The sequence below is a fragment of the Malurus melanocephalus genome, unplaced genomic scaffold (assembly GCF_030028575.1).
Source record: "Malurus melanocephalus ecotype Western Australia unplaced genomic scaffold, MMel_1.1 scaffold_712, whole genome shotgun sequence".
NCBI classification, from domain to species: domain Eukaryota; kingdom Metazoa; phylum Chordata; class Aves; order Passeriformes; family Maluridae; genus Malurus; species Malurus melanocephalus.
In genome coordinates this window covers 4528-144586 of record NW_026623944.1, presented here as the reverse complement: position 1 = coordinate 144586, position 140059 = coordinate 4528, and the positions used below count along the sequence as shown (strand labels likewise).

General features: G+C 44.6%; 7 protein-coding genes across 18 annotated transcripts in view; 2 read left to right on the top strand and 5 right to left on the bottom strand.

Annotated features, from left to right (window-relative positions):
* The window catches only part of ANK1 (ankyrin 1), a 54150-nt gene extending 13952 nt beyond the window's left edge, over positions 1-40198 (bottom strand). For 5 of the 7 annotated variants that reach the window (XM_057384479.1, XM_057384482.1, XM_057384484.1 and 2 more), the window contains exons 1-25: positions 39277-40198; positions 13447-13548; positions 10447-10545; positions 9281-9379; positions 8467-8565; positions 8179-8364; positions 7942-8040; positions 7335-7433; positions 6933-7031; positions 6275-6472; positions 6100-6198; positions 5643-5741; positions 5291-5389; positions 4905-5102; positions 4635-4733; positions 4454-4552; positions 3171-3368; positions 2882-2980; positions 2403-2501; positions 2126-2224; positions 1929-2021; positions 1703-1775; positions 1276-1299; positions 323-425; positions 1-45 (exon numbers count right to left, since the gene is read on the bottom strand). The exon at positions 1-45 is cut by the window's left edge and continues 103 nt beyond it. In XM_057384479.1, the coding sequence (XP_057240462.1) occupies positions 1-45; positions 323-425; positions 1276-1299; positions 1703-1775; positions 1929-2021; positions 2126-2224; positions 2403-2501; positions 2882-2980; positions 3171-3368; positions 4454-4552; positions 4635-4733; positions 4905-5102; positions 5291-5389; positions 5643-5741; positions 6100-6198; positions 6275-6472; positions 6933-7031; positions 7335-7433; positions 7942-8040; positions 8179-8364; positions 8467-8565; positions 9281-9379; positions 10447-10545; positions 13447-13548; positions 39277-39402 (2732 nt within the window). In that variant the 5' untranslated portion in view covers positions 39403-40198. Of the gene's footprint in view, positions 46-322; positions 426-1275; positions 1300-1702; positions 1776-1928; positions 2022-2125; positions 2225-2402; positions 2502-2881; positions 2981-3170; positions 3369-4453; positions 4553-4634; positions 4734-4904; positions 5103-5290; positions 5390-5642; positions 5742-6099; positions 6199-6274; positions 6473-6932; positions 7032-7334; positions 7434-7941; positions 8041-8178; positions 8365-8466; positions 8566-9280; positions 9380-10446; positions 10546-13446; positions 13549-21014; positions 21107-39276 lie in introns of those variants that run through there. The other 2 variants (XM_057384483.1, XM_057384480.1) reach the window with 2 other exon arrangements.
* A 6466-nt stretch (positions 40199-46664) lies between these two features.
* Positions 46665-82425, bottom strand: KAT6A (lysine acetyltransferase 6A). The gene is made up of 18 exons (XM_057384489.1): positions 82306-82425; positions 80394-80436; positions 79510-80280; positions 69620-69728; positions 68940-69055; positions 68599-68680; positions 67707-67842; positions 65552-65865; positions 64384-64502; positions 62773-62888; positions 61826-61967; positions 61222-61383; positions 60289-60382; positions 58804-59035; positions 57477-57687; positions 56118-56807; positions 55065-55383; positions 46665-51721 (listed from the first exon to the last, which is right to left on the bottom strand). The coding sequence occupies exons 3-18, from the start codon at positions 80110-80112 to the stop codon at positions 49137-49139; spliced, it is 6030 nt and encodes a 2009-aa protein (XP_057240472.1). The 5' UTR covers positions 80113-80280; positions 80394-80436; positions 82306-82425; the 3' UTR covers positions 46665-49136.
* A 1816-nt stretch (positions 82426-84241) lies between these two features.
* On the top strand, positions 84242-90532 carry AP3M2 (adaptor related protein complex 3 subunit mu 2). Its single transcript, XM_057384494.1, has 8 exons — positions 84242-84767; positions 86005-86176; positions 86648-86785; positions 87337-87422; positions 87940-88073; positions 88870-89077; positions 89790-89934; positions 90375-90532. Exons 1-8 carry the CDS (start codon positions 84495-84497, stop codon positions 90473-90475), a joined length of 1257 nt encoding a protein of 418 aa, XP_057240477.1. The 5' UTR covers positions 84242-84494; the 3' UTR covers positions 90476-90532.
* Positions 90533-90539: 7 nt separating this feature from the next.
* PLAT (plasminogen activator, tissue type) lies at positions 90540-103540 on the bottom strand. The gene is made up of 14 exons (XM_057384493.1): positions 103304-103540; positions 101267-101368; positions 100184-100223; positions 99664-99795; positions 99141-99254; positions 98581-98755; positions 97942-98033; positions 97520-97694; positions 97127-97212; positions 96397-96592; positions 95767-95903; positions 95539-95679; positions 94000-94148; positions 90540-93137 (listed from the first exon to the last, which is right to left on the bottom strand). Exons 2-14 carry the CDS (start codon positions 101327-101329, stop codon positions 92979-92981), a joined length of 1659 nt encoding a protein of 552 aa, XP_057240476.1. The 5' UTR covers positions 101330-101368; positions 103304-103540; the 3' UTR covers positions 90540-92978.
* A 1779-nt stretch (positions 103541-105319) lies between these two features.
* On the top strand, positions 105320-116069 carry IKBKB (inhibitor of nuclear factor kappa B kinase subunit beta). Of its 3 annotated transcripts, XM_057384490.1 has the most exons (21): positions 105320-105452; positions 105525-105619; positions 106375-106492; positions 107243-107312; positions 107700-107788; positions 108255-108344; positions 108688-108812; positions 109145-109252; positions 109552-109681; positions 110139-110333; positions 110582-110696; positions 111047-111170; positions 111419-111570; positions 111684-111745; positions 112201-112310; positions 112570-112619; positions 113112-113211; positions 113380-113527; positions 113726-113853; positions 114552-114642; positions 115187-116069. In XM_057384490.1, the coding sequence occupies exons 1-21, from the start codon at positions 105348-105350 to the stop codon at positions 115253-115255; spliced, it is 2274 nt and encodes a 757-aa protein (XP_057240473.1). In that variant the 5' UTR covers positions 105320-105347; the 3' UTR covers positions 115256-116069. The 3 variants fall into 3 exon arrangements, with proteins under 3 accessions (XP_057240473.1, XP_057240474.1, XP_057240475.1); XM_057384491.1 differs by lacking the exon at positions 108255-108344; XM_057384492.1 differs by lacking the exons at positions 114552-114642; positions 115187-116069 and having other exon boundaries at positions 113710-113769.
* A 69-nt stretch (positions 116070-116138) lies between these two features.
* On the bottom strand, positions 116139-126660 carry VDAC3 (voltage dependent anion channel 3). 3 transcript variants are annotated; one of them, XM_057384497.1, is made up of 9 exons: positions 126577-126660; positions 125345-125416; positions 124135-124184; positions 120801-120953; positions 120109-120161; positions 118568-118795; positions 117548-117698; positions 116763-116820; positions 116139-116511 (listed from the first exon to the last, which is right to left on the bottom strand). In XM_057384497.1, exons 2-9 carry the CDS (start codon positions 125409-125411, stop codon positions 116420-116422), a joined length of 852 nt encoding a protein of 283 aa, XP_057240480.1. In that variant the 5' UTR covers positions 125412-125416; positions 126577-126660; the 3' UTR covers positions 116139-116419. The 3 variants fall into 3 exon arrangements, with proteins under 3 accessions (XP_057240480.1, XP_057240482.1, XP_057240481.1); XM_057384499.1 differs by lacking the exons at positions 125345-125416; positions 126577-126660 and adding an exon at positions 122302-122456 and having other exon boundaries at positions 124135-124155; XM_057384498.1 differs by lacking the exons at positions 124135-124184; positions 125345-125416; positions 126577-126660 and adding an exon at positions 122972-124128.
* Positions 126661-127648: 988 nt separating this feature from the next.
* Positions 127649-136762, bottom strand: POLB (DNA polymerase beta). 2 transcript variants are annotated; one of them, XM_057384495.1, is made up of 14 exons: positions 136624-136762; positions 136489-136546; positions 136347-136413; positions 135755-135829; positions 135197-135255; positions 134433-134482; positions 133960-134011; positions 132934-132988; positions 132773-132845; positions 132209-132279; positions 131423-131509; positions 130423-130487; positions 129768-129907; positions 127649-129151 (listed from the first exon to the last, which is right to left on the bottom strand). In XM_057384495.1, exons 1-14 carry the CDS (start codon positions 136682-136684, stop codon positions 129057-129059), a joined length of 1008 nt encoding a protein of 335 aa, XP_057240478.1. In that variant the 5' UTR covers positions 136685-136762; the 3' UTR covers positions 127649-129056. The 2 variants fall into 2 exon arrangements, with proteins under 2 accessions (XP_057240478.1, XP_057240479.1); XM_057384496.1 differs by lacking the exon at positions 131423-131509.
* Positions 136763-140059: the final 3297 nt, after the last annotated feature.

The following is a 140059-nucleotide window of genomic DNA, read 5'->3' as shown; positions in this document are numbered from 1 at the left end:
TCAGGTGGGATGCAGGGGACCTGCAGGACAGCTGGAGACTCCACCCTGGCAGGAGAAGGTAGTGACAGACACACAAGTGGCAGGCCTGGGTCCCTCAGCCCCTGCCCTTCCCCACAGAGTCCTGGGGCCATTGGACAAAGGCAAAATAAGCAGCAGTCCCATGTCCTGGCGCAGGAACAGCAGTGCCCAGCTTTGCCTGCCATGCCAGCTGGTGATCTGTTCCTTTCCTGGAGCCATATGTGCCCCACAGGAAGCCCAGCCCAGCACATGGCTGGTCCTGTGCCGTGTACCTGCTCCCTCCCCACCACACAGTGTCTCTTACATTTGCTCCAGTGTTGTTGTGGCCATGAACTCCAGTATCTCCCTTTTGCCTTCCTGGTCTCTGAGATCAGGTGTCTTGGGCTTTGGTGCAATCAGCTCTTCCTCTGAAACCGAGAGTTCGCTCAGCATGCAGAGGCAGACAGAGMAGGAAACACAGATATCCAGCCCGTGCCCCCATCCCTGCTCCCACTGCTTGACATACACCCTTGCCCCCTCAGGTCTTGTCTCAGCCAGACACAAGGGGTGCTTTGCTGTTTTCCAGAGTAGGTCTGCTGCCAGGACAAGGCCCATGTAGCAGGCCAGTGGGACGAGTTGTGGGAGCCATTGGGAACTTTGGCTGCTGACTAACCTCTTTCTCACAGCACCATACAACACAGAGGCTTCAGGGGACACATTAAACTTTGATGCCTGGGACAGGGACATAGGCACGGCTGGGTGCAGGAGGCCACTCTAACACTATACCCCACCAGAGGTACAGAGCTCTGCTAATGCTGACCACCGGCCCCATTTACACCTGTTAACGAGCTCATCAGGGTTTGGCTCTGGCCAGTGCCCTGTGCGAGGGTATCCTGTACCTCCCAAAGCAGATGGAGCATCCCAGAGATCGGGAGGGGACCACAGCAGCACAGAGACCCTTGAGCTCTCAAGTTAATCCCTGCTTTGGCCAGAAGGGCTCCGGGCAGTTGTGGAGGTGCATCAGTGTTTGTCACAGTACCGGGTTCCTCCMTGTGCCACAGACGGGGCCTGGGTCTGACTAGGGAGTCAGGGTCCTCCTGAGTGGGAGGATTCCCATTCATGCAGTCACACCACAGCAAGCAGCACCGACATGGACTGGCAGGGCAGGAGAGCACGAGCCCAGCAGCAAGGCTCAGCAGATGGAAATGGCGTGCGGATGGTTAGTGGCCATGGGGTGAAATGGGCCATTGAGCTGGGGCAGGGGGACACATTTCATACCCATTATTGTGACATGAGCAGTGCCTGCAAAGTAAGAAGAGGCAAAAGTGAGGTCTTGGTGGGAGGGTGCAGGAGAAAATGAGCTGGGCTGGGAGCTGCTACCCTCCAGCAGAGCAAGGCATAGTGGGGGCTCTGCGTGCCCAAAGGCTCTCTGCACAGTCTCTGGGGCATGGGATCATGGAGATGTCCAGACATATCCCTCCTGCAGAGTGCAGGGAAGCACCCAAGCCAGGATGTGCCACCTCACAAGTCTGGTGGGCTTCCCTCGTCCTCTCTGCAAGACCAAAGTAGGGCCCACACAGTTCCCCCACCCTGGGGGTGTCCCTGTTCCAGCAGGGATACCAGTGCCATCCCCGTGACTGCTGCCTGCGACACTGACCCGGTCAGCAGATTTCTGGGATTGTGTGACCCAACTCCCACCCCTCACCTTCATCCTCTGATACGTCCAGAATTTCATCTACAGTCTCTGGGAAGCTCATTCGATGCTTGTCACCAACTGACTGTGGGAGCAAAACGAAGTCAGAGGAGGCCAGCACTTGGCTGCCCAGCTATCTGCAGCCCCCTCCTTACACCCAGGCAAGGCACCAGCCTGCAGACCTTTCCCAGCCCCAGCCCTCCTCCACAGCATCCTGCTCAGATACCCATGTGCTCACCGGGATATCCGTTTCGTCTGTGACAATCTTGAGGACGTCTGTGACAGAAATGTAGCCAAGCCGCTTGGCGATGGCCAGGGGAGTGGTGCCATTCTGTGTACAGAGGAAAGACTGGCTCAGCAGCAGCCACAGGGCAGCCCAGGCAGCTGCCTGAGCTTGTCACAAGGTGAGGAGGTGTGGGCAAGCRTTGTACTCACTGTGCTGATCTCGTTGGGAGATGCACCGTGCTTCAGCAGCAGTGTCACCACGTCCGTGTGGCCCTGCTGTGCTGCTTGGTGCAGAGGTGTGTAGCCCAGCTGCAGAGAGCACAGAGGATGCTGCCATCAGTTCTGGGAACATGCTGCCCCAGAAGTGGCCCCAGGTCTCACATACTGTTCTTCATGCCTGGAGCATGAGGACAGCTCCCCTTCCCCATCAACCTGCATRTTGTTGCCCATGGCAGAAGGGTCCTTGGAGCACAGGACATCTCTGTACCTTAGTCTTGGCATTGACATCAGCTTGGTGCTGCAGCAAAAACTTCACCAGCTTGATATTCCCATAATGGCTGGCCACATGCAGTGGGGTATAGCCCATCTGAAAGAAAAGATCAGGTCTCAGTCTGTCCTCAGCAGTGCTTACTGTCCTTCTAGCTCATCCCACAGGCAAGCCCTATGCATGAAGGATGAAGAACACAAGTGGGTGCTTCCCAAAAGCCCAAGACCAGGGCAGAGGGCTCACTTGAAACTATGCTGTACCTGCAGGTACAGAGCTGAGTTATGGGAGCAGGCAAGAATCACCCCTGCAGGGAGGTGGGGAGAAGAGCAGGAAGAGTCCCCAAGACACAGGCAAAATGGTAAGGATGCTTGCGAGAAGGGAGTAACTTGTACAAGGAAAAGAAATGCTCCTCCCAGAGCAGGCCTAGAGGTAGTTACCCCATGTGTTTCACCACAGCCATGGTCAGTGCACTACTTTACCCTGGTCATTGCATCCACTGTGACTCCATGTTTCACTAGAACATCAGCAACCAGCACATGCCCCTCTTGGGCCACAAGATGGAGAGGAGTCAGGCCACTCTGCAAAGAGAGGAGGTCTCAGCACAGTAGCACAACCATCACTGCAGCTCCACCAGACCTGGCAAACTGACTGACACCGTGCTGTTGGCCCAAGCACAGGGAGGCATAGGGGCCTGGACCCCCATCCAGACCACTGTTCTCCGCTGGCTCGTCTGCCTCCAGCCTGACAGGATGTGCTGGGACAACTTACCTTGTTGCCTAGGTTGCCATTGGCTTGTTTGGAGAAAAGCAGTGCCACCATATCTGCATGCCCCTCCTGGGAAGCCAGGTGCAGGGGAGTGACTCCCTGCACAGACTCAGCGTTTGCAGAAGCCCCGTACTGCAGCAGGCTGCTGGCCACCTCCATCTGGTTCTGCTTGGCAGCGATGTGCAGGGGCGTGTACCCATTCTGCAGGGAGAGAGGCTCATTGCAGTGTTCAGCCCTGCCAAGCAGACCAGAAGGGACAGGAGCTGCCACCCTGCCTTGCAGGCCAGGTCTGCCCTTCCTAGTTGCCTCTGGAGCTCAGGGATGCCCCCCACACCATCTCCCTGATAGCAACCATCCCTGACACTTTGGCCAAACCCTACTCTTCTAGCCAAGTCAGCACAGGGGTTTCAAAGACCACCAGCTTCAGGTCCAGCTGGTATGGGCTGCCCTGGAGCTTTCCACACATGCATTTCTGCAGCTGTATGCAGCCCCTGGCAGCTGCAAGAGGCTGGGGGCAGACRCTCCTGGAATGTGCCTGGCTGAGGTACGGAGCTAAACTCCCAAAACGCAGCATTAGTATTCAGGCAGAGACTGCAGAGCCAAGAGTCCTGCCTCTGCTGCCACCCTGCAGGAGCAGAGCAGCTGGCAGACACCCGCTGCCCAGGCTGACGTGCAGGCTGTCGGTGACGCAGACCCACAGGGTACCGGCTGCTGCCAGGGCCTGCCCAGCGTGTCTGCCGGCAGCCTGCACAGGGGAGAGGAGAGTGCCAGATGGGGAGGGCTGCCATCAGCAGCCACTTGGCTGTTTTGGGGATGCAGCTTCTGCAAACAACATGGAAAGCAAGGCGCCTGCTGGTCTGCTCTATGGGGAGATGCTCCCCATGCTCAGGCAGAGGCGGGCGACTCTCACAAGCTCGTGGGTTTTGTGACTCACTGCTTCATAGCTGCGTGCAAACATTTGCATGTGGTTTCCTAAACTGCCAGACTGCAGCGCTGCTCTGCAGGACTTGCCATGGAAACACGTTCCCCACGCAGAAACCACCGTGCTGCTAGCAGGGACCATCCCTGACACAGCCGATCTGCTGGAACGGGACCACTGCCTGGAGCACCGCCTGCCCCACATGTGTGGCAGGCATGAGCAGCACACATGGAGAGAGGCTGGGGGAGATCAGCCTCTTGTACACTCCCTGAGTGCCAGGATTGAGGGGCAGTGCTGGCCCCAGACTGGCAGGCACTGGACACAGAACACCTCCTCACAGCTCCACGGACACGCAGCCCWGACTTACCCAGGCTGAATTATGTGGGGAGCTCCCCTTGGGAAGCAGCAGTTTGACAATCTCCAGGTTGTTGTGGTGCACAGCCACATGCAGTGGGGTCAGGCCATTCTGCACAGGGCGAGAGAGCACAGACAGCTGAGACAGATCCTCTCACCATATTAGACCACCCTCCCACAGAAGCAGCACTCACCTTCCCTGCTGCATTGGGGTGAGCATCATGCGCCAACAGCAACTCTGCCACATCCACCTTCCCATACTTGGCCGCAACGTGGAGAGGGGTAAATCCTTTCTGAGGAAAAAGGCAGACCATCACAGGATGGCAGAGATGAAGAGAGTGCTGGCACCTGCTGCAACACAGGAGGAGGCTGCCCCTCCTGTGACAGGGATACTGTGCCATCAGTCTGCCCAGCCTTGGACCAGCTGGGTGATGCCTTCTGCCGCAGTGGACTCAGCAGCCTACCTTGGTCATGCAGGTCTGTGAGGCTCCCTTCTCCAGCAGGGCCAGGGCTGTGTCCATGTGCCCCTCTCTGGCAGTGATGTGCAGGGGCGTGTGCCCTGCTGTGGTGGCCAGGTTGGGGTCGGCGTTGTTCTCCAGCAGGAGTTTGACCATGCCGGTGTGGCCAATGCGTGCAGCACAGTGCAGAGGAGTCTGGTCGTCCTGTGACAGTGGCAAAGAAGCTGTTTGGGCAGACCTGGAGCAGTCCCTTCTTGCCATGCCAAAGGGATCCCAGCCCTGCTCCCACTGTGGCACAGCCCCTGGTAGGCTGTGCTCTGAGCATGTGAGAGTGAAGAAACCAGCCCCAGCTGTTCCCAGAGCTGATTATCACACAGATTCTCTGTACTTACCTTGGCCTTGGCATTGGCTTTGGCTTTGTTCTGCAGCAAGTACTTTGCCACATCTGTGTGCCCAGCTCTCGCTGCCATATGTAGGGGTGTCTCCACTTTCTGCACCAGAGACAGGATAAAGTGGTAAGGCCAAAGGAGAAAAAAGCCTTCCTGTAGTCATTCCTCTGCTCTGAGCAGAAGAGAGCAATGTCTGCAACCTTGTCTAGCCCCTGCTGGTTCCTCCTGACAGAACAAAGCAGAGGACACCGAGGACTGCTCAGGTGAACAGAGGGTGCAGGACCTGGACAATGCTCACATCCTGATGAACCCAAATAAGCTCAGCTCCCAAAGCCCCAGCCAGGGTGTAACTCACCACATTGGACACATTAGGAGAGGCTCCACGCTGCAGCAGAGTCTTGACGATGGGCAGGTGCCCCATGAAGGCAGCCACATGCAGAGGGGTCAGGCCAGACTGTGAAGAGAAAGGGGCCAGAAACCAAGATGGGACTTAATGGCCTTGCCAATATCTTTTACTGTCTTCTCCTCCTCCCCAGGGCACGTCTCAGCAGAGGCAAAATCTGAGGCCCCAGCCTGCTTCAGGAGCCTGGCAGGTGAGTGTGGGGAAAACACAGGGAGCTGCTGTCTCCCCCCCCACCCCATCCTCCTGTTGTTTGGGGAGATGCTGCCAAGCTAAATAGGTCTGAGCTGCAAAGAGAATCAAGAAAGGCTCCTGGGGATTGGCAGAGGCAACAGGGACATGACATCTCGCCACATTGCCCACTCTGTACAGGCAGCAGCAAGAGAGCTGAGGATGGGCTCAGCCCACCTACCTCTGTGACAGCATCAATGGAGGCCCCTGTCTTCAGCAGCAGCTCCATCACACGGATGTGGTTTTTCTTGCAGGCGATGTGGAGGGGCGTGAAGCCATTCTGCAGACAGATGGACAGTCATTTGCAGGAACACCCCCTCTCCCCTGGTCCAGCCCACCCAGTCCTCCTCACTCACCAGGGCTCGGGAGTTGGGCTTGGCTCCCTTCTCCACCAGCAGCTTGGCCACCCGGTGGTGTCCACAGTGTGCGGCCACGTGCAGCGGGGTGAGGTGGTCCAGGGTGATGTCATCAATCTCAGCGCTGTACTGCAGGAGCAGGCGGACGCAGTCCAGGTGGTCACCCTGGGCTGCCATGTGGATTGGTGACAAGCCGTTCTGCAGGCATGGAGCAGGGCCTCAGGGCTGGGCCGGGAGCAGCTTCAGGCATCCTACCCAGCCCCTGCCTTGCACCCCCAGACACTACTCTAGGGACACCTTGTTCCCCAGGCTGCTTCCAGAGAGGAGCCCCAAAATCCCTCCCTGAGACTTACAAAGGAGCAACATCAAATGGAGGGAAGGGCCTGAAGCGCTGCTGCCACGGGGCAGACTGTACCAGACTGAGTAGACTCAGCAGACTGAGTCCCCTTCTCAGAACTGGTCCCTCTGAAGGATGAAGCCCTCAGGCAAAGGACTCCAGCTATGGCCAAGTAGGGCAGGAGTTTCTTACCCCTCATCAGGCCCAAAAAAGCCTCAAGCCAGCCATGGGTGCCATCCAGCAACTGTGCACAGCTTGTTGCCCCACTGTGCAGCTCTGGGACCTGGCACCAATCCCAGCCCCACTGAGTCACCTGGGTACCTTGGTTTTGGCTTGAATGGGAGCCCCATGGTCCAGGAGGATCTCTGCAATTCTCACATGTCCATTGCGTGCTGCACAGTGGAGAGGGGTCAGCTCATCCTGAAAAAGAAGGGGACAGGGCTCAGTATGGCATGGAAGGGCAGGGTTCCCTCAGGTAGAGGACTAACAGGGACTTACGACTTCTTTGCAAAATAAGGCAAACTGAGCCTGGCCTCAGGCCTAAGGCACACCTTTGCACCCATGCAGTCTCCTTTTACCTCTACATGTTCCAGAAAAAAAACCTGGTGCATCCCCTTAGTGCACCATTGACCCTCCCTGACATTCCCAGAAAGATTTTTGCAGGGTAAGCACTGGGCACAAGAACTCAGGGAGGCAGAGGGCTGTGCACAGATGTGCTCTCACCTTGGTCCTTGTCTCTATCTGGGCCCCGCGGTCCAGCAGCAGCCGCACCATGATGATGTTGCCTCGGCGGGAAGCGATGTGCAGGGGAGTGATCCCATTCTGTCAGGAGGAACGACAGCCTGTCACAAGGAGTAGCCCCTACTATTTCAAGGAGGCAAGGCACAAACAAAGGAGAGAGGGCAGGAAGAGCTACATTTCTGCCTAGGGACAGCACAGGGGAACAGCTTGTTGAACCCGAAGGAGAGGCCTGTGCAGCTAAAGGCTGCAGACAGAAGCTACACAGAGCTGATGGACTGGACTGCGTCCATGGGTCTGGAAGAGGCATCCCAACTGCAGGTTCTGTGAAGTCTGCCCTGCAGCAGCAGCAACAGCTTTCCCTCAGCCTGGACACAAGGTCCTCAAGAGCTTTCAGGAGTGCATGGCTACCTCTAACAGAAAGGAGACATTGCAGAAAAGGCCTGTGCTGGTTATTAATTGCAACTCCCCGTGCCTCTGTGCTGCTTTCTGCATGGTCCCACCTCACCAGCATACTCTGGCAGCTGCTGCTGGATATGAGGCACAGCATCCTCCTCTGGTAAGCCCCAGTAGCTTCCCACTCTGCACTCACCTGGGGTGTGAAGTTGACACTGGCTCCACGGTTCAGCAGTAACTGGGCCACACTAAGATTCTCGTAGTGGGCTGCAATGTGCAAGGGGGTGAATCCAGTCTAGGGAAAAGAAGGAGGGATCAGCCCAGCCAGATACATGCTCCCTGCTGAAACTATGGATGAATACAGCATACCAAGCTGCTGTTCTCCCTGGGAATTTGGGGAAGCTCCCAGAGACAGCATGGGAATACCACGCACCTTGGACAGTACGTCAGCATTGGGGTCATTCTGCAGCAGCACCGCAGCCGTTCGAGTGTCATCATTGCGGGCTGCAATGTGCAGGGCAGGCAGACGGACCTTACCCTTCGTCCCATAGTTGATAAGGTGAGCAACCACATTCTCATGTCCTTGCTGGAGAGCCACAGCTAGTGGAGTGAAGCCATCCTGCCAAGGAGAGGGAAAGAATCAAGGATCCATGGCAGGACCCAGCACATCCCACAACAGCCCCCACAAGCAGGGCCATAGGTTCATCCACAAGGACCTCACCTCTGTGGCCACATTCTGGTTGGCTCCATTTTCCAGCAAGAACTTCACAACTTCCAGGTGGTTCTCCTGCGCTGCCATGTAGAGAGGTGTGAAGCCTTTCTGCAAACACAGGGCCATGCACATCAGCACAACTCTACCTTGTATTTCTTGAGTTCTTTGAAGACCTACACCCCATCAACGTCCACACCCCCAGGTCACTGTACAGGGGCAGAAGTATTCATTGTGGGTGCGAAAAAAAAACCAAAAAAACAAACAACCAAACCTGACAACACCAAAGCAATCACAGAGAGCTAGAGCCCAAGCTTCCACATACCCAGAAAAAAACAGGCAATGCTTGATGAGAGTCAGGCCAGGAGACACTGCCTTCTGCTCACTGCCAGTATTATCCCTAGCTTCAGGGACAATTCTCCCATCAGGCAAAATCTGAAGAGCTTTCAGCCCTACCAGGCTCAAGGGAGGAAAAGCAAAGGAAGCACAGTGTGTGTAACTGCAGGGGTTGCTGGAGATCTCCAAGCTTTGCCAGGGAGGCATCAGCCATGAGTTTTCCCAGGCTGAGTTCAGCATGCTTGTGTGTGCTGACACGGACTCCCTCAGCAGAGACCACGCTGGTCTCCCCATTTGCCTCAACCCTCCACACCATTTGCACACTTGTCTCCTTTCAGGAGTCTGGCAGAGCAGTCCTTGCTCCTGAGCGGCACTAGAGAGGAACTGCAAATGGCTACTGAAGTGCCCGTGCTGGGCACAGTTCCCACCATGAGGACACCACCATCACACATGATGGATGTCTTTTCCATTTCAGACCAAGTCATCTTACCTGCGACTGTGCATTGACGTTGGCCCCATAGTTCACCAGCTCCCGGACCACATCCTGTTGTCCAGCCAGGGCAGCAATGTGCAGGGCTGTGTTTCCCTTCTGAAAAACACCACAGGATAGTGCTTAGGGGGCTGAAGCAGACCAGGGAAAGATGGGCTTGACACGTGCTAACAGGTACGCAACCAGAGCAGCTGGCCAGGAAAACCTTTAGAAGGCCGTGCAGCTTTCAGTCCATATTCCATCCCTGCTGTAGACCAGCCAGCCACCCTTCCTGTTTGCTGGCCAGGGAAGAGAGTGATTTCATCTCTCCCATGAAGTTACTGGCAGCAAAAGCTGTATGCACTGTCAGGTGCTGTGCTTCTCCAGCACTGAGAGATGAGGAGGGGAGGGAGGATGGGGTAGCTGAGCTGGCAGTCTTCAGGCAAAACTGCAGTGTGCATCCTGGTAGCCAAGGCATCCCAGCAGACAGAAAGGGATGACGAGCAGGCTGGAAAATGCACACACAGGCTCTTCCAACTTGTGCCTTTGGGTGGTATGGAAGAATGCCAGACTCTGCTCTGTGTCCAGAACCCTGCGAGAGCACCAGGGAGGTGACAACTGAGGCCTCCTCCTGTTCTTGCAGCCCTTCAACCCATGCTGGAGGCTGCTCATTTGTCAGCCCTGCTTGTTTGTGCCGTTGTCTTGCTTGTCATCAAGAAAGAACCACACCTGCTGTGGTGATGCATGAGCTCTGTTTATTTGCGGAGCTCTGTTTACCAGAGCTCTCCAGGCTTGTGACAATGGCATCAAGGCCATCTCAGCACTGGAATCTGCAGGGGCTGCCCTGGGGCAGCATGGACTGACCTGAGCCAGCAGCCCGTGCCAGGAGGAGACGTCAGTAAGACAGCACTAGCCCAGGTTGTGGTTCACGTTACTCCCCTYTGAAGTCCACAATGGCTTCCACAGGGGAGAGGTACCTCCCACCTACCTAGAGATGCCCAGCACAGGCTTGGCTGTGCTAAAACCAGAGCCTGACCCCAGCTCCTAGCCCAGCACCACTGCCACTGGCACAGTCTCTTTGGGGGCTGACAGCAAACAGTGCGATTCCTCAGCTACTGCTAGGGGGGCTGGCAGCAATGGCAGTGTGTGGAGCTGTGACCACTGTGACCAAACTTTGTTGTCCTTACCTTGGTCGTTGTCTCCAAAACGATCTCCTTATGCAGCAGCTCCACCACCATTTTCACATGGCCTTCCTTGGAGGCCAGATGTAAGGCATTCAGCCCATTCTGGAGGAGGCAAAGGTGGGAGAGGGGAATTAGTCATCATCYGGGGATGGAGCTCTCTGGGGAGCAACCTACTCAGAGCTCCTGTGCAGACATGATTGAGGGCACTTGTTCCATGCTGGAGAAAGTCCAGCCTGGTGGTTGCTGGGGCCATTGCCTTGCCCTTGAGCTCAGCACTGGCATCCAGCTCACCAGCCATGGTGCCACAAACAGCTCTATGCTGCCAGGCAAACTTYACATAACTGAACGCTGAGTTGCTGACTAATGCTGGAGGTTTCTCCATGCCTCCATGAAGGCAATTTCCTACAGATGGGTGGTACCACAGCTCAGTGTTATGTGCTCGAGGCACAGGCACTGCTTCAGTCCTCCGTGCTCCTGGCACATCCCTGATGTCAAATCCTGTCTTTCTTCAAGTTACTTTCCATGGTGTGCCCCTCCTCACAGTCAGGTTTTTCACACCTAAAGCAGAGAACTGAGCTTTATGCACAGCCCAGAGCAAGGATGCACCACAGCTGCTGTGTAAGTGCACATGCAAACTTTTAACATTTACACAGACAGATGTGCAGTGAGAAGCCCTGCTTGGGACAGTGATTTTATCAACCAGCAGCCAAATTCAATTCACAACAGTTTGTGAGCTTCTGGTCCAGAAGCTGGCTTGTCTCTGGCTCTCAGACTGCCCACCAACACCCCATCCTGAAGCACATGGTGGGCTTTGTTTCCCTGGAGTTCTGCTGCAGCAAAGAGTGTAGAGAAGATGTTGGGTGTGTCATTGTTAAGCTCTACCAGTTCCAGGAAGCTCCCAAAGAGCTAAAGGAACCTCTCAGGAACATCTCTGTGTGTGTCCCAATTTAGCTTGTCTTCTTACTACCTGTGGAACCTGAACATTAGAAGCAGAGGACTGGCCAGTGTCCCTTTAGCACCCCCAGGTTGTCAGAGGGAGAGGTGTCTGGCCACACAGCATCCTCAAGGCTACTAAGACAGCATCTGCTCCAYTATTTCTGATACCCTCTTCCACTTCCCAGACGTGAACAAAAGGGCTGGGATATTTGCTGGAAAAGAGGTTAAATACCTACAGGCATTTTCAGATGCCACTTTTTCTCCTTGTCCTTCACTTCTCCCAAGTGGGAGAAGATTGTTTTCATTGGTGGCCCATCGGTATTTCAGCTCCCGGAACAATACAGGCTGTTTTGCACATTTGCTCTGGCTAGACAGCTCATCTGACCCAAAACTGCCACAGGATGTGCGTAATTTGAAAAGTGCTGTATTTTCCTCACCAAATGCTGCAAATAATTCCCAGAAATCCCAGTCACTGGCTATCAATGTGACAAATGTAGCCCTGCAGAAAAACACAGGGCCCTTCTCTGGACTGCCCATCAGGACTGGCCACCTCAACAAAGACTATCTCCTGGGCACCCATCTGCCAGCATGGTGCTGTTTCCTGCTGGTGAGAGTCCTGACAGCAAGGTGCACTCMTCCTCAGTCCTCCAGCTCCTCACAGATGAGATGGGACCATGGTGGAATTTGAAACACAAGTGGACGATGAAGACGCTGACGAAGCAATGGAGGAGGTGAAATCGGTGGGATGACGATCAGATGGCATGTCAAGGTCTCTGCACTTGAGTAAGAATACAGGGCCTGTGGGATAGGTCTGACCACATATATCCCTCTTTATTCTATACAGGACATGTGAGGTTGGACCTTTCTCACAGGTCTGATATTCCTCAGACGGAAACCCCAAAGTGCCATCTAACCTCAGGGAAATGGCAAGAACCAATCACTGAAAGAGGAGCGTCATACCACTGTGGCTACCATCTTGCCATCAAAGTGTTAACTCCCCTCACTAGTACCAGAAATCTGACTGGAAACAGAACCTGAAGCTGGTCAGTGCAGACAGGACTGTGCAGTGCAGACATCTCTTTTGGTGAGGAAGAAGTTCAAAGTCATCATCTTTAGCTTGTGGGTGGGTCACCCTGTTGTAATTATACACAGAGCGCTCTCCAGAGCCCCATGTTCGTCTAGACTAGAGCATTACAAGACCAATGGATGCAGAAATCCTCCCTGTACTTTTAGGCTTGCTATCAGAAATGAGTGAACATCCATGGTGCACTCTGCTTGCCCCGTGGGAAGCTGCCTCCAGTAACTGCACTGGCTGCCGCAGTGCACAAATCAGTAGGTCTGAACTTCACTTGGTGTGGGGACTTGCTAGTGAAACAGATGAACGTTCATTTGTACTGTCTGCTGAGTCAGCCCTCTCAGCAACACCTCTGCTCCAGAAAGCAGTGACAGCACAGCCTGTCTGCTCCCCCTGCTCAGCCTAAGCCCCCTGAGTCTGTCCCTACAGCACCTGCCCCATTTCAGGCTCAGCCACTTGCATCTGACAGCTACAGAGATACAAAATGTTCTGATGATGATGTGCAAACAATTCCTCAGTGCCCACAGCTCTTTGTTCCTGTACAAACTTGTTTCTGTTCTGATGAGGAGGGCTCCTCCCACCTAACACGACAACTGGCATTTTGCAAACATTCACCGCTTGTGATAAACTGAAACTTCTGGGAATCCAAAAGTCTCAGCACTGCAGCAATGCAGGTAAGGGGAATAACCTCCAAGAGCCGCTCCTCTGATGTTCTACCACTGTGCTGCTCTTCACAGCTATCTGCTCGACCCTCTGAGAAGAGCTGAGCCCCTTCCTATTGTCCCGGTTGCTTGTTTCTTTAAAGGAGCCCTCTCTGCTTACCTGTTAATGTCCTTTGCTATATTCCAACCAGGACATCCAGGCTCCCCAGATCTTTATAGCTATTATTGCCCTCCTAGCCCCAAAGACAACTGTTCCAGGTCTGCCCTCTGGTCAGCCACATTTTCACAYGAACTACAGATAGTACCAGAAGCCCTGTGTGTTTCACATACCTGGTTGCACGTGTTAATATCTACCCCATTCCTGAGGTGATCCAAGGCTTTGTCCAGATTCCCAGATCTTGCAGCTCTCAAGAAACTGGTTGCAGCATCGGCCTTGGGGACAAAAAGAAAAAGCATGAAACTCAGAGTCTCCTTGTTCTCCCCCACCACCAGCACTGGGTCAGCTCTTCAATCAGCTGCAGAGAACAAAGCTGCAGAGAGCAGGCAGAAAAGGCAAAGGATAGGCAGGTCACATTGGGAACTGCTGGGACAGACTGACGCACCCCAAATCAAACAGGAAGAAGAAGGGTTGGGACCTGGACTTAAGTAAAGAGCATCCAGCTTGTCCTGTCACACTACAGGGACAGTAGAGAGGGAGCTCCTGCTACCACAACAGCCTCTCTTGGCCTGGGAAATCACTGTGAGTCTGGGCTGAAGGACTACGACGATGGAGCTGTAGTGAGGCCACCCTCACCCTCCTCCAGAAGCCACTGTGTAGCCACAGCAGTGAGCTCAGGTCCTGGCACCAGGGACAACAGGACCAGCCGAGCACCTCCCAGCTGTGAAAGCCACAACTCTCATTTTGGACAGCATCTCCCTGACCTGCTACACCACAGCCAGCCCAGGCAAGGCATAGCAATACTTCGAGCAACACTACTTAGCAGTGTGAGGCAGCAAATGAAGACAATGGCATGGCTCACTGGAAGCTGGAGAACAGGGTGGAAATGCAGTGGTCTGTGAGTCTGSGAATTGGGACTGGTAACTGTGAGCTTGCACCTGCCTGCTCAGGCCAGCCCAAAGGGTTCTCTGCAGCCAAGAGCCACGAGACATCCACGGCAGGGCTGAGGGACACACTCCTCTGTCCTCAGCTCCAAGGGAAAATCAGAGCCCCTCTTGTACCACTCATATTGGAGCTGACCAAAGAACCTCCCGGGCTAGGAGAGCCTCTCTTCTGCCACTCCAGCCCATCCTGTATGGCCCACGGCCTGGTTGCAGAGGAGCGTCCAGGATTAGGAAGCTCCTGGACAGGAGCTGGAAGCAACACAGCCAGAGACAAACGCACGGGAGGCATACTATGGAGGATGATGCACCACACAGGTTCAGGGCTCCTCTCTTCACTTCTCTTTGCGGTCTCAGACATTTGAGTTGGGACTTTGGAGCAGCATAACTCAGATGCCTTCTGGTCTCCTCCATCTGTCTCCCCCAGCTCATCCTTTCTGCCTGACCCTCCTATGACAGTGAAACCCTGCCATGTCCTGGGCCCATCAGGATCCTGTTCCCCCCGCAGAGGTAAGGCCCACAGACGGGGTGTCCTGGCCCTGSTAGGCCAGGCCCAGAGCTCAGACCAGGCTACCAGCACAGTGGCAGGGTGCCATGGCCCCTCTAGGGCAGCCCCCAGGCCAACAGGACAGGTGGTGACCCGTCCCGGTGCGCAGGCTCCGCGTGCAGGGGGAACACGTGCTGATGGCATGACCTCCTGTGCCAGCTGGCTCTGCCTGCTCCCACCTCACAGGAGAGCCCCATCTAGCAGGGAMCAGCCCCCACATTCACTGCAGAGCTGTGGCTTTGGGAAGCTGTGAACCCAGAAGAGACACAACACCGTGCCTCAGTGCKCTGCTCATACAGAAGGATCGACTGCAAGAGGCAGAATGCAACACCAGCCTTGTGCTTAGAAGTGCACATTCACGCTCTGAGCTCTGCGTGCTGTCTGTGGTCCAGTGAGGAAACATTGACAGCTTCAAGCAATGGGCTGAATGCAAAGAGCTTTTCCAACGCCAGACACTGCTAGAAGCCTCTGCTTCTCAGGTCAGAACCGATGACAAAGCAGAAAACCCTTGGAAAATCAAAGCACAGCTCAGCCAGACTCTGTCACGCATGGCACACACATGGAACTCTGAAGATTAAAATGGTAAAACTTGACATGGTCCTGCAGCAAAGGAGCTCCCAAAGCCCCAGCACATCCAGCAGCAGAGACTACAGGCAGAAAGCAAGCAGAAAAGCAAAGCAGAGGTCTCTGTGGGCATGAAGAAGAAGTGTGTTGTATACTCACAGCCACGTCTGGACCGGACCTGCCCTTTCGTGCTGCCATAGTCCAGCACTTCAGCTGAAACCTGAGCCTGGTGTCCCCTCTCTCCCTCCTTGGTTATCTACTCCCCAGCTTTGAGAGAGCCAGTAAGTTACATTGCATTCTATCTAAAAATACAGGCTCCGTCCTCTCTCCAATGCAGACCCGGCAGGGATCGCCAGCTGCTAATGGAATTTGTTCATTTTCTCTCCATTATTGTGTCAGGCAGGCTATTTAATACCAAGCCATCTCCAGAAAGCAAATGACTGCTGCCAAGTGTAGGGGGGGTTCAGAGCTGCAGGTACCACCTCAGGAACAGCAGAGGAAAAGCAGCCCCACAGACATGCCAAGGAGTCTGGCAAGTCCCAGAGAATTCCACAGAGGAGCGGGGTTGGGATTCCCTCCTGACCCTCTGGATGCTAAGGCCCAGGCCTTAGAAAACGTGCCAAGGCTGGAGTGTGCCAGAGGCGCTGCCCTTTTGCGCCCCATGCTCAGCATGCACCTTCCTGAGCTGCACAGAGAGATGCAGGGCATCAGACACCTGCAGTCAGACCAAATATTCCACCACAGAAGATGGAATAGCTCGGCTCAAAGGGYAAAAGCTGATCCACAGTCATATTGTCCTTCTGATGTTAGGCTGCACAATTGGACTGCCTGCCTATTGCTCAGGACAATTTGCTCCCTAGGAAATGGAAGCACGGGCTGGGTGACTGCCATCTCCCGAATTTCAGCAAAAGGGACCACTAACAGCGAGAAATGCAGACTCCATGAACACGAGCAGGTGTGCACATCGAGAAGATGCACACACATACCCTAGTGAGCACCAGCCCAGCTCACCCAGACACAGACACATGCACTGCACAGTTACAACCACCCACTAACATGTGCCTCATGCCTGCACACATTCACTCATTATCTGTGTGCCCCACAACAGACAGCAACTGCTTCTAGATGCAGAAACTGCCTCTGCTGATTTTCCTTTATTTGGAATTTGCAGAGTTTCTTTCCATTCTCCTTCGCCCTCCTAAAAAATTTCCAGGGCAGCAAATAAATTGCCTCACTTGCTATTATACACCTCTTACACTCTTATGTGGCTGCTAAATCCTATACGCAGGCATCATGCTCTACAGTTGTGGACATCCAAACTGTGAAGTGCCAGGAGGCTGCTGCCAGCAATTCCCAAAGAAAAGAAGCCTCAAATCTGCACTTTGCTAAGTGCTCCAAGCCCTTCTGAAGTCAAAAACACAGTGCAGCACATGGGATGGTGCTTCTACTCTCCTTTGCTTTCTTTTCCTTCAGGAAAAATCTCCCCTTGTCTGCTGACATTCTAAATTTTTCTCTTTCCCTCTGTCCTGGTTTCAGAGTCAATTTTTTCTCATGCCACACTCTCCGGGCCCTGAGAAGAGGCTTCTTCTGTTGCTATTCCCAGGTGTCCTCCTGCTCTCACAGCATTAATGCCACTAGCCCCTTCACCCCAACATGAGAAGCCTGGAAGCACCTGGAATCACCATTGAATTGGAGCCGTGGCCAAGGTAATAAGCAAAGGGGAAGTCAAACCAGAGGCTCAGGCTGGATTTCAAAGGCTGCAGTTAGAGATTCACAAGCTGCTCTATCCCTGGCTGTGGTCAGTGTCCTGCTCTAATCTCTTCTGGCAGTGCCTGCTCTCATTCCCACCCAAGGAGGAGCTCCCTCCTGCTCCTGCTGCTTACCACTGATAACAAAAGGGAGGGTCTTAGCATTGCCTCCTCCTGTAAAAGGTGCCCACACTTGGCCGGAGCCCACTCTGGATGAGCTGATAAATGCTGTAAGTAGATGATTCCCAAGTGTAAATGAGTTCMGGGACCTGTCCTGATCTCACAGTGTTTTCTGGGACACAAAGATAGGCAAGAAGCAAATCACCACACTATTCCAGCCTGGCACACATGCATCCTGCTGCATTGCCCTCTTTATCCTGTCTGCCCACTTGTCTTTTCAACCAAGCTGACAGAGAGCTTGGAGCAGCTCATGAGCAGCAGACAGAGAAGGTCCAGCAAAGAAACACCCGGGGCGTGTGCAGCACAGTCACCTCAACCACCAAAGAACTCCAGCACTGGCAGTGAGATGCAAACTCCACTCCTGGCACCAAGCCATGTACTGCTATGGGCATCCTGTCTAGATGCTGTGGAAAGGTCCAACCCACATCTCAGAGGTCATACAGTTATTTCCAACTACTAGTACCACTGTCCTGGAACCTAAAGTCAGTGCTGCCAGCTGGGGATGTGTGATGAACCCTTGCCAAGGGCAACAGCCCTTGGCATTTGCTTGGACATTCCTTTGCTTATGTGGGCTTGTGTCCAACAGTGAGCATGACCCTCACCTTTGAGGCATTATTTCCAGCACAGGTACCAAAACCTCACATCAGTGAAGTAGTTTGCTTTTAAGCAGCTGCCCAACCTAGGAATTTCTCTCGAGCCAGTGCTCGTTTGGACCGCTCTACCTTGCAGTATCAAGTGTGCAGGTCTGCAGGTGATAGCCTCAATCCTTTCTCATCATATGAGAAGAATTTGTCAGTCCTCAAAACACACTACAAGAGATGCTAAGATTAAGAGCAGTTAAAGGTAACGCCTAGGGTGCCCATAGGATAATCAGGGAAGATCAGGAGATTCAACTCACAATGCTCAGAAACAGAAACCACACTGTCTGTCTTACAGGAACTTTTTCTTCTATCTGTATTAAAAAAAAAACCTGGGTGCTCTCAATGGGGCCTGCAGCAGAAACAAAACCTACTGGCAGGTTTCTGCCTTCTGAGCAGAAGGCAGCATTCAGCAGGGTACAGCATCTCCAGAAAGGCCACAGTAGCAAAGCCTCCAGCAGCCAGCCAGCAGAACACCGTGAACAGGCAGATGCCGCAAACCCAGAAGAAGGAGAAAAGCAAAAGCATTGGGAAAATTCATCTGATGAAAGGATAAATCTAAATGCTTAAATTCTATCCTTTCATCATCCTYATCTCAATCCACATGATTCAAGACAGATAAATCCATATGCCCAAGTTCTATTCTCCCATCATTCTCACCTCTGCCCACATGATCTAGGACAGGTCTGCAGATCTTAATAGGACTGGTAAGAGTCAAGGCACAAGAAGTCACGTCTGGAAGATATCTGCCAAGCGAGTTTGTTCTCATTTTATGCACCAGCCTGAGGAAACCCTTTGCCCATGCTCCTTTCTGCTTACTGGAGATTTCACCAGAGCCCCAAAGTACAAACCACAGAGGCTGATGGCTGATCCTCCCAAGGGAGATCCCCAGGGCAGGATGCAAGGGGAGCTGAACCATCTCACAGCAGATGAAGCAGAGCATGCAGGAAGTGAAAGACCTGCTCACATTCCCATACAAGGGATAGAGCTGGAATAACAGTCAGCACAGCTGGCAAAGGAGAAATCCCAAAGCAGAAAAAGAAGGGAAGGAAGGCCCCTGGCAGGTTTGTAAGAAGGGAAGCAACCTGTCAATGAGCATTTTTACAGCTGAAGAGAGGGCAAGCTCTCTGAGGCCAGCATCAGACTGGCCTCTTCACCATGCACAATCCTCTACCATTACATAATCATGAATAATGAGCTTTTCGACAGCCCATTTCTGTGCACCCTTAACAGAAGAGGTAGTTCTAGGCTGTCACTGGTTGTACAAGTCAAGGTCAAGGTTAACTCGGTCCCTGCTGAGCATTTGCAGATACAGACGACATCTGTGTTGCCATTTGGCTCCTCCCTTCCCCGTTCATGGGTGCCCTTTGCGTTCTGCTCCAGCTGGAACAGGTTCAGAACTGTGAGGAAGGCAGATATCAGAAACAGCTTAATCTGCACAGAGCATGGTGGCAAGGGGCTGCCTCTACACAGCAGACTGATCTTGCTGATAAGGATCCCCTGGTGGGCTACAGCCCACAGCTCTATGAAAGCCTGCAGCTCCTGCCTGCTGCTAATGGATTTTCTAAGTAACATGTTCAAGATCTTGTTCTGTCATTTGCAAACTATCACTTTTCCTTTGAAGTACAGTGCTGGATCCAGCAGCAGTGGAGAGTGGAGAGTGAAATAAGCTGGTCAAGAGACCTGAACAGGAAAATGAGACCAGAACATCTTTCCTTTCACACAGAGTCAAAGCAAGGCAAGAATTAACACAGCTCCTGCTCCTGTCAGCTGAGGCCATGCACACCCAGGGGAAAGCTGTCACTATCCTTTGATGTTAGCAGGAGCCTCTGCTCTCTGCATATCCTGAAAAAGAAAAGCTATTTTTGCCTCATCAAAAAATATATAGACTGTGACTGAAGACAATACATGAGAGCTTTTTGCTCAGGCACTACATCTCTACTAACAACATAACATTTACAGCGGCTGAGAGAGATGCAGCAGCCCAGCAACTGCTTTCTATCTCCTATTTTCCAAATGCACGACCTTTTTTGGACCATGACATGGCTCAGGCAGGTCTGTGCAATGAACACTGGGAAGCCTAGAGGGCTGAGAAGCAGGCTGCCAGTGCAAGGGGGGGATCAGAGACCTGCTCTGAGCCTGCCTAATATCAGCCTGGGCCTAAGACATAGCTTTTGGACCAGCCTCAACTCTGTCAGCGCCCTCATGCTCAGGTGAGGTGCTGGAGTCCAGACCACACCGTTAGGGTCTGCCCTGATGCTCTGTAGAGAAGCTTCCTTCTCCTTGCTAATGATGCTTAAAAACTGCTCCTGATTTCTGCAGTCTGTTCTGATGCATTTCCTACCTCTGCTCCAGCAGGACTGTTCATGCCTGCCTGCATGAACAAAAGCACTCCAAAGGGTGCTTTCTGCTGGGATCTGCACGCTGGGAGGTATCACAGTACAGTCCTCGTGCTGTGGCTGCCATAGACTTGCTGCCTTTAACCTTAAGCCAGGCTTGCCTGGCCAGTGCTCGGGGTGCAGCCTCCGGAAGCCATGCAGGGAAGAAAGCATTGACAGAAAAGCACCTGAAGCACAGGYCTGGTAATATATCTCTGCCAGCAGATGACCGGTGAGGACACGAGAGCAAAGCCGTTGCAGCACAGCCACCTGCTCCACAGCAGAGCTAGCACAGCACTGTGCTGAGAGAGAAACATCATCCTGTGCATCTGTCCCAGGGCTCCAGAGGGCTAAAATAAGAAAGGTGCTAACAGAGAAATCAGCATTTACCATCACAATAGTGCAAAAAACCAACACCTGGGGGCACCTCCCTTCTCCCAGCAAAGCAGTGGTGAGAAGGACAAGACAAATAGAGCAGCAGGGGACCTGGCTTCAATGCCAGGCACCGTCACTGGCTCCAAGGATGACCTTAGCTAAGTTACCAATTACCTAAGAAGGGCAGCAAACCCTTCCTGCCAGACTGAGGTTCATTTAGCTGCAACTGTTTGGGGAGAAGAGCCATTTTCTTTGGACTGAAGTTCATATTACCAGCCAGAATATACTAAACTCCCTTGTRGAAACCAGCTGACCTGATTCCTCTCCCTTTTGCTCCCCAGAGAGCCCTTGACCATGCCCAAGTACTCACCCTCAGGTAATGTAGGCATGTCATCACTGCAGGAGAAGGTCAGCTCACCCTGGACAGCCAGGGTCTGCAGCTCTGATCAACCCACTTACGCTGAATGCTGCTGTGAAACCAAGCATGAGCAGGCTGGAAGAGGTTTATCAGCAGCAGGACTGCTCCCTATCACCACTCACACACCTGACTGCAAGCCAGCACAACAAGGAGGTTCCTGCCTGGAGTCTGGAGATTACGGGTTGTCCCACGTCAAGGGCTTGGGGAGAGCTGCCAGGCTGAGCACAGTGTTTAGTGAATGTCACGCCTGAGCCACACTTCATAAACACATCTGTGAGCTGTTAACAGGGAGGAACCCAAGTGCATGAACCCTGCTCTTCAAACAGTACAAGGGAAGATGAAACTTCAGCAATATAAAGCAAAATGACACAGCTCTGTGGCCAAAACCACACTGTCTCTTGGTCTATGCCACACAACGCAGGCTGGGCCTGAGACAGTGAGCAGAAGACCTCAGGTTGTTCACAGGTCCCTGCAGAACTTGGCTGGGCACAGTCCCAAATGGAGGACACCGAGATGGAACTGATGTGGCAAATGAGGTCTAGTGACAGCAGCTCCAGGCTCTTTGTAGGGCCTAGAGCCCACTGCAGTACAATGAACGCGCCCCTTCCCCACTTCTACCTGCACAGCAGACTCCTGCTCCAGCATCCCTTCAGGAGATCCTTGCTTGCAGCAAGAAGGCAAGGGGTCCACAGTGGTTGGTGCATGCCCTCTCTGAAAGACACGCAAGGGAGTCACACCAATTGTCCAAAGGAACAGAGCTCCTGGAGACCGCTCCCATCCCACCCTTTCCTTGTGCTCCAGCTCAGGGTGACCCTGCAGAGCAATGCTTGACTGGCTGGCAGGAGTGATCTCCCTTGCTAGGGCTTTGCCTACCCCATCTTGGCTCCAGATGCTGAAGCGGGGCCAGCCTGGCAAAGCACTTGGGGTGCTGCAGGGGATCCACACGGTTTAGTTTCCATTTCCAGCTACCATTCACGTGGTCCTTTTCACCAGTTACAGGGTCAAGAAGGCCAAGGTGCTATCAGCCAGGTACTGGGGCCAGACCAGTGAATGCACAGCCATGAGGTGATCACACCTGGAAAGAGCCTGGGCATTATACAGATAAATACAGCTTCTGACATTTGCAGCTTCAGAGAGAAGCAAACAAATGTTCTGCCAGCCATATCTCTCTAGGGAATTCCTACAAAACAGCCCAGCCCACCACCAGAAAAGCTTATATGAACTGGAGGCTGGAAAAGTAGATCAACAGAGCACATTAGGATGGCAAAATGCTTTGCATCACACAGAAATTGAGATTTTTATACTGAGCAAAGGCCAAGTTCAGCATTAGGGTAAAGCAGAGTGCTTACCTCAGTCTAGGAAAAACACCTTTCCTTTGTCCAGTGTCATTCAGCACTTCCTTGGAAGTCTGGATTCCCTCTGATTTTTGAGATCAAATAGACTCCACCTTCCATTCAGGTAGAGCTCAAATGTTTGCTACCAAAAGGATGGGCTCTGCAACTGCTGGCACACTACATTTGGTCTAAAAAGTGCTGCTGCTCTTAACCTTCAGAGTCAATGTCTATAAATGCCTCAGATCCTTGGTTCCACTCCCTCCAGCCCCATAGCTGCATGTCATGAATACAAACACAAGTCCACACTCCAACGCAGGCCATTACTAGCCAGATCTCATGAACCGATTCAAAGTTGCTCCCTCATCATAAAGCAAACTTCCTCCAGATCCTACATCCACCAGGACATAAAGCCCTAACCTGTGCCCTACAATCCATCTGGGCTTACCTCCTAGCAAACCTCAGGGAGAAGCAGTGTAACGATGCCCACGAAATTGCCCCCCTCACCCTTCCCGTTTTTTTGAGATTGGGTTTAACTYGGCTTTGTGCAACCTCTGGCACTGGTGACTTTCACAAACCCAGAACAGGCAAACTCGAGCATGGGCCAATCCCTGGGGCAGCAAACCCTTTGGCTGCAAAGGACAAGCAGTCTCAGACTGGCTCAATCCTAGAGGTTCCTGGCTACCCAGTGATGCCTCATCGCCTCCACAAGAATGGAGAGGGCAGAGGGAAGCCCTGTACAATGCTGGGAGGGCCAAGGGGCTCATTGCCTCTGGCCCAGGACTCCCCATACCCACAGCTGCAGCAGGGTGCAGGGAAGGAAGCCCTGGGACTGTGTGCAAGGTAGAAAAGAGCTGTTGTGACTTTGGGGTCTGGAATGGTGACTACATGGTGCTGTGGCAGATGTGGTAAGACGGAATCACCCCAGCTCCTCACCACTGAAGCAGAACCTTTCTACCACTGTGAGGAATGAGAAAAGTGCCTCAATACAATATATTTGCAGGTCAGAGCTCCTCTGACAAAGAAATACTACCAATAGGTATTGTCCTGGCAAGCTTGGCCAAGCCACAAAGTCTCTGCTTCCCCACTAAGACCTGGAGTTTTGCCTGCAAACAGCCCTCAGCAACTTACCCACAATTCAGAGGTGCATGAAGATACCAAGAGCTCAGGTCACTGAGGTATCCCCAGATGTTGGGGAGGTCACACGCTGCAGCAGACCCATGGATCTTGAAGTAATTGTATGGAGTTCAGGTTAATATTACTACCAGTCACATATCCATAGCTCTAGAAGTACCGGCGATTTTGGGAGCATGAGCTGTGAGGTGGCAGGTATCTGCCTGCTTTCTCCCTTCCCTGAAGACAGGTGAGAACAGAGCATTTTGCCTTGAGTATGTAACACACTAAAAACCATTTCTTTCCCAGGTGGTTTGTGAAGCTGGCAGAGGCATCACCTCTAAGAAAACTGGTCTCTTTGCTCCATTAATTGCTGTCCCTTGTTAATTATAATTTCCTGAACACTTCCCATTGGTGCCTCTAACAGGTCTCATTCACTCATTACCACCTCATCTGAGGCATCTCCAAAAGTTGCCCCTATCTAACTGTAGACAGATGAGTTGCATATATCAGTGCTGAAAACTCACACCTCAGAGTAACTTGCTTTACTAGCAGTTTGTCGCTGTTATCTTGCCTATCATATCTAACAGGAACATCCTGGCAGTTCTGGAGAAACCAACACTATGGGCACAACCCTGACTAAGAAATCAGAGTCGGGGAGAGCTTTAAAAATAACAAATACAACACTTAAAAGTTAATAGCTTTTAATTCCAAAACCTCTTACCATTTTCATGAAAACACTTCAAAAGACTAGGGTCTCAGGCAGTTCCTTAACATTTAGCTGTTTCCAGATGCTGAACTGAGATTGTCTGGGTTGCTCATTCCCTAAAATTTTATTCTGTGTTCTCTCCTTAGTGATATCGGAGCATATGATCGTTACCTTAAAGGCCTTCAGACAACTGAAGGTGGACTCAGTGTCATGTTGTACCCACAAAAGCTATCACAGAATTAAACTGGGACTCTGCAAAGGGACATTATTTACATGGAAAAAAAAAAACAACCCCACCCAAAACAAAATAGGAATATTGTCTAAAACAGAGCAAACTCATATTGATAAAAAGTAACCAAGATTTCAGTGAATAATATCAAATGACCCCTGGTTACCCCAATGGGCTTTAGGGACGTTTTGCAAGCCAGTGTTCCAGTATTCACTTAATTGCTGTTCCTGGGATGCTACAATATTTATCGTACCTACATGGAAAATAATTTCTCCCCCTGTTATCCTGAGACAGCTTCTGAGATGGGGTTCAGCATCCCTGGTGCCTCAGTGCCATTGCATTCCAGGTTCACAACTGAGATGAAAACACTGAATTCCAGCAGCAACTGCAATCAGGGGTGAAAAGAAGCTCTGTCAGAAATTTAGAAGGCAGAGGTCTCTGGAGAGCTACTCCTTCAGCTACAAAGAGTTTTGTTTTTTCACAATACAAAGTTCTGCCTCTGACCTTTGGAGAAACTCTTCAGCTGCGTGATGATGTAGCTGTGAAGGAATGCAAGGCTCCTTCCTCGGTTTTGGTATCCACCGTGTAACCAGAGAAGTGATCGCCCAGCACCAGGCACTTGCTGGCTGCTGCCAGGCAGCTGTTCTTTCTTTCATTTAAGGGAATGAGGTGTACAGTGTGTGAAGCAAAGAACCTTAAACACATCACTGTGGAGAAGAGTAAATAATGTAGCAACGGGCTTTAACATTTTGAGGAAGCTGGATGTGTCTTCACCCGGAGAAGGAAGTGCGGCCCTTCTTGAACGCAGCCACTTAAGAGATGCTGGAGAATGAGTCCAGGGCTGCAGTCACTGAGGGGAGCTGCTCCTCCCTGAGCACTTGCAGTACCCTCCTGGTACAAGGACATGGATCCACACTGGTTCACCTTACTCCAGCGTGTCTCCTTTCTCCTTAGAGAGGAAAACRCTTCCTGTGCTCTTGTCACCTGCAGTCACCAGGACCAGTCAGGCTCCCAGGTTCCAGCCAGCAGTTATCTCAGGAAACATCAATGTCGTTTTAAAGCTGAGGCAACAACAGAAGCTGAATAATTTAAATGTTTAGCAATTCTGCTACTGCTGCCCAGCCATGGATAACAGCAGGTACACCGAAAAACTGTGGYGCTGTCGGGCCGCTTCTTCCTTTTGGGAGAGAGCAGCAGTGAKGCAGGCATAAATAAGTGGATAAGGATGCTCTGCAGAGCTGAGATAGATGCTGCAGTTCAGAGCAGGAAGCTCTCAGAGCATCACACAGCTGAGGCTCCACTTTCATGGTGTTTGTGGCTTCTGGCATGACGGTTCACGACTTCACAGGAAATCCATAGGGGCTGTTGGTGCTTTTCCTCTCTGACAGCTGATCCTCAGCTTCCAAAGTGCTGGAATCTTCAGCCATGAGCAACAGAGGAAGCATGTGAAGGGTCCACACTGGCACCTGCTCTTCACCTTTTTGTCCAAGGAAGAGCTGTGCAATGTGATGTGGTGGGAGGGGGACAAAGATTTGCTGCACACAAATATTCCAGCCCTTGCTCTCTAGTGGCCTCTCCATCTTTTTTGTTGATGAGGGGAGGGGTGCTTCTCTCCAAATCGGTCTAAAAACTGGCATGAAGAAGCATGGAACAAATGAAGAGAAACCCAGTGGACTAAGTTTGCAATGCTCAGCAGCTAACAGAAATAAGAAATCTCTTCCTGTCATAGCCCTGATCTAAGAAACCATTTCATGGTCATTTATCAGTTCAGAACTATTTAATCTGCAAGAATCCCAAAGGAAATGCAGAAATAAAAACTGAATAGATCTTCTTAAAGTTGTGTTTCTTGAACTGTGCACTGCTGCCTCCAAAAGCATGATTTTGGAGAAGCAGACTGCTTTCTTACTCCAAGAGACAGATGCCTCGTACTAGCATAAATACAATTTAGTTCTTGGAGAGGAAGTAGTCTGAGCCCCAAACCAAGATGTTTCAGCAGTCTTTTGCTCCTCCCTTCACACATACTGAGCAGAGAGCTTCCTAGCATGTGCTTCTCTGGCATCTTACCATGACTTACCAGGTGGTTTTTTTGCTCATCATTTGAACAAGCCACAGACAACACAACGGAAAATGTCACCACACTCATTTATCTCATTTATCTTATTTATACTTATTCAAGCATAAAAACTCAGAAAGTCAGAATCTCAGAGTGAAGACTTGAAAGAGCTGCAAAGCTCCCTAAGGAAAGGAATATTCATGTCCCACTGTTTATGTTATGGCTTAATAGTGTGCTATCCTGGCTGCAAAGAAGGTATCTGCACAGATAAAATTGTTCAGCAACCTCTCCATCCAGCGGACCACAACACATCTCACCCACAGGATTAGCACCCCCTGTTTGTCCCCCTCTTAGAGACCAGGCAGTTTTGAGAGCAAAAAGCATCACCTAACTCAGCCTGAATCTGAAAAATCCCAGCTCTGGACTCAGATTTTGGCATTATGCCCACAATATGGGCCAAGGGCAAATCACTTCTTAATTACTGCTCATAGCGCAGATTTCAACTTTCACTCAGACAGGCACCAATCTGGAAGATGTAACAAGACTCTTCTCAGGCTGCAGTTAATCCACCCCAGCCATTGATCCTGATGGATACACTGGTCCTGCTATAACCGCAAGGCTAYAGAAAATGGAGAGATGCTTAAATGTTACGCCTGTTTGGAGATCTCAAGACCAAGAAATTTCCAGCCCTTGGCTGCAGCGCATGCCTGGAGGCAACAGAGACTGACCTCCTGTGAGAAAAGATGAATGCACAGTCCCCACCTGGCAGGCTGCACTCTGCTCCGCTTGGAAAGAAGTCTGCTCTGCTGCTGAGCATCAAGCCAGAGAGCAAGAAGTCAGATGTTGCCCCACATTTGCAGTGGACCTTTATTCTCAGCCACCCAGTCCCTAAGGTCTGCACTGTACCTAAAGGCCACAGTCTGCACCAAGATGATCTTGCTCTGTCATGTTCAGGCGCTTTGAAAAAATACTCTCTCTTTAGTATGCAGTGGCCAACAGCACTGACACCGCAAGTCTGAGGGTTGTCTATTGCTGTGACAGAGCAAGGAACAGGCACAGTGCTCAGAATTACTGCTTTCCTTCACCATCTGTCTCAAGTGCCTATCTCCACACATCCTTCCCCCCCAGCCCCGGTCATCTGCTATGTGCATGTCCAAGTAAGTCACACATGCACCTGTCCCCTCAGCAGATATTGGCCAGAGATGCTAAAGTCACCCAAATGAATAACGTTCACGGAATGGTAACGAATTCCCTGGGGCCATTTTACAATACCCAAGGAGGAGGATGGGGCATTTTGCCCAGGACATGCAGCTTGACAGACTCACAGTGAAGATCAACAGCAGCCCCTTGACCATGCTTCTGTGGCATGCTACCCAGCCAGACCATTACTGYATTTTCACAGTGCTCATTTTAAAGCTCAGCGTTATGTTCATTCCTGGAAACCCACTGCATCCAGCATATCTGGAGCTGCAGGGGGATGGAAGAGGCACCTGAGGGCAACATCCTGAGGGCAGGCTCACTGAAGCACTTTCAGGCTCCTACAGAGTTAACACTTGAAGCAGGGCTCACTGCTCAGCTCCCTTGAGAGCCAGCAGAGAGAAACAAGCACATCTACGGGTATAATTCAGCTGACCTACTTCCACATGTGGCATAGCATGGGAAGGACTCCCTCCTCCTCTGCCAGCCTGGAGGGAGCTGAGGTGAGCAGCTCAGACGCAGAGGTCTGCAAGCACTCCTGGGCTGGGGTGGAGCACCCCCTCACACAGCATGATGCCCACAAATGGCACTGATGTGAGGAGAGCAGCCCCRCTCTGCCCAACACACCCAGCAGCACAATCCCATCCCAGCAACAGCCAAATCCTCTCAGCTGCTGTYGCCATGGCAACGCCAGAGCCAGGATCCACCAGCCTTTGATGTTCAGATCTGCTCAAAGCGTGCAAAATGTTTAAAGTGTGCAAAATGCCATTTGGAGCTGCATAGAAGAGCACCTGGCTGCCCCGAAGATTGGAGACCCTTCAGGGAGCAAGTATTAATGCTGCCTGGCACCATTTCATCTCCCACCACAGCCTGTCATTACCAGCATGCTGCTGCTTCTCTGCCCCAGCTTACCCACTTAAGGGATTTTAATATTTAACGTCAGGCAAGTGCCATTTCACGGGGTAATTTGGGTCATTAATAAAAAAATCCCCCTTCCCCCTAATGATTAAAAAATAGGATGCTGTTACTCCATGATATCAGTGCTGGGAGCTGAGTCCTGTGGGAGTGCTGGCCCCAGAGCCTGTAACGGGGAATCGTGAAGGGATGAACAACMAGAACAGCCAGCAAACAGAAGAAAGATGCAGCACAGTGCAGCCCCCATCTTCCATTGCATCACAGCAGAGAGGAGGAAGTAATTCCACATGACACAGGTTGTGCCAAGCACAGGAGGAGCTGCATGTCTGATCCCCTTGCCAGCAGTGCACASAGATCCCCTGCACGGCAAGGACACCTCCAAGCTTATGACTGCACAATTGCTTACCTTACAAAACCAACACTCTTGTAGCATTTAGCACTATGATTCCCTGAGGCTTTGCAAAAAAAACCAGTGCTGTCAGTGACAGGAAATGCCCAACATTGACCCTGCGTTCACCCACCTTACTGAGCTGCCAGGTCAGGGTGGTTCAATACAAGCCAAGAAGCTCTGAAGTGTGGGGGCAGAGAGAAAGATTTGAAACATCTGAGGGATTTTTATGCCAGACTTCTGACAGAATCTGCTTTACAATATGAAACACAGAAATCTTCTAGTTGCCTTCTTCAGAGAGAAGTAGTCTCTCTTCTACATCGAGAACATGTGTCCTGCACTCTGTCATTCCCACTACTTTCTTTCTAAGATCAGCTTACCCCACAGCTGCAAAGTTTCCTTGCATTCTCTTGCCTTCTTGCTAAACTAGTTATCCCATATGCAGAGTAAGAGGAGGCAGCCTTCAGCAGACCACACAAATGCTTATGAACTCTAGGGGGTTGGGGAAACAAGGGGCTCAAAAGAGGCAGAATGCAACTACCTAAGAAAGATTCTCACTGAACAGAGGACTCAACCCATGCACACATATATTTTATTGGGAAAARCATCACAGCATCTTTGACAGCAACTATAGAGGATGCTGGATACCAGGCTCATAAAGGCAGTTCAATCCAAAACTTTAGATTTTCCTCTTCTTAAGGGAGACTAACTCTCTGCTTTACAGGTAATACTAAGGCTATGCTTCTCTGTGAATGGAATTAAACAGTAAAGAAATCCTAATATTTCCTCTTTTGGCATCTTCAAGTTCTTTTCAACAGAAAAGATGAACCATTTTCACCTGCCAGCAGGCAGAGGTTGAGAAACCATTTTGGCCAGGATGGCCACTGGGGCAGATATATGAGAGTACCAGTTCTATTACAGCTGCTTTGCTGTGTTATCTGCTGACGGTATGGAACATGGGTCTGCTGGAAGCCTCTGTCATTTTACTCTGTTCTTCTACTTTTTTGTAACTGTTAATGCCTCTTCAGAGGCATAATATCCTCCAAACATGTTTGCATGCAAGTTTATTCATGTTGGTCTTTTAAAACATAGCCAAAATTCGGTCCTTGTTTTCATGGCTGAACACCCAAAAAGATTCCTTGATTTTTTGCTGTTTCCTAGTACCTCCCAACCAGATCAATGGTATGTCATATACCTCTTCTAACTTAAATGTAAAAATTACATACATCTATTTTCCAGGCACTGTTTTATCATTAAAAAAGCCTAATATTATCCCAGCAACCTGCTGGCAAACCTTGGCAGTAAACAGTAGAACAGCTTGAGGGTGGGGAGTTGACTGCAGCAGCTGCAGCTCCAGAAAGAGGACAAAAAGCATGTTACTTGCTTCATTTGTGGTGATTGGTTTTTTCCCCAGAAGCCTCCGAAGAACAGTAAAGGGAACTCTAAAGCCTCTTCCTCTTCTGATCTCTTTTTTCTCTTAGTATTTTACAATAGGTTCTTATTGTCAAGAACAATCTACAGGTTCATATGTTATTACTGTGCACTTTCTCCAGGCAAAAATGTTGCATTTATTCCTAGCAAAACAGACAAAAACCATACCACCTCTGCAGAGACAAAGTCTGTTCAGACTAAAGCTCTCCATGTGCAATGCCCCTTCTCAGTGAYGGACCTTCTCTCTAAGTTTCATGAGGAAGTTGCATCACCACTGCAGCTGTCAGCAGAGCCTCTCAATCAGCTGCTCSGAGTGTTTCACAGCTTTCTCAGCTCTAAGGCATGACTTTCAAGCAAAGCGAATTGGTGCAAATGTCAGCTCCTCTTCCCAAATAACTGTAATTTACCCACAGTGCCTGGCTATACAGAAACAAAAGTCCCTCATTGCCCCTCTGCTGAAGGTGGTGGCAGTGCCACACACTGTGCTGAGAGGCCCAGGAGACAAGTGCTGCTGATCCCCGTGGAATGTTGTCAGGAGACAGCGAATGCTGCTGTCTCACATTCTGAATGGAGAGAAGGTGTTTTCTCTAAGTCTTATTGAACTGCTGCTGGCCTTGGAGGACTTCCCTCACAGACGTGAAGCACTGGCAGGGATGAGTTCACAAGTTTTCAAAAGCAGTTTTCCTGGTACAGTACTGGTGGGCAACAGATATTTAATACTTTTGCCCTGTGATACTGCAGCTCCTCTTACTGCAACCTCAGCTCTGCAGCCATTTGACAGCAGGCTGAGAGGAAGCATTTTTTCCCAGTCCTCACAGAAAGGGGGTCAGCCTGCTGACCATCGTGCTGCTCTTTCACAGGAGCGTGTTGCTATGCATCAGTGCGGTGGCACGTCCAAGCTGCGTGTAAAGAGAGCTGCCATGCCACGCTCCACTGAGCAATTCTTGCTTGGACCAAACCTACTGTCACTGTGAGCTAAGATGATTCTGCCAGGAAATGAGCTGAGCAATGAAAAAGCATAGGAAAGTAAAGCCTTCAAGACAAATACTGATCCCATGCAGGCATCCCTAGCAATGAAACCCCCCCCCATGCCAAAGCGTACCACAGATGCAACTTCTCTTTCAGCATTGAAGACGGGAAGAACTATTATCCACTGCAGTAAAAGCAACTCTAACATCAAAAGCCAGTTCAGTAAGATTTATCTTTCTTAGAACTCTGTAGCATATACAGGGCGATAGTCCACTCCCTGTTCCCACTGTCAGCCTGAGTACTTTAATTCACCGTGACGTAAATGGAGAGGGGAAATAAATAAAAAATCACTCCAAAGTAAGAGAAACTCCATGCAGAGGTTCACAAGTCAAGAACACTGGATTAGTGAAGGTTAGCATATTATTTAAGGATATTTACTACTATTTACTACTATATTCAAATCCATGGAAAGTATTTACAGTAGAACATTATTGACTTGAACCGCAGTGTGAAAACCTGCAATATGTATGTGTATGATTACAGCATACAGTAAAAGCTCACTCTTCAATCATCAGCAGAGTACAGCCGATTTCCAGGTAGACCAAAGTCTTTTTACTCTTCCCTTCCACATTCAGATCAATGGAATAAAGAGCTTGGTACACAGGGAAGTATATTGCTAAAGCTTCATTCACCCCACACCTGTCTGTCACACCCACCAAACAGCACATTCACATAGTATTTATCTTATTCTTTGATGGGTGTTATGATCATCAGGTCCTGGGAGAGACTCAATGCTCCTCCTTCCAGGCATGGCATCATGAAGAAACTAAATGGACTCAACACACTGCACTTCCTGCAGAGAATCTGGACACCTCCGTTTTCTGGAGAAATGACACTGTCAGAAGGTAACAATATTTATTATTCCTTTGCAGAGACATCACACTGGTTAAAAATCAAACATTGTTTGTATTCTGCAAAGGGTTTCAGCATGCTGTTCTCTGCATTTCCCATTTAAAAGTTCCAACAGAGGCACATAAATGTACCCTACAGACCCTGCAAAGTTCTGTCACCACAGTATAGTGAAGACCACAGCCTCCACTTCTGCTTGCTGTCTTGCTGCAGATGCCTCTTAAACAGGAATCTTCCCAGTGGCCCGGCCAYACGCACAAACACACGCGCGCACGCTCTCTCCTCCCTTCCTCATCTCTGTATAAATATAGAAACTTCATCTGTTTTCTGAATGCTCTCCTGCTGCTGTGTTCTCTCCTTCCACCTCCCAAGACACTTCACTGAATACCTGCTGCTTTGTCTCTGCTGTAGATTTTTCACTGAGGATGCAATATTTTGACGTCATAGACCTCACACAGCCCCCTACACTTGCAGCCCCTACACAGAGATGCGTGGCTCTGACTTAACATTTCACCTAGTCAGCAAAATCTGGTTTGCAAATAGGAAGGCAGTTTGAATTTTTGCTGCTGCTTGCAGAGTTGAGGCTCAAAACATGACATCATCAGCCGTGAAAGAAAATGTGAATTTTCAGATGGCTCTGTCATGCTGGTAAGTGCCCTTAGAGAGAAGGTGTCAGGAACTTCCCTGCACCTAGGAAGCTTCCCTCTACTCACTGAAGGTTTTAACATGGCTGGCCTCTTCAATCCAGAGCTAACACTTTCAGAACCTAAACCCCTGGCATTTTGAGAGCTGGAGGTGAGGACTGCAAGAAAGATGTAAGTAGGCCAGGGAACCCAGAAATCTCTACAACCCTTGATCCCCCCTTCCATCACACCACTCGTGATGCTGCACCTTTTCAGACCAAAACATTCCTGAAGAACCTTGACACACTAAGACAAAAGAAATGTGCATAATTCAGACTAAACTTCTAATTTTAGCGCTCCGTAAATCTGCTTTCCTTTGAGCTCAGGTCTAGCTTGCTGTACCTCAGCTTCACCACACTGCAGGAAGCTTCCTGTAGTGGGTAGACTAAGCCCACCAGGCTGTCATGTGCCTTTTAGGAAGGCACGGTTCTTTGTGCTCTCCCTCCTGAAAGCATTTGCTCCAGGCAGGGCTCGTCCCTGCATTCAGCCAGTGCCCTCCTGGGGCAGACATCCTGGTTGAGGTGCCAGGCACAGAGGATAGGGCACAGCTTGAAAGAACTTGCTCCTGAAACAGATTTCTGAGTGCTAGAAGGTTTCAGATGCTGCTCACTTCATTTCAGCACAGTAGGCTCACCAAGCACATAGAGATGCTGTTATTATCTGAATAATTTAAGAGCCTGCAGAGCAGCAATGCAGAATAGCACCAACATTCCCCCAGTGCTTTCTTCCACCAGCGAATCCCTGCAGCAGYGGATTTTGCTTCCACACAACATCCCTCACATCCAGATGCCCTTATTCCGCTCCTGTTCAGCCCACCCCATCACAGGGAAAGGAGACAAAGCAGCTCTTGTGCTCTGAGACTCTGCAGGCAGCATGGTCCTTTCTCCTGCTGATGAGCTTCAGCTTGCAGGTAAGATACAGCTCCCAGCAGCTAGTGAAAACCCAGGTGGCTGACAACCATGTCACATCTCTGGCAGGATCTGCCACTGAATGCAAGAATCCAGCCATAATACAGTGTCTAGATATCCATGGGAGCAGAACACAGTGGAGCTCAGAAGTCCAGTTATCATGGGGATGTTCTGAGCCGCCTACAACCAGGACTGCTGAAATCCTTTGCCCTCCTTCTGTCCATCACTCTTTTCTCTGCATCCTCTCTAAACCCAGCGCAAGCTGAACGCTGCTGCAAAGTAACAGCCATTTGAAAGGATGCAGGCGAGCAGGGAGAACAGACCCAGTGGCTGCTCCTTGGCAGCACTCCAGCAGCGATTTCTCACCCCAGTTTCTCATGTSCTTACTGCAGAATCCTGACAGAGGTGTCTGGATTTTCTAGCTCAGAATCCGAAGCTCAGACCACCCTGATACACCCTATCAGTGAACAGTCAGCAAGTGACCTCTTTTGCCTGTCTCACAGCAAGCACAAACACGGTCACCCTATATGGCTGTTCAACTGTCCTACTAAGGAATCATCTGCAATTGCTCCATATGATTGAGTTTGTGGCTGTTGGTCCAAACCCTTCCTGACTTGTTCTAGTTACCACATTTCCCTAGCTTCCTAAGGATAGAAAAATTCATCCATGTAAAAGCATTCTCATCAGCATCCTCCACGTCGTTGCAATCATCTCTGTGCTGCTTCTCCTACCTCATACACCTCAGCTTGGAATTTCTTCTGACAGTTGCTATCAGCCATTTCATTGCCCACATTTATTCCTTATCCATGCTTGATTATATGAAGGGGGTTACTTGATCCCCTGTCCTCCCTTAGCTTTTTCCCACCATTTCACTCCAGCTGGCAGAAGACCACTCTCCCTGCCACAGCTCCTGCCAAATGTTAATACCTCATTCTTGCTTTCCCACATAATTCAAACTCTCTCACACAAATTTCTTGTCTCCCTTCTCCAAAGCACCCTCCCAGCCTCTCCTGGCAGGTTGTATTTCAGTGTGTAATAGTGAGCACTAAAAGATTTCCTGCTGCAGCATGCAGAAGCAGTACTGCACCAAGGATGGGTGCCAGCCTGTACTGTGGAGATCTGTGAGCCCTCAGGCTTGTCTCTGTGCTGTTTCCAAGAAACTATCAACTAGAAAAAAAACCAAGAAGTTTTATGCAGGGAGCTTGTTATTAGCAATCACTTACTATTCAAGAGTGTGTTGTGGGAGATGATCTACAAATCCATTAGAAGAGAGTGTCTTACCCTTGAACACTTGCAAGACAAAGAAAGTAGACAGAAGCAGAAAGACAAAAGAGGTTTGCTCCTCATTGTACCCTCTCTGTCCCCCCCACCAAAAAAAGAAAGTGAAAAAAAATAGTGGTAAATTCAGGCTTTGTTCCTTTGTTCTTTAGATGCCCAAGCCAAGTTTGCTATGTATATACTGAGAGGATGCATCACATCTTTCATACTGATAATTTATCATTTAAACACTGACAGCATCATCATAAGAATTTACTTTCAAGTTTTTGGTTAGATTGTTATTTAATACTGTAGCCCCAGTCATGCTGCACACAGACTGAGTATGCTCTCACATGTGCACTTGAGGAGTTCTTTGAACATTATTGGCACTGCTGCTTCACTGAAGTCCTCTTGCTATTTGCTCCATAGAACTCTTGTCACAGACATTTTAGAGGTTCCAGCCTCCTGCTCCACGAATCCTGCATGTCTACTGAGAAACACAGGGGGAATCTGCATCTTTGTAGAGAGGCAGATGAAGGTGTCTGCCCCTGTTTATGCTTGACCAGATATTCAGCTGAATTTAGTATCAGAATAAGTACACTTCAATAGGAAGAAAGATTTTCATAAAAGTGTTAACTTTTGTTTATTAGTGTCAGTCAAAGCATGTCATGTTACAATGCCACCAGCCATCGATTGTGGGAGCACCTGGTAGAGCTGCCAGTTGCAGATGTATATTTGAGACAAAGGGTAAGCCAAGTGCTCTGGGCCCCAGTTTGGGGGTTGGGCAGTTTGGGCCCTTTCTAACACCGCATGTGGTGAGCTCTGTCAGTGCTTCCAGAACTCCTGGTAAGGGATTTGGTCCATTTTCTACCTTTACTACCCAACTACAATAAGTCACATACAACTCAAAAAGGACTCAGTAACTGTGTTCAGATAACAAGCTACAGAGCTGCCCCATAAATAGTACCAGAACATCACTTTTCCACAACGTGCTTTGTTGCTACCCACTGACCCTGGCAAAGAGAGGACTGTGTCTTTGAAGTGCTCTGCATGACTTCCCACTGAGGGCTTCCTGCGGGGGTAGCCTGACCACATCTGCAGAGAAAGGAAGGAAGTGTTCTTGACTATGACTGCCTCTCAAAAACTCAATAAGGAGACATATAGCTGCACCCAAAGCACAGATATAATTCCTGTCAATCACTAGTTCCCTGTCAGTGCCGATGGCCACATCAGAAACTCCACATGCACCCATGCAGCAATGCCAGAATGTCTCTGGTCCCCTGTAAACTGTCCATCTGAGAAAGATGCTGAGATTTGAAGCTAGGATCCTACAACAGGAACAGCAAGAAGCCAAGCACCCCAGATGATGCTTGGCACATCCTCTAGTGGCAGTGAACCGTTAATTCACACTCTCTTTTGCTCACGTCTGCTCTCTGTCACACCCTCCTGTGTGCACARCATCCTCAAAAGTCACTAACACATCCTGCCACAACCCTAGTAAAGTTCTCACAGTTCAGCACTTGCACTAAATGTGGGAACACACAGGGCTATTGAAAGCTATTGCTCTCTGAGGTCATTCTAAGATTGAGACACCCTCCAGCCACTCTGCAGAGCACACAGAGCAGCAATACTCTTCAGGACATGCCTGCCTGTTTAATGTGATAGCTCAGCCCAAAGCACAGGTATGCCTCAGCTGGACAGAGAGCAGAGATGAGTGACAAGATACTGTTCCTTAAATCCTCAATGCAGCCCCTGTCAAATGAAAGCTCARCTGTCATCATCTTGAATTACAAAGGCAGGGAATACTGGAGGAGTGACAAGGTTATACATCTGGACTGTCCTTGTGCCAAGAGACAAAAAAGAGGTACAGAACACAAAAACGGACAGTACAAGGTCAATCAGGTTATTGTTACATGCACTTAATACAAAACCCAATAAATTGCCATGGAAACTGGAAAGCAACTAATACAATCATGGGTCCAAAGAGGTTTTCGAGCAACACAGTGTTAAATAACAGAACTCACTGTCTCCAGGTATCACAGAATACAAGGTTCTTACAGGGTTCAATCATGCTGTTCATGGGACACACACAACCACACAAAAATTCCAGGAAATGCTAAAGGATGCAAAACTGAAGATATAACAGCTCACCCAACATGGGATGAGAAGAAATTTGTTCTGAGGTTGTCATCTTTTTTCCTCTGGCCATCTTCTCAGTTTTGTGTCATGACAGGACTTCCCTGGATCACAGGTCATGCCTCTAATAATAACTTTCATGGCAGCTATGTACGGTGGGCTAAACCAGAAATCAAGACACCGATACCCTGCACTATACAAACATCAAGCGAATGAATAGCTTCTGCCCCAGAGAGGCTGTGTCTGCATACAAAGCAAGATACAGCCGGCAGACACTGGCAAAGGAACAGAAGGAGCCAGTGACACCACAGTGGTTTCAGTACRTTCCAACAGCCAGTGCGAGGGCCTTTGACACGGACATGACACGAGTCCCAGGCAGACTCACAGGGCACTATCAGACACTGACCTAAYACGAATCGAACCCTCACAAGTGCTGCAGCCAAACAGAAAGCAAAATTCCAATACATCCTGATACACCTCCGCTTGGCCCCAAGGAGACTTGTACAGTAAAAACACTATCCCGAGAGATACTGAGGCTTTGAGGCAGGGACTAACAAGAGACAGTTGGCCCAATAGAAAAATGTCCCRATTTGGTGGCTCTTCACATCAGATCCCCTTTACAGTCCTCTGGCAATGTAAGATGCAAGCTGCTTCGTCAGCAGAGGAGGCCAAGAGGCTCTGCAGGGAATAGCCATGGCCCTGAAGGCACCAAAGAATTATTATCACTGGAAAAGGAAGCATCTGACACGACAATGTGGCAGCTGAATGRCCCCCACATCCAACTCCCCCGCTGCTGCCTGCAGACCTCACATCTATCCTGATGTGTCCACTACTCTCCCCCTGATGAGCTGCTCTCTGTGGAGTCATACCTCTCCAGGCTGTCCTGGCCTAGCTTTAAGAAAAGCAAGACTCTTCTCAGTACTTTCAGGGCCCAGCTATTAAGACGCTCCAACAGCAGAACTCTGGTGCGAGGTTCCTGCTCACAGGGGCACAAGGAAGTCTCCAAGTCCTTGGGACAAGGCAGAGGAGGAGCCCACCTAAGAATTCCTGCATTGTAACCTTCTATCAGATATATCCTTGATTATCCGGTTTCACCTCTCTCCTCATTTCCTCTCTGCACCGGTGCATAGCACATGTACCCTCAGGCTCTCCTGTGAGAAGAACATTCAGATTCAAGAGGTCTTTAAGGGGCAGCAAAGCTATCTTAGCAACATGCCCGCTCCTGCAGGAAGCTGGCGGCAAGAAAAAACCGGCAGTGACTTTCCAGAGAGGAGCTACAGCTCCAAATAGCTGGCAGACACGAGGTTCCAGCATGCTGGAGTCAGCAGAAGGGACAGACACCTCTTGGTTGCCCCTGATCTCCCTCACCTGCTGCCAGCAGGAAAGGATGACCTGCATCCCATGCGCAAATACAGCCTGTCCTCAGCAGCAGCAGAACTCAGTCCTCTGCACAAACACGCCTTCTCTGTTAGGGGTCTGCTCCTGCTATGTCCTGGTTTCAGTGTTCTGGTGGAGATTAAGCAGGGGATGGAGTGGACATCAAAACTAATCCTTCACTAGAGAAAGGGGTGGGGGTCTCTTGCCCCTTAGCTCTCAACACAAAGAGCAACTGTGGGAAACTGAAGGAACCTAGAGACCAGCAATTTTATCTCAGAGATCAAATCTGTTACTGGGCTGAGTGAGTCTATTAAGAGGCCGTGATAAACCCCTCACTTCCCTCTCCCCTTCCTCAGATTTTTTTATATCTGCGTTCCCTCCCTGCCCCCACTCCCTGCAAGCTGTCAGGGTAAACAGCAGATTTCTGGTCCCAGAAGTTGTCCTGTTTGACAGACTGTTTCTTGTGCTGATGGCACACAGGTTTTTACAGGGACCAGGATGCCCCTCTGTCATTCTCTCCCCACCTCTCCACCTCCCCAAACACAAACAGGGCTCACTGTCACAACCACAGGCACCTGGATATAGGGCTGCTTGCCCCATGCCACTGACCTTTTTCTTCCGGTCCCGAGAACGGTTCCTGCGCTTGCGATTGGATTCTTCCTTCTCCTTCTGCTCCTGCAGAGCCTGAGCCTCAATATCTTTGATTTTCTTCAGCTGCTTAGCTGCTTGAGCCATGGCTGGTCAGACTGCAGTCCCCTCCAGAACTCACACCTGCACTTTCCGTGCAGCACCCTCTGATTCCTGGCCAAGGAAGTATGTTCCGCTCGCTCAAATGCTGTCGATCCAGATGAGTGGGAAAGCAGTAATGAGAGGAAAATTGAAAGCAGTCAGCAAGCCCCAAAGGACAGCCAGTGTCTCCAGGTAGTTGCTAGATGCAGTCTGGGACACCTTTATAAACCATTAATAATCCCAAATCCAGCTGTTCCAGAGGGTCTATGCACCATTGCAGCAGCCCCTGATTGTGCTGGCACATCATGCAGAAGCCTTCTTGTGGGACAGGACGCTGGGTTGGTGCTGTGCTCTCGCCCTCACGCTTCCTCCTGCAGTATGAGAAGAGATGCAAGCAATCAGCCACAGGAAGGAAAATAACTCCCAGCAATTAATGCATGATGACAATACAGAAGCAGTGAAAAAGGAGGCCGATGCATTTCATCCAACTCCTGAGTTCTCTGTAGCAATGCCTAAAGAACAGTAACGTGCATGTAGTCAGTCAGGGGCTTTACCACTGCAGTGCTTCTGAGGCAGGCACATATTCCAGTCTCTCCAATTTTCTTCCTCACAGTCAGTCTCAGTGCAGCAGCCGCATCACTCACTCACTCTCTGGGTTACGATTCCATCTCCTTTCAAGGGGAGCAGCAGGGAATGGCTGCATCGGTTAGGAGGCAGGAAGCGTCTCTGCTCAGAAAACAGCCGATACTGCAAAGGATGTGCCAAGTACTGGAGCAAAGTGCAGCTTAGCAGCATCCTTTCCTCCTCGCATCTCTCTACTGAGTGAGCAGCCAGAGGAGGGGAGGGATCTTAGCTGTGAACAGGAGACAGAAATGAAGGGTTCAGTCTGCTCTTTACACAGCAGCAGCAAAGTAAACCCGAGCCATCAGCTCCTGCCCACCCAGGCATCACCAGAGCTCAAATCCTCTCTGAGGATATCTAGGCAAGGCTTCCAGAGAGCCAGCCACCCCTTCTCAACACACAGCCCTATATTTCACCTGCAGCTGTCTTCCAAAAGCACAAGCAAKTCCATTCTGGAACCCAGGGATCAGGCCTGGAGGAGTAACTCCTGCACATGGCACGAGTGTGTGAGGGGGCCAGGATAAAACCAGGGTGGGCTGGGGGTGACCACATCATCACCTGCAGCTAAGTGTGCTTCTCTGTTCATGTCTGGCACGTCTGAGCAGCCCTGCCTTTATCAGCTCAATTCTTGTTCCTCGGAAAAAACATTGCCTAGGTGCAAATCCTTGGGCAAAGCACTCATGGCAAAACTATCTGCACAGGGGAAGGATCTACATGTGCTGCATTTTTCTGAAACTGTCTCCCCAAATTCTAGGCAGAAATGCTTCCTTTGTGTTAAAAGATGGCAAAGCAGGGATTAATGATGTCAATTCCTCAGAAACTATCTGACAGTCACAGGTTATTTGACTGGCAATGAGCTGAGATGCTAACTTAATTGTACAGATGCTGTAGGTCACTTTTCAGCTTAAGTTTTCTGGCATCTTTTTCCTTTGGTTTCTTTTCCCTTTGAAGTTCCCCCAGTTCTGTTGCTTCACCTATAGACCAAGCAGTGTGCTAAATTCAGGAAAAAAGACTGCATATCATACAGTTTTTGAAGAACATGATGACTAATAATATAGGGAAGGTCCTAACAAAATTTGAAGGATGGGAAATTATAAAATTTTACTGTGTTTCCTAGTACAGCTTTATATCTTTATATAGCAATGTGATGTGAATGCCCATGAAAAGAAAAAAAATTACAAAGTTAAATAGAAGCTGCAGAGTTGAAATGCTCTAAAGTGCTGGGAGAGTGCTGGGAGCACAATTGGACTATCACCCTAATTAAACCTCATCCACACGAGCCCTTTGCAGGCCATACGAGGCTGAGGCCAAACACAAAAACATTACCTCTGGTCAACAAGCACACAGGAGACAGTTGTCACAAAGAAGCATAACATGCTGGGAGTGCCTCACTTCTGCATGTTGGACTTTGCATCCTAACTCAGTTCTCTGCTAGTTTGCAATTCTCTCTGTGGAATTTCCTCATTTTTCAAAACAGGGAACTCAGGAATGACACTGAGTTCTGCTATATGCAAGAGCCTCATTTCCCAGCAGATGCATTCAACCAGTTTGGGCATCAACCACTCAATGCCAGGGGCCACCCTGAGCTCCTCGTAGGACAAGCAAGGACGTCTCATTCTCCACTCGAGCTCTGCCTTCCAGGTTCCAAGGCTGAAGCAGGGTCAGACTTCAGAACCCAACCCTACTTCGTGCCAGGGACCGCACACTGACACTCAAGGGATGGCTGTGGTGCGCTCCAGGTTTTGGCATAGGCATTATTTTTTTTTCCCTGATGTCAGGAAAGCACGCTGCAGATACCGCTCCATGGCATCAGTCAGCAGGAACAGCCGCCCTCTGCCTGTCTGCGGCAGGACACCGCCTCCTCCTACGCACAGATTCCACCTCTTAACTCCTTAGAAGCCAGAGCAGAGTCAGCAAAAGGCAGGAGCAGGCAAATGAGCTGGAACTGATAAATGAGATGCTGAGGCAAATCGGGCTTTGCACGCYGACAGCTTTGGAGGACATTGTGGGCATGCAGTGGACATGCCTCTCAGCTGCTAAAAAGCAAAATTCCTAAGTTTGCTCTGGGAACAAGGAGCAGAAACCACCAGCTCTGGGCCCCTCAACCAGTTTGCTGAGCCTAGGACCCTCTTGGAAAGCTTTTTATTTTGTCACTGCTGCTTTTAACCTGCTAACCTATGTGCTGGCTTGTGCATCAGGCACTATGTTCTTTCTTTTTTTGCACAGTGAGAAACATGTGAAGAGGAATGTGTGGGACCTCAGTTATCTATTTCTCTTTTTCTGTTCCAGGAGGCTTTAGGCAGTGTTACCAGATGCTCCAAACAAAGGGCTAAAAAAGAAAAAAAAAGCAGACGCATTAATGAATAGGGACATCTAATGAATTCAGAGGGTCACATTGTAAAAGCTATCTAAGTTACTCACAAAACAGGCCTGGGTAACAGGTAATATACTACTGCAATTTAATATCATAGCTCAGAACTTACTAGGGCTCAGAAGAACTCGGAGTTCTGCAAGTGCTTTGAGTGACCATAAGGGAGACACTTTGCAGTGAAGGCAGAAGTCTCATTAACATGGGTGTGTAATTAGCTGCTAAATCAAAGAATGCCTCATGCCGTGGGCAGGCTATTCTGCAAGTGTTAGACTGTTAACTAGTTGAGTGGACGTTTGGATATGCTTAGGCATAGCTAGCCTAATGTTCTTCTGGATGGAGCTGGGAGCAACCTAGCTTAGTGAAAGGTGTCCCTGTACACAGCACGGGGCTGGAATTGGATGATCTTGGAGGTTCCTTTCAGTGCAAACTATTCTATGATTCTATGATTCTATGATTCTATGATTCTATGATTCTACGGTTGGGCCCAGTCTCTTTCTCTAGAAGCCCTTAAAGCACAGGGTCATTAGAATGCTGGAAACAGATGCTGAAGGGAAGATGAGATGCAGAGAACTTTTCAAAATACTGTTCCTGGCCATAGCATTGGTCCTAGACCACTCTCCCTGTTTTCCTGTGCATTACGGCATAACTGACCATGACTAGAAAACCACTAGACACATGAATTGTAAAATACCACTAAGTCCCTGCCTGCCCACAAAGCAGAGCAGATAATTAGTTTGCAAGGATTACTGATCTAATGCCCTTCAGGTATAGCCTGAAAAACACCAAAAGCATCATCTGCCATCCTCAGAAAAGGAAGGTGTACTTGAGTATATGAACAACTTTTACCAATGCAGCYGAGAGAGATACTTGTGCTGTTCTAGGGCTAGAAATACTTCCTTGTTCAAACTCATTTTCTTTATCACCTTACCCAAAGCAATATTGTACTCTTCAGATCCTGACTGTAACACAGTTATCTGCAGCTGTACATAAGCTGTCAGAGCTTGCAGACAGTGCTATCCATAACATCACAAATTCCTTCTATCTCCCTTCTGCACCAACATTTGCTGCTTGGACTTGCTGAGCCCTGTGCAGAACTTGTGATGAAGGTTCTTGTGGACAGCAATCAGGTTTCCAAGCAGATCAAAGTGCCTGTCTCACAGCAGGATAGACAGAGAGGTGATCAAGGGTATCTGCAATGGCTCTAAAGACACTTTTTTTCAGCGCTTTCTTTGTCCCCAGCCTTTCAGCTATCACCTGCTGACCCCTGGCTGTACATACCCAGGCAGTCTGATCACATTCTGAGGACCAACTTCTTTGATTTGCTTTGGTCTCAAGAGCATGCTCAGTAACACAATGCAAAGGAGGACAAGGACACTCCTAAAGTAACTGCAGTCTTGCCTACTTCAGACTGCAGGAGATTTTTATCGAAAGGGAACACACAGCAACTTGGGCCTGCTCCCCTGGAGAATAGCTCCTCCCAGCAGGACTGACCGAAGCCCTGGTCTAGGAGATCTACTGACCAGTAACAATTCAGTTCTTCCTAAGTGTCACCCATTTTCCTTTCCCTGAAGTTACCAGGGAGGATTTCATCCCTACCAAATTGTAGGTTCAGAGCTGTTGTCTTAGTACCTTCCTAGCTGCTAGCCTTTGAATTGATGCTTAGCTCTCTGATGGGGGAAGTAGCATGCCAACTGAATGGTCTTTGGCATCAGTGGTAGTTGGTTTTCAAACATCTGTCTTGAATTTAGACAGCATGATTTAAGTCAACTGGAATTAGGTACCTCTGCCATACATGTAAGGTTGTCCTGAGCAGGGGGTTACACTTAGGATGTTCTCAGTCAGGAGGCATTTGGCCTATGACTGATACCAAGCTTCTATGTGCTCTCGGTATATGGTTGGTAAGAAGGGACCCTAGTGATCTGCTGCACATAAACAAAAGCTCATTGTTTTCACTACTTATGCAGGACTCAGGACAGAAGTGGGAAATGGACTTAGTAATTTCACTTAGCACATAGCTTTTTTTGCCCAACAGTGACTTTTATGTTCTTTGGAGAAGTTGTTTGGGAAGTATCTGGAACTGCAGATGATCTCTCACTGCTGCTTGTTCCTATTGGACAAAATGGGGTAACAGAGGATGACAGTGTAAGTAAACAGACTGTCTCTTTTAACTGAAAGGTAAACTGTACATGTATTATCTAACATGTTAGTAGAAATTTTTCAAGAACCTAATTTAATTATTTGTCACACAGCACCATATTTATCACCGTTTTCTTGAAAACAGATTATTTGTACTATGAAAATTCTTTATTACCTCAGTTACGTGCTGGGATTCTTCTACGTGACACAAATGACCAACATACTGACAACAGTCACTATCTAGAGTTCACGGAGCAAAGTATTTGGCAGGGGAGAACAAACAGCTACTGACAGAGGAACCCTTAGTAAAATTATGACACAAAATGAACAAGGTCATTATGTGCCAGTTTCACATACAGAGCTGTCCAACAGAATAGAATGTGCCATAAGGAAGGAAGCACAGAAGCAAGTTCCTGACTCTCTGCAAGGTACTGCAGCTGTTTCAAGAGATTAAGCACACAGCTAGAGTCCTGCCTTGCTCTGAGTGAAAATCAGTATTTGGTGAAGTTGCTGAGATTCTCTGTATTCGGGGCAAAAGAATTTTACATTCAAAGCTCAACTTCAGGCATCTATTTTTAGGTAAATTATTCTGGCTGACAAGCTGTGAAGATAAAAGATGCTGCAGGCCTCACCTCAGCTGCTGTAAACTTGGTCTGCCTCAGCCAATCTGCATTCCCCTATTACTCACAGAGATCTTGCAGAGATCAAATCTCAGCAAAGAACTCTTTCCCTGAGCTGGGAACCTAATTAAGGTGGTTCATGTTTTTTTTAGCCTTTTCTGAATTATCTCACTGATGACCTTTCAGAACTGCTAGAACCCTTTAAGACCATTCTCCTTTCAGTTAGTCTCTTTCAAGAACCGCAACTCCAGTCTCCCAGACAGTAGTTTCTTGCTGTAGGTTGCATTCAAACTCCTCCCTGAATATTGAGAGCTGGTAGTAGACATTTTGGTTCACCTATTAATTAATTTTGAGCAAACCTGACAGCGCTGAACAGGCTAACTCTCCCCCTATCCACAGTATGATGCCTGACCGCAGCAATGCGGATCCTGCGCAGAAGCAGCTGTTCACACTGTGCTCTGTAGCACCAAAGGTTCTTGCTCTTCAAGACAGCCAGATTTCAACCCATTTTGGCTGGGCAACTCCGGAGAGAAAAAACAAAACACCACAAACCCACCCAACAAAACCCCCCTTTCCYCTATTTAGTCATTATCCAATGGCAGGATTTGATCGTTTCCTTGTCAAGATTCTAAAAATGAGGTAACCTTGTTCATGGCTTCCAAGTGTGGTTGCCATCGAGTGAGCTCACACAAATCAAGGCTGGCTTTTTTGTTGTTATTTTTTAATCAACAAGCAGTTAACATTGCAGCCTGTTTGATCACATAATTCTGTTTATAAACGGCTTGCTTTCTTGAAGACAACTTTGCAACAGCACGTCTATGGAAAATCCTTTGGAAGGTTCTTGTGGCCACTGGGTCTTTATAAGGCTTAGCCCAGTCTTCGGACCACAGGAGGCTGAGGGAATCGTTCTTGTCCCGAGGCTCATCACGCTTGTCACGGAGAAAACCCCGGCATTGATCACACACAGGCTGAGCTGTGCTGAGCTGTGCTGAGCTGTGCTGAGCTGTGCTTCCCTCTAGCGTTGTGCCCAGTTCTGAGCTTGCGGAGAACTGGCAGCGCCAGAACGGGACGGCACCGCCGAGATCCAACTGGGACTTGAAGCTGCAGCGGGAACCTAAGCTGGGTAAAACGTCTCGTCCTCTAGCTCTCCTTTTCGACGTTCTCCTTAGATGAGAGAGCAGTTGAAGAGGGTGGGGGAAGCTTCAAACGCACGCTGCCAGTTTTAAAGGCCACGAGTCAGAATTAGAAACCGAAGCTGACAAAAACCAAGACCACACTTGGTTTGGGGCAGCCCTGGCAGAGTGGAATTTGKGGGTAGTGATTTCTGGAGAAGCTTCAAGTTCGTTCTTCCTAATCTTTCTCTAACTAGAAATTCTAGATAAAATTTAACATGAACAAGAGCTCTCATAAGTGAATTCCAAGTATCACCTCTCTTTCAGGTGAAAAGGTCCACACGGAATCATGTTCCCAGGACCAAGTACAAGGGACAGCATTCACCACTCAAATGAAAGAAAAAAAACCTACACGCACAACTGACATCCAAAATGGCTCAACATAATTTATTTTTTTTATGTTAAAATGTACAGAGTTCTTTTGAAAGTACTTGCTAGAAAGGGGAAAAAAAAGTGATATTACATACAAGGAGAGGAAGGGAGACCATCCAGCCAGGAGCGTATGACATGGAGAATTACAAAGGCATCTAGGCACCCCCTTCCCCTTAGCTTACAAGTCACCATGAACAAAGTACAAAGAGGTTACAAAACAGGAAAAGCAAATATAAACAGACAGGAATAGACTCAGCTTCATTTGTACATGCGGCTTTTAGAGGCATCTGGAGCTCCTATTCACACACTCTAGAGATCTCTTTAAAGAGAATTTTATCTTTCTTAAAATAGTTTTTAATATTCTACAACAAAGATAAAAAATTTTAAAGATGGAATGAAATGAAAAAGCTCTTATTTTTAAAAGGCATCAAAGTCACTAACAGTGAGATTTTTTTTAATTTCTTTTAGAAGATTACCCAAGTTATCTTGCTAAAAATACATATTTTTTTAAACAGAAGTGAAAAAATGGTAGGTACCAATATTACTGCGTTGGATAATTTCTTTTTATATATAGAAAAGAACTTTTTTTTTTTCTACAATAGTTCTACAGTCACAAAGGCTTGTGGAAAAGGGAGCTGCCCAATTGATAAAAAAACCCATACAAAACCAAACCAAACATAAAGGCAAACAAACTAAATTCATGGCCCTCGTTTCAACAGCTTCTCCTCCTGTCTCAGATCCACCCCCACCCCCAGGAAGCAGCAACACAGCTGAAGATCTAGGAAGAGAGGGCAGCACAGTGCGCTTTCTACACAGGTTATTTCGAACTGGAATAGTATATACAGAGAAATGGGGTCCTACGCAGCCTTGTACATGCTCAAAATGAAACAGAAATAAAAAGTGGAAGTCCTTTGAATTCTGCCTTTTATGATTAGCAGTTACTGGAGGAAAGTCCATTTTAGTGCATCTGAAGAAACCCCAACTTTTAGATTCTTTTGGTTTTAAAACAAAAGGAATTAGTTTTATTAATGTGTCTGTATTTCTACTTCATATACAATTTAAAAAAAAACCTTTACATTAAAGGGTTGTCCCTTTTTGTATTGGGTGACATGCCAGCAGTGTAGCCAAAATTAATGTAAATTGGATTTTGCAGTAATAAACAGCAAAATCCCGCCATCTAGATTCTGCTGGGGTGTTGGGACGGTTTCACTGCTGTAAAAGAGGCCGATTCCCTTCTTTTCCCACAATAGATCAAATGTGTGGCTATTCCTATAAAATGGATATCAAACACAGTAAGAGAATCAGGAAAAACATCACTATCTCCTCCAGAGGTTGGCACATTCAGCAACTTYCTACCCCAGGAATGGAAGAGTGACGAGGACACCACAGAGTTCTCATCCCAGTCACCAAATGCACGCTTTATCTTCCAGCATTTTCCAAGCCAAGAGATTAACAGGAAACAGCTGCTTCTGAGCTCACTCTGACTCAAAGGCTCAGAACCAAAACCCTCAGCATTTCCAAGTACGTACTAAAGTAGTTGGGGATCTCAGCTACGGCTGACTCGCAGGTCACCAGAAAAGCCTGTAATCATCTTCTTGTCCTAACAGACCATAACCCACCTTGTCCTCCTCACAACWGCAGAAGGGATACAAAACAAGTTCTCTCTTGAGATGCTTCCAGCAGTTCAGTGACAGAACATGTGTCTTCACGCGTGTGTCTGGGTGGTGAATGGGATCATTTTAAAGTTACATTATATTTTCAGCATAAAACATACAATTTCAATTAACTCATCTACAAAAACATCAATGTGAATAGTTTATTGTTTACACCTAACTTCAAATTTTACTACGGGTGAGGGAGTCAGGGAAAATTTAAGATTAAATATTTTCCTGACTTGCAGAAACAAAGATCTTCATTTATCCTTTCTGTCCCCTTCCAAATCACCCAATAAGTGCCTCCCGCTAGAATTCGGAAATGTTAGGTGGGGTTTAGAGGGAAGGGTTGCTATTCTTTGAGATGTCAAACATTTTACATGGCTGCAGTACTAGAAACTGCATACAGAGGGGCACAGGGAAGGGAAAAGGACATACATTTAAAAAAAATTTAGGAAGATGATTTCACGTTACACATAGTTTGTCCACTTTGTCAGCAAAGTAAGGCTCTTTTTTAAATTATGAAAAGGTTTTGTGCATGTTTCCCCTCTAAAAAACATCTGTAAGTGATTTTAGCTGTAAAATGTTTGACGATTGTGAAGAAAAGAAAAACAAACAAACAAAAATCAAAAAAATAAAGACCAGGCTTCCTAAAAAATAAAATAAACCAAAGAAAGTCCCTCTAAATCTACAGCAATATTTTAACTGGAAAAAGGTCCGTTTTCTCTGGTTCGTCAGTATAAAAGGTTCCTTTATTTATATTTATTTCAGTTTTTAGGATGCAAGTTGATCTTGCTCATCTTCTCATGTATGGTCCATTGAGAGACTGCTTGGGCACCCCAGCAGCATTCATGTAGCTGTGATGGGAGGGGCCAGTGTACATCATGTTTCCATGAGGATTTGGCTGCATAGGCTGCTGGGTATAGGCCTGGCTCCCCATCATTCCCATCTGCATCTGCATAGGATACTGTGCTGTCTGGTTCATGTAGGCAGGGTTACTATGGTAACTGCTGTTCATCATGGGCTGTGTCATTCTGTAGCTGTTCATGGCATTCAGGGTGTTCATATTCATGGAGTTCACGTTGTACGGGGTGGTTGGCATCAGGTTGACTCCCATGTTCATGCCTCGCTGCACAGCCAAGGTGCGAGGCCCGGCCTGCATGGCGACGGCGGGGGGGCTGCGGCCGTACAGCTGCTGCTGGTGTGCGCTCGCCGAGGGCAGGGGGGCTGATTTGGAGCGGATGGAAATGTGCCCCTTGACTGGCATCTGCCCCTGCAGCCTCTGGCTATGGGGAATCCCAATATTGGTAGCAGACATATTACACTGAAGCAGAGGCGATGTGAGGTTCATGGTGGTGGATGCCAGGTTTGGTGGGGGTGTCATAGTGGCTTGTGCTTGTGGGGTGCCTGCCAGGGGGTGGGAGGGAGCCAGCTGAGCCAGCCCTGTGTTGGAGAGAGAAACGCTGGTTGCATAGGAAGTCACAGCAGGAGAATGGCTATAAGGCATGGCATGAGGGTCCATAATGGTGTTTGTCAGTTGCTGCAACTTGGCTAAACTGAATGTGGCTGATGGTTGCGAATAGCTCCCAGCACCAAAATCCCCCGGAATCCTCTCATAGATACTTATGTTACCAGTGCTGCCCGATTCAGGTATTTCCATGATCATAGGTGCTGGGGTGAAGCTGTTGTTCATGCTACACTGGGATAACGGAGGTTGCTGCTGGGGTGGAGGTGGGGGCTGTGGCTGCTGGGACTGAGGCTGCTGCTGTTGTGGCTGTGTTGTTGGTTGCTGGTTACTTGGGGGCCTTTCTACTACACAGCTCTGAGGCGACTTGATATTACAGTTTGCTGCAGGCTGGACACTATTTTGCTGCATCATGCTGCAACTGCTGCCAATGTTTGCCATTTGCTGAGTAACAACACAACTGTTCTGAGTGAGGCTGCTGGAAGAAGACAGTCCTCCATATGAACAGCTGCTTTGGGAAGAGTTATTCCCACAAATGCTGCCTCCCATAGTGGAGTCATAGCTGCTGGGATTTTCATAATTCTCTGTAGTGCTCTCAATGCTGCCAAGGTCACTGAAGCCACTATCCACCACCTGCTGAGAGTGGTCCGAAACTGAAGGCACATCCATCATGGGGCTGGTCTCCATGTTCTGCATAGAGGGTGCGGACAGGGATCCTTGTTCAGGACTTATCTGTGTGTAACTGCTCTCCAGAGCAGGCACATTTGGGCTGCTGACAGAACGCACAGACTGGCTGGGGTGGGACTGAACAGAGGATATTGGACTGTTGTGTTCTGAGGCCTGGCAATCTTCCACCATTGATATCTGAGGATCCTCCTCAGTCTGGGTATAACTCTGCAAAGTCTGACAAGCTGCAAGAGTTTCTTCACAGTCCTGGTAAGCTACATCATGTTCACTGCTTTCCTCCTGTGTCAAGGACTGAACTGCTTGAACAGTTTCAAGATCTAGTTCACTATGAGGAATCTCTTCCTCTTCCTTTAATTCAATTAACCCCTCTTTATTACTTTGCTCTTCTTCGTGATCATCTTCTGATCCAGGGACATGCTCTGAGCCCACTGATGTCTCATGGGAAGCCTGCTCTTCCTCAGAATCTGCCTCTGCTTCATCTTTTTCTTTTGCATCTTCTCTACTGCTTGATACGCTCGCTTCTAAAAAACATTCTTGCACCTGAGGCTCCTCCTTCACCCCTTCTCTAACAGGCTGTTCCTCCAATTCTTTTTTCTTCAGAGACTCCGGATGACCATCATCTTCATCATCAGCATCATGATCTTCATTTTGATTTGTCACTGCTGCAACTTCCTCTTCTTCCTCATGGTCATGCTCAGGTTCCTCTAATTCTTGCTGCTCTTCTTCTGATTGCCTCTGCTCTTCTAAAATCCGTGGCTTCTCCTCTACTTCCTCCTCTATCTCAGGCTCTTTCACTTCTGGCACTGGACTGCTGTTGCTGTCCACAGGAGAAACTGCTCTTACTTCACTGCTGGCTATATCTTCCTCTTCTCCCTCTCCAACCTCTTCTGCTTCCATATTCATATCTTCCTCTTTCCTTTCCTCAATGAGAGGCAGGTCTTTCTGCTCAACACATTCTTCTTTATCTGAAATTTTGGGCTTACGCCCTGGTTTTGAATTAGCTACTGCTTCCTCAACTATTTCATCCTGAACTGATGGTGGTACCTCTTCCCGGTTCAGCTTAAAACCTGGTTTTCGACCAGGTCTTTTCTTCCAGTGGACTGGTTTTCGGCTTTTCCCTTTTGGCCATCCCTTCTTCTTTTTCATGGGTGTGGAAGTATCTGGCTCAAGTGAAGAATCCTTTGCTTCACTATTCCTCAGCATAGATAACGGTTTCAAGGGTGGGTTACCTGAAAATACAAATTGAAAGACATTGTTCAAACATTTTTGTTTGACGTGAGCCTTTGGGAGGCCTTCCCAAGCATGCCCAATACATTTATCAACTTCAAAATTAGCTTAGAAATTTATTCGTTTAGAATTTATTTATTAGCTTAGAAATATTAGCTTTAATAGGATAAAGGCCTGCTTATTAGCAGCATGTTGCACATTACATTTTCAAAGAACATCAATGCTTTCAAGATTTTCCATGTTCAAAGCTCTGAGCCTTTAATACACAATTAAAATTAGGCTCTCAGCTATATAATAAAGTGTTGCAGCACAGGGGAACACATGCAGTTGCAATAAAAGCATGTTTCCATTCCAGATCTGTGCATCTGCTTAAGAAGGAAATATTTTCACTTTTTTTCACAGCCTTATGGTTTTTAATGCCAACAGAAATACACAGATACCTGGATTTGGCTAGTAATTTTTTTTTAATTGAAGAAATCATTAACCAGAAGCTAAATTTCTCTTTCATCTTTTATTTGATGAAGCAAGATTTGCATTTCAGTGATCTTCCAAACACTCAAACAGGTTCCAAGCTTATACAGCCAGAAAGGAATGTGATTGCTTACTGAATAGTTTAAGGCATTCCCTGAATTAGTTTTGGTTTGAACCTGTCAATTAGGACAGTCAGTGACATTTCTATATAAAGCTGAATTACTCTTGCCCTTTGCTCATACAGGCATTTACTTCAAATACCTCCCTCCAGCGACAAACATTCTGAAAAAAATCGGGGTATTAAAAACTGAATACTGAATACAAAATCCAGCAACTCCTTATGTCATAAAAAAATAAGTATTTGGCAGGTGAATAAAAAGGAAAGGATTTGCCAAAGTCAGTCAGCATAATGTTGTACGGGAAGAAGATAACACTCTGTAGTTTATTAAAACATTAACACTTAAACCCTTAACAATAAACTCCACTTCTTAAAAATACCCATCACTATTTCTCTTCGCTGTCTTTCACACTTCATATCTACTCCAGAGAATTAGATTTACCACATTCATAGTAAAACTTACATGTTGAACTAGAAAAGCAAAATGATACAGCTCTGCCATTACCAAGCTTCATCTTCCCCTACACAATACTACTCAAACTTCGCATTTGGTAGAATACAAAGAAACGAACTTTGTTTTCAACACCACAAAACACCTTCTGCCTTCCAGAATGCCTAACCCCTACTAAAACCCGGCCTCACATCATCACCCTGCACTATCCATCCTCACTGGTGCCCTGACAGCAATCAGAAGCAATCCAAATTCTCATCAAACATCCATTTAAGAAACTAATGTTGCATGGCAGAGAAATCTTAAATCACTTCCCATCCATTGCCTCAGCTAGAGATTAAGTTCTCTGACTGGGGGTCAGATTTTTATGCTGAAAGTCAAAAAACAAAAAAAAAAAAAAAAAAAAAAAAAAAAAAAGGAAAAATAGAGGGAGCGCATAATATTTTTTTAAACTACGATCTAAATTTGCAGAATCTGCATAGCTACTCAGAATGTTTTCACCACTGAAACATGGCACTGTTGTCAAGGTACCATTTAAATCATCACAAAAAAAAGCAAAACAAAACAAAAAAATTCACAAGCAGGTTTCTGTAGTGATGGGAAAACCTCAAAAAAAAAATCTAAGCTTGCTATAAAAACTCCTACCTCATAGTTATGTTTAAAATAGTCTAAATGTAAACCATYTGTTAATGGCCGCAACACTGTATTTTTGAATTGTCATAAGGCAGTGCTGTCTACCTTACCCAGCCTAATTTTTTAATCAAAAGCCAGCTGTTTATGATGAACATGTTTTGCTAACTGACAGTACACTGTATTTTCTTGAAGAGCATTACAATTTCAATATGTGTATGGAAAGGCATCTGCACTGAAGGCAAATGCAGCCAACAAACACTGTTTGATGTCAGGAGCAGCAATACCCTAAAATAATATAGTTACTACTTGATTACTTCAGAGGTTCTGACAAATTGCACAAGTTCAAGAAAAAAAAAAAAAAGCAACAGAAGTGAGACAAGGGAGCAGAAGGCACTAAATGACAAGTGTTTATGAAGTAGGTGAGCCAGAAATTTATCACTGCAGTATAAAATGGGTGTGAGTTAGAAGAGTGGCTTTCCAGATACTATTTTTGATCCCTGGGCACTCAGTGCATTATTTGCAGTCTGCAAAAGATGGTTAAAAATCATTGATTTATTTTAAAAAGGAGTATATATATGAGASTGGAATCTCTAAAGAAATCTGCATCTCTGCCAGAAAACATTCAGAAGAGCACAAATGAAAAAGACTTAAAACAACTAATCTAASAGATCTGTCTCCAACTCCATTGTCTTAATGGTGCTGAAGTATCAAAAAAATGAATTTAATGAGTAACCTGATCACAACAGAATTAAAAAAAAAATGGTATGTTGGTATATGGACTCTGCATGTATTCCCACTAAGCAAACTTAATGCTGCCAGCACAGGTTTGCACTAAATTTATATAGTTAACATGGTGTTGTAAGGATTTAAGGGTGACTGATGCTTATTAGATAGTAAACCTGACTATGGTCATATTGTTGCTTTTAGTATTAAAAGTACTTTTAAAGAAAAATTCTCCTCTGGTAACCACAGCCTCATTGAAAGCTATAAATAAATGAGGTAACAATTTTTTTCTTGTGGGATAATGGCACCTTACTTGCTTTTCACACTTGTTGAAAAGCTGTTCACTTTTATTTTGCGGACCGCTTTGTACTGTGTAGCCCATGAAGACAACAAGACATCTAACAGCCATAAACAAGATTGCTAATGGAGCACCTGAATAACAGATGCTTCTTCTGAATTGCCAGTGGACTCTAAGCAACCAGTCACAACCAAATGATTTTATTTTATGAACTGAAGGTTCAGAAAACTTCAAGGAGATATGAGAAGCTGAGAGAGTGAACATGTGATGAGACGAAGAAGAGGATCTCAGAAGAGACAATTTAATTTTTCCCTTTGTTATGGAAAATTGGGGGCTTGCCAGTTCATTTCCGTTTTATTTCTATAAGTGACCTGGCTGCATAGGTTTTTCCACAATCACAGATATCAACTCCATTAGGAAAGTCGAATCAAAAGGACAGCCTGGGATCAGGTCATTGCCAACAAGATAGCTAAATGCATGCACCACATTTTCATACAACTAGGGAATATCTAAGCTAGTTTGACTGGTAATTTATGCCTAACCTACATTTCAGCTGAAAATTATAAGCCAAAGAATGCAGTTTGTTCTGTCATGAGCTGTTATCATCTGACACAATCTATCAAATTTTCACCAGTGTACCACCRAACATACCATTATTGTCATCAGACTCCTCCTCATCTCTGGACTTCCTCTTAGAAGAAGGTCTATGCCTGAGTGTGTCTGGTGGGGCTAAGTGCCGAAAGTATCCACTAGCCGAAAGTTCACTCTCCTCCTCTTCATCCTCCTCCTCCTCCTCCTCTTCCTCCTCGATCTCAAATGTAGGTTCTAATCGAGGCATTGGTCGTTCAGAGTCTGAGTCCTCAAATGGTTCATCCAGCACTTCCGTGGTTTCTGAGATTGTTTCAGTGACAACACTGCTGTTGTGGTGCTTACGCTTGCGGACCCGCCTCTTTCGATGAAGAATTGGTTTCTGAAAGTGGAAGGTAGGAAAAGAGAAGACATTTCATCACATTCAGTAGAAATAAAACACTAGATAAATGCAAAACTTGAACAGCAGAGTTTAACAGTCGAAGGAAGACCAGAGAGCTCCCATCTCTGGGAGATGGGATCCAGAATTCACTAGAAATACTGGCACCTGTCACTAGTTAGAATTTAAACAGCTGAAATGAACAGCTGTAACAACTGCAAGTTTGGAGACACTACAACATAGGTGTGAATATCTTAGAATAAGGTGCAAAGGTGATACAGAAGAGAACTTCTTAATGCAGTATCCCATTAAGAGAGGATTTGCTTAGACACATTTATAGAATTCACATCTCTGTGGTAAATACTTTCAAAGACTTTATGCTCTGATTTCAGTTGTTTAGAGTATTTGGGTTTTGCAAGCTTCTTTCATAAGCAAGAATGTGTCGGTTTCTATTTCGCTTGACTGAGTAAAACTTTAATAACCAAGGTAGAAAAAAATCAAAAGCACAAGATAGAAGGTGGAATTAAAAAGTCCTCAAAGTCCTACCACCTCTGATTCACCAGAAAACTGGAAACATCACTAGAAAAAGTCAGCAGGAAGTACCCTGCAGAGAGAGGTCTGGAACTCCCTGTATACTTCATAGAAACCTCATGAACTGCACCATCCTTCAGAAAGCCCCAACATACTGACAAAACTGGCTACATAACGTAGTCAGAAACAAGAAATAAGGCACCCACCTTTCTTTTCAATGTTGGCTTGGTGAGGACAGGTGGAGAGCTTGATCGAGGACTCACAGGCTCATCATCTTCCTCTTCACTACTCTCACTGAAACACCTCAGAAGTGCCCTATCACTCTCACTGTAGCGCCGGGGTAATCTGTCGCAGTCCTCTGGGAATCTGCACTTCAGGGGCTCTGTGTTCTTTTTCAGCTGCCCCCTCCACCTTTCCATACCTTCACTGTGCCGCCGACGGGGAATGGCAGATTTTTCACTTTTGCCATACTGTCCCTGGGAAACTGCAGATTTTTCCTCATCTTCATATCGGCCTCTCGAGGCTGGAGATTTCTCCTCACATTCACCACATCTTCCTTGCAAGGCTGCTGACTTCTCCTCACAGTCACTGCACCGGCCTTGTGAGGCTGCTGATTTTTCCTCACATTCACTGCATCGTCCACTGGGAACTGCTGTTTTGTCCTCAATGGACAATACTGGCTCCTTCTCGCAAAAGGGCTCATGAACTTTTTTGCTCTTGCGGTTCCATCGACCTCTTCGTGATGGTTGACTGTTTGCAGGAAGACTATCCAGGGGAAAAATGTGCTTGCTTGGTCGTGCAGAATTGGCTGGAGCAATAATGTCTGGCTTTTTTTCACTCTCTGTTGGTGAGTAAGGCTCTTGCTCTTTCTTTTCCCATGACACAGATTTTACCACCTGATTTAAATAAAAACAAATAGATTTCACACTTCCTATCTCAGCAAAAATGTCTGTTCTGAATTTGATTCCACAAAAAAGCTTTTCTGCAAAAATTCTGAAAAGTATACCAAAAATTACTTCTAAGAATCTGAGATTAAAAAATAAGACTCAACCTTTAAGAGATTCAAGTAGTGCTACCTGCTACTCCGTTCCTGATAGGTGGTAATATACTTCAATTAGTTTCCCAACAAATTACTTCAATCAGCCACTCACTGGTGTGCTAGAATGCTAACTTCACCTTGCTACATTCAAACAGAGTATTGGTGCAATATTCAAGAAAAAAGTGAGAAAAAATTGAAGATATTTTTCCAATAAAATGCACAATTAGTTTAATGTAAATACAGTAACAGCAAATAATTTGCCTCTTTATGTTCTAGTCAGCGCTCGTCACCYGATACAGGAGTGCAGCCCTTTCAGCGACTGTTCTCCAGACTATGCCTCGATGTTTTCTCTGCTTTTATTTTCTAATCTGAAACCATGAAGGTACATAAACTAACTACAACTGCATTGCTTTTTATGATTATGATAAATGCACATGCTTCTCATTTGAAATTTCGGTAGCTCTGCCTGCAAAAGCATAAACYACATCAAGTATAAACCACATAGAAATTAGAGATTCACTCTTACACTGGTCTCTGGATCCTTTTCTTTCTGCTTTTGTTGCTCTTCATTTTCCCCATCCTCTGTTTCCTCTTCTTCATCTTCAGAGACAACTGAGTTGGAAACTATAACAGGTGTCCAACGCAGACATTCTGCATCCACATCGATAGGTCGGACATTAGTTCTAAGCTTTGCCATGTGTTCCTGGATAAGCTTCTCACGACGAATGATCACAAATCTGAACAGCAATAATACTCTGATCAATAACAGGTGACATACTGTACATGCTGCCATGTGAAACAGATATATTACAGAAAAATCTGTATAGTCTCAGTGCTGCCACAAGTAACTTCAGAGAGAACAGAAAACTCATTAAAATGGTACAATTTGCAGTACCTTCAGACTACTGGAGAAAGCATCTCAGAACAGAGTAAATGTTAAATTCTTTCCACTTCTTGTTAATGGTGAAGCCATTATCCTTCCATGGGTAAAATTCCGCTGCAGAGTACCATTTTTATTATGCACAAAAGGTGTGCCATTTAGGGAATGAGCAATGTAAGTTAAAAGCCACCCAAGAGAAATAAAAGGGCTGCTCAAAAAAGTTGCAGTCCTACTATGACAGTGTATTTTGTTTAGGGGTCTGAGAGAAATATCACCAGTTACAGGTATACTGTGAGATGAGGATGTAAAACTATTCTCAAGTCTTCCAAGCAAGTTTCAACTTTAACACAAAATACAGTAGAATACAACCCCACTCCCCAAAATGCTATGGTCTGAAACAAGAATAATTCCCAGTATTTCAGCTGACTTGTCAGCTGAACAAGCAGGCCACCTTTATTCTATACCAACACACTCTGTCTCTCCCAGTTACCCGTCCCACTCTTCAAGCATTCCATGGTAATCCACACAGTTTATGGTATTTTTGAGACATAGAAAAAAAGATGGAAACAACTGTCTGCTCATTGACTGAAAAGAAAGAGCAGATCTCTCTCTACCAAAGGGAAGTTGCYGTTCTTTGCTCTGTTTTGTGAGTGTATTAGACTGATTTTGCTGAGGGATCCCAAGAAAACATGACCAAGAGACCAGCTTGCTGTCTCTCACAGCAGCAAATTACTCAAAATTCCACATCTGGAGTGCTACACAGCTAGACATCTGAGCCAGCTTTGGCACTGAACGATTTTTGCATTGCACATACTTCCATAAGTACCGGAATCTCTAAAGACAGTATTTGGACACTGAAGTCTTTAGTAAAAAAAATCAAGCTTATTAGATGTGACTTGTCTTCAAACACCATTAAATTTCAAGGAAATACATCTGAAGGCAATTGGGATAATAACAGAACTCCTATACTCACTGATCACTACGGAAGTCAAGCATTCGTAGGTGATGCAGAGTGGAAGTGATATCTTGAGGGCAGATTCCAGTCAGCTTACTTAATTTCTTGATGCTTAATTGCTTGTCACGTTGATGATAAAGGCACTCCAATATTACACTTTTCCAATAAGCCATATATGACAGGCGTCCCAAGTCTGACAGGGGCTTCTCTGGTGATCCTGCCTGACCCTCACGCTTTGAAAGCAAATAGCCTAAAGATATACAAGAAAAAAAGTTTCAAAACATTAGCTTCTGTTTCCACTCCAGCTTCCACGAAGGGCTCGTAAAATAGCTGAGTGCTGCCTACAAGATATAGATGAGAATTTTGAAGGATACTACGAGTCGTCGGGGCAGTTTTTGATCTTTGTTATTCAATGATCGAGTATGAGACTTGTGAACTCTGCTGCCATCAGCCATTGACTCCAGGCACTGCCACTAGATGGCAGCAGGTGCCTACTGAGAAGCTACACCAAGCCTGAAGCACAATTGCAACGGCAATTTTGGAAATGACAGCGGAAAAGCATACTTTAGCATCCTAAAACTAGTATGACTAATAATTTTCTTGAAAATTCTCTACTGTAAAACTTCAGGGCCTGAAGAGTACCAAGCTCTACTTGCAGAGATTTCATTAATTTAAAACTGTGATACATTGCACAGGTTCAATAAAGGCTGAGTGGTCATATTCTACCCAGTGTGACAAAGGCAGGTGGATGGAAGATGCCTTCTCACTTCTTTTCTAATATAATCCTTATTTATTGATTTCCCAAGATACATMCTTGACTTCTTCTGCTTAATCAATATTTTCAGGAGAACAAAAACTTATCTGCACGAAGGTATTTRCCAGCAGAATCATTCTGATGTGATTCTACCAGTAGAGTTTTCCTCTGGACACTTAATTCCAAGATATGTATGCCCACAGGGAGGGCTGTATTAGATTGCCCTAGGCATAATAAATAACATATAGTTAAAGGGGAAAGTTTCCCATTACCTTCCTGAGAGACATGTACAAATCTCAGAATTATTTCAGTATTCAGAGCTTAAGTAGGCCTGGTTTTGTGGCTCTCAAAGCTAAATTAAAATGCAAGACATTTTTGCTTAAGATACTCATTCCCCCAATCAAGCTGCTAAAGATTTCACAGACCATGGAGTCTTACAGCAGGCTTTCTGCACAAGGAACTACATGCACAAGACTAACTTCTGCTATAATCACTATACTCACACATGACTTTAGTTTCTACCTTAAGCTCCTTACACAGAAAACATTGGAATTAAGGGAAAAATGATCAATTTGCCTTTAGAATGGAAGTTCCAACAAAAAGAGTAAACTCTGAAATTCAGGTGATTCTGTGAGTTTTAGAAGCCTTTGTCCTGAGATGTGTTTTAATTTGAAAAATAACCGTTTTACTACTAAGTCCTTTAAAATATGAGAAGAAAGATTAAAAAGAGTAAAGAAAAAGTTCCTTACTGAAGTCAATTAGGAACCTGCCATAGCCCTTACGCTGGTATTGTGGAAGAATCATTATACAGGAAACATTGTACTTCTGTTGGCAGTGTTTTTCCTGTTGGAAAAAAAAGCATCATATTAAAAAAACAGACCAGTGAGAAATAGTACAAGTTGTTTTGTAAAAGTGCGTAAATAGTTCTATACAAAAAAAGTGAGATGATAGGAAGCCACAGTCAAAGTTTCTTAGGAACAATAAAGCCAAGGAAAGACTTCAAAGAGACAATATTAAAACTCTAATTACCATCATTTCAGTTCCGAAAAGAAAAAAAGAACGAAAACTTGACGTAAACCTCTGCTTAGATAGCAGCATACAGTAAAGAATATGGGCTGCAGAGAAAATAAATTCCAAGAATAAATCTGAAGCATTCCAGTGAATCCTTAAACATTACAACCGTAACATACTAAAACCCAGTCTCAAATCTGCTGTTCTGAATATTACAAGTTTAAAAAAAAGGTATTTAAAAATAATTGAAATAATTCAAGATAAAAATCTCAAGAGAAGTCCTATCTGAAATCTTGGGCCTGTTCCTCCCAAAAGAACAAAAGGCTTCAAATCAGGTGCAAAGTTGCCAAACTGGTTTGGAAAACAATATATTTACAGAACAAATGGTGAGATAGAACTACTTGGTAATTCAGTTTATCTCACAAACAGAACTACCTCATCTCCACCAAGAGCAGGAAGTAATTTGAAAAGTTTTTTTAACCACCAGTTGCAGTAGAGGTTCCTTAGTGAATGTATGCTATCAAATATTATAGGGAACTTGGATTTACTAACTGGTGGTCTCCGAATTACATCATTTGTTATACAAAATGCAGGAACCTAAATTACAGCAATTTAAAGAATCCAAAGCAGCATTTCTCACCCTACCAAACTGTATATACCCAAATACTTACCTTGGAAAAGTAGCCAACAAGGTGACAGCCCTTAACATCATTCTGTGTCAGCACGTAGAAAAGGAATGGCTCCACATCATAATAGAGAGTCTTGTGATCCAAGAAGAGTTTGGCCAACAAGCACAAATTCTGGCAGTAGATAGTGCTGACATTGCCATCAACCTTAGAGACACGAGGAAAAGTTTTATCACTCCATCTGCTGTTATGCAAGGACATGTTTCACCTGAGTYTCCCCACACATTTGAAATGTCTTAAACATAAGAGAAGACCTCTTTGTCACAGTCCTTTCTCAAAAGACTTAAAATTCCCACAGAATAAAGTCTGTGACCAAGTCACTGTTACATTCAATAGCTTAAGAGACAACTTAAAACTAATTTTTGTAAAACAAAAACCCCAAATTTTTACAAAGTAAGTCTTCTGTGTTTTATGGATGAATAATCAATACACAAAGTCAGCTCCTACTGACTTTGCTTCTTGTTCTTCACTCTTGGCAGCTGGGTATTTTAAGAATGAAGATTTAGGACTACGAAAAATGTATCACATGATTAGGTGCTAAAGACCCTGTTTTATAAATAAAAGTGAGTGGCTTAATTTACTAACTTACCTCGAAGACTGATACATTATTTTTTCTGTAAATTTCATTGGCTGGAGGATGAAACCAGCCACATTTTTTCATATGCTGTTGGAGAATAGTTCTGCTTTTCATGTATTTTAGACAGAATTCACAAAGGTACAACTTAGGTAGCCTGTAAGCAAAGACAAGGAAATATCAGAGACCGAAAATAACGACTTTGTATAAAATTCCTCACTCCCGTGGAWAGAGAACTTGATAAAAACCCAGTATACACTGATCTTTTGTATGTGCTAATGAGGCAAAACCACCTTACCATAGTTAGTCATGACACTTATTCTGTAACAAACGTGTATTTAAAAAGTGCCCTTAATGTCTTGTATAATTACATTATTAAGTTATGTTAGTAGGAATTGATTAAAATAGATTAAAATCCTAGGAAGAAAAACAGTAACCCCTTCCAGTTTTGCACTAGTGATGCTAGGATGGATGAGATAAATAGTCCCTTTTCCCTTCTTTCCCTCATCGTCACATCACAGCCTTGAGTGATGGGTCACATAACCACCTACCCATTGACTTTAACTGTTTAACCTACTACACTGACATAAATGACTGGAATGCAAATATCCCAAAATTCTTCTCATTTAACTCCATTTACATACTCTAACTTGGGCAGGAATGTCTTTGTACAGCTAGAATAATTCCTCATGACCAACCACATGTTCTTAATAAATGACAGAATAAAAAACTTCACTTAATTTGCTTCGTCTAGCTATAGCCCTTGTAAGTCATTCTTCTTTCTGAATAAAGGTCAAATAGTTTGCAGTTTAGACAATTTGCAAAGTTTTAAGCAACAGAACATCAAAGCAACTATACATGTAGCACAGCATGTAGCATTTCAGACACCAAAATGTGTTCAGATTTCTATGCCTGGAGAAAGCTGTACTCCATCAAACACTGATGACAGAGAAGAATCCTACCTTGAGTATTCCTGTGGATATGGAGAGGAGTACCAGGTCTGGATTTCATACTTGCCAAATTCAATAACAGAAGGGCAGCGAACTTGTGGATCAGGAGGCCCCGTCACCCCTACTTTCTATGCAAGGGGAAAAAAGCCCAAGCTTTCATGAATTTCCAAGTGAAAGACTTCTAAGATGAAATAAATTAGAATGTTTTTATCTACAGTTCATCCTACCCAAACTCACAGGTAATCAGGAAAATGTAGATACTGCTTTCTGACACTAAAAGCCAGTGCCAGTCACACTTAAAGCAACCATGTGATTCACAAAAAAAAGAATTAGTACTAACATTTTCATACCACATATCTCCACTACCACTCACAGTGTTGCATGTCATAAATGCAAATTAGTACACAGCAAAGTTTAACACAATCTTTTTCGAGTCTCGTCGTAATTTTCTTGTTATTTCAATAGCTAAGAATGGAAACACATAAACTGCTCTTGAGGTTAAAAACTAAAATATGCAAGCATTTAACATCACACAGTGTCTTGCCAGCTCTAGGACTAGATGGTCTACTGTGAATGCAGTAGCTACCAAAACAATATTCAGGATGTGGCTACCTGCTTATCATCACATGTGCTGAAGAATTAAAGAAGAACCTCACATTTATTAGGAGAAAAAAAAAATAGAAAAGAAGAGTGTTTTTTAAACTACCTATACAAACTTTATTTCCTCTGTACCTCTGATGGTAACTGATGTTTTACAGCAACTAAAAGTAAGGAAACCAAATGCTTTGCTTTAAAAAAAAAGCAAATGCTTTCTCAGCTCATGAAGATTTTATCTCAGAAGACTGTCACTCACATAATTATAGAAATCCAAGTATTTCCAATAGCCTTGCATTATAATACGAACCACCTGGACTGAAGTTATTAATAAATGAGAATATTTCATGCAGGAGGTCAGAAACTAATGTGAGGAGTACCAGTGAATTACCTATATGCAAATTTATGCTAGCAGAATGAGACAGTTGTACCCAGAACAATGGGTTAGGGTTTGAAAGCTAACACTCCAAATGAACAATCTGCTAAGCTTTCTAAGCAGGAGTGGTATAGGTAAAAGTCACCTAAGGATCTAACCCTAGGCACCCACATTTTGTGGAGCTCTAGATGAAAAGGAATAGCAACCTCTATTGGTAATCATCTACTAATGTGCACACAGACACAAACAGCAATGCCCTATCCTGTTCCATAAGGAGTTAAAGTTATCTAGAAAAAGAATGCATTAACTACTATGTGACCCACACCGCTAGCAAACCATCTCATATTTTACTGTTTTCAGTCCATGTGTTTTACCAGCTATTTAACAGTTCTGAGAGGACTAAATCCACAGCCCTCTTACATTCTTAGGCTCACATTTGTATTATCCTTCAGATCTCTTGAAGTCAGTTCTCCATTACTCTCAAACAGCAGAAACCAAGCACATTAGCTTCTGTGACAGACTGACTCATCAGAAGTCTGTATTTTTTGTCATTACTTGGTCGTTACAGCAGGCAATTTTAGATTTGTTTTTTTTTTTTTTTTTTTTTTTTAAGATTCGGTACTTACTGCCAGACACTGAAAATTTAACTTTACCTGCAGCGCTTGTTCCTGAATATCTCGAAACAATTCCATGTCTTTTTCACTTAAGACATCCTGGCTTCCAAAAAAACGTTCTTCAGCTTCTTGTTTTCCATCCCAGCCATCCTGATTGTCTGTAAATGAGAGAGTAAATTGTCTTCACCTTCATTTACAACTGAGTATTTGCTTTTTAGTGCAGTGACAAACAACATCTGGCTGTATTCACACACTGTGCCGGTACTTTTGGATAGGATTTTCTATTCAGATTTGGGGCCACAAAGGAAGAACAAGTTCTACATTTGGGATCATGTAAGAAGTACTGTCCTATATTTAAGCAGGTCCAAATGTCACCACCTAGATATTCATAGTACCATGAAGGAACAAATGGCTTACAACTAAGCCTATCTCTCACAAATAAGGATTACAACTATTTGAATGCCATATATGGTAAAATCAAAACCAGGACACCTACATTCATCACCTTAGAAACACCCCTGCAACAAAAACAAACAAACAAACCCAAATAAAAAACCCTCAAGACACTTCAACTCACTCCCAAAGCATTGAAGGACATTGCTGTCCTTCAAGCACCAGCCAGGTTAAGTCATAGATAATGTCTTAAGCGAGAAAAGAAAAAAGAAACCAAGGAAGGCAGAACAGCATTCCAAGGGGAAAGGATGTTTTTCGGCAAGAAGATGCCAAGCCGCACGAACAGGCTCCTTTATGGCTGAGAAAATTAAGAAACGTTTGCTCACAAGCCTATAGCATAGGTCTGTCAGACTGGTATTACTTATGTATTTTCCATTTCATACTTCTACCTTGCTGCTCTTAATTTTCATAAACGGCTGGCTGCCTATGTTATTTCTTTCAAATGTATCATTATTTAGCACATTTCTTACGGCTGTCTGCAAGMATCTCCTTACCAAAGAGCATTCTACCTTACTGCAGTCATTTGACCCCTCATCACACCATGCCATCATATATAAAGAGGCTAAGGTCTCTAGGACCATTTCCTTTTTCATGTTGGTATTCTACCTAAATGTACCAAAGACAACTGCATCTCAGTGTTAACTTTCAGCTCCAAGTTTCCAGCCTTTAACAATTCCAGTCACTTCAGYATTCTAGCCTTTGAACATTTGCTTGGCATACAGGATACTTACATTGGCAGGGTGAAAAATTTTACCTGTGGGCCATTCTGAAGTGCTAGATTTCCTGGCACCCTTTTTCCTGATCCTATACTGCTGAGAATAGTCCACCACTTCTCCTCGAGCTTTTCGTCCATCAGGGGAGGGAGTGAAGAATTTCGTAAGACCATCTATAAGCCCTTTGGTTTTCTTGTTAAACTTCAAGGTATTGTTCCCATCTCTGCAGAAGTCCAAGATATCTGTCTGCTCCAGGTATCCTCCTTCTGATGATGCTGACTGGCTGGACAGAGCCATCTTACGCTTCCGACCCCGACCAGGACCAGTGCGAACTTTGCTGAAAGGACCTTTTGATCTAATAGATGAAAAGGGGATAGATACTGTCAAAAAACTTGGTAAGGTGGTTTGTTTCAGATTGTGAAGTGGCCTATCGTCTTTTCTAACATATTTATCAACCACACAGAATGTGAGCCGAAGAATTTAACAACACAGGAGTTGTCAAGGGTCTGTGCACCCTAGAGAAGCCAGAATTTAAACATCTCTGTAGAAATACTGTACTATTTTTCTCGACATTGAACATTATGTCAAACTAATTTGAGTATAAACAATAGATTTTCACCAAATTGAACGTAACATAAAATTTTAAAATCGGTAACCAGAATGACTACATTGCACAGAAGGCTTCAATTTATGCAATCATTAAACATTTACACTTGTCATTTGCCAGTTTTTGTACTGATAGGAAATTGTTTTAAGAATTCCACAGAAAGTTAATATATGTGGGACACAGGTATTACCTAAGAACCTATACTACCGACAGTCAGCTGAAAACAGTGCTGCTCTCCAACCAGCTGCCATCTTGAAGGCTGTAAATTTTAAAACTATTGAAACGGAAGTATTCAAAAGGTATGTGGATGTGGCTTGGGAATATGGCTAGTGGTGAACACTGGGTGATGCTGGGTTAATGGTTTGACTTGATGATCTTAGAGGTCTTTTCCAACCTAAACGATTCTATGATTCTGTAAGATAACGCAGTATTCAACGCTTCTCAAAAAGACTGCCCTAGACTGACTATTTTTATCTACAGTCTTCAGCTACCAAGGATAGAAATAGGCAGTTTTTTTCCCAAGAAGACAAACTACACATCTTTACACAATTCAGATATATTTGGCAAGTGAAATGATGAAACAAAGACAAAAAATTGTGAATCAATCATTAAATAATAATTAAAAGAGATAAAACAGCAGTATCAGATGGCTGGCTTTTCTTTTTGTCCTCCAAGTTCTACTGACTGCTCTTCTATGCAAAGGTTTTGTACTGACTGAAAAAAAAATTAGCATGTATAATAGAGACACTCTCTCTATGTTTCTAGAAGCATTAAATTTTGTAAGGTTGTTTTCCAGAACATCCTTTGGTGCTATTGCTTAAAATCAAGTGGTGGTGGCCCAACTGTTTTTTAGGCTGATCTGATGTCCAAAACAGAAGTTCTTGTGATATGCTCCTTTCCTGTTTTACACTCTGAAGAGTCCATCATGCTGCATCACAACCAGCACTGCACAGCAATCTTAGTTCAAAGAAATTGCTTTGGCTGAACAGTTATCCAAAGAATTCCCGCCCACCCAAATCCAATTTCCTGACAACTAGCTAGCTGCCCCACAACAACCATCACAAGGCTGCAGCAACACAATCTGTCTCAGCACAACCGAGTTCTCCACAAATGCAGAAACATGTAGAATGGAAGCAAAAGGAGGCCAAATATTTCCTGGCAGCAGTGTCAGATTAAATATATGTCAAACAACCTCATATGCTTTATCGTAATTACATAATTTCTTTTTTATTGTAATCACCTAATTTCTTTAAACAAGAGAAAGGGTTCTTCATAAACATAAAGACAGTTATGATGGAACAAGGAGCCACCCAGCAAAACAGATCATACGAACAGCAAAATCCATCTGTGACCACAAGGAATAATTCAAAAATAAATAGTAAATTATTACAAAGACTCAAAAATCTTGGCCAAAAGAAGCACTGAGGTTACTTCTAGTCTTTCACAGCCCTTTTCAGAAACTCTGTATTAAAGAACAATGAACAGCTCTTTATCATAAAAGAAAACTTCTCACAAAATAGACCAGAGACTTCAGAAATACCCATCATCCTACAGAATCTCAGATCTTACTCTTCCTTATAGAGACTTACGTTGTATTTTGATTCTTTAACCTGTTTTTGGGGCGTCCTATTGGGTTAGCATAGCGTCTTTTTATCTGTGCTGCCTTCTTCTGTAACAGTTTTCTTCCTTTCTTCCGTGGTCGACATATTTGACATATCCACATACCTATAAGAAACAAGTCCCCATCAGCAAATGCAAAAGACATTTATATAGGACAAAAGGGAGAAATACAGTCTACAGGCCTTCAGAGATTAAGCGTAGAAACAGTACCAAAGGCACTGATTATCACATAAACATTTAAGAAGAATTATGTGTATGCTTCAACAATCTAAATTCGAGTCCTGTTAATATTCCCCAGCCCCCAAATAGTTTCAAACACAAAGGAAGTCTCCTTAATTGTCAGCATATCATCAGAAAATCACGACTTAATGGTTAATTATTCCATCATCTGCTTACAACTATACAACTTCCAACTATCTCACATAAGAAAACTTTCTTCTAACTACCAAGGAAGAATCTTCCATAGATAATCTGCTTTCTGATTGGAAGCAGAAGTTCCTTTGTCTGAAGACTCTACTGTACAAAAACATATTACTTCAAAACCACAGAAGTCATCTCTTTCTTTTGTACAAGGCTATGCATGCAAATGAAATATGATCATCTTAATCTGTAGGGATCACTTCTATTCCTTCAAACCTCAAGAATTTTCTTTCAAAACCCTTCCCAGAGAGAAATGTACAGGGAACAGGAGACAGTGGAAAACATGGGTGTGAATTTCTGACCCTTCTTTGGTTTCTAATACCAGAAAGGTAAAATTAGCAAAATGTAGCTAAAGGGAGACCAAATAAGTGGAAGCATTGCCTAGCCACTGATCTCTTACACCACCATCTTAAATCATCCTTTTCATCACAAAGTCCTCACCTTTTGGCATCCTGGTAAGAGGAGGATCACAGCATTCCATGTGAAAGCCACGGTCACAGGAGTCACAAAATAGCATGTTGTCCTGGTAATGACAGACAACATTAATGCCTCTTTACATGTGCATCAGCATCAAGCCCTCCATTAACTTGTCACTATTTCAGAGAATAGGCACATAGTTTTCAGCTACAGATGATTCAAGTATTTCACAGGTCTCAGAAAGACTACCAGACTAAAGTAAAAGCTGCAGATATTTGCCTCTAAAATGATTTTATTTTGTACTTTAACTTAACAGCTACAAAACTTGTATCCTATTCATTCAATCTATACGCCACTATACTCACAGCATTTTTTCCTTGATCTCTACAGGAACTGCATGTTTTGCATTCAATACACTGCCATCGCAAGGCTTTCACTCGAACTGTCAGCTCTGGAGAGAACTTCAAACAGGACGGATGACCTAGAGAAAAAGCAAAAAAAATTGCTGATAAAATCATTATACTCCTGTTAATGTTCACAGATAGCTCACAGAGAGACTACTTTATCAATTATGTATTCCCATGCAGAATTCTGATTATCCAGACACTCCTATTTTTAGGTGCTTCTATTTATCATCTACTTATAACACAAACCAATGCCTTAGACAACAAATGGCAGGCCCACATACAAAAGACACAAAAGTAATTATTCATAATCAAATTGAGAAACACAGTGAAACTGGTCTTTATTGTCACATTTTTAAAGAACACTTCCAGGAGCCAAATGAATTATTTGTGCTACGTTAACTGAGCTGTCTCCCCTCTGGAAGCGTAAGATTCAGCGGAACTAACAGTATTGTACTGTACTGTAAACCAGGTTCCTCACATGTCTGGGTCATGCATACAGTAGACTCCCTGGTCTTAAGTGGCAAGATTCTTACTAGATGCATACCCCCTCTGTGCATGAGGCAGCAGCAGGCAGTGTATGAGCTCTTCTATTTCAAGGGAAGGGGTTAACACCGGCAGACCTGTAAATGGTCACCTACCACTGTTGCCACAGTCAGCACAAGAGATGAGCTCTTCAGGTTTCTTGTCCCGATTTTGCTCTTTTGTACCAAGGCAGAAACTGCAAATTGGAATTGGTTCAGCAACCGGCTGTGAGAACAGATAATAAGAGCACTGAGTATCCCAAGGGAACAAATTGTACTACAAAAAATAACAGACATGTATATATCACATAAATATGATGTAATACACATCATGGCTCACATATTTTACTTTGTTCTCACATTGTGAGAAGTTGGCACTCCAAAGTACAAAAACTGTACAACTATTAACACTTACGAAAAACTAAAATATAATCCTCCTGAAAAAAATTATATTAATATGCTATTTAGCAATCACAAGCAGGTAAAAAGGTGTGCTCTCTCTGAAAAAGTTATTAGGGGGTTAAACGTGTAGGGAAAAAATATACTTAAGATGAAACACAACACTAGCCAAGTGCGAAATAGATATGAACTAGGCAACAATACATTTGGCCTAGAAAAAGCACGATATTTTTAACTTTAAGGACTGATATTCTACAACTCCCTCAGCAAAGAAGCAGCAAGTGCAATAACTGGTTGTTTTAAAGTGGTACTTGATCAACTAATAAAGAGAGAATGGATGGCCTAATTTAACATTAAGTGCTGAATTTCATTATCCAGTGAACTTTTTCTAACTCAATTCTACATTTAAAGCCTGTGATTTATAGTTTCCAGAGCAAAAAATGTACACAACATTTAATTTTAAAATACAATAAAAATATGCCAATAGAGAAATTGTTAATATCCAAGCCGGAGGGGGAAGCTGGCATCTTCGCAGCCCACAGGCAGTATCTTTCCAGCCATAGTCATCACAGAAACATTAGCTGACATCAGCAGTGCAGGGATTCCCCATCCTCTTTTAACAGAGAGAAGGGATTGATGGCACACAAATTGTTCTCTTTTTGTTTATGACTGGACTCCAGGTGCTAGATAACTAGCTGCTTCCAGTCAGTATGAAGTTTACCGGGGGAAAAAAAAACCCCTGTGTATGAAGGGTCAGTCAGTGCTTTAATTTCTTTGGAATCAAGGTTTCACAAATTATTTTACCTTCTGCCTTTTGAAAGGAAAGCTGGAACACTCATGCAACTTTTCAAGGGAGACATAGTATTATTTCACACATCTTTTGCAGGAAGTTCATCAACGATTTACTTCATCAAAGAGTGTTTTATAGACCAGCAACAGCCTAAGATGGTCTTTCTTATCTGTTCTAGCCAGTATTTGTGCATACCTTGTTCATCCCCACAGTGCTTCAAATTTGGATGTCCACATGTAAGCATTGTGTACGTCTCGAAGAACCGGATCAAAGATTACCCTTCATAGCTTCAGTGTTTCATGTATTTACCACCCCTGACAAGCTGCAAGCAAACACCTTACCATATTTAAAAAAAAACCAAAACATATACAATTTGAGGGAAGGATCTACTGGAATTCAAAATGTTTTASAATAATTAATTGAATCGGAACAATTTTGAATGTGGAGATCATGCTACTCCTCCAAAGCTTCTGTGTGAGAGAGKTATGCTAAGTCTGGAAAGATTTCACTGCTGCTGTGTTTGTTCAGCAAAGAACATGCTGGGAAGTGAAAAATGCAAGCACACAATGAAAGATTCATGAAAACAAGGCTGGAAGCAGGCAGCTCAGTTTCATACTGCAAATTTTTGGCAGACATTCAACTCCTTCTGCTGTTTTGCTCGCAAGCACATCTTTCTGTGTGATGTCACCAGATTCAGTGAGGGAGGGAGCCAGAACAAATTGGACTGACAGTGCCTTACAGCCTGCCAGCCTCTCAGCACATATTGTTACTATACAAAGTATCTAGAAACCAAATATGCCTTAAAGATTCACCTCCTAAAGGCGACTACAGAGAAGTGCATATGGAAAAAGCGTATGTGTGTAGTAATTTTACCATCCCAGTTTCTGTCAACTCACCTGCTTAATTTAGGGAAAGTGAGGTAGGAAATGCCTCCAAACTCACAGCCAAGTCTGCAGGCCATGGTGTCACAACGGTCACCATCAGTAATGTTAATGCACTTTACAGACGTTTTAATACCATCTGGGGCTTGCAGGACTGTCTTTGTCCCAACATGACATATATTCTTCTGGTTGTCATTGTGGTTGGGATCAAGTGGGTATAGAATTTAAACCAGCATAAAAAAATAACACACTCACACCAACTCTTTTTTTGCTTTGCCCTTTAGGACCCCGTGAATGTAAGCCCTCTAGAAGGAATGGTAGATGGCTTCTCAGAATTCACACTAAGTAATGCTTTTTTGTGCGTTTGTTTTTAAACAAGTGACAAATCATTACTCCTCACTTTAAACAGCCTATTCTGTTGCAAAGGTCTTCCTCCAAAGCTGAAACTACTGTAAAGAGCAGATGAACCAGAAAAGACAGAGGGCAAGTACAACCTACACTTCATGAAAAAAAAAAATATTTAAAACATGAGGAAACATGTTTCAGCGAGCAGGGCATCACAAAGCCTGGATTCCATGTCTTTTGGATCAGTGGCTGGAGAAGAAAACTGATTCAGTTGCATGCCTCCGTAAAATCAGAACCAATGAATTTCATGTTGTCAAAGTAATTTTACAAGTCGTGTGCGCTTTTTTGTTGCATGCAGAGAAAACTGCAGAATTTAGGAAATACTATTCTGTAATATAGCAACAGTGGTTAATAACTAATCCTTCTTCTATGTAAGTTACCAAATCACAACCCTTAATGCTCCATCCAGACAGTATGGTGAAGATAAAATACGAAGAGAATAAAGACGTAAATTCCTTAAAATTCTGTTTGTGCTCAAGAGAACAATGTTAAATATATTTTAATACATCCAAGTAAAGCTATTACTACACCACACATGTTTGTTTGCCTTTGTAAATGGATACTGTCTCAAATTCACTTGTTGAATCTCACTTGAAAGGAAGAAACATACTTATAGGCAGAATGATGGCCTAAAACATGAGACTATATTACAACAAATATAAGGGAGAAAAGATAAAATAGCATACAGAAGACAGGAACAAGCATGAAATGCATAACTCTTCCTAAGACAAAACACATAGGGTCACTTAAACAGCATCACTGTTTTTTCTGTTTGAGGATGGACTAATACAATAAAAACCTGAAACGCTGCTGCAAGAGTAAAGGCAATGATGAAGGCCAATAGCTAGGACATTAGTGAGGTACATACAGGCAGAATTTTATGCAGTGATTATTGACATCTGGAAACCAACACAAAAAAGCAATGTGAATAGTATCTGGGGATGACATTCAAACTGAAGAAATTCTTTTTCTATCAGATATGCACATGGTAAAAACTTCACAGAATATCAACTGGAAATGCTTAGACAGTCAGTTGTTAAATAATCTTCCCAGAACTAACAAGTGCTCTAATCAGAGGATTAAAACGATTCAAGATTTGTTATTCACAATCAGAATCACATGCCAAGACCTCCCGAGTGCAGACACGGGGGGGGGAAGAGTGGCTCAAATTTCCTTCTTTGCAGTATAAAGAAACTCTCTTCACTTGACACTGTTTTAGGAACCTATCAGTTCAAGTTACTGAATTTTTCTTTACCCAAGTTATATCCTGTGAGGTCTCTCCTACACTTTGTCCCACCTTCATAATTTTCCAGAAAATAAAATATGCTGCCTTGGGAGTGACAAAGGATTATATTACTCTATTTTAGATCAAAGGATACTTCTCAGAAGTCATAGACTTCCACAGCTGCAAAAGAAAAGCACACCCCTCAAATCAAGAGCAGGCTAAAATCTTAATTCCTCTCAGTGGAAAAAAAAACTTGCATTCCACATTACTTCGATTTTCACAAAATMTATGGAACTTCAATTTTGACTCCAATTCCTAGAAATAATAAATTACTCRGGGGATGAGATTTTTCTTAACGCCTAAGTAATGTCTGTGCATACAAGTAATTATTCTATCTTTATATACTGTACACTGCTTTACCTCAAGAGTAGCTGCATCCCTAAAAGAATCTGTTTGTTCACCAGATTTTATTGACTGCGTATTTGTACTTTTTTTAAGAACATGGAACCTATTTTTCAACTAAAATGACAGTACTGCATTTAACAACTATTTCTTTTTAACTGTTTTGCCTGCCACCACCATGACTTAAGATAAAATCGCTGGGAAACTAGGACAAAAGCAGGGACAGCATTACCCATCCTCATTCTCTCTGCTTTTTCTTCCCTTCCTATATAGCAAAGCTAACACTAGAATCAAGCTGTTGTTTATTAATGAACATTCTCCATCATCCACTCTCCTTCTGTCTGACTAGACTTTAAAGCTCTGTAGTAAATACAGTTCCTTCATTAACCAAACTACTTCTGATATGTGTCATTCCATGTCTGTCAATAATCTACTGGACAGAAAGGACAGACAACAGTGATCCAGCCAACATACTGGACTAGTCTCCTCCTTTCTAACCAGCTATCTTACACTCTACTTCTGCTGAAATTGTGTCAAGAGAACACTGTTAAAAAGACCCCCTCCACAGTAGTACCCATTGACACAGGTACTCATCGAACATCTGATGTCTTCCCACAGTAACAAGCTTTGCCTCTAGGTTATCATGACTCCAGATACCGCCAGAGTCCCTCTTGGTAGCATTCAACACCATTCCACACTAAATACATCAGCTCACATCATCCATTCAGAGCTGTCCATGGCACTAACATTTAGGACCTGCTTACATTTGTTCACTTACTAGGAGCTATTTCACCTGCTCTCTAATCAAGTAAATAAAGTTCAAAGCAATTTTTTAGCACTTGSGTTTCCAGAGTTACACGGTGTACAGATGGAGGCCATCTGTTATCAACCACAAGGTTTTTTTAGACAGAACTATAGACTTCTCTTCCACAGAACCAGCTGGAAGAGAGTGAATCCTAATCCTCCTCCAGCTGGGAGCCTAAGCTTGAAAAGCGCCCTTGGAGAGATGGGTGAGCTCTCAATATGTAATTACAATGTTCTGGTTGCAGATCATTTATGTACTCCACCCCACATAAATCAATCCACAAATAACTTCTTTACTAGTAATCAGGCAGTTCTTTCATTTAAGAAATGGAATTAATAATTACTAACTCTAAACAGGCACAATATAGCAATAGCTATTGCATGCTTAAAGGCCTTCAAAACAACTATGATGCCCTCAAAGCATTCAAACTTTCTAAAAAGATACGAGTGCACACTGGGACCTGGAACTACTGCGGGCAAGAGGGAAGGCCTGAAGGATGCTCTATGTATAACAGCCCACAGTTAAAGTGATTCGTAAGTACCAACAGATTTAAATAGCAACACAAAACTAGGAAACAGACACATCCTAAGGAACATGCAAGACAGCAGCACAGGGAATCTGCTTTAAATATTACTCCTACTTTTCAGCCACAGAAGTTTCTCTCTTCTTTTTTTTTTTTTTTTTTTTTTCCAGGAAGCACTTCCAGAATTTTGGCTTTATACTCTCACATGTCCTACAGGACAATACTAAGACATTTACTTATGGTTACTACAGCCAGAGCCAGCTTTAACTGACAGTTTCAAGGACAGTGTAAACGGAGATCAGGTAATACCACCTGTATTTTCCTTCTAACTGAGGAAGAAACAGTCCCACTGTTGTCCTGAGAGCAAATTTCAGATGCTCTGGAAACTTACAACATTTATAGTAATTATTGCCACTTCTCAGCTGATACCTCACCTTTTTTTTTAATAAGAAGAATTTTACAAAAATTCTTACAGCCTATTAACCCGGGTTCTCTAACAAGTGTCAGCAAAACAAAAGCAGTGCAAGGCATCTGTAGGGCATCCAGCCTTAAGACCTGCAACTTACTACAGCTTAACTTGCTCACAGTGGCATACCAGGAAAGACCTCTTTGCTCTCAAACAATTTTAAACATTACTGTGTTCTAGTAGTCTCATAGCAGTGCAGTAATTCTTGCACTGTAGTCATACTATATTAACTACTGAACAGTTGCCATGGTTTTGGCTCAGATAGTGTTAATTCTTCTCCTAGTAGGTGTACGGTGTTCTGTTTTGTAGAAGAAGGATACTGCGGATAAGACACTCAACGTTTCAGTCGTTGCCGAGCAGGGCGTTTACMGGAGGCTGGCAGGCACAGGATGCTGGGATGGGACACAGCCCCAACAGCTGACCCAGTCTGTCCAAAGAGATATTCTAGACCATATGGTGTCATGCTCAGTACATAAACTGGGGACAAGCTGTTTGGGGGCTGCTGCTCAGGGATTGTCAAGCCATCAGTTGGCAGGTGGTGAGCAACTGCTTTGTGCATAATTTGTTTTGTATATTTTAATTATTTTACCAAAATTGTTACTATTTGCCCTTTCTTTTCAGTTTAATTAAACTGTCTTTATCTCAACTCATTAATTTTAATTTTTTTTCTTCTAGTTCTTTCCTCCACCCCACTGGGAAGGGGGATAGTGAGAGAGAGAATGCACGGCATTTTGCTGTCTGATGACAGTAGTCCTTATTAACTGCAGCCACGTTGCAAAAGTCATGCATGCAAATTATAAATTTTTTTTTTTTTTTTTTTTTTTTATATTTTACTACTATTTTCGTTGACACTGAATGGACAAACAGAATATGCAGGTTAGTAACATAAGGTATTTTAGCATTCGGGAGTAGCAGCTTTAGCATTTATCAAAAACTACTGCATTAGTAAGGTAACAGAGTTTGCCCTAAGTTTTATTCAAGTACTACATTCGTATCTCCCACATATTCATTAGTTTCTGACTAAAGCTAGTATTCAAGCTGTGGCCGAATAGTTTGACCATTGTACTACAAAATTTTTAAATCATGCTAAATGATTCCAAAGGAAGATATACCCTGCAGAAAGTATTGCCATTAATACACAGTCATAATTCTTCTATAACCTCAAAACCATTTGTTTTGTAGTGACTAAAAGACATGATTAAAATTTTCAGCAGGTACTAATATGCCACGACCTTTATTTATTACCTAGACAGTATTATCTTGTGTTTATCATCTCATGAGTATTGCTTTATTTGTCACCAAGTACCAACTTTCTGAAATAAGATGCTTTTCAGTTACACTTTTGTACACTGCCAACATGATATCATTTGAACTACCTGATACTATAGCCCTATAAATAAATGCTGCTGTACCCACGGGAACTGTTCAGGAAGACAACTCCCAGCTTTTTTTTTTTCTTTGCAACGGCTGTGGCAGAGATGCATTGTGTCAGTGGGAATAAGATTAACTTCCTAAATCATCTCTACAGCACTTGGCACAATCAGAACAAACAAACAAACAAACAACCTACCAAACAACACACCACCATGAAACCCTAAGCTGAAAACTTAAGTTGTGGTGAAAGATCCCAGCAAATTTCATCAAAATACTTGCACATTTTTTTTCCTGAACACTCATGTCAAGCCTTTCTATTCCCAAAGACATCTCAGTAGCCAGCACAGGTTAAAACAGGAACATGGTTGATTTTGTTTAGCTGAAAAATAAATTCTGTCCCCATCTATCTAAAGATACCTGACATTCATTTAAGTATAAGTTATGGTTTCCAAAGTAGCAACAAAGGATTTTTTCTCCCGCCTCAGAAAAAAAGCATTTTTAAAAATAACTGTTCCTCTGAAGCAATACTAGAAAACATTATTTTTAATTAAAAGAAACCCTAAACCTTTAAAAAGTAAAAATCCTGCTTCAGTCTGCAAATGTAGCAATTACAGACAAAGTGAAACAGAAAAGACATCATATTTTAAAGTAATCTTTAATGCCTATTTATCAGGGAAAAATTACGGCCAAAATTACACTGTTACAGGGTGGCATTACTTATTTTTTTTACTCTAGATTGTACGCTATGCTCATTCCCTTCAGCTGTGACTCAGTGGAACACTTATCTCTTTGGCTGACCTAATACAGGAGGCCTGACACCTACACTTCCTCACTTCCAGCTACGACGAAGGGATAGTGCTTGCCTGACACTATCCAACAGGCAGAAATGAAACATCTTTTCTTCCGTCACAATTTTAGGTACTGCAACAATTTGCACCTTTATCCCTCCTTTTTTTCCCCAACAGGCATATGGATTGTGGACCTTACTAGCCTGTCACCTATCACAGAAACAGCTCCAAAGTCAAGTTCAGAGTTTTGTCCAAAACACAAGTAGTTAAAAAACAGTGCAACTCACATTTTAGCTTCTAAACGAACCCACACGTTTTAACACCGTATCTTCAAAATTACTTAAGAAACTAATACAAAACTCGGCCTGGGTTACACAGCACAGAGATGCTACATGAAGAGCAGAAATCTAGGGTTAGACACAGACACACACACACACACACACACACACACACACAAAACCAAAAGAATTTATAGAAAAAAATCCCTTGAAAAATTTATATTTTTCCAGGGGGACAAAAAACAAATCCCAGACAAAATTCAGTAGTTGTAGTAGCCTGTGCTACCAGTCACCACTCTGATTTACACGATTTTAAGAAAAGTGCAGGGAACAATTCATCCCAAAAAGTATCAAGCTGCTCCTGAGTTTCAGCACATCACAAGAAGGCTGAATAGGTTGTGAAACATACTGTGTTAATAACATGCAAAGCTACTATCATCCACTGTTACCAGCACTCTCAATCCAGCCACCTCATTTGCCAGGTGTGTTTATATATAACCAGTTTTCATTACATTTTACAGCTATGCTGATTTCAAATATAAAGTTTGAGATTCACATAGGAAACATTTGTAGACAGAACACTTGAAAAAAGGACAGAGGGAGCTGCTGGAATTTTTATCTTAATCATACTTATTTCCTACATTTCGCCAGCCCACAGCACAACACACTGACCAGTTAAGTACTGTATCCACAGTAAAGCTCCCACAGTTAGAATTTCAGAGAAACTTTACTAGTGATAAAGCAGCTGTGCAGATTTTATTTTCCTTAGGAAGAAGACTACAGCAGTTTTAAGTCTTCAAATCCTAACAGATCATTAAAGCATCTCTCATCAGAGAGTGAAAATTACTTCAAAAACCATGAGCAGGACGCATCCAAAGAACTCATCCCCTAACAGGATATTTATAATGACAAAAAAATTCCCACTCTGCTGAAAAATGTATCTGTTGCCAATAGAAAAAAAAAATTCTCACACTCTAGATGTCCTAGAAACTAGCAGCGCAAATGTATAAATCACTGGCAAAATGATCTTCAATAATAAAAAGACAAGTTTCTGTTTTACTCTCCATTCACAGTAACAGAAAAAAAACCAAAAAGATACTGACTGGGTATGAGTTTCACTCCAACTTCCTTTTGAGATTGGAGTGAAGGATCAGTGACCATAGGCATGCAGAAGTATGGCAGAAAAGAGGGAGAAACCACAAAAAATAATTGAAAGTAACAGAGAAATACTTCGTTTTTTATAATGAACTTACATTTTAAATGGGAGGGAGGGGCAGGGTGCTAGAAGTCCCTAAGTGCTCATTCCAGCACTTCCATGCTCTCTAGATCACATAATGGTTTGGGTGGGTAGGAAGTAAAGAGAGACTTATTTACTATGTTTTGCTAACACAGCTATAGTAAGCCTGTTACCATACATTCAGTTACACTGTACAGAAGTATTGTAAATTCCCCACAGTAGCTCATTTGCAATTTCCTGGTCCAAAGTATAAATTACAATCCATTACACTTCCTCTCATGCTTATRTATTTGGTTATAGAGGGACCCTAAATACACATTAATAATTCTAACTTCTAACATACCAGATTCAAGATCATTGGCCTCAAACAGCAACTCCATATTGACACATTTCAGCAATCACAAGAAAACGACCACACAGAAACTGGATCTTACCTTATCCTTTTCATGGGGAAGGAGACACACTGGAGGGAGACAGGAAAGAGACTCAAAACTCTCCTTCCCGTCAGCATTAGTGGTTGCTTTAGTATTGAGTTGGTACAGAGGTCCATCCTTAAGGAGCCTACCATGGCCAACAGCACGTTTGACAGCTAATCGTAATTGCTGGTGAAAAATGGAGGCAGCGCTACCTCCAAATAATGCAGATACATCTTTCTGACCTTTCAGAAAGCGCTCGATGTTCTTCAAGGATGAGCCACTAGACTCAGCCAAGCCCTCAATTGCCCGTTTAATAAGTTTATTCCAGTCCACGTTTGGTTTACCATCCAACTTGCCATGGTTCCGAGGCTTCGGAAGTGCTATTCTCCCAGGATTATCAGGATCCTTGTAGGAGTTGAGACCCTTATTAGAGACTTTTAAAATAGTTCCATCTTTAACACTCAATTCTAACTGTTCCAGAACAGTTTTGCGGTCCAAACCATGCGAAGATGACACGGCATTGCATATCCTCTCCTCTGAAGGACGCTGTTTCTGCTTCTTTACCTTTTTGATTGCCTCCAAAATCCACTCTGTATACAGCGGGTTGGCGAGTTTTACCATGGTGAAAAATTCTGTATATCCATAGAGTCGTTATCCTTTATCCTGATGCTGAACAAGTTTCAAACAATGAGAAAACAGATCCTCAAAAGATGGGAACCAGCTAACCATAGCATACACGTTTTCTGTTCTGAATTAATCCTCATTTCTCAAACATTATTTGTTTTCACACTGAAGAGAAGAAAACAAAACAATTAGAAACTTCTACACTCTTTCCAATAAATCTCACAACAGCTTCACAGGAAGTTTTCCACAAAGGTATAAAGATTTCAGCATTATCTCACCTGAGCTTCTGGTCTCCCAATCAGAAGAACTGTAGGGTTAAGCCTGGAAGAAAACAAGAGAAACATTTTCAAAAAAACAGTTACGAAGAAAAGAAAAAAAAAAAAATAGCAAGCAATGTTAATTCGTTAAACACTTAGCAGTTTTAAGTCACTACAGTTCTGAAATACCAAAGTAATACTTCAGATTTTATCTTCACTACTATTAAAAGCATACTTTAGCACCAAAACTACTCCATACAACCTAGAGAAAAGTGTCCTATTCATCTTGGTCCATCAGTCAGTATAAAATCTATACTGAGTTTTATATCACTACTGAGCACAACATAAATTAATATTTGGGGGAAAAAGGAAAACCACAACAACTATCTTTAAAAAGCAGCAGCTCTCTTAATTTTTGCACACAGAAGACACTGACTGAAACTTCAACAGCAAACAGAAATAATCAAACCTCTTGAGCAAACAGCAAGATACTTTCAGACCGCTTTCAGAAATGTAATCATAGGTCTGTTTCCCTTCTGTGAAGAAAAGCTATGACAGTTGTTCCATAAAGGAAAAAAGTGAAGAAACATGCTGGAGATTGTAAATGTTCTACTTTCAGAGGCCCTAGAAAAACAGAATACAACCTAATTTTCAGTATTGATAAGGCAGAAAACACCTGAGGATAAAGTAACAGGTGACCATACACAGTGTAAAAGAAATGCTTCTGACACTGCTAATTAAAGATGCTGGCGCAAGGGTGTGAGGCTTTACTTCAGAGCCTTTAGTTAGTTACCTTTAAGAAAGCTTTTTCTAAGCGTGGTAACTGTCTGTTATGCTGACGTTCTACTTTAGGAGTACACTGATACACTAACCGAGAAGGATCTGTAAACCGTTTATCACAAGGAGTAACGATTTTCTCCACGGAAACTTTTAGACAACAGCTAAGTCGACAACACAGTTACCCTCCTCTATATTATATTATACTTTCTATTAAGTTCTGAAGAATTTATCAACACGCAGAACATATTTCCATACAGATATCAGACGCAGTAGCACAGCTCCATACGGACGCTACCGAAAAGATTCTGAACGACTGCTGACACCAGAAAGGATGCAGTGCTTGCCTAGAATTGTTTTATCTTGCGAACAACACATATAAAGAGAAATACGGTCCTCTACACTTGCTCTCCGCGCAAAGCGGAGATGAGCTCCCGCGATGCCCCCGCCCGCCCGGATCCCAAGGCCCGGAGGATTCCGTCCCCTGTCCCCAGCAGAGCTCCGTGCGCAGGGCGTTATGTAACCGTCCGGCCAGGCCCGGACGACTCCCGGACGGTCCCAGCGCCGGTGGGTTACTCGCTCGCTCGTTCGCTCGCTCTCTGCGTGACAAGCGACCCCTGCACCTGCTACCAATCGTTCCCATCCTCACCGCGGGCGGGCCCCGCACACGGCGCCCCGAGGACAGCACTGCCTCAGCACAGAAACTCGCACCGGCGAGATCGGGAAAAGCGGGGCGCAGGCCGCAGCCGCGGCAGCCAGCCGGGCCACACGCAGCTCTCCGTCCCTCCGGAGATGAGCAGTGCAGGCCGGCCGGCTCCTCGCACTGGTACGGGTGGGCCCGCGCCCGCCTCAGCCGTGCTCTCTCGTGCCAGACACTGAACGGAGCTGAACTTGCGGACCCCCGGCCGCTCCGCCCGGCTCACCCGCGTCGTGCCGCGGCCGCCGCGGCCCCAGGGCGTGGGCCTGGCGAGCGCTGTGGGAGCAGACGGCGAGGCCGGGCCTGGCGCAGAGCGGCGGCGGGGCCGGAATAGGCCGCGAGCCTGGAGCGCCCAGCGGGCCTTCCCCTTCCCCAGGCCACGGAGCTCGCCAACCGCCTGTCCCCGACTTGCTCAGCAGCAACCACCCGAGCCCGTGCGGCTCCGCCAGCGTTACTTACCGAGGCCCGCGAGCGCCGGGACCCGGGAGGTGAAGGCCGGACGGCGGCGAAGCCCGAAACTGACACGGCGGCCATCTTGGGCCCGGCGCGCTGCAGCGGAGGGGGGGGGCGCGCTAGGTGGAACAGCCCGCGGGGGGAGGGGGTTGGCGAGGCGAGGGAACAGCGCGGCGGGGCGCGGGCGGCCGCCAGGGGGTGCTGTGGAGCCGCAGCTGCGCCAGGGCGGGCGGCAGAGGCGGGGCCGCCGGAGCGGGAGGGAGCGGGCGAGGGCAATGGTGGGGCTGCGCCCCGGGAGAGTTTCGCGGCGCTCGGGCTGTGCGGGACGGCGGTGGCGGCTGGAAGCACACTTGGGGTGGTAGMGGCTGCAGACCCGGGCGTCTCGCTGTGGCTGTGCGGAACCCCGTCGGTGCGCTACCGCGGATTGCGGCCGCCGGAGGCTCCGACCGCCGAGAAGGGGGCAGGAAGATGGGAGGGCTCGGGCTGCCGGGCACGCGCTGGCAATAGATGCCCATTCCCTGGAAAGAAGGAAATTCCTCTCTTAGGCTTAATTGAGCTTGCGCTTGAAACCGCGACTCTCGGCTTTTACCGAAGCGATATGAAATTCTTAAATAACGATACCATTTAGTTTTGAGAGCGGGTGCTCTTTGTTTGTGCTTCTTCATCTGTAATAGGCTGTCAAAACATTAGCTGTCCCACATGACATTACCTTGGGAGCTCTTTAGCTACTTCGGTCTGGCTGCGCAGAGCTCGCTGTTCCTTGCAGACATCAGAAGGGGCCCGTTAGAGGTCCAGCCTTAGTTCGCTCATACCACAGGTTTTCCTCGGCTCTGCAGAGGTGCAGCGTTCCGCTGGCATGTGCTGAAACTTGACAAACATGAGCAGAGCAAACTCTCATTTAACAGCATTCTCTCATAGGTTGTTTCACTGAAAAATATATATAGAAATCGGAATTTAAAGGGAAACGTGACAATATGCTGGCAGAACAGAATTAAATGTTGCTGTTTCTTAAGGACAGCCTGAAAACTGCTCAGTTGAAGGGTACTACCATTATGTGAGCCTCAAGAGAAAACTATGTACAGTCAAAGGGCAGTGCTACGAAATGGTGCTGCCAAAACATTCACTAATTTTATGATGAAACAATTACTTGSCATCTGTAGTTTGCCATATGCAGGAATTCCGATGATTTAACTGTTAGCCTGTGCTGTGAAAATACAAGACAGAGCTGATAAAATCAGGCCATTTTTTTATTTATAATAGTCTATCGAACCAATTAATTTTGCAAGGGTGCTAATAATAACCTAGTGCCAATCATGAAACATAAGAGAGTCTACAGACTGTCACTGTTGTAGAAACAGTGGATTTCACTGTTATGTACTGAATCCTCCTAAGTCTTTATCTGGAAATTGCATTGATGTTTCTATTAGCTTTGCACCACAGCCTTATGATTTTAGACAGCCTCGTCATTTGGAAGTCTTTCAGACTTGAAGACCCCAGAAGAGGTGTGAGAAGATTAATTTGTTGGGAGAATCCAACCCTGATAAGACAAAGCCAGACCTCTGCAGTCTACACGGCAAAAAATGAACTGTTTGTACAGTACTTTGCAAGATAGTGCCTCAAACTCAATTTGCTTCAAGAAATAAGCAACTCATTGACTACATTTAGCTTTCACACCGAAAAACTTATTCTGTTAAAACATCCAAATAATTCGTCTTGCTCAAAAGAGAAATTTCTCACCTTAAGACACCTTTAAACCCATTAAGAAAACACACATTTGTTTAATCAACTCTGTCCCCACAACATTTCTTAAGATTCAGTTTTTTCTTTTCGAAGAAGAGAAGCTGGGAACGGAATCGGTCCCGGCGGGACAAAGACATGGGACGCGGAGACACGGGACACGTAGCGCGTCCGGCGCTGCCGCCATCCCCGTTCACCGCGGCCGCCATGGATCCGCCKCAGCGCGCCGCTTCGGCCTGTGGGGCGTGGCTGTGCGCGGGTGGCCAATCGCAGAGCGCGCTGCGGAGCCGCGTTCTGGCGGTGAGAGCCGGCTCGTCCGCGCTCTGAGGGCGGTGCTTGCGGCAGCAGTGCAGCTGTCGCGAAGAGGCAGGGCCAGCGACGAAGGGGCTCTCGTGGGGTGGGGTCTATGGTGGAAGCGCTCTCGAGGACTCTTCGGCCCAGCCAGGCCCGCCGCAGCCATGATCCACAGCCTATTCCTGATCAACGCCTCGGGGGACATCTTCCTGGAGAAGCACTGGAAGAGCGTCGTCAGCCGCTCCGTCTGTGACTACTTCTTTGAGGCGCAGGAGCGGGCCTCGGAGGCGGAGAACGTGCCGCCGGTGATCCCCACCCCGCATCACTACCTTCTTAGCGTCTACCGCCACAAGATCTTCTTCGTGGCTGTCATCCAGAGTGAGGTGCCGCCGCTCTTCGTCATCGAGTTCCTGCACCGCGTCGTGGACACGTTCCAGGTACGGCCGAGGGGCGTGGATACTGCTGGATGGAGCGGCACGGCCGCGCTGCGGGGGAGAACGGGCGGGCGGCGTAAAGAGTCCCTCTGGTTTGCAGCTGTTAGCTTTTTCTTGTTTTCTGTCACGTAGTTTTTATCCTGCGTTTGGGAGGATATAGACAGGGCTTATCGTAGTCAGGAATTTACTGCCTAGGATTACGATGGAATCGGGATTTACCTGTGCTCACAGGATGAACCTTTCAGCAGTCAGTTTCTGTTCTGCAGCCTTGTCTGCTCGGGGAAGGAGCTTTTTACAATTCACAGCCACGTGCTTTAATCAATTACTGACAACCTACCCATGCTCTTATATCTGGTGATGTTTCTCGGAAGCTTTCTAAAGCAGTGAGTTGCAGGGGTTGCCCCAGAGCAGCTGTATTCCCTCTGTGGTATAATTGACATGACTATCGATTAGCTTAGGAAAACGGTAAAGATGTCTGACTTCTGCCTGCCAACAACAGGATTGTGTGATCTGAATTTGAAATGTCTTGTGACCAGTATCTTGCCAGAGTACAGGAAATGTGCGTGCTTGGCCAAACAAGTACCATGGGAACTTTTGCTTCCAAGATGTCAGTCAGAACTATATTCTGAGTATGTTTTTCTGGCTTTAGGGAGTGGATTGGCTGTTCAGACCAGCAGTGGATCATGTCAAACCCTTAGGTCATGTTTTTTTATGAGGGTTCAAGACATGAATGTGTCATCACTGGCTCAGACATACATTAAAATCTGATATGTCTGAAAGAGTGTTTGTAGTGCGGAACTGGGATTTCTCTACTGTTACTGTGTATGTATACTCCTTCTTTGTGCAGAATACCTGATCTCTTTAATTGCTGTAAGTATCTAGAAGCTCAGATTTGTGTTTGTGCACGTGCGCTTGCTCTCCCCTGAAAGATTCTTGAAGTCCACATAGAATAAGACTACAAATAAATAAAATGTTCTGTTTTTAAAATTGCTGAATTAGTTGGGACTGCCGATGCGGGAATTTACCAGCTTACAGGAGCAGTGGCAGAGGTGTGCTCAGAATACATGTCTGTGGGAGTCGTCCATCTGTCTGATGTGCTTGTAGTAATACAGGGAGTTTCAGTGTTGTCTTGCCTCCTCCAAGAAGAGGCTTGATTTATTACTGTGTGGGAGGTCACTGGACTGAATGATCACTAAGATTCCCTTTCAGAGATCTTTGAGTATTTCTTTCTTTTGCACAGGATTACTTTGGTGTCTGTTCAGAGGTAATAATCAAGGACAATGTTGTGGTGGTTTATGAGGTGCTGGAGGAGATGCTGGACAATGGCTTTCCATTGGCAACAGAGTCTAATATTCTTAAGGAACTGATAAAACCGCCTACTATTCTGCGAACGGTCGTCAACACCATCACAGGTACAGGGAAACAAAAAGTAGATAAACTGGGGAGTCCAGCTACCAATATTCCTGCATAAGCAAAATAGGACACTAATGAAGAAAATTTATGTTGTCCCATACCATTCATGCAGCACTGGTGTATTTAGGGAGTCATGTGGTTTTGGTTTGGTTTGGGCTTTTTTAACCTGAAACAGTCAGATTACATTTTCAGTTACAGCCATGATATGACTTCCAGGACGAGTTAGTTTGATGTGAATTTACACATCCCCATGTGCAGACATTTCCCCATGCATTATTATGGTGTGTTTTAGAGCTCGGTGTAAGAGAGATATACATTTTTGGAGTACAGCGAGTTTGGAAGAGTAATTGCCCTCCTACAAAGAAACAGAAGTTCTCAGGGATTAATTACAATTAAGCCCTCTAAGACCAAGGACTTGTTCTGGAGCATTGCCTAACCTCTGTGGTTGTTGATTCCCTTTCTTTTTCCAGGAAGCACTAATGTGGGTGACCAGCTTCCTACTGGACAGCTCTCAGTGGTGCCATGGAGACGTACTGGTGTAAAATATACCAATAATGAGGCCTATTTTGACGTTATTGAGGAGATAGATGCAATCATTGACAAATCAGGTATGCAAGTTGCGCTGGGCTGACATTGAGGGTAACTTGTCCCAATAGTGCCTAAAGAGAGAGTTAGATTTTCAAAGAGGTGCACCTTCATACAAGTGTGGGAAGCACTATTCATATTTTTACTCTGAAATGTTCCTAACTTGTATGTGCTATTCAGTCAAAAATCTTACAGAGGCACCAAGATTTTCAATTGTCTTTGTATTTGAGGTGTCAGGAGCAGTTCTACAGTGGGGAAAATAGAATATGAATAAAAATTGTGCACAGCACTTTCTCTTTGGTATTTGTGCATCTTAATCTTGTTAGAATTGGGAGCTATTGTCATTGGCCGTGAAAATGTACATTGCTGGTGTCCATTGTTCTTAATTGAATGAAACTTCTAGAGGAATCATTGGGAATGATAAAAACATTGCGCAGGCAACATAATGAGCCATGACATTTCATAAAGAAAATAGATTTCCTTCCTCCTCACTGATCGCTTTTCCAATTTGGGATTTTTTTTTTTTTCTTTTATCAGGGTCACATAACCACCTGTGTTTACTTTATGGTTGCAGGTTCCACGATTACTGCCGAAATCCAAGGGGTGATTGATGCCTGTGTCAAGCTGACTGGGATGCCAGACCTTACCCTTTCCTTTATGGTAAAGCTCAAGGATGTATCTTTACATAAGTATTTTGGAAAGGGTTTCTCAGCCCTGCTACTGAGATCTCAGTCTCATGCTGATAGTAGGTCAGAATCTGGGTATGCCAGACATAAAGAGAAGGAAATAACAGTTGGGAACTCATCAGGAAATTCAGCAACTTAGACCCTTAAAAGGGCTTTTTCAGATTCCTTGTTTAAAAGCACAGGTAATGTGTGCTGGGACAAAGTTTTTGAGAAACAGTGGTGCTTTAGGCGGATATCCTGAAAGGCCATCTCTTTTTATGAGTATGCACCAATGCAAGTATTTGACATGACCCAAGTTGTGTAAAATGAATGAAAAATACCCAAACAAAGGATAGAGGTTATTGAATGCTGCTTTCACATGTCTGAACGTAGATACCCTCAAGGGGTCAAGAACATAGGTAGGCCCTTCATGGATAGAAGATTGGTAAGAAGAGGAGGTAATTTTAGTTTGTACTGCTTTCACAAACCCTGCAACTTTCTTTTTCTTTCAGAACCCTCGGTTATTGGATGATGTCAGCTTTCACCCATGTGTGCGTTTTAAGCGCTGGGAGTCAGAGAGAATACTCTCCTTCATTCCACCTGATGGAAATTTTCGCTTGCTGTCTTACCATGTCAGTGCTCAGAAGTAGGTGATGAATGTAGTGCTGTGAATTACGAGATTTAGATCTTTCTGGCTAGGGACGGAATAAAAGAAGGAACTTTTAAAGATGAGTTGGCATGTTGAGCCAAGTGAAGTAGAGCTGCATAGTAACTTGCATTTTTCTTTTTTTAAATTACATGTTTTCTCTTTGTTTGCAAGTAATTTTTTTCTGGTCAGCCAGCATTTTTCAAAGACTACTAGTACATAGACAAACTAGAGAGGGAAAGAATTAGGCAGTGCGGAGTAATCAAGCTGTTAGTTTCATATGTTTATAAAAAGTTTGGAGATAAGTTTGGTACTCCTGCTGGGTTTTTGCCATCTCTCTTAAGAGAACCACAAGTTCTTGTCCACTGTTTGTACTTTTTTCTAGAAGTAGCTCGCCAGGTACTATTTGGGGTTGCAGCTGCTGAAGAATTTTGTTAGACCTTTGTCTGATTTATCTCTGGTAGGTGAAAAGGAATGGGAAATGCAACCAAAAGCATAAATGTGAAGTTCAACTGCCACTGCACTGCCAGGAACTACTTGTCAGCCTGGTTATGGCATGCAAAAAACATTTCTCATCCTTTGCTCAAGCATCCTGTTTCAGCGGATGTAGTTCCCTGTTCTGATAAAAAAAATAGGATACAGCAAGTTTGATTACAGAAAGTGTAATTAAGACTTGAGAATGGAATTCTGACTTTGCTCTTAGTTCAAACAAATGGGTGTAGGATTTTCTTTTTTTTTTAAGCAAATACGAAGGCAAGAGATCGACAAGGACTTGCTGTTTGTGTCTTTATTCTAGTCTTGTGGCAATTCCTGTCTACGTTAAACACAACATCAGTTTCCGTGATAGCAGCTCACTGGGACGATTTGAGATCACAGTGGGACCGAAGCAGACTATGGGGAAGACTGTAGAGGGAGTGATGGTCACTAGCCAGATGCCAAAGAGTGTCTTAAATATGACTCTTACCCCCTCCCAGGGAACCCACGTCTTCGATCCAGTTACAAAGGTAAGGGGAAAGATATAAATTAAATACTTTTTTAACTCTTCCTTATTTTTCAGAAAATGTGGTCAAGCTGTTCATGCTTACATGAGCATTTCCATGAACACTGCTGAAGGCAGTAGGTTGGGATGAGAACTTTTCTGAACAATTGCATACTAGAAGTTTTCTTGATCCCCAGAACAAATACCTTAGTGTCTGAGTGGATTGTAGTTCTCGTGACTTGGTGCGTGAAGAAAATCCAAGCACTGGTCTTGTATGATGGGGCTTTAGTCTGGTGGATGGCTTACAAATGTCCGTATATCTAGTTGTCACGCTCTGTGCCGCATGTTAGACTTGGTCTTTTGCAAACATTAAGGATTGGTTAATGGATGTTGGTTTGGTTTGGGGTATTCTGGTTTTGTTTTTTGAGCTCGAGGAGTTAACTTTTTTTTTCTTATTGAAAATTTAAATCTGATGGGCTTACCCATAGGGTCTTTAGCACAAGTAGTAGAAATATCATTCATAGTGGGCTTTTGGGGAACTTCGTGGAAAGAGAGGGTGAACAAAGGTCTGAGGTATCTGCTCCTTAATCCCCTGTCTGGCCAATGTAAAAGGCAAGATGCTAAGAAAAAGACATTTTTCACTGAGAAACAATAAAAGCCGTCTTCGGAAGTGGACTCTTCTTTAGAGAGTGTTAACAGTATTTCAGTTTCACTGCTGCATTTTCTGTTTCTTTAAGTTATTGTCGTGGGATGTTGGGAAAATAAACCCCCAGAAACTGCCAAGCTTGAAGGGGAGCGTGAGCTTGCAAGCTGGAACATCAAAACCAGATGAAAACCCCACCATTAATCTGCAGTTTAAAATTCAACAGCTGGCTATATCTGGTAAGTGACTGCAAGGTAAAGAAGTGGAATGTTCTCTGCTGTGCCACGGCTCAATCTGCGTGTAGCTGAAGTAGCTTTGTAAACCTTCTGAAGTACATTCTACCTCAAGCATTTTCTTAAAGAAAGAAGAATTGTCCGCTTTGACTACAGATGTCTGCATTTGTTCTTTCTGGTGGTCTGTAAAACAATTTACCTACATTTCCGTGTACTTCTTGCTTACAGACTGATAAAGAAATTTAGGGTATGGATGTTTGTAAAGAATTATTCTAACAATTAGCAGTTGACAGCTTTTCTCCATTCTGTCTATTGCTTGCTAAAACATCCCCTGTTCTTTCTGCACCTCTAGTGTGATCTTCTGTGTCTTTATCCTGAAGACCTGTCAGCTTTTCAGCTTTGTTTATGGCAGCAGTCAGTCTTATGCTGTGTTTGTTTGTCTTTAGGACTGAAGGTGAATCGCCTGGACATGTATGGGGAGAAGTACAAGCCATTCAAGGGGATAAAATACATGACTAAGGCTGGCAAGTTCCAAGTCCGAACCTAGAGGCTTCTGATAGTGAGGAAGAGCACTTTTCCTGTTTCCCCTGTCCCTTGCTGTTGGATGCAGGCAGCCTCTTATCCCATACATCTGTTTAAGGTTGCTCCCTTGTCTATAGAAGCCCGAAAGAAGGAAAGCGAGTACTCAAGAGTGCTGGAAAGCAGGGACAAGTAAGGTTGACCTGAAACTACCTCATCCCTACCTGAGTCTGAAGTATTTGGAACAACAGCAGATGGGAGAGGTGCTCAGGTCCCTTGTGATTAGCAAGTCAGCTGTGTTAGCGTGTATCACCTTCATTTTTCTATCTTAGAGGAAATTCTAGGGATTTATGGCATTTTGTAATTCCTCTTCCTTGTATTTTGTTTTATCACTTTGGTGATGATACAAAGTTGAATTTCCACAAACTTCAACTCCCATGTGATGATCCAGTATTTGCCTTTCTGTGTCACTGGGTGTTAAGGTGGAGAGCTGTATAGTTCTTGCCAGCGGAACACCTAGCCGTACTGCCTCAAAAGGACTGGAAGAAGCAGAAGAGTAGATTGTTCCACCCAGGATGGGAAGTGGAGAAGCCGGAGATTGGGGACAGTGCCACAGAGGGAAGAAGGGAAGAAGTGGATTCTTTTCCTAGATTTCATAAGGCATCAACGGTCATCAAGTACCTTGAGTCTCTGAATACAGATCTGAATTACATTCATATCTTGTAGCTGATGAGCAGTGGCATCTCCATGTAATTCTGCTTCTTCTCTTGTTTCATCAGTGTCTGAGGGTAGAAATTCTCCTAGCTTCTTTGGGGAATCAGAAGAGACATATAGAGGAACTTTTGTGCAGTCAGCACTGATGGAAATTGAAGCTGTGGCTACAATAAAGATAACCACTGTCCTAGCAACTCACTGGAACCTCTTTTTGCCTCTGCTTGCCTATTGCAAATGAAGGTGATACTGCAGTTCTGCTCACTGATGTCTTTCTTTGAGATAATTGTGATCTTTGTAGTGTTCCTGCCTGTCCTACCTCATTCCAGTTCCCGTACTAATCGGGTGTTGTGCAGATGTATTCAAGCCTACACCAGATTTTTCACTGGGGTCATCTCTTCCTCAGGACCTGTTGCTACATCTGCCCATTCCAGCCTATGGTACATCCCTCTGTACAGCAGAAATAGGAAATGAGAGTCACCTGCACTGTTCATATGGTCTGTAACAGGCTCTTTGGCCACTACATGCCAAAGCTGCATTTTCCCTTGGTAGCAGAACTCGCACCTAAGCTGCTGTACACACACACACATGTGCTGTGTGACTACACACATGCAGCTGTGGACTCCAGCATATAGGATAGCATTCATTCTGGCTTGTATGTGGTGGACACATGCAGTGGATGGGTGGCATCCTGTTTGTGGAATTTCAGGTTCCAGTGCAACTGAAGAATTCCATGGCAGGTGGCACTCTTCTGTGGTGACATTAGTTCTGAGCATTTTCAGTGCAAACAAAACCTTCAACAAGGAGATCAATAAAATCAATATTTACAAGTCATCTGTGTCATTTCAGAGTGGTTTGCGCAGGCTTTGCAAGAAATACAGTTGGTTTTTGAGGGGGGAGATAAATTATGCCAATTGGATTGTGTACACTTAGTGAAATAAATGTCTTTATACAGTTGGTACTGTAAACATCTGAATTGGCCTTTACTTGTGGATGTAAATCTGGCAGGCAGTTGAAACAGCTACCAACACAATTGTCCTTTGTTTTGCCCTTTTGCACTGAAGAGAGAACTTTTGCTTTCATATCAGATGATAATGCGTAGAAATTTAATAGTCGTTGATTCTGTGGCAAAGCAGGCTGGTGTTAAAACTTTTACTTATTCCATTACCAAGAGGAAAAGCAAGGAATAAAATGTCCTAATAAGCCATCCTGAATTTGCTCAGAGAGTTTAAGCTCAAACTTGGTTAATTAATAGGTTCCAAACTGAAAAAGCAAGTAGTACATTGATTTGGAAATAAGTAGCCTGTGCCTACAGCTTTATTCTTTCTATCAGAAACCAACTTCTCTTAAAACCTCCTTAAACAACCATAGTCAAATGTTACAAGCACAGAGCTTAGTATCTGTCAATGATACAGCAAGTAAGGAGGTAGATGAAGTTTTCAGGAAATTAATTCTGTCCCCTTCAGTTCACACCCATTCCTAAAAAAATGTATCTTCTTAAGACATGCATGCTGGTGTCTCTTGGTTTATTCACACAGGGCAGGGCCAAAATTAATTTCTTATTGTACTTAAGACGATTTGATGCAAGGAGAAAGTTTGGTCACGTTGAGGAAAATGAGCATTAGCTTCTAATAACCTTTAATAAGGAAAGGAGAATATTTTGAGCAGATACTCTTCCCATACACTGTAGTTTGTCTTCCTGTTTTACTGAAAGTCATAAGCATCTGGACAAACACAAAGCACTGTCACCATACTTAAAGCACCCAGAAGGAAGCTGTGAGGCCATGATCACAAGATTGTAAAGGGTTCATTTTTCTTTCTCAGAGTCTCATGATGTCCTGAATCCAGTCAAGATAACGATTCACATTTGTATAAACACCAGGTATGTCTTTGCGGCCACATCCTATTCCCCAGCTGATGATTCCAATTAGATACATACGATCATCCTTCATACAGACCAGAGGCCCTCCAGAGTCACCCTATAGAGGAGCAGCAGATTAGTTACTATCTCCTTTTCTCTTTCTTTCGTTTTGCATAGTTTTTCCACCCCCACTGGCTTTAACAGTGTACTAGTGTTTACAGAAATACCATGTATAGTATGCTCACAAAGCAAGAGCTCTTAATAACAATACTTTTACATATGTCACTTTTTTTGTTCCAGACTCCCTCAATGCTCCCCTCATGGAGGGATACACAGAAGAATGTAACACTAAAGTGTCTAACTTTGTATGGAGCTCATTTATGAAATGAAGGTGAAATGCTGAAAAGAACAAAAAGAGGAAGGCCTATTCACATGATAAAGGTCCAAGGGGTTTTATATTGCTGTGTGTAACAGTAATGCAAAATTATTAAGCAGCTGTTTAAACAGAAAGAATGTGGGTTGAATGCATGCCCTCCTTTTTCCTCCTGTCATAGCTGCTTGCTCTCCACCACCTTTCAGCCTTTATACTTCTTTACTTTTCAGTAAAGGGGCACCCCCTTCCCTCTACAGGACGTCCTGCTGAGCATTTTGCATGTTCACGTAACAGAAAATAGTAGGAAGTGCTGGGGTGGATTTTCCTGTTCAGCTTTGTGGCATTTCCTGTATTTGGGATTTTCAGTCAGTGTTGTTCTGGTTTGATTGCTTAAGTGTGCTCTGCCTTCCCTTCCATGAGGGGCAGGGGAAGAAAAATGAAAGAGAACCCACCAGTTCTGTTCAATGAAAGTCTACTAGAGCTGCCATGCAGGCAAATGCCTAAATTCTTTAAACTATTTTCTGAAGCTTTTTATTTGGTTAGCTCCAAGTATAGAAAAAAGAGACAAGGAAAAGAAAAGGAAAAAGAGGAACAGAATTGGGTTTACCTTGCAGGCATCATCAAGGTGTCTTGTGTCTCCTGCACATAACATATTTTCTGTAACTGTCCGGTTGTCTAGATACTTAGCTGTGCACCGACTGGCTGGGAACAATCTGACATGGCCTTCTTTCAGGTGCTCTGAATAGAATGGAGAAACTGGAAGAAAAATGACAATATAAATACATACATATGCCCATATATGTGCATATATATGTTTTTAAAAAGCTGCAATTCAGTTTCCATAGTTTAGGGGAGAGTGAGCAGAAGCTCAGTGGCTAAACTAAAATTTTCTGGCCAAAGAAAATATATTGGTGTGCTCCACTTCGCTAATAACAACAGCCTAAATCTAGTTGAGAGAAAATACTGTTTAGTCAGCAAGCTAGAGAGGTTTATGTCAGCATCCAGATAAAGACGACCAGATTTCTTGGGTGGATAAGTCATCTTTGCATAGTTACATCAATCAGAATGAAGTCACAGGAAGTGTCTGTGAAAATGCCTTAACTGTATGAAACAGAATCCTAACTTTTTAATATTAGACTTGCACTAACAAAAATCAGATGCTCTGTCATACATAGTACTGAGTAATTGGTACACACATGTTGGAATGGAAGAGATTGGTTTGGTTGCTTGATTGGGATGTCGGTTTTATTCTCCTCTATAGTTACATTTGCACAAAACTGGAAGTTGGCAGGATTGTTGTTATTCAGCAGAATTTTGAACAGTTGTAGCATCCTTTCCCTCTCAGAGRGAAAGCAATGCTGAGGACAAGCTTTAAAAGCACTTAAGAACATTTTATGCCACACTTAATATGCTACATCTTTAGGTCTGTTCCAAAATTCCTATGGGTCCAAACTGTGATTAGRTCTTCTATGATGGATGCTTCACAGTTTCTGTCTTTAGTTTATAAATTAGAGAATTTAAAGAAGAAGGAAAAGGAAGAAAGCAAAATAAGAGCTGGGGTGGTGGTTTTTTTGCGTTAAACATATGTCTGCCTGTTCATACTTTCAGACAGCTTTTATTCCTGTTTGTTATAGCTCACTTAAAAACAATTTAGCCAGCCTTTTAATATATATCTGTGAATGATATTTTTTCAGCTGTCTATTCTGCTGATCTCTGCATAGCCAGTGTATCTTTTAGAATAATGCATCTATGTGCAACCGTGTGGTACACCAAACGTTGACAGAAATAGATTTCTGTCCAAATTACAGTATCTAAATGTACTAAGTACAGCAGAAGTGTGGCAGCCCTGATTGCAAATCTTATCTCTTTCCTACCTTATCCATTGTGCCATTTTTTTTTTTTATTTTGTACTGTGGAGAGGATCAAGAAAGACTCTTCTAGCCCATACAACTGACAGAACTCAGATGAACCAAGTTACTTACGGCAAAACTTGTTTTTGAATAACTACTACGTACATTTTGTAGCGCTCATATAAGCCAGTGTGATAGAATACAGATTCAGTGATGCTATAGGCCTGAATTCTTTGAGGGCAGAGGACTCAAGCTTTTGACATACTATCTTCTACTTGCATGTATCTCCTACTTACATTCTTCATTTCTGCCATAACCAGAGATCTCACATTCAGTCCAGTCAGGCAGCTGCAGCTCTGGCATGGGGAGGCAGGCAGCACGGACAGTGCTTGTTTCAACAGCACAGTCTTTTGCATCTGAGTTCAACTGCAACAGAGCTGAAGATGGAAAAAAACCTCACTTCATTAATCACAAACTTGAGCCAACCATGATCTTTCCAGTCACAAAGTCAGAAAAGCTCTTACCAATATCATTGTTGAAATTCTCTGAGTCAAATCTCTGATGCACAGTGTAGTTCTTCACTTGAAACCTTTGTTCATTTTCCTCGGGTGTTGCTCGGGAATTCCTACCCAGCACAATCTTCAATTGATTTGTACTAAAGCTAAGCAACAAGAGAGTTTCTATTCCCATGTCAACTAAAATGGACCCTTCCCTTGAAGATGTGCTGTTGGAACGTCAGCTTGTTCTTTTTCTTTTCTTAGCACAATTACTCCTTTGTTACCCAGGCAGTTTGACCACAAAGTGTCCTGTTTGCCTTCATTTTTGTTCTATATGCTTACAGTACAGCCATCATGGCAAAGCTCCTCTGCTCCTCCCCTTGCTGTTCTGAAGTTTTGGCTGGCTCTGCATGTGTATTGACAACTTAGTTCTTAAGCTGTCTGATACACTGCTGTGGCCCTTAATGCCATCCTACTCCTTTGCCCAACTGAATGCCTCTCTTCAATGCTCAGCACAATTAAGTATAGTCTTTAGTGCAGGCTCACTGGGATAAAGAGGTTTTTTTTCCAAGTCTTATACCCTTCCAGTAAGGCTATATTGGATGCTTCTATTTTCCAGACATTTTTGCCCCCAGAAAGTACTGAATCCCAACTCACCCTTCCTCAAAACAGTGAGCAGCTGATAAAACCCAGCAGGAACTGATCAGAATTCCTCCACAGAGGAAGTGCTCTCCGGGTACTCGACGATACTTCACAAAGATGGCAGCTTGCCATGGGTGAGCTGCAATGTCTGCGTAGGAACCGCCTCTAATCCTGTACTGGCGTTCGCTGCGCTGTCGTAAGCCACAGGTGGCTGTGGATGACAAACCCAGAAAGAGGCTTTTGATTCAGGCACTCTTGCTTTGAGTTTGGGTTAAGAGCCTGTTAGTCATCAGTCCATGTTGAGGCAGCCTGCCGTGAACTGTTTAATGTTTGACTCATCCCTGTTTCCTAGGAAACACGTATTCTGATTTGAAAAATACAGTAAGGAAACCCTGCCTTTCCTGTTCTCCATTTCTGCAATCTTCCCTTCTGGCAGAGAAAAAGGCATTTCTATGAGAGCGGAGCTAGAGAATCTCTTTCTACTCAAAAAAGTTTCTTCTTGGTTTATTTTTTTTTTTTTTTTTTTTTTTTTTTTTTTTTTTTTTTTTTTTTTTTTTTTTTTTTTTTTTTTTTTTTTTTTTTTTTTTTTTTAAACTACAGCTCTTTTTATTGGAAGATGCTTGAGCTTCAACAATTTTTTTTGTCCAGATCTTATTTTACTGTGAGAGACTTGAGTTTAATACAGATGACATGCAGGACAGTAATGCCTCAAAGAAAGAATAATCAGGAGTGCTGGTATCCTTACAGCAAGTAGGCACGTTGCAGTATTCCCATGTGAGCTGATTTCCTTTCAGGACATGGCACCAGGGCTTGCTGTCATTATCAGGATTCCTGCAGCATGGGACAGAGAAGAGCTATTGGTATTATCAGATCTGCAGGGAATTTGCAGAGAACTAAAGGGTTCAGACCTTTGATTTTTCTAGAGATACAGAGGGCCCTAAAGGCACATGAAATCTTCACTTACAGAGTCTGATCTTAGAGAAGCATGAATAGGTCAGGTGGAATAAAATTAATGTTGTGAGTGAGCTTCAATGCCACCGGTAATGTATGTCCTGTGCTTTAATAATCCAYGTAAAAGACGTAAGAGTACAAGACAGTTTGGTGGGATTTTTTTTTTATTCTATAACCAACTACATACCTGCAGAAATTGTGACTACCAAGGCCCAGTTGGTAAGCATCTCTTCTCCAAGCAGTATATAGCTTGGTGATAAGGATTTGAGAATCCCACTTCAAACAGGTAGCTCCAGAACTGGTAACACTGTGGCTGCCTCGGTAATCTGTGCCTCTTCCAGATCTGCAGTTGATTTTCTTAACTTCAATAAGAAAGCTGCGCATTAACTGATGAATGTGAGCCTGTCAGTTGTTCCTACATATGATTTCTGTCAAGGCATCTGTACATTAGCTATATGTATCTCAGTCTCTCAGTGTCATAATTATTAAAAGCCTAAATATGATATAACATCAGAGTCTCAACTTTTTAGGCTACAGAAATTGCCCAAGTCCACAAAGAAGCCTTATATATGCAGCAAATAATGGAAATTCCATGTTCCCTGCACACACCTTTCAAACAGGAGGGCACACTGCAGTGTTCCCAGGTGTACCTTCCCCCTTTATGGATGTAGCACCAAGGTCTGGAATCTTCATCTGGGTTTCTGAAACAGTTACAATCATTATAAAGCTGTTGTCAATAGTCTCATATTGGCCATCTTAATTTGGTACCTTAATCCTGCTCTGCAGTGAAGACATGGGCACAACCACTAGAAGTTAATTGGACTCCTATTTTAATTATGAAACTGCGGAGTACACCGAGGTGAAGATAAGATGGCCAGTAGCTAGGAGGAGTGGACAGCATATTTGTGCAGTTTAGTTCTTGTACAGGAAGAACTATATTTTTACAGTTTTGAGCAGGATTTGAAGCTTCAGGAAACTGAATTACAAATGGAGAAGGGACAAGGGAAAGACTGGGGTGAGAGATATTTACATTTTGTAGTCTGCCATAAACACCCATTTGAGGAAGGTCTGAAGTTCAGACTTGTCTATAGATGTTGCAATTACTGCTCATAGGCTGCACAGCATGGGCAGCTGTTCGGAGTGTTCTCTGCTTGGTATCAGACTATAACAAATAGCCATTCTTTTGCTCCAAGGTCTTAGAATGGGCTGATATCTGTGGCTCTGACCTGTGTGCCATCAGCCCCTCACCTGCAATAATTGTGATTGCCCAGTCCCAGCTCAGCAGCATCCTCTCTTTGGCCACTGTACGTCCAGTCCACCAAGCCATTGCTATTCCAATTTAAACATTCACTTCCACTCTCTGTCATGCTCCATGTACCCCTGTATGTTACTCCAGTGTCTTTGTAGCATTTAACTTCAGTATCTGAACAAAAGGGAACAAAAGGTTTCTGTAAGGACAGCATCCCAATTCTTTCCCAGACAGCTTCCCCAGTTTTTGGTCCATTTATACTTGGCTCTCAGATGTCTACTGACATATTGTTGTCCAGGAAGTCAGTGAAAATGCCTTGCAGGAGGACTGTAAGTGTATATGAAGGTATTCAGCAACAAAATTCAGAGTTTAATTAAGAAACACTGAGAACAACCCAGGTGTCCTTAGAACATCTTCATAATATTAACTTTATAATAAAAAAGACAACTTAATAGAGAGCCTGATGTACAGCAGGGGCTTCTGGGTACCTCATCCTTGTGCATAACTGCATAACTAAAACCTGTAGCATTGTTTACAGCGGTTGATGTGGTATACTCACCTACTTCACACTGTTTCCCTGAGAAACCCTGGTGGCACTGGCAGATGAAAAGCTGTGGGGAATAAAATGCCTGCAAACATTGGCCCCCATTGTAGCATTTATTTCTAGTGCAGGCTGTGGAATAAGCAAAAGCCAGAAAATACTGTTAGATTTCACAGAAGCAAGAAGCTGGCAGTGTATACACATCTCTCCTCTCCTGTCAGTCTCCTTTAGGCTGTTTTATTTTTCCCTAAATACCTGTTATTGCCCTGTGCTCACAGCCTTTTTGCATAGTGCTTCCATTCCTTCTTTATTTCATTCTCTCGTTAAATGCTATTAAGAGACTTCCTTAGCCCCTTGCCCCATTCCCCCGCCCCGCACTTAGTCCTGCCTAAGTCAGTGTACACTGGTATTTTCGTTTCTATCCTACTCTATTCCGAGAGAAACGTTCTGGGCAGAAACCCTGGTCCTGACAGAGGAGTTCTTCTTTAGGATGATTAGATGGACAATCTCTCACCATTTCTTTTCTCTTTGTCATACTCACGTCTGACAGGCACAGTGTGGCAGCGACTTCGACTCCTGTCGCACCTACAGTATTCTATTCTGCTCCCCAAAAGCCTCAGCCAGGTCACCCTGTGCTGGTAAATTTCTCCAGATGAATTGTCTGTGCAAATGGCTGTAATCGGAGAAAGGAAATCCTCTTTTAGAGATTCAGGGAAAATACCTGGCTGAGCAAAAGGACTCAATTTTATTTTCGGGAGAATAGTATCTGTCTAATGATTGCCCTTTTCCTCCTCAGAGTACAACTATCCCATCTCTCTCATTGTTGTGCTGCCAAATGTACTATTTCACTCTTCACTGGCCTCTTTTTCTATAAAGAAGAGCAGAGGGAGGGAAAAGCTTTGTTGCAGATGGTATTAACGGTCTGGTATTTTGCCTTCTGAACCTCTCATCCAAATAATCATGACAAAAAGCTTTCAGGCTCTGTTCCTTTGGCATAATTTGCTTTCCCCTCCCACATTCATAATACTCCAGCTAACATGGTTTTACTTAGCCTTGCTTACCTCTAGATCTGGCTCCTCGTTTGAAACGCATGCGTAAGTCCTGCAAGCAAAGAAGGTTAATTCTGTGAGTAACTGCTCTCTCTAAAAAATTGAGAGAACAAGTGCCTTCAAAGAGTCAGACCTTTTATTGAGGTCATGTAAATCAGGGAGGCTCTGAGGAACTGTCTGCCCCCCTTGTCAGACAGTACAGTGAAAACTCCTCAGTAAGGGTACCAAGAACTGTAAATCAGTCCGTTGCCTTGGATTCCCAGGTGACTGCTTGTCCGAGTGACATGAACGTGGGATGTGGGGTACTCACATTGTGTGTGAAGTGATTATGTGCTCTTGGGACATTACAAATGCTAACTAAAGCCTGTCAGATATCTGCTATTTGAAGGAGATGCAAGCAAACAACTTCCAAAGTGAAGTGAACAAGCAGTTATTTTTGCTCACTGACATGCAGGTTCCCCATGAGACTTGGCAGCTTGATTGCCTTTAAGAGATATGTCTCCTGCAGCCAATTAAATGAAATATTTTGGATAAAGTTTTATGGAAGAAACCAATTTGGAAAGCTTCTTCAATTAGGTCACAAAAGAAAGAACATAAAACATGGAACATAAAAAGAAGGAGGAAGGGTGGAATAGCAATTTTTTGAGAAAGACTAAACAAGTATAGAATTGTGACGCATTTACTGAAGCTGTGTGCAGCTTGAGGCTTAAAGTGAGGGGACAAGGGAAACAACGATGTCCAGTTTTTAAGTGAGAGTAATGATGAAGATGATGACCATAGAAAATTAAAGGCTGCTTACAATAGAATTCTTATTAACAGTGAAAGGTGACAGTGAACAGATACAACAAGAATACCCAGGGAAGATTTGCTTGCTGAAATGAAAACAAGCCAGGATAACGCATTACTGGAAAATCCCATCCACAACTGTAAAGCTTAGAGGGAGACTACTTTGTAACATTTTTCTTCCTCTGATTTCTAGTGAGCTAAGCAAATTTTCCTTCTGCCTGATGCAGACAGCTGGAGTCAATAGTAAAGAAGTGCTGCTGAAAATACAGGAAGATGGCAAGAGAATGATTTGATGCATTAGCCTCTTACCTGGCACTGGGCAGTCATGATTGCTCCCACCACCACAAGGAGACATGGGAGTTTGCCTTCCATTCTGACTATCTTTCACATCAGCTCCAAATCTCAAATTGTCTGCAGAGACACAAAATACAATGTTGAACAAAGGAGGTTCACAGTGTGAATGGAGGTCAAGGTGTAAGTTTACTAAAGTTTTAAATTATGAAAATTATTTTTCTATATTTTCAACCTGTCTCTTCTCAGCTATCTGGTTTAGCTGTGCAAACTGGGTAATCTGCAGGCTGGACCCAAATGTGCTTTTACTTGATAAATGCAGAAATCTTACAAGTTAAAGCACACTCTTTTAGGTCTGGAGGAAACCAAGAGAGTGTTTCCTGGGGAATAAGACCAACAGAAGTAAATTTCAAGTACTTTTTCTCTAGGTTGCTGGATGCCAGTAGAATCATGTGCACTATTAGAGTGATAGGCTTGTCTGATGATGTAGTGTAATGGTGATTTGAATGTGTTAATTGAGATTCAGGTTACTGTCACATACTTAAGAGATCTCTTGCAGGGCACAGACGTCTGCTGAAGGGCCAGTTTGTGATAACAGTGGTTTAAGAGGAATTTCCATTTTTTGTACAGACTGCCACTTTGGGTGAGAGCGAAGGCTTCTCTCTTGTGTGGAGGATGTGTAGGGAAAACGACTTTGCTTGATGATAGGTGAGGACAATACTGCCGTGTCCCTTATTTTCAATATTTCTCCAGGTTCTCCCCGAGTGATCTTTTAGCTTTTACTATTATCATATGCTTTTGCTAAAAAGGCAGAGTGTGACAATGGGCTGGCAGGCTACCTTTTGTTCTGTTGTTCTCATTTATTTGTTGCAGCATCTTTTCATATGCCACTTCTATGCAGTCACAACTACACATTATTCCCTCTAATCACTTCAGCAGCGTTACACTTCAAAGTCCTCCTCAATCTGCCCTGAAGAGTTTTGACTTTCTCCAGGTCGACTCACATAGTCTGACTCTTACATCAGCAGTCTAGGTAGAGAACCTTCATTTACCCCTTGTGGGAGACTGTGAAGGTGAGATGTAGATGGGGCAGACACCCCTGCTTTGAACAAGTCTCATACCAGGAGTTCATTTTCTCTCTGCCTTTTAAAATATAACACCTCCTATAAAAACCAAGAGCTGGGAGTACCTCTCCTTCCCAACCACATAACATGTCCATTCCAAAATACTTTGTTTCTGAATCTATAGAACTAATGGCTTTCTTGCTGTTGATCAATGATCTTGATGTAGTTCAAGCAACAGACTGCTGACCCTTGCTGCCTTTTCCTGCCTCCGGCATAAAGTTTTTCTGTATCCCTTTTCTGAACTGAGCAGATGAATAGCGGACATGTACTATTTCTCCTAAAAATATAACAGACTTCTGCTTTTGGGGGGAAAAGCTAAAAACCCAAAAGAAAACAAAAGTAAGATGCTGTAATCTTTGAAGACATTGGAGGAAATAAGTATTTCAAAGTCTGGCTTTGTTTTGGGAATCGTTCACAGAATTTCCTGTGGTTTTGGCCACACTTAAAGAGAAGCGTGTTTAGGGAGAACATGACCCACCCTCCTCCTCCTCTGCATGCCTCCATTATCGTGCTTTGGAACCTGGGGTGAAAGGCACAGTCTGATCTCCTCCTGGGAAGATTAGATAAATTCTCCTTTTGCAGCTAATTCTCTGTGTCTCCTTACCTTTACCATCAAGATATTTGTCCGTAACTCTTCCTTTAAGTTCTTCTGCTTATGCAGGAGACTCCCCCTCACTTAATTGGTCAGAGCAGGAGGCTATCACCCCTTTCCCTGGAAAGCTTCAGCTTTCTTGAAACAACTGAAAGTTAGCAGCTTTACCCACACTATGAATCTCTTGGAGAGCGGAAAGGTAATAGCTCAATTAGTTAACTATCATGGTGCTTCAGTGGGATTTATTAAATTACAATATTTAACAGCATTTAATGGTAATACCATTGATGTTAAAAACAGGAAATGCCCTCTTTGAAGCAGGTGTAGAGTAGTACCTACCTCTCTGCTTTTTCTTTTCTGTATTCTCGTGATGATTTCCTTTCCGTACCAGTCTTGGTTTTACGTTTTCTGTGTCTCTGCTCTGATCTCTCTGAACAGCTCCTGTCCTCCTTGCAGCTTCACTCGAGGGGGTGGAGACTCACTGGGCCGTGGGGCGTGCTGTCGGCATCCCACCCCTTCCCGAGCATCTTGGGGATGGTCCAGGCAGGCAGCTGGCGTCCGGATTGTCGGAGAGGGAGCCTGTGCAGGACGGGAGGAAAGCTGCTTGCTGGCATGTTGCTGAATTTTACAGCCAGTTCATTTTGTTCTTTCTCTTTTCCAGTCGGAGAGCAGATTCGGTCTTCACAACAATTTTTCTCCACTGAGCACACTAACGTTCAGTGGCAGAATAGTACGTATCCTGTATGATGAATGGTCCTGTCCCAATATGCCTCTAGGAGTGTGAGTGGGTGCACAGCAGTATTATTTCTAATATAATCAGAGGTCTGCAATATGTAGACTTAGCCCTAATACTGAGAAACTCCCATTTCAAGCACAAGTGTAGTGTGCTGTACTCCAAATTAAGATGTTTGGCAGAGAGACCCTGACCTTCGTGTGGAGCAAAGCGTGCCCTGAACACAGCCATGGGAGAAGGAACAGTCAGGGGAGCTTGCATGATTAATGAGCAAAGCTTCTAAGGAAAAGCATGCTGAAGGCCAGAGTTAAATGTTCACTGATATAACTCATCCTAGAAAATGAAGATCTACTCACCAGGGTGTGGTCATGATTTACTCAGTTGTCAAAGTGTGGTAGACAAATCTGATGATAATTTCTAGAGCTGACCTTAGGGCTGAGTTATGAAAACAGTCAGTGATGCAATTGTTACAGCGATGGATGTGCCCTATCTACTTGGAACCGATTCACTAGCAATCAGGTTCCTGATAGAACATAGCGCAAGACAGATGAACTGGTGTGTGAGGGACCTCCAAGTTCAGGAAGCAGCTGTGTCCATTTGGAAAGCATGGCAGTGGCTATTTTGCATAATGGTAAAGATGAAATACTGGGTGCTCTGTATGTTTAGTTCTTCTCTTCAKAGAGATCTATGTCAAGATTAACTAATGTATCTCTCCAAGATTCACGGTGTTGGTGATAATTGTCATAAATCTGTTTTAAGTGTAGCTGCATTTGACCATTTTGAGAAAGGACTCCCCGTTGTTGAGAAAAAGATGATTAAACACTGCTGAGTGAGCAGGGGATAATTTCTTTTATTTTTAAAGATAACAGCCATTTGACTTCTAGATTAAAGATGCTAACAAACTATTAGCAAATAGTGGAAAACTCTTTCCTGGCTTTTCACAGCTTGAGCACAACTCAAATTGTCTACGGAGTGTGGTGCCTTTTGTACCACTTAATGTATTTTAGGAAAGCCAGCAATAAAAATGTTTCCTCTCTCAAGCACCATCTACTGGCTTTTCTCTAAGATGATCTTCAGGATAATTTCAGCGGGACTGTTTAATGTCAGTAAGGAAGTGTGACATCATGACACCCCACGGCGGGCCCATGTCACCCCGACGGGACCCTCAGTGCCGGGTGGCTTTGGCAGATCCAGTGCGGGCGACTGGAGCCGCGGCAGGTCTTGGTGAGCATCGTCCAGACGCGTGCCGTTGTGCGTCTTTGCAGTCGCATTAAAGCACTTCACGCCAGCCAGCCCACGAGGAAGAAGTATCCAAACCCGATATCCGAGAATAGCGCTTTGTCTTGGGCGGTGCGGTGAGAAACGCAAGTGGTGCATTCCAGATTGGCAAATTTTGGAGATGCTGTGGGAAGGAGACGGCAGCTTTGCAATTTTACTTACACGGCCCATGAGCTGTACTCTACTCTCATGCCGAGCCCCTAACTCCACGCTGCACCGCGACCCCGGCCATCGCGACTCCCCGATCGGGAGCACCTCCCGCAGCGGCCCCGGGCGGGCCGAGCCYCAGCCCCGCGCGTCTCCTTTAAAGGGAGGGCGGGCGCTGGCGCCGGAGACGGAAGCGCGGTCCCGCGGAGCSGAGCCGGGCCCGCCATGAGCCGCCCGCCCGCGCTGCAGGCGTTGACCTGCGGGCCCTGGGAGATGCGGGAGCGCCTCGGCACCGGCGGTTTCGGCAACGTCATCCGGTGGCACAACAAGGTAGGCGGCGGCCGGGCTCGCGGCACCCCGGCTCGGGGCCCGCGCTCAGCCCAGCCCGTGCTGTGTCCGCAGGAAACGGGCGAGCAGGTGGCCATCAAGCAGTGTCGGCAGGAGCTGAGTCCGCGCAACCGCGACCGCTGGGCGCTGGAAATACAGATCATGAAGAGGTGAGGCGGGGCGGCGATGCTGGCGAGCGGAGCCTGTGGCCGCTCGCGGCCGGGCCGGGCCAGGCGGAGGGGTCGCCACGCGGTGTCGCGTTAGTGCCGCGGGACGCGTCGCGGAGGCGGCCGTGGAGTGCGGATCTGACGGGTGCTCCGAGGGAAGTGGTGGGAGAGTCTGCTGGCCGCCGGCCGCCAAGGGATCCCCTTCCGGGAGCTTCTCGGTCCGCTGGGGGGCAAGTGCGTGGAGGTTCACGCTAAAGAAAACTTCACGTTGTGCTTCGTGAGACTCTTGGGTCTCCCGCTACCGTATTCGACTCGTCTCTCAGCGGTACAATAATGCTGCTACCTAGCCGCTCCTTTGCCTGACTTAATGTTTGTGCCGGGGCAGTCCCTTACGGTGTTGCATTGACGTTTTAAGATGTGGTGGTAAGATTGCAGTTTGGGTCTTTTTTTTTTTTTTTATTTTTATTTTTATTTTCTGGACTGTGGCAACAGGACTGCGTTGCATTCCTTTGGAAGGCTTGTTGCTCTGCCTTCTAGATCTGTAACGCGTATGTTTGAAGAGACACACTGTCTGCACATGAAATGGCAGGAGTTGGAATGAGTCTAGATCCATGAAAGATGCAAATCTTTAGAATTSACTAGTTCAGTTCCAAAAAAGATTTGTGACCACATAGAACTTTGGGTGATTACCAAGAACATGTGAAATTGTTTAGCAGTTGCAGAACGTCACGTGTGCATGGCTAACTTTCGTTCTGCAGACTGAACCATCCCAATGTGGTGGCTGCCCGTGATGTCCCTGAAGGGATGCAGAAGCTTGCACCAAATGACTTGCCATTGTTGGCCATGGAGTACTGCCAAGGTGGAGACCTCCGCAAGGTGAGGTCCCCGGGGTGGCGGCCAAGGAATGGATTAGCTTCTCATCTGGTCTTAGGTTTTCTGTTGAAATTTTCCCATAAAATCTTAATTTTTACATCCTGATGCTTCCGAATTCTAGTCATAGTAGATGTCAGTGGCTTGGTCCTCGATATTACGGTCAGCTTTTGAAAACTTAAATGCTTTATGAAACTCTTGGTGTTGTTTTGGATGCGACAGACACCATGAGGAGTTTGCATATAGAGAATGAGCGCAAGTGTAGGGGATGTGCAACGGTATGTGAACGTGGCTAAGACGGTTGTAGGGTAGGGTGCATCTGTGGCCTATACACTTCCTGAAAGTGATTAACTCCTGTCTGTCATAGGAAGAAATAACACATGATAATTCTAATCCTAAATATTTTCTAACTTTTGCTATAATCGGTCTGCAGCTAAAACACAGACCTTAGACCTCAGATTTGAACTGATACTTCCATGCACAGGGCAAATGGCTAAGGAGGATGGAACAAATGGAAGGATGAGAATGACATGACACTGACTTTTTTCACCTGCTCCTTTATCCTCCCATGCAATTAGACCAAGGACTGTAGCTGAAAACGCTGCTACTGGAGGTCACAGTACACAGAGTTTTGTGCCTCTAGAGAATTTAATTGCTGTTACTGAAATTTCTTTTTATCCCCGAGAGTTTTTGGGACTGTGAGTGTTATTCAGGATGGAAGAGGGAAAGACTACACTCTGTGTTGCTTACTTGCAGTACCTGAACCAGCTGGAGAATTGCTGTGGCTTGCGGGAAGAAGCTATTCTCATCTTGTTATCTGACATTGGTAAGCCATAGCAGTACCTTCAGTTGTCTGAGCCATGGAAGCCTCTTAGCCCTGAATCCACTCTACGAATATGTAGCAGTGACCTTAGTGATTCCATTTTAGACTGACCTTTTACAATCCTGATCGTCTACCAAAACTCTTGGGAGTCTGGGGAGGTTCTTGCCTAGTGGAAGCTAGCCAGCGTTACTACGGTTTATCGGAAGGACGTGAGGGAACACCCCGAGATAGAGCTCAGCTTGTGTCCAGAGTTATGATGCTGACTCTACCTCTTGCACTTAGTGTTTCATTCAAAAGCCACGCTTATTACGAGAGTAAACCGAATCCTTACTGAGCTCATTCTAGGTACTGTTAATTGTGCTCTTAAAACTGGCTTTTTCTATCTCTCAGCTTCTGCTCTCAGATACCTTCACGAGAACAGGATCATCCACAGAGACTTGAAACCAGAGAACATTGTGCTGCAGCAAGGAGAGCAAAGGGTAAGCAGGAATCAGTTGTCCCTGCCTGCAGAGACAAGTAAGTTTAAGAGGAACACAAGTGTGCTTTGTGCAGTTACATGGTCCCTCTGCAAGAGCCCTCAGCCCAGGGTAACACCTGTCTCACATCACCGTATCAGATGAATAGTATTCTGTGTGCAGCTGAGGTGAGACATTGTGTTAGACATCTGTTAACACATTTTCACTTTCAGCTCTTAAGGAGAGAAGCAGACTGTACTGATTGACCAAAGATTGGACGGACCTGGAGGCATAACTGCCGAGTGTGCCGTGACACCTTCAAATTCATAGTGGTTTTAGGAGTCTACAGTAGCCTCCCCTTTCTACTTCTGTCTCTTCATTGGCACTTTTCCTGCATACCTTTGAAGTGCTGAATGTTTCCTCTGTGCTGTATGATGTGCTTTTAACAGGACTTCAGTCTAGCATTCTTATTCTCTGCTGTGTGTTTCAGTTAATACACAAAATCATTGACCTTGGTTATGCTAAGGAGTTGGATCAGGGTAGCTTATGCACATCCTTCGTTGGGACTCTGCAGTACTTGGTAAGGAAGGAATTCAGCTACAAGAGCAGCTGCTGCCTTTTAGTGGGATAGAATTAACTGGTACCAAATTTTGGGCTGGGATTAAGTACTTGTGCACTATGGAGTGCGTTTGTGGTACTGAAGCTAGCAAAGCTGACCCTCTTTTTGCTGACACTGGGTTTTCTGCTTGTAAATGAGAAGCAGGAGTGCCAGTAACCTATGCTGCTCACTCTGACAGGGTCTTAATGTGAGAGACAGTGTTCGGTAGCATCTTTATTTGTTTGCACAAATTTTAATGAGATGTTAAGGGGTAGAGAGAGCTAAGACCTGGGTGGCTTTATCTCATGTATGTAAACTATCTCAGGCTCCCGAGTTGCTGGAACAGCAGAAGTATACGGTGACGGTGGATTACTGGAGCTTTGGCACACTTGCCTTTGAGTGCATTACGGGCTTTCGACCATTCCTACCCAACTGGCAGCCTGTGCAATGGTGAGTGAGCCGGGACTTGTTGATAAGTGGGCATGATGTGACTTTCTTGTTTACAGGAAATAGAAGTGGCACCTCAATTCTGAGGATAATACCCCTGTGTTCCTTGCCCTTACGGAGACTGACCCCCTTCACAGGAGTTTGGCCTACCTGAGCAAGTTCAGCATTCCTGATACTTGCTCTTTGGGCTACAGGCTGATTCCTGCAGGGCAGATAACAGAAACCAAAGTGGCATCTGTATTAAATCTGTGAAGAGTAGCTTTAAGAGCCTGTTAACATGCAGGCTGGGAACGGCCGGTGATTACTGCACCGTTACACTTGCTTGAATTCATTAGGCATACAAAAGTGCGTCAGAAGAGCGAGCTGGATATCGTCGTTTCGGAAGACTTATCTGGAGAAGTAAAGTTTTCCAGCAGTTTGCCCTGCCCGAACAATCTAAACAGGTAAGTACTAAAAATTGCTGTGCTGGGATAAACTGATTATTCTGCAAAAGGACCAAGTTTATATTACATGCCTTACTGTGTTAATCTGTGAATAAATTGAGTGCATGACGCAGACCGTACTTGTGTCGCTTGCCAGATGCGTGTAGTTGTGAGTCTCGGTTTCTGCCTTCTAAATTCTGCATTTGTGATCGAGAGAGCCGGGGGARCTCTGTCAGTCCTCCCACACAGAGGATGGGCCATGTGGTTACTGCAAATGCGCTTTTACCTCTTCTGATCTCCTTCTGTTTTTTATTGCTCAGTGTTTTGTCCGGGAGGTTGGAGAAATGGCTGCAACTCATGTTAATGTGGCACCCACGTCAGAGAGGTACTGATCCTACATACGGACCCAATGGGTGTTTCAAAGCTTTGGATGACATTTTGAACTTGAAGGTAAGCAGTGAGTCTGTATTACCCTGAAAAGCTTTCCAGAGAGCAGTTGCCTGTTGCCTATGAGAAAGGAGGCTTAAATCATAGACTTAGGAAGAAGAGTAAGGCCAAAATTCATAGAACTGTCTCTTGACAAGTGACAAGTGCTTTCCTCTTGCTTTCTTGAGGACAAATACTTCCCGAGCTTGTTGGGAGTAGTGAATAGCTTCTCTGCAGCGCATGCTTAGTTCCTTGTTCTGATAGAGAATTGTACAGCCGAAGCCATTTAATGGCCACATGGCCTCTCTTCCACTTGGGGGAGGACAAGAACTTTACCATAATGTTAGGAAGCTGCTGCAAAGTGACTTCTTGAGTTTGCCAAGTGTTTTAAACAGTGTATGAGTGGGCATTCTCTCACACCCGCAATTTCTGCTCTAACGTGACCAATGTATCCTCAGCCTTTCTCATGTTATTCTTGTAGCTGCTTCATGTTTTGAACATGGTTACGGGAACTGTGCACACCTATCCTGTGACAGAGGAAGAGACTCTGCAGAGTGTGAAGGCCAGGATTCAGTCAGATACGGGAATTCCGGAACAGGACCAGGAGCTACTGCAGGAAGCTGGACTTGCATTGTTTCCTCAGAAGTTGGCCACTAAACATACAGCTGATAGCAAAGTGAGTCTGGATACTCTCTTTCTCCCTTGAGTGCATCAGCAGGCACTGCTCTCACTTGGGGATCACAGCACTCCCTGCAGTTGTGGCATGCTTTTGTCACGGTGACCACACAGACCTAACGGCCGTTGCAGCACAGGCACCCGATTGCCTTTGGTTCAGCGTCTGTCTGAGGAGGACTGTTCTGTTTACTGTGTTACCGAGGTTCGCTTTTCCTCACAGAACCTAGTTGGGTCTTTTGTCTTCTGCAGGTGAATGATACTGTATCTGCGGACGGGGACCTTCTCTTCCTCTTTGATAACAAGAAAGTTTCCTACGAGGCTCAGGTGGCCTTGCGTCCTCATCCGGAAAGCGTTGACTGCATCCGTAAGGACTTTCTCTGGTGTAAATGTGAAGCGGGGGGGCCTGTGTTGAGAGGCTGTCTACATTCTGTGGTCTGTATCATGGGTAAAGGGTAGAGATAGCCTTTGCACATTGGGACTGAAGAAGCAGTAAAATGGACTGTCATTCATTCAGTTTATCAGAATAACTGAAAAAAGGAAGTGTTTGATTTTGATGTACTGGGGGAACTGCACAGGGGTTATTAAGTTCTAGGCTTTTCAGGCGGTAACATGCCCCTCATAGGAGTAATGTTTTGGTCTGTTTTGTGATAACACCACTTTCATACTTCATGTTGATATGTACATTTCCCTTTACCTCGCCTCCTCTGTTTTCAGTTCAGGATCCAAAGAAGAATCTCCACTTTTTCCAGCTGCGGAAAGTGTGGGGTCAGATCTGGCACACAATCCGGATGCTGAAAGAGGACTGTAACCGCCTTCAGCAGGGGCAGCGAGCAGCCATGTACGGTGGCAGTTTCTCTAGAATACTTATGTCTGTCTTTGTGCTCTGGTGAAAGGGAAGACAGAAGTGGGACCTTGTTGGAATGGGGAAGCCCATGATTTGAGCTGTAAGCAATTAATGAAAAGCAGAGTTAGTGATCTGGCACAACTGCATTTGTCCGCACTGCTATCTCAAGTAGCTACTTTGGATGTAAGTGGAAGCCTGGATTTTTAGTTTCAGAGGCTAATAGGACCTTCTTGTGCATGCAGGATGAATCTATTGCGTTACAATAGTACCCTGTCGAAGATGAAGAATTCTATGGCCTCCCTTTCTCAGCAGCTGAAAGCAAAGCTGGACTTCTTTAAAACAAGCATCCAAATCGATCTGGAAAAGTATAAAGAGCAGATTGAATTTGGAATTAGTGAGTATAGCACCTGGCACACAGGTCTTTTCATGCATCTTATCCTCACAAAAACACCTACCGCTTTCTCTGTGAGCCTGAGAAAACCAATCACTCTTCTTTGATTCCTGTAGCGTCTGAGAAGCTGCTATTTGCCTGGAAAGAGATGGAGCAAGCTGTGGAACTTTGTGGGCGGGTATGTTTCTAAATCTAACTGCTTATCATAAAGAAAAAGAGGCTTTTTTTAAAATTATCTATCCACTCCCCCCTCCTTGCTCGCTTTTTCTTCACTGTCCCTGCCTTCAATGGAAACTTCCTGTGTCTGGACTGATTCCAGATTACACATTGGTTTGGTTTGCGCATCACCATTTTTGTCCCTTACTAGTATTACATGAGGCTCACTCTGTTCTAAGGCTTTGGGGGAAAAGGGAGATCTTGGGGAGACCACAAAAATGTGTTGGAAGTTGTTTTATCCCAGAGCACCAACCTAATTTCCTTGAATTGAAATCACTCACATTTGTCTTTGCTCAAGGCTGCTCTTTTCATCTGACTGGTGTGTTTAAAAACGTGAATGAGAAAGGAAGAACCGATGCGACTGGTAGTGTCTCTAAGTATGAGGCTGTTCTGTTGCTTATGTTCCCCTGCTCTCAGGAGGATGATGTGGATCAGTTAGTGAAGAGGATGATGGCCCTGCAAACGGACATTGTGGACCTGCAGAGAAGCCCACTAGGTCGTAAACAAGGAGGAACACTGGAGGATTTGTGAGTTGAACTACCCTGAGCTTCTGATGCAGGAGTGTTTCTAGCTAAGCTTATTCACTACAGGACAATGAATGGGCTATTTCTTCCGCCCAGATGATGGGGGACTGGAAGGACTTTAACATTAAAAATGGCTTTTGACTGATCTGCCATTGGTCTGAAATGGCAGACAGGTATAGAAAAGATTTGAGTTTTCAGGCTATTTCTTAATTTTGGTTCTTTGGAAATCCTTTGGTTTTTTTTTCCTGCCTTTTTCTTCTAGAGAAGAACAAGCCAGAGAGCTGTACCGAAGACTGAGAGAGAAGCCAAGAGGTAAAAGACACTTTGGCTCAAGGTCAGCTTGCTTTGTGTGGATAGTAACTTTGGAGATGTAGTAATGATTTTTGAGAAAACTGCCTGCCTAGACAGTAGCAGCACATGGACTCTCCTGGACTTGCATTTTTGKTTTTTTTTTGAGAGGGGAGTCAGGAAGTCAGTTTCACACTAGGCCAGCCTTGCTTTCTTGGTGCTTTGTAAGCTGTTCTTGAAATGCTTCTGGAGCTCTTCTCAGAGCAGGCCATTGCCACAAGCGTATGCTGCTGTTTCTGTGTAGGAGGGATGAAAGGTGTGGCTGTTCCTTTGATACAGTCCCAACTCTCCTTTTCAAGTTCTTTAAATTTTGAAGAAGGTGGCTAAAATCCAGTGTGATTCTTCCCACTCAAACTTTGGATGTTTCAGGATTGGAGCAGCAGTGGAAACAAGGGCCTAAGAGTATTCTCGCTCTGTCCTGTAAACCTGTCTTTCTGTGTAATACTCTCATTTCAGATCAGAGGACAAGTGGTGACAGCCAGGAAATAGTACGACTGCTCCTACAGGCAATCCAGACCTTTGAAAAAAAAGTTCGAGTCATTTATGCTCAGCTCAGGTGAGGTCTGTAGATTTTATTCAGCATTGAGAGAAGGCATTTTCTCTTCCAGCAAGAGACGGTTTAAAACTCGGCTAATGAGATCTTGCAGTGTTATAATAAGTAACTTAAGAAATGTTCTCCTACTGCAGTGGCCCATCTGTGATCTGATTTTTGCTTCTTTAATAGCAAAACTGTAGTTTGCAAACAGAAGGCACTGGAATTGTTCCCCAGAGTGGAGAAAGTGATGAATCTGATGAGTGAAGATGAGGAAACAGTTGTTAGGCTTCAGGAGAAACGACAGAAAGAACTGTGGAACTTGCTGAAAATTGCCTGTGTAAGTAAAATAAAAACTCCATTTTAACCCAAAAATACAGTTGGTAGCACGGGTTACTGAAACAATAGTAAATTTAATATGTCCTATGGTTCTTTATTTAGAATTAGTATTAAAGCCAAGTTCCAGGTTGTCTCATATTCCTGGCTGCTGAAAACTAATGGAAATAATTCCACTCTGAATAGTGCGTGTTTTCTTCAGAGTAAAGTACGTGGTCCTGTTACTGGCAGTCCGGAGAGCATGAACACATCGTGTCTTGGTAGCTCTGGTCAGCTGCTGCTGCAGGTCCCTTCTGAAACATACAATTTATCGGAATCTGTAAGAAAAAGGTGAGGCAAAGTCTGGGTGTCTGCAGCTGCTACTGCCAGCTTCCTGCTTTGTGAAGTAACAGCATGCAGGCTTTCTTGTATTTTACACTTTGTGTTCAGCTTGCACTGTCAGCAGTCTTGGTTTATTTAGTAGTTAGCGTTCCTGTGGCTAGATCCTGCAGATCTTCCTTACGAAAAATGGGGAATCACATGTAGCTTGGCTTCCCCCTGCCTCAGTAATAAAGGGGTTTTTGGTTTTTTTCCTTTAATCTGAGATAGTTGGGCTCACTTAGAAGTACACTGCCAACGATGTTGAAGCATTGTCAGGTACGGCGGTAAGCTGAGCTGCATCATCAAGGAGACTGCTGTAACCAAGCATGTAGTTTTAGCTTGCTCAAGTGAACTGGGTGAACACACAGAATGAGAGACCTTGGTTTGTTTATTTGCACATTGCCCCATCCTTAAGTTTATAGGCTGTTCTCAGCTTTTTCTCTTACAACAGCAATTGCACATAGTAAGAACCCAATCCCATCTTGGAATTGCATTTCCTTTCCCCTGTGCAATAAATCAGGAGATGCCAGCAACTTTGCAAGCTGTAGCACAAATTACAAGCTTGTGGTCTGACTTAGTGTATCTGCCAGAAATATTTCTTAAATGATAGAGGCAGCATCTCTTCAAAGTGCCATAGAAAATAATAGTGTAATATTTGTCCCTTTCAGTGAGGAGCTCCTGCTGGAATCTCAGAAACTCTGCAGCCAACTAGAAAATGTGATGCACGACACAATGAAGGATCAAGAGCAGAGTTTCTTGGTAAGGTATTTATTCTTCTAGAAATGGACTGGGGAGGCACAGCTTCAAAGTTCTGCTCATGTAGCTTTGCCACCATTAATACAGCTGATTGAAATCTGCAATTTACTCTTGGACAAGGAGAGTAGGAGTTGCAGAGATAGGAAGGCCCTTGCTCCCCCATAATCTGCTGACTGACATACTCTGCTTGCCCAGACCGGGAGCCACGCGCCGGGGACTTACGTTGTGCCGAACCGTAAAGGACGAGGCAAAGCACTTGGCTCTTGTACGAGAAGACTGCAAAATTGCATGTGAATTTGGGATGATCAGGTGGCAATACAGTGGGAGGCAGRGATGCTTAATTGAAAGATGCGGAGTATTAAAAAGAGAGTAAAATACTAGAGAATGCAAGTAGGTAGTTAAGGGTTCCTCTACAGCACTCACAGGGCTCATCATGAGCTTATATTGAACAACTTATTCACAGTAAAATTTTTAAAACTCTTAAAACACACTTTATTCTAGAGAAAGCTCAGCTGTAAGTTAACATTGAACTTTGTTTATTCTTTAGGCTCTAGACTGGAGCTGGCTGCAGCTTCAGGTAGAAGAAACAAACAGTCCAGAACAAAACCAGATGTAAAATCACTTTGGTTGCCTCTGATGCCAAGCTACTTTGGGAAGCCAACTGTGAAAAGCTGCTGCCTCTGAGAAGGGAATATCATCTGCCTCCTTCTACTGTCACCTACTGCTTATGTGATACATATGGCCTAGCTTTCAGCATCCACCTCTCACTGTTTTCACAAAGATACAGTAGGGAATGCCTGTTCTAATTGCTTGGAAAATGTTCTTATTTGTGCCTTAAGACAGCAGATTCTGTCCTGATACATCTTCCCTTAGCCATTACCCCATGGCTGTTTTGCTGCATTTTAGGCATTCTAATGAACAATGGACAACATACACCCAGTCACTGGTAGATACCACCTTCCTAATATACTTGAACTGTGAACTTAATTTCTTTACTTTGCTGATTTGCACTTTTTTTCTTTAAGTGTAACGGTTGTACTTACCTAATACTTGTTTCCTATATGGGAACGAAATGATCTGAAACATGTAAACTTTTGGTTTGCTTTTTTTGATACCCTCAATAACATTATAATGGAAAAAGCTGCTTTCGCTGTGCAGGTCTCTAAAACATGAGAGGTGTAAGGATGTTATCCTAGAAACCACAAAAGAACTAAATCCTCAGTGTGCAGGTATCACATAACAATGCATCTGCGGATTATGTATTAACCATGCTTAAAAGTTGCACAAGAATCAAAAAAAAAAAAMCAAACCACCAGCTCAATGGACCCTTGGTGGGAGTCAAGACACACCAATCTTACGTTCTGACTGTGAGCAATTTATTTCGTTCTGATGTAACCCCAAATTTCCACTACAGCACAGAGACCTCCTTTTATAAAAGGCCATAAAGTACAGGACATGCAAAATGCAATACAATAATGGGTAGAGGTTGGATTTTCTTGTGGGGTTGTTTTTTTTTTTTTTTTTTTTTTTCTGGAACAGATTTAAAATACAGGAAACTGAAATGTGGCACAAACATCACAACTTCCATGCATGCCTTCAGTTGTCTTCCTTTGTTGTGCTGGCACTCTCTGGACTTCAGCATCGGGTTAAGTCATTCTTGGGAAGAGTAGAAAGTTCACGCTTCTTCAAATTTCAGAGTAATATTAAGGCTGAAATGCACCAGGTACACTTCTCGTTCATCTTCCAGAGCACCACCAGTTGTTTTTTTCTTAAAGCTGTGTTAAGCTTCCACCTCAAATCCCAGCCCAATTTTGTGACCTCCAGCACTGAAATTCTTGGCATCAATCAAGCCTGAGAGGGTCAGCTTTACACCTACAAAAGCAAGTAATGAGAAACATCATACGCTGAGATCCCTGTACAGTACATCTTCCCTCTGGTGCTCAGTCTCACCAATGGGGTGTAGTTGCTACGGGAACTTACGTACATGCACATCCTTTACTTTTCTAAGTCTGCATAAAGACTTCTAGCTCCTTTGTTCATCTATTCTGTTCTTAGTATGAGAGTGAATTAAACAATGGTGTCATACTTAACACTATTTGCTGCTAGCAGTGAGCATTACATACCAGGTCGGAGGGCATGGGTGTAACCAATTCCAATGAGGCTGGCATTGTTCACTTTAGCCTACAAGAAAAGAAGAAATCAACAGTATTTCTATACCCTGGGTAAGTATTCATACAGAAGTGTCCTAGTGCCCTGAGAAGGTGGCTTATGCGTGAACACTCTTCAGCCACTTGTAGACCAGCGTCTTAGAAGCACATTCCGATCTTTTCTCAAGCGTTTTGAGCTTAAGCAAACGGTGGCCCAATTCTGCTTACATAAAATGCCACGCTATTCTCCACTGCCCCCTCTATTATTTGTCTATATCCTTTAAAGAGCTCACCTCAGAGACACCCTCAGAGTGTGTCTTGTTCACATGACTCACGAGTGATTTTTTTTTCTTCTAATGAGCAATAAATACATGAATGTGCAATCCCTTTTTTGCATTACTAAGTTTTGAACTGTTTACAATGATATTTATCATGTTTAATTTTGGTTCAGTAGTCCTGAAGCTTAATGGTTGTTTTGAAAAATAAATGCTTGCTACTTCAGTTCTTAGTACTAAAACACAGACATCAGCTGACTATCAAGGGTTAACTTACTGTTAGGTGAAAGCTGTAAGCTCAGCTGAACTTCCATCATTTGTAAGTACAATATGGTTTCACATTATGGATTTAAGAATTCAAAGGACACCGCATCCTTTCATTACCTTTTAAAATACATTTTGCAGCACACTAGCTGGACTTACGTCATAAAAATTTCTAGTATTTAGGGGAGCTTGTAATATTCATTTCTGTAACAAGGTCCTTACCACACAGGAAGTGTTCTCATCCAGCTGGTACTTTGCAGCAATACCAAAACGTGTGTTGTTACTGCCAGCAGTCCATGCGAGATTGACAGATGTCTCCATCTTATCATTAACCTTCTGATAAATAGACCCACCAAACTCAGTGCCATCATTCCTGTTTGTAACAGATGCGTGTCAAGCCTTGCCTCGTTTAGTAACTCTTCAGGTTAACACTTTTCCATAATCATTTGAACATTATCTCCTAAAATGAAACTAGAGATTCAATACTTCCCTGAACCCAGGCTCACTACTTCCTAGCTGGAGCTGGCTCATATTTCTTCACACAAAACATGTTTTGCTTGCAGAATGGAACAATATGCGACAGCCAGAGACCTACAGTTTGATTTTCTGGCAAAACCCCCACCCAGATAACGGGGTTGCTTATCTCAAGCCAATGTGCAGTAGCACATAAAGGAGGCTTCAGTAACAATACAAGAGACTTCAGTTACGGGAATGAGAAGACTGAAAACAACGTTGTTGCATTACATTTGTTTAAATATACCATCCTCAAAGCACCGCAGAGCATCTGAATGTCAAGACTAGAGCTACACAGCGATGACAGCGGGAAACACAATGCAACACACACCTCTCACCTTTACCTTGGGCATTTCTGAGGGACAAACTTTCTGTCTGATGGAGAGGGGGAGAAGGTAGAGTAGTTTAATTGAAAGCTCTTTTGTCTAGTTCCATGATGGAAATTAAAGCTCACAGCTTTTTAGGACAAAGTAACATAAAGTGCCTTTACATCACTATCTTACATGTACAAAACGCAAAATTACACCGAAGCAAGTATCCAGACAACCAAGAGTTGGGAAGCTGCCCCTGTTTTAGTTGTACAGAGAATTAAAACTCTGAATATAAATTAATTTGAAACAAACCAACATCCCCTTCCGTTCACCTACCTTTGACATAAGTCCATTACTGCTAACTATTCTACAGTTTGGTTCCTCTGGTAATGGTTTTCCGGGCTCAGGTAATACTTACACATTAGTGTGCAGCTGAAAGTCTCCTGCCTTATATCCCAAGGCAAAGTTATTCTGTGAAAGCTTTGACTTGGCTGTATCAAAAGCCATCTGGTAGCCAGCCAGCCAGCCTTCATAGCCCAACACTGTCCAACCATAAATGGTTGGTCCAGAGAGATCAATGTCTATGTTGCAGCCTAGATGTACATATTCTCTTTTGTAGGAGGTCTTCAACTTTCCACTCTTCTTCCTGCAGACAGAAACGTGCAGCTTTATCTGCAGTAGAATGCGAATATGCAATATTTGTAGTTTTATTCCAATACGTATGTCCCTTACGGCCAGTAAATGAAACTACTGTAATGCCTACTCCAAACTTAACAGCTGCAGAAGAGGGCACGGGATAAGGGTAACGGTGTTACGTATACTCACACGGTGCCACTTTTCTCCCCACCACCTCAAACTCCTTACAAACCTCAAGAAGCAAAACAGACAAAAATAATTTCTCCTTAGTGCTTTAAAATCCATCTGGTTTCAATCTTTTTTTTTCTCTACAAGTGAGTGTCACATGCTACGGCATCATCAGTTTCTTTTAGGAGCATCCGTAACCTGTAGCAAGAGATGTCTTTCAATGAATTTTTGTCTGTTTGGTACTCTCCACCATTCCTTCCTTGAGCAGTGCTCGCTTTCCTTTCTTCACTGCCGAGTACAGGTTTCTTCTACCAAAAATGGGTTTCTTCATCTCCAGACGTCATCCACTTAGCCTTTTTCTGTCCCTCTTGTGATACCTCTCCCTCTCTCCAATGTATGTCTCTGTTGATTTTGCTACCAATTCAAACATAACTAAGACAAAACTTAAACACTTCTTTAATTCTCTCCCCTACCTCCTTTCTCTTCCACTCAAGACACAGCAGTACAAAACTTGCACTGTCTGGCACTCATACCTAGGCCTGGGGTCTCATTTTTGAGTTAGCTTCTAATTCCTCACATCCAAGAAGTATTTCAAACTCAGATTTTTCTCATAGGCTCTCCCACAGCAATAAATAAATAAATACCAGTCATTATCTGCAAAGCAGTCTTAAGCTCTGCATTATTCAGACATAAACACCCCTTTTTTGCTTTACTACTTACCAAAATTAAGTACATGAGAATTGACAAAGACAACTAAGTGCACTCCACTGCCCATTCTACCTTGTCATTCAACTGCGCACAGACATTTGGCCAAAAGCATCATCAAAAAAGAAAAAAAAAAAAAAAATCGCTTACTGAGTTGACAGCATTAGGACCGTCAACACAACGAAGACCTACTTGTTTAAGGCGAGAAATAGCGATCTGGTACCTACTTCAAACAATAAATTTGCCACTGGCCAAAAAGCTGAAGGATGCTTTCTAGCAGACCTTGTCCTTCTGAGTTCAGTATTAGCTGCTGCCTGCAATAGATTCTACGGTGACTGCAGAACCTTCTCCAGTAAATGCTGAGCATTTACACAATAACCAGAATAAGTATTTCTAGAAGCTATGGGAAACTCTAACATTCCTTAGAAAAAGGTAATAGAAAATGTTTACCCTGTGTTTGGTACAAATGTAGTCTCAAGAGCCACCTTCAATCCTTCAGCCAACTGCAAAGAAAAATAGACATCTGCTCAAAAATCTGTTGAAATTTAATTTGTTATATTCCACTACTAGAACTCTACTTCCTGTCTAAAGAGAAAACAAAATACGACTGTTATGTCTCCCACACGATTTACAACGAAATCTGAAGATGCTGCCTGATGAAAAAGGGACTTTCTCTTCCCACAATGAAGCCCTTAACTGCATGGACTCGATAGGTATGTTTTTACATACAGGAAGATGACACATCTAGTGCTGCCAACAAGAAAAATTTTCACGGAATAATGACAGAAAGAAAACTACTCAGTTCACATCTGCTTATTMCTCCTAGTTCAAGAATCCATATGGTTGCTCAAAAATCTCTCTCATTATGTTAAAACAAAGTACTTCCTCAAAGGCCAGAGCGTATACCTGTCTCATTTTCCCCAACCTTTGTTAGGAGCTAGAGAGCATTTTCCTTTTTAATGCACAGGTGAAAGTACAAACACAAATAGCCCTACGTGGCAGATGGCACCATTACCTTATACTTGAGCCAGTAAGTGAAATAATACTTTTGTGCAATTTTTATTCTCCAGTGTTTTCTGTTCAACTCAGTACTTTCTCATACCAGCTCCAGAAACGTTTCCTAAGTTTCTACTTCCTCTTACCTGATCCTCCACAGAAACCTCTGTTCCCAATGTATTATCTGTGTTCCACTTCTGGGTGAATGTAAGCCCACAATCTTTCATCTTGTATTTGGTCTCTAGACTGCCCGAAGCCTTGCCTGTGTCTGTGTTGGAAGAACCAGTTGCAGTGAATTCCTGTCAAGAGCATAATATCACAGAATCACAAAATAGTTGGAGTTGGAAGGGACCCAGAAGGATCATCAAGTCCAATTTTTACGTGAACAGCCCATACGGAGATCAGACCCGTGACGTGGGCGTTATTAGCGATGTGCTCTGATCGACTGATCTAATCATGAGGTCGTGAGTTTTCACAGTCTCTATGTTTAATTACATTCAGTTTTTTCACTTGTCAAGCGCCAACACTCATAATTGCTACCGTCAGGCCTTTTGAAAGATCCCTCAAAATCACTGTCCTCCTCCTCCCTATTCCCATCTACAATAATCATTTTTGCATCGCAAAATGCTAGTCCTAGCATCTCCGTTCTGAATATTTCTTTTATTGACCTGTACTGATAGAGCCGTGGAACTTGCCGACGTTGGAAAAAGCGCTATTACACAAACATTCATTTACTTTTCTTCACTGGCATTCGACTACTCGCTCCCTGCCATCTTAATTTTACCGCACTTTTTCCCTAGCTTAAGCTTAAAAAAAAATCCTTTTTCCAACATCTTTTGCCAAAGCGGCAGTTATTTCAAGATTCCACAATTTACTCTGTACCTTCACATGAATCCATACCCCGATTTAAAAAGGTACTTGCTCGGGATACAAAGCTGTATATATTCCTGGATTTTTCTTCACAATCTCTTCTAATTCCCTTTATCATCTTATTAGTACTGTCCCAATTGTAGATGAACATACATCTGTTACAGTCCTGGAAATCCACCCCCCCTTAGGAAAATCAATCCTACATTGAACATGCACCGTTAGATGAATAGTAAAAAAAGCTTTTCTTCCCATTTCTCGAAACCTCTTGTGTTTGTTCATTGTCATTAATTTTTGCCCCATGCTTCAGCAGTGAAAATGTTTTCCAGAGACCCGATGCTTTTCACAGCAGCTACCGCATCCTAATATTGTGGCTCCCTATACCATTTATGCTACTGTCACTTAAGACTCATCACCACAGTGTATGAAGACTTTAGTACCTTCCCCCATAAGTTTCTTTCATTACCTCAGCCAGTAACTCCACTTCAGAAGCTAAGTTGTCACCCATCATAAAGCACCTTCAAATTATTGACTTTTTCTCCATTACGGTATCAAGAAGTAACCTGACCTCCAGAGCACCCTGACATCTCTCTGTCAGGCTGCTCCTTCACCAAGGAGTGTAAAGGAACCAACAACTATTCCGTCATATGATCAAAAGCCAAAGCATTCTGCCAGGCGTCAAGAACTCAATCTGCTTGTGGAAGCAGAAGCCACAGAGTCAGAACTCTGCCACCATCAGTCTTTACCTGCGTAAACCAGAACATCTCACCAAACACTCACTTCTTGAATTTTTGGTAGCTGAAAAATCAAACTCATTCTGGCTCCATGTCACACGCCAGTCTGCATCAGCAGGTTAAGCTTAGCTTCTCATTGTCCTTCTAGTTTACGGTGTCCGGCATCTACATGTTTTGCACTTAGGCAAAACCACTTGCAATCTACGAAACAATTATAATCAACAGACGCTATCACTGTCGTTATCTAAGTCTACATGTACCGCTGTTGTTTTCTAAGTGTACGGGAAAAACATCCAAGCATTTGCCTTGTAACAATCAGAGGTACTACCAGACTTACGTCTGAATTAGATCTAACACGTTGTTCCTAACTTCATCTCCATACCCAAACCTCTATTTTGTTGCATCAGAATCCTCATCAGAAACACTAACAAGCTCAAAACCTGAAGCAACAGACACCTGTATTGTATCTATCTTGTTTTCCCTCTTGCCCTTTGTATAGTGTTCTTGTTATGGACTGCTGGACAAAGATTGCAAATGGCTTTACATACAGGATCATACAAAAGATTTAGAGCTACGGACACAGTCAGACTGCAGAACGTGTATAATAACACAACTAAAAGCAACTGAACGGTTTACAAATGACAGCATGCAGCACAGAAAGCCTTGCCAGACAAAGCCATAAAGAGCCAACGTGTCAAAACAGTCACTATTCTTACCAGCTGGGTAAAGATCCAATGAAAATTGCATGGAAAAGAAAAAGCCCATTTTAGAACTTCATACAGTTGTTCATGTTCCATCACAATCAGAAGACAGCACAATAAACTACAAGTGTATTATGTGAGAATCAAAACTTCAGTCAGGAAAGTTTTCAGCCAGGAAAGCTGCCTAGCAAGAGATGTCAGTAAGCGGAGGCAGCCACAGTATGGAGACCACATAGCTCCTTGTGCCTACACTTTCCTGGTGCACAATGCAAGTAATCATCGAAAGCTCAAATGAGACGGAATACTGCAACACAAAAGTGAGGACTTACACCATTTGCACGATAAGAACACAACAAAAGGAGGGAGCTAAGGCAAATATGGTTATGAAGTAGGCTGAAAAACAGCTCATCTTAGCAATGAGAACAGCATTGAGCGGTAAGACATGCAGAACTCAAGAGCCAGCATAAGAATATAATCTCGTAAGCAATACATGCCTGTGGTAAAGATCAAAATGATGACACCCATCCCTGGTTTTGCCAGCACTCCTGTGAAACTGTGAGGAAGCTCTGCTTCTCCATCATTAAAATAGGGATCACCGAATATTCTTGTTACTTGGAATGCAAAAGCTCACTTACGCTTTCAAATTCTACATGCAAGGTACTGCAGAAGGACTTTTTTCAGTTTTAATTCAGTCTTGAATTTTAATTCAAGCTAATTTTAATGAAGTGGACATGAGTGAAAAGGCAGTTAAGTTAAACTCTGGTGCTTATTTGCCCCTTGACCTTTTGGATAAAAGTCTCTCTGGACGGAAAATACTACAAAAACCAGTAAGAGCATGGAAACTCAATTCCAATTGTACGTAGAAATGACAGCTATGTAGGGTGAAGAATTTCACGAGTGGGATGTGCCAATCAGAACAGGGAGGCAAGTAATGAGATTGTGGGAAAAATCTTGCACACCACACGAAAAAAAGTACTGCTACATCGGCTACGTACCATAGTAGAAATAGCTATGAGTTTTAAAATGAAAATGAGAGAGAGAACCAACGCCTGCTATCGTTTTAAAATGAGAAAGTGAAAGAGAGAAGCAACAGCTGCTATCAAGTTAATACTTGTTACCAGTTCAGGAATTTGTCCTTCCACTGCCATGCTGGTTGGTTGAAACCTCCCAGTACTTACCACCCCACTGGAAGACTTGGTCTTCAACTCTAACTTGACCATTCCAAATCCTGAAAATAAAATAGCACATAGCGCTTATTTCACTGCAATATACAAACAAGGTTTATTTGCAACATACCCAAAGTATGCCAGGCAGAGTACACCAACCTGACAGAGCCTCTTTTCAAGTTTCAACAGTTGTCATTCATACTAAGCGTCTATGAGGACTGTGAGAAGAATAACTGAAGGAATTTTGACAACTCTTAATATTCTGATACTACATTTCCAAGTTACATCTGTCTTGATGCAAGTGGCCTCGTAATTTGTAGTCATAACAGACAGACACAATCATCAAGTATCTCCACTTTTGGTAACTACCTACAGCCCGGGACCCAGGAATACAGTTAACAATCTCCTCTCATTTACTCAGTTTACATTTGCACTTCTGACTGCAAGGCAGGAAATTTTTCTTTTCCTCTACTCCAAAAAACCGTATGTTTGAACTCGCTGCAATCCTACAGTGCCATATACAGAAGTACTACTGCTTTCTTCTCTTTCTTTCTGCTCTGAGTCTTGGGAAATACCAAGCCTTTGCATGAAGTAGAAAAGCTTGAAAGCTTGAAGTAACTGACACTGAAGCATGGAACTTGAGTTGAATTTTAGCAAAGCCTGAACTCTGGGGTGGCAGAGACCAGACCATAGTTTTATGCAGCACATGGATTTGGCATACAAATAAAATCTTCATTACACACAAAATCAGATTTGGAACAATCAACACTTTCTAGTACTATTTCCACGAAATGTAAATATTGTGAAAATATTTGTACTCCAGCCTTAACAACAGGCTATTCTAATTAAAATAAAGATCGCTCTGCCTCAGGAACCTGTTTATTGCCTCCTATGGTAATCTACGTCAGTTTCCCTGATTTAATGACTCCAAATAGAAAAATAAGAAGGTTAAAAAGGGTGCAGCATTTTCCAGAGATTGTTCTGGAGTGCATCTTAAGGTCAAACTTGTAATCTTCCCCTTGAACTCTTTGCCACCACAGTACTTTTGTAATAACACACGTCCAGAGTTCAGAATCGGAAGGCGCTAGATGCTCCAGGCATCTGCTGATTTTCTGCCATAGAGTATTAGGGAATCTCTGAGGTACTCACGTTGTTACTGGCATTCCGAAGGCGCGTAAGGAAAAGATATGAAAGGCAATCAAACCATTGTCATCTTACTTACCATATCCCTTGTTGAATACATCTCTGGCAGACTTTCCCAAGTCACTGTATGATGGTGGGATAGCCATTGGATCTGAAACATAGGGGAGGTTGTAAGAATCTTAGCTATAACAATATGAAATCGAAACTATATCCAAAGCATCAGGTAAACAAGTTTACCATTCTGTTCGGCACCTTCTCAACCTAAATGTCACCTTTAGGTAAACACCTGTAAACACCTGTTGCGTTTACACCTCATTCTCATAAAGCTATCGAGATACCTTGACAATTGTGAGCCTGTTCACTCTCCCAACACGGCGCTGTGTTCTACGCATTTAAATGTGTACGTTAAATGTTATGCAAGCATTTAAACAGTATTAAAAAACCCAATTCCTCGAGGTTAGCCCATACTGGAACACATAAATTCTCTGCTGACAACAAGCAGCTCTACTCGCACAACGGAATCGTCTAGAGGAACCGAGCTCAGAGTTTCACAGCTCTTGACATTAAATTTCAATCAAGTAGGTGCAATGGCAAAACACTGTGTGAAGTCGAGGGAAAGAAAGCCAAGAATACACACAGCGGTTTGTGGAATAAGTGTAAAAAACCAAAAACCAACCATACAAAAAACCCCAAATCCCCCAAAGAAACCTCGCACAAGAAATAACAATAACCGTGAGGCTGATTTCATGTTTCTTGACGGATGTGGCGGGACCTTGCCCATCACCATCGTCACGCACCTTCGGCGGCGGAGCAGCAGCGGCGGCGGCGGCTGCGCGGCCCCGGGAGCGCGAGCGGCGCCCCCGCCCCGGTACTGCCCGTGTTACGCAACGGTAACGGAGCGGGCGCGCTCCGGCGCCTCTTCCTCTCCTTGGCGAAATGCCGGCGCCGTGGGAACGCACGGTCGCAGTCACTCTACAAGTCCGTTCCTCCCGGCCAAGAAAACGGGAGCAGCCGGCAAGATCCCCGGCTGCCTGGTCTCGGAGACAGAGCCGGCCCGCGTCCCGAGAGATTGCCCTTTCTGCAGCCCGCGGGCCTGAGGACGAGGAATTGCCGCCGGAGCGAGCCGGCGCCCCCTCGGGCCTCTGGCTAAGCCCCGCCGCAGCAAGGTGACTCGGGGGACTCCCGCCTCGGTGGGGCCTCTAGTACACCACCGGGCTCCGGCCAGACAACGCCGCGGGACCCGACCCGACCCGACCCGACCCAGCCCGCCGCGGCCCCGGGCCGCGCCGTGACCGCGGCCCCCAGCCCTACCTGCCGCCCGCGCTGCCCTCCGGTACGGCTCTCGGCGCCCCTACGTCCGCATGCGCGGCGCCACCGCTGCGCACGCGTCCAGGCTCCGGCCCCGCCCATCCGGCCCGGCTACGGCCGCGCGGTCCCGCTCCGCCCCGCGCGCCGTCTAAGTATGGCGGCATGGCGGGAGCGCGCCCGCGGCGGGAGCGGTGAGATAATAGGCGGTACTGCAGCCGGAGCCGCCTTCGGTCTCGGTGGCCGGTACAAAGTTGTGCTTGGGACGGACGGAGAAGGCTGGCGGAAGTATTCAGTGCCCACGGAGCTGCGGGTCAGCCCTGGCTCACCCAGCCTGTTAGAGTTGGTGTGAGACGCCAGCGGGCGCTACAAGTCCTCTCAAACCTTCATTGACCTTACCGACAAACTTCGTTCGCTCATTTGTCAGTCCCATTTGGAACCACAGCTCAGACAAACCCCTTATTAAGGGCCATATAGCTCTGAATCGAAGGGAGGAGGCGGGCCCACCCAATGTGGAAGACTCGGCAGCTGGGACAAAACCAAATACGACAGAACAATGCAGCATGTATCGTTGCCAAAGCCCAACCGTTATACCGCACATAAATAAGTTTGGCTATGCACCCGAACAAAAGTTTAGCGCATGCCCAATTGCACAGATTCCCTTTGATAAGCACAAGGTTCACAGCTATTGCCTCCCACGACTACCAAACATCTTGCAGTTTCATAAAGCAGTCCACAAGAAAAGCCAGTCACCTGAGATACAGGGGATTGGGGAAAGAAAAAATAAAAGACACATATATTTATATAGTTCACAAAAAACAAGCAAGCTCTCTGAATAAGACTTTGTTTTTCCACATAGAAGAATTCACAGTATTACGGGGAGAGACTGCAAAGCCAGCAAATTCTGTCTCAAGGCCCAAGACAAAGTAGTCTTCCTGGCTACCTGTCGGAGGTGATGGAGAATGCATCGGTGTAATGGTGTCCAGGAAATGTTTGTAAACATGGTAAACTTGCGTTACTGCTTTTTTATCTCCTAAAATTACAGTTAATAAAATAATAGTCAAACGGCATTACACACTCCTGATGGAATATTCATTTATTCCTGCTGATTACTGAAGAAAATACTAAATACATCAGCTATGCATATTTTTAAAATGAGGCATCAAAAGACGTCACATAGAACCAAGTTACCTTCTAGTTACCTTACATACCACTGCATGCATTTAGCACTGGAGAACATTTCCAGGAAATAATTCAAAATCCCAACAAGAAAAATGGAAGAAAATAAAGGGATAAGCAAGAGTATCTGCCTATAATGTCCACTACTAAGACTGATCGACTCTGCTTGTATAAGAACAAGTTTAAGATGTAGTTATTCTGCAGGCTGAAGACAGGTAAAAATAAGATGTAGTATTATGTCTGTTTTATGGTCAGGTCAGGTTCACTAGTCTGACACAGTACAAAATCCTCTCTGTCCCCATAGATGCTGATAGAGAGTGTAACCATCAATAAACCAAGTGTTATATATTTAGCAATAGTCCATTTGACTATGTCTCATCTTTACTGCTACAAGGTATTCAAATACTGTAGCAGCAACACATTCCATGCTCATGCTCTGCAATGGATGGAAGCTAGTAGCTTACCACTTTGAACAATTTTAAGCAAACCAACAGACTCGCCATCCCAAATACAACTAGTAATGCATTCTTGAAGAGACCTCTTCTCATAGCCAAAATACTCATTACCTTTCCCAGSGGAAGGTATAAAATAAGATTTGACAGGTTGCCTATAAAAAAAGGGCAGATTGAATCTACAGGAGTGGTAGCAGTGCATCCATTAATTGGATCCAGCGGAACAAGTTGAACAAAGCAGTTGCTGAGCAGTGCAATCAGTAGTACCGCAGCGTGCTTAGAAACAAAATTCACGGGTCACGCGCAACATAAAAAGGAGAACGGCCACATTACCATATAGCCCACACAGAAAAATTTTAGAAGTAAGTACACAGAAACAACTCACTAGGAGCTTCATCACTTCACAAAGACATTTCACAGAGACATGATGAGATACAGACAGTAGCTGAAAATGGTATACTTTAGGAGTACTTCTTGTTATAGCCCCCTTTCTCATTCTGATYTCTACACATTCTTAAGATACAGTGAGAGATGCTGGATGCCCCATTCCTGGAAGCACTCAAGGTCAGATCGGACTGGGCTCTAAGCAATCTTATCTAGTCAAAGATGTCCCTGCTTGTGGCAGGGAGACCAGACTATGTGACATTTAGGGATCCCTACCAACCCAAATTAATCTGTGACTATACAAAGGCTTTATCTTTGCCGCGCATTCCGTACGAGTGCCACGGAGTCACTTTAAACATCAGTAACGTACAGCTTTTCCGGTAACATCCAAAGTAAGACTGTGCACTTTCACACGTTCGTATGAAGCTATGAAAACATCTCTCTAGGCTACAGACATAAGCAAGCAGTCAGTTATTCACTCCGATCCTTTGGCTCTCGGTATTTCCACTGGATATAGTCAAAGATGTCTTTTTCACATTCTACTGGCAAGGCCTCTCCAGCAACACCTGCAAGCAAAATTACACAGGCTATTTGAAAGGTGGAGAGTCTGTACCGTTCAGAAATGGCAAATGCATTGCAAAGACAAAACTGCTGCGGATAAACGACTTAAAAAACCCACCCAGAACACTCCCCCCCGCATCCTGAACTTTTCATACTGTTTACAATACTGATTCTTTTTAGTGTCAAAGCAAATCAGATAACGAATTAACCGAGGGGCCAAGCGGTTACCCAGTTAAATAAATTTATCATTGCGTGTGGGTACACATAGCCACCTTTCCTCCAAAGCAAAGCAACGGAAGAACATGAAAAGAGTAGGAAACCCTGTGAAAAGAGTAGGAAACCAAATATGTGCTATGCACACCACAGAAAGAAACCTTTAGATCAGTAAGACTTCAAGCAGACTAGGTGACCCAAAGAGGTAACTTTGTGCCACAGAGCTGCCTGTACTTAAGCAGGCTGCCCCTTCTTACTGCAATTGTCACCGATACCAAAAAGGACACTGAAAAATTTCCAAAACTACAGCATTCATCAGAAGCGTTTCCAAGACGCCGCAAGCAATGGAAGGATATCACGCAAAGCACGTAACTAGAAAGAAAACCCTGGTCAAGAGCCCGTACTGACCGGTTACACCCAAACGACGTATCGCATATTCGTTGATGGTGAAGCCCATTTCCAGAGCATGAGTTCTCATGTTCTTATTGAATATATCGCTTCCCGTGAAATACAGGACACCACAGTAATACTGGTCTTTCGGGATAAGCCTAGAATAAAAAGTAGAAACATAGATTTGGAATAAATATACAACAAAGAAGTTATGAGCCATTTAGAATTCAGGCATTCGGACACTCACGGGTTTACTTTGTATTTATGCGTATACATTCTGCAACTCTGTGCACTTAATATTCCCACAAGCCAGATGAAAGAATGATGGGAACTGCCTATCAAAGAAAGGTTTAGCACATCTACTCTTACAGAAGTAACTGGTGCTCAGCCACTACCTGGTTACAATGCTCCTGCCAAGAATCAATGTCAAAGCAGGATGGTAAAACAGGACACAATTCTGAATCAGAATCGTCATCAGGATTTGAAACACAGTATAATTCTAATAACCTGCCGCAGTTACTGGCAGTTGTACAGCGGCTCCTACACCACAAAGGCATTAGAAAAGTAGTAAATGGCACATTCTGAACGTGCAGGTAGAGATTTGAATGCAAAAGCTGATGCAATTGCCTACTGCAAAGCTAGGGGTTTGGGTGGGGGTTTTGGAAGACGGTACCGGATATCGATTCTCCGATGTGGATATGATGTTCCATCTTCTTTATCTGGCAGCTGGCAGACACCCTATGAGGAAGTACGGCCAGAGCGAAATTCAAATGAAATTAAACAGAGTGGAGAACCATCTTTACCTCCCCACCCCTAAACGACCTCCAAACAATCCTCAGTCATCCCGGAAAGCATAGCTGAATCCATGCTGAAGTGATTAAACATTTTACCAGAACAGCCAGATACCAGAATGCAGTGGATCAGTATTTTACACTGTTATGAGAACTGCTATGCTACGTAGCACATAATTGCTTCTTACATTTTTATTGCAGCAGTAAGGATCGCTGGACTCCTCATTTCCCTGTCCTAACTATTATCAGGCTTCTCGGTATGCACAAATATACCAGCAGGTTAAGAAAAGAAGAAAAAGCTGCGGTGTCAATGTGGCATCTAAGAAAAGTAAGGTTCCTGTAATTTGTTACTTGCCTCAGGCGTCCCACATAATCTCTATTATATCCTAATTCTAGTAGGTCATCCATTAAATCCGTTCTGTAGCGAAACGGACTCAGAAGGAGACAAGAATACATTATGTACTGGACAAAATCAGGTAAACATAGGCCTGTCATCAAAGATAAACGTTTCCAAGATCGTGAGGACACCACTACAGAAGAGGTCACCAGTTTCACTGAAGAAGCAATGTCACGCTGAGGTTCCAGGCAATGCGCAGCAATGTAGACGCAATTGACATTATGCGATAAAGGTTACATCAGCAGAGTTCAGAACTACACAAATATTTGTACTTTGTAATCCTGAAATCGTACCATAAGGCATTTCCTAATAGTTAACTGCAGCAKGTTCTTACAAGGTGCAAGGGGGAAATTTAAATCGAGCAAACACACGCCACCCCCACCCCCAACTGCAGCAGGCCACGTGATGTATTTTGTATTCATCCTAGTACCTGTCAGGAAAAGTAATTTCCCCACAACATCCTTCACCACCGAAAACACTCTTACCATGAATTTTGTGTCTCCTTTAGACAGCGTATCTGTGACAAAGTGAACTTTTTCCAGCTGTTCTACAACCTGATGCAGAAGTTTTGACTAGGAACAGTGATAACACAAAAGTAAAAATTACTTCAGAAATAACAAGCTTACCTGTTTACTGGACAGAGGCTCATATAAGTACAGGATGTCATGATAATTAAATTACTATTCTACATGCAATGTGACCCAAATGGAAAAAAACTTTGACAATAACATTGGGAAAAAAACTAATAAAATTACAGCTGTGCATCAAAACCAATTTCCACCAATACCCCCACGTGAGATCACCTTTAGCTGGCAATGACAAATCCAATTTGGCTTTTAAACAATGAATCTATAGAAGCGACACAAGAAAGGACCCTCACAAATACTATTTCAGAGTTAGTTCCAAAAGATTACAACAGCAGCAGGACAGTTTTCTGTCATCTAAATGATTCTGGCTGCGTAAAGAGATACTCGGTCTACTTTTAATCCAGCTAGCTTTACAGTTCAGCATAACAGAAGCATGTGCATTCAAGGGGGTGGTGTGTGACAGGAAGAAGAGGGACAGAAGGATAAGAATAAGCACATGGACTAGTTCCTCAAGAGAAATGCAATGTAGTATGTGGACCTGAGAAGTAAACTCCCCAAAATAAACAYGGCGCTCCAAGAGAGAAGTTTAGCATCACAGTAAATACGAAACCACAAAAAGCCGTAGTACAAGTCTGAGACTATATGCAATGTACAGTACTGATCGCCAGCATCTGAGAAACACACCTGTTTGGATGATTCAGATGTGAAACTGGGATGGGTTAGGAGAACATCCATATCACCGCTTGACTCTGCACCTAGGCAAGAAAGAAGCAAAGAAAAATCCCTCTGTGTGTGGCAAAGTATACTAATGTCAGTGAATGTCCATCTTACCGCTTCTTGTAAACATGTTTCTTTTAGCAGAAAGCGGTCACTATTGGAGACATTACCAAAAAAGAACAAACCTCAAAACCTTAAAGTAAGAGAATCTTGTTCTTTCATCAAAGACTTTATACTTACAACACTTAAGAAAATATCCACAAATTTCTTTCGTACTCTACAGCAATGAGGCACAAATGTTGTTAGTGTAAAAACAGAGCAACCAATTCACGTTACAACATACTACTCTTCACGGGTGAAGGGCGAGAAGCAAGGATTTATGCGGACGTCTTGTCACCGAACTAGCCGGTCGAGACAGTACTAACAGGAAAAGGCCAGGCTCTGGCATAGACACCTTCAAGAAGGACGGCATACGCAGTAACACGTCTCGCTTATTATCCCAAAATAAAGATAAGATCACAGAGTACCAACCTCGCCTGAAACTGCCGCAGACTGTAGCAATATAGTTTGGGTCCAGCCTCTTTATCTCTTTCAGCACAATTTCCTATGCAAAAAAGGGAAGATGCTCATTTAGAGGCGTCGGTCATTCACCGATCATTGGAACCTGGCATCCTTAACAAGGAGGTTCTTACCTGCATTTGCAGCATTTCTTCCCTTGGGATTCTTTTCTCAAAATCTTCAAAATACCTGCAAGTTTAAAAACAAAAGTATCGGAAAGAATCACAGGGGCGGCATCTTAAAATTTTAGTTAATTAAATGTATATTGGGGAAAAGAACACCAACTTTTGCTACCGTCACATCACAAAAAAACTCCAGACTCTCATCAAACATCTTAGAAAAAATCTCTCAAGGTGACAGTAAAAACTCACAACCGCGAGCTCGACGATGATTAGAACACCGTTTCTGCATTTCCACTGTATATGAAAAGCTGCTATGAGGTGGAAGTAGCATTACCAAATAAGCAACTGCTTAATATTTGCATAGCCCTCTGAAAATACAAAAGGTTCCCGACAGAACAGCCCACTGGCAAGCAGGAGGAACAGGTCCCTCACCCACAGTCAGAGGCGACCTGCGTCAGCAGGAGCTAAAGGGAAGGTCCTGACTCCAATACAGCTCCACATATATTTGCCTTCCACCTAAAAAACAGATTGTCAGCACGCTGCTCAACTGCGGAGAAGAAGAGGCCAGGTGCACGCAACACCTTTTGGTTTCATTCGGCTCACTTGCAGCTTCTGACACAGCTACAGTTCTTCCACCAGCAACCGAACAGACACTCGACAAGCAGCATTCAAGCTGATAAACACTGAGTGACAAACACATATTCTGCACAGAATTGTCAAGTTCAGACACGCAAAGGCCTTACCTCGTTCACGGCACATAGTGAAAAAACAGCCCGGGCCACGTATATGCAGATTGCGAAGAAACACTCGCTAAAGCGATACTCCCTGAGCTAACTGAGGAACTCACTCAATATTAACTTCCTCCTGAACAGAGATTAAGCCTTTCAACCCCAATGAAACGAAAGCTTTAAATAACTGCTGAAAAACACACAGAGCGCGGAGAAGAGAACCGTCTGTGGCCCGTGTAACCTTACGTTAAGTCCCGCCACCTGAAGGAGTCATTAACAACACTGAGCACTTGTACCCACGAAAGCTTACTTCAACCCAACTTGCTGGTGATGAGTCAGCTTGTGCTCAATTTTTCTTAGATCTAGGAAAAAAACCCCAAACAAAACAGTTAATTGAGGACCGAAAATCTTGCAGTAAGTTTCCACCGAAGCAAAGGTAACGCACACAAAGAAAACATAACAAGAATACAACCTCAAACGAGGGAATTTCAAACTACCTATGCAACAGCCCATAGGATGACCACAAATGCATAGAGTGCTTTTGACAAAGACTTAACAGACCACCCAAGAAGCAAAATTCTTGTTATRTCTTCCACGTGAACTGCACGGACTTAGCTATGGATACGTATGCAATGCCTTAAGCCTGTGCACTAGCTTTAGCATCTCATGCACTTTCTTCAAAGCCTAGGGCATATACGCTACGACAGTACCACTGCAGAAGAGGCAGCTCGACAGAAGAAAAGCTTACTGCAGTGTCAACTGAGGCCCCAAATTTACACTTACCTTCTAAAGTCTTAATTCCTTCCTCGACAAACTTTCTAGCAGCAGCGGGACTGCAAAGAGATAAGGCAATGTGGCATCGGGAACGGCAAGAATCTTATGACACTAAATAGAACATTAGAATTCCTTGTAACTGTCTAGGTTTTTAAAGGACAAGACTGAGGTAGCTTGTGACGCTTACGTCTTCTCAGCATCTGCCTTTTCAGTTTACGCTTTTGGTCGGCAGAGAGCCAAAGCTCGGCCAGCACATTTTTGAGCATTCATATAACTGTATGCTGACGTGTCATTATAAAAAATTAAACAGATCCCACATAATAGGCAATATATCTTCAGACAATAATACTACAGGCACAGTAACATTGCATCAGAGTCCCGACAGGCTTTTTCATTCCCTTGTTTTTGTTTTGTTGCCTGCTTCGAGGCTACGCTTCTCCTTCTAGAAAAACCCTTGAAGCCAGATTCTCACTTCCGCTTCAGTTGTCTTTCACGGTTCCATCCTCGACTGGCATCTATCTTTCCCCTCTCAGCTTGCACATGGGAGCTTCCTACTTCCGTTCCTGTACCCCAAAGTCTGCAACTGATGGTTCTATACCCTTCGGTCTCAGACAATCCTGTAATCGTGACTACAGTGTGTCAGCGTGGGTGTGACATCATCAGCTCAGGCTCGCTGTCTTTGTTATTCACAATCACCCAATTTCTGCTCATAAGTCCATCAAATGAGCAGGAGAAGGGGGAAAAAAACCGCAAACATGACAAGAAATTTTTACCCAATGCCAGTGACTCGTGTCAAGAGATTGATAGATGCGCTCGTGTCATCTTGACGGATCTACAAAAACAAAATAACAAAAACCAAATCCTTCTTTATTCCATTTGCAATAAACAACAACAACAACAACAAAAGCCTTGATAAGATAAACAGCTTAGTTAGACTCTGGTTTGGAGGCTCACTGTAAGCCACTACAAAATGGTACCGAGGGTACTACGGTGCATTGCATTAACTCTGCACATAACTGGCTCCGAAACTGCTCAACCGTCCACGCTAAGGTCAACAGCGGGCCTAAAGCACAAAATTCCACAGCTTTCCTGAGACGGAACGCCACTTCTTACAGAAGATCTGCGCACGCTGATTATGTCAGATAAAAAAATTGTTGTGAACAGATAGATTTGAGGCTTTGGCTGATTTCTACTTGCCAAGGACTCTCTGTTCACCATTCCTATGATTCTCCAGGGACAAGCACAGAAATGTGCAAAGCAAGGTGGGCTACTTGGTAAGTTGTCGAGAAATGGAACTGTCGAGAAACACAGAACAAGGGCAAGAAACCCACCTTTTCCAATTTGCGTAGTTTTCCGGTGGATAAGAATTCATCTATCTTCTCAGCAATTTTAGCACCTACTCCTTCCTAAAGATTGGTAGGGTGAGCACAAACAAGGTAACTTTGAAATCACGCAGTCATTATATGTGGGAAGAAAGGAAAGCTCCCTGGAATTTAGAGTCCAGAAAGAACTGTGGGGCACCCGGGACCACAATAAATAAGCAGACCACGAAAGAGCACAAGAATTCAAGAGTACCACGCAAGCAGTATAAACAGTGTAACTCGACAGCCATACTAAGTTTCCCCAAAGCAGTATTTGTGGATGAGGCATTTACTGCTCAAGATCTCTGACTTAACAAAGCAGCAACAAAGCAAAGGGAAAAGATATTTTTACAGGCAGAGACTCGGATGAGGTGCCCGCTTCCAGCTCTGAAACCCCCACGGTGGCCACAGCACAACTCGTCCCCGAACTCTGACTCGGGTACCGGAGAGAGGCTCTGGGAGAAGCAGGGCTGTCCCCACGCTTCCCAGGAACCTCCGGCATTTCGTCTCCGCTCCGGCTGCCCCACATCCTCCCGCCGGCAACCCGGGCACGGGCACCTACCAGCTTCTTGGCTTCAGCCCCGCTCTGTATCTTGCTCGGATACCGAGAAATGACCGAGGCCGCTTTCCTGCGGAACAGTACCGGTCAGCGTCCGAAAGGTCCGGACCCCGAGACGGGGGCGCGGCGGGAGGGAGGCGGTTACCTGTAAGCGTTGTACTTGTGGATGGCCCTGTTCACGTTGCGCTCGTAGTTGGCCAGTTCTGCAGGAGAACCGCGATGAGAGCAGCCGGTGTGCGGCCCTTCCCACCCACGGAACCGACCGAGCGCACACACCTACCGGTGAGGAAGTCGGTGATGCCCTCGTTGGGGCTCTCCTGGGGAGCCTTGCGCTTGCTCATGGTCGGCACCGGCGCCCAGCGCCCGCCTCGGACCGCGATCGCGGGGAGCCGCTTCCGGCGGCTGTGGCGTCACAGCGCGTCCGGTGTCGGGGCTCGGCCGGTGAGCGATGCGCCGCTGAACATCAGTTTTACGCGTCACCGACCTTCCTCACGCGTTGATGCCATCGCAGCTGTTTTTGCCCAAGCCAAGTACCGTGAGCTTCAGGTGCCACCGCCTGGATCTCGAATTTTGCTTATTTTAAACATGAATCTTTAAAACCCCCCAGGCTACAAAAATAAACATTATGCCATTATACAAAATCAAATAACACAAATCCCACAAAGATACAAGAAACATCAGCCAAAAAAAAAATAAATAAAAAAATAAAAAAAAAAAAAAAAAAAAAAAAAAAACCACAACAAAAACCCACCGATTCCAAAATACCAGAATAATCTAGTTTCAAAATAAAAGAACGACAATTTCCAAAATATCTGAAAACCAATTTGCAAAATCCCCGTTTCAAAGTAGCAGAATACCAAGTTTCAAAATAGCACAGTAACCCACTTTCAAAATACCAGAAAACCAAGTTCAGTAATATTAAAATAATCCAGTTTCAAAAATACAACATCAAGTTCTAACACATCAGTGTCCCAATTTCGAAGGATCAATTTTCAAAATACCAATTTTCAGATTCCTGATATGAGCAGTGTTCCCAGACTCAAAAGAATGCATTATTGTCAAAATGGGATGTTTTCTGTTCTGAGAAGTTTTCCCCCCGATGACCAGCAAGACACTTATTTATTTAAATTGTGTACCCAGAGGTCCTAAGAATTTTAGTTTAAAAGCAAACAGTTGTAGTATTTTTCTGCTTAGTTTGTGTCTGTGAGAACTGTGATTTGGGCAAAGGAGATGCGCTTGGGAGCAAAAGATGGAGTAAACCTGTTCCCTGGATTCTCGGCAAAAGGCTGAATAGCAAGCAATTTGGAGTATTTGTGAACCGTATATTGGTATTTCACCTACATTGGAGCTGGACCATAGACAGGAGTGCACTGCCTCATTCTCGCACACTGTCGGGATTTGCTGGAATGTGGTGATTGGCACTGGAATTTTGTTACTTTCAATGTAATTTTTTTTTATTTTCACCGCACTGTCACGATTTTCAGCAGAATTTTCTGCGCCACCTTTCCACACATTCTAGCAAATCTGTAGTGAAACTTTCTCCCAAATGATGGAATCCATTCTGGGRTACAGGTGGACAAGTCTGCATAAGGCTCATGCAACACTGTCATAGCCTGAAATAGTTCATGCCTCAAACATTAATATAAAGTTTTGTTCATTATAACAAAGGCTGTATAAGGAAGCTATAACCAAAGAAGTGTTCCTGAAGACACCTGACTGGGACTTTGGACTGTAAGTTAAGCTGCTGAGATAGATGCTATTGTTCAATCATCTCAGCCTAGGCAGACACAAAGCTGAGGGAAAGGAATGCATCCACACAACTGCATCAGAGTTTCTTCCCTKGCTGGATTTAGCATGGGGAAGATCAAGCCCATGGAAGCCAGGCATACACAGGCTACCCCACCGAAATGGGGGGTGGGGGACGTGGTTTTGGGTATGCAGCCCAACCTCTAGTCAGAGGCAGTGAACACCCCTCCTCTCTCGCACAAACGGGTGCAGCTGCAGGCAGGCCACATCCACACAACATTCACGTGAGATGCAGCTGAGGGCATGTCATAATCTGTTAAAGACACCCCCAAAGTGCTCTCCGGAGGCCTCTTGCCGCAGGATAGCGGGCTGACGCAGTAGATTCTGTAGATCTGTGTTGGGAGAGATTGTCCCCTCCCCGGGAGGATGTGTGTGGACATCACCACTCGGCTCGAGCGTATATTAACCCATTGGATTCTCTGTGTTTAGGGGGGACCATCACCACCGAGATGACCAGCCAGAGAGTATCGACGGAACACTGTTGGGATTCATGGATGGTGATATTTTCATTATTCTGTCTTTGTTGCTCTTTCTGTCCCTCCTGTTTTCCAGCTTCTCCCTTTCTTTTCCTCTCTCTGTGTCTCAATAAAACCCATATTATTAACTGGCACCCTGTCTCCCTTGCACCTTAATTTCAGCAGAGGAATTTCTAATATCCTTAAATAATTGGATCATAATAACCACCTAAGCTGGTATTAGAAGTGAACTTAGTACTAGTCTCATTTTAGGATATGAATTTCATTACTAGCACTTAATTTATGTTGGATTTATTTCATTTCTCTTTGGTATGTGATTTAAATCTTTGGGATAGATAAACTAATAAGTAGTTCTGTTGCAGGCAGAATTGGTGTGTGGTGAACTATACACACCTGTGCGCATTGTATAGTGACCATGCTAAGTCCAATTTTAAGGCCAGTTTCTCTGTAGAAAAACTGTGTTCAGATTCTCAATTTTCAGCTGCAAGGTACCTCTGGGACGGGAGGGTGGAAACGTTTCCTACCCGTGGGAAAGAGCCACCGTTCTCGGCCGGGAGCCGGGGTCSGAACGTGCGATCTTGCCTTTTGGAATCGTGAATGCCACGGGATTCCTCCCGGACAAAAGTTGCTGGGAAGTAAGGCTGTAGCTGGCCTCGGACTCCCGGGGCCTTCCTCCAAACCGTGTCTGAGRCTGTAGGAAAATACTTCCTACCTGTTGAAAAGAGACACCATTCACAGCCAGGTTCTGCTTTTGGATGACTCACCAGCCAGAAGAGGGAGAGAGAACACAGTTCTGCCCGGTGATGGAAGTCTTTCCTGGTAAGAGATCTGAGAGTCCCATTTCAAATAATAAATATACTGCCTATTTCATATGGCAAATGAGAGAAACAGAGCTGTGAGATCCTACCACTAAATTCTAAACAACTCAGCAGTGCAGCTGCTGACATTTAGCCCCAAGTGCTGTCACTAGGTTTTGAGAAAGATCTCCTCAGACTGTCAGCTGAACTCCATACCGGGACTGTGGTGACCACAAAGGTGTTAAATGCACAAGGGAAAGTAAAGTATCAATCAGGTGTTTTGGTCAGAGCAACATTCATTAATCCACAAAGAACACTTCCAGCAAAAGCGTGGCCTGGGCTGGTCACATTTTCAGACTGATTACACAACCATCACCCGTGAACTATCCCTTTAACCCCCCGACTCGGCCGACTGGAACGGCACTTGGAACACGCCGAAAACTTTTCCCTCAGCAAAGTGACAGATGCGTGTCCTTTAAGATGACCCATCGGTAATCTTTCCTTCCTTTCTCCTAGCCCATTTTAAAGCCGATTTCTGTACATGGATATTCCAGAAGGTGTGGTTCAGTAAGGTGCTCAGAACTGAGCCACACGAATCAAGTTTAATGCTAAAGTGTATTTCGGTAGGTTGTGCATA

Coding starts and splice junctions, on each gene's coding strand:
- POLB (XM_057384495.1), bottom strand. CDS start 136,684: ATGAGCAAGCGCAAGGCTCCCCAGGAGAGCCCCAACGAGGGCATCACC. Junction 135,256..135,754: donor AACTACGCAAATTGGAAAAG/GTGGGTTTCTTG, acceptor TTGTTTTTGTAG/ATCCGTCAAGATGACACGAG. Junction 132,846..132,933: donor AAGAAATGCTGCAAATGCAG/GTAAGAACCTCC, acceptor TTTTTTGCATAG/GAAATTGTGCTGAAAGAGAT.
- PLAT (XM_057384493.1), bottom strand. CDS start 101,329: ATGGAAGGCAAACTCCCATGTCTCCTTGTGGTGGTGGGAGCAATCATG. Junction 97,695..97,941: donor TGTGCCCTCCTGTTTGAAAG/GTGTGTGCAGGG, acceptor TTCTTATTGAAG/TTAAGAAAATCAACTGCAGA. Junction 93,138..93,999: donor ACCTTGATGATGCCTGCAAG/GTAAACCCAATT, acceptor GCTCCTCTATAG/GGTGACTCTGGAGGGCCTCT.
- IKBKB (XM_057384490.1), top strand. CDS start 105,348: ATGAGCCGCCCGCCCGCGCTGCAGGCGTTGACCTGCGGGCCCTGGGAG. Junction 111,571..111,683: donor GCAGATTGAATTTGGAATTA/GTGAGTATAGCA, acceptor TGATTCCTGTAG/CGTCTGAGAAGCTGCTATTT. Junction 113,854..114,551: donor TCGGAATCTGTAAGAAAAAG/GTGAGGCAAAGT, acceptor TGTCCCTTTCAG/TGAGGAGCTCCTGCTGGAAT.
- KAT6A (XM_057384489.1), bottom strand. CDS start 80,112: ATGGTAAAACTCGCCAACCCGCTGTATACAGAGTGGATTTTGGAGGCA. Junction 68,681..68,939: donor GAGATCAAGGAAAAAATGCT/GTGAGTATAGTG, acceptor TGTCATTACCAG/GACAACATGCTATTTTGTGA. Junction 60,383..61,221: donor TTGTTGGCTACTTTTCCAAG/GTAAGTATTTGG, acceptor TTTTTCCAACAG/GAAAAACACTGCCAACAGAA.
- VDAC3 (XM_057384497.1), bottom strand. CDS start 125,411: ATGGCTATCCCACCATCATACAGTGACTTGGGAAAGTCTGCCAGAGAT. Junction 120,954..124,134: donor CCAAGTCTTCCAGTGGGGTG/GTAAGTACTGGG, acceptor TGCTCTTGACAG/GAATTCACTGCAACTGGTTC. Junction 116,821..117,547: donor ATGAGAACACTTCCTGTGTG/GTAAGGACCTTG, acceptor CTTTTCTTGTAG/GCTAAAGTGAACAATGCCAG.
- AP3M2 (XM_057384494.1), top strand. CDS start 84,495: ATGATCCACAGCCTATTCCTGATCAACGCCTCGGGGGACATCTTCCTG. Junction 87,423..87,939: donor ACCTTACCCTTTCCTTTATG/GTAAAGCTCAAG, acceptor TTTTTCTTTCAG/AACCCTCGGTTATTGGATGA. Junction 89,078..89,789: donor TCTTCGATCCAGTTACAAAG/GTAAGGGGAAAG, acceptor TGTTTCTTTAAG/TTATTGTCGTGGGATGTTGG.